The following is a 141,256-nucleotide window of genomic DNA, read 5'->3' on the forward strand; positions in this document are numbered from 1 at the left end:
CATCTGGTGTTCATGTGTGGGTTCAGGGGATCCTTGAACCCCAGGAATTGCAGGCAGCTTTTTTTACAGGTAGAGGGCACCTAGCTTTCACCAGCTGAGGGGGAGCCTGCTTTGGAGGGAGGGGCCGTTGTGCCTGTATAGGGGGCCAGAGTGATGAGAAAGTGTCTGACTCGGGGAACTGGCTGGTTCTCCCAGAAGGTCCTGTCAGAACCAGAGTGCAAGATAGTGAGGTAGAAGTAGCATAGGTGGTGGGGGACTGTCATGGATTGAATTATGGTCCCCCCAAAAATGTGTGTATCAATTTGACTGGGCCATGATACCCGGTATTGTGTGATTTTCCTGTATGTTGTAAATCCTGCCTCTATGATGTTAATGAGGGAGGATGGGCAGCAGTTGTTAGACAGGACTCAACCTACAAGTCTGGATTGTATCTTGAGGCAATCTCTTGAGATATAAAAGATAGAAGCAAGCAGAGAGATGGGGGACCTCATACCACCAAAAAAGCAGTGCCGGGAGCAGAACACGTCCTTTGGACTCGGGGTCCCTGCACAGAGAAGCTCCTAGTCTGGGGGAACATTGATGAGAAGGCTGACACCCTAATTTTGGACTTTAAGCCTACTGGGCTGTGAGAGAATAAATTTCTCTTTGTTAAAGCCATCCACTTGTGGTATTTCTGTCATAGCAGCACTAGATCACTAAGACAGGGACCGAGAGAGCTGAGCCGGAAACTTGGTCACTGAGGGGAGGTGGAGGCAGGTAGAGGAGAGTGCTGAGCAGGCTCTCAGGTCCAGTTCCAAGGCTTGGCCGTGGCTGGTCAGGGGGCAAAAGGGCAGGCAAGTCCCAACAGGTTCAATTGCCATGAAGCCAGGGTGGGGCAGCCCCACCAAGCTGGCTGGGAGTGGCCAGCGCCAGAGTACAGGACTGCAGGGCTGCTTCCCAGCACCCCGACTGGCCTCCTCAGGACCCTGCTGTGCCTGGAAGGCCCAGGGCCTCTAACAAATGGTGCTTGCTCCTAGCAGCCCTGTCCGCAAAATAGTCTTCCCATCACTCTGGGCTAGCTTGGCACCAACTGATGATTGTGAAGCCTGTCCAGTGGGAGTCCCTCCATAGCTGCGGCCCAGAGGTACAGGATGTCTGAGGTGCCAAAAGCAGCCTCTAGCCTCCAGAGGTCACTACAAGGATGGCGCTGGCTTCCAGGGTGCTGAGAAAGGTGTGGGGCATCTGCAGAAAGGCCTTGCCCCAGACCTGCATCCCAGCCTGGGACCGAGGACTCTGGCCAGCCTGACCTGTATGGACCTTGGGTCCCAGGAGAGGGAAACTCAGCTTTGCATGTACCCCTTTGTGCCATTTTAGCCATAGGTGGCACTGAGACCAGGCCTGTAAGAGAAGCAGGGGCCCAAGCCAAGGCCCGAAGAGTGCTCGCCCCCTTGCCACCAAGGAACCAAGGGCTCCTGATGTCTCTGTCCCTAGGCACGATGGCTAATTGCTCCTTCTCCAAAGCCAGTTCCTGTTGCTGAGGGCCTCAGGCGGGGCCTCTCCCTGGAATGCCTTTGGCCCTCTTTGCCTGTCTGACTCCTACGTGTCTTTCCTGGGCTGGCAGCCAGGCCAGGTGAAGTTCTCAGTGTCTCTTCCTCCAGGCTTCCACTGTGCCTGCCCTGAGCTTCCTCCACTGCTCACAGGAGCTTGAAATGTCTGCCTCAGGTACCTACCTCCCAGTAGGCAAAGGGTTCCTCAGAGGCAGGGCCTGGGTCCAAACCTGTCTGTGACTTCTGCAGTGCCCGCCTCAGCTTGGGCCTCTGGGCCTGCCTCTTCTCACTCCCACCCCCACCCCTCCATCCCGGAGGGCTTCATTGAACTGAGTTGAAAGAAGGGAACAGAAGACAAGGAAGAAGCTGCCTTGGGAGTTAGTCACAGGAGGCCTCTGCTGTGGCAGGTCTTTGGCATATCAACCCAGCAAGGAGGTGAAAACACTCATGACTCCAGAAACCAAGCTGCAAAGGATCCAAGTTGACCTGGGACTACCTGAAAATGGGGCAGGCCCTGCCCAACAGCATTCTGGGGCCTGATCTTTCTCCTCCAATATTTGAAACTGAGTGAAGGCAGGTTAGGGGGCCACCTGGTTCAGCACCCTTATTGCTCAGAGAGGGGCTGAGATGTGTGCAAGGCCTTTCTAGAAGAAAACTAATCCATGGAAGAAGAGATATTACAACAATCCCTTCTACAGTCTTCTGCCCATCTCCCTCCACCAGCCTTCCAGAAGCCTTTGACCCTTCTAGTCACTCCTAGTTTCCTGTGCTGAGGAAAGAAGGAGCAAGGGCAGAAACTCACAGGCCCCTGGACACCAGACAGGTACTTGCACAAATGTATCATAATAGCCTCAACACAGGTAGGAGGTGAGAGCCATTGTCCCTGTCTTCTCCTGCAAGGCCAGGGCTCCAGCTCCTTCCACGGTCTCTGTTGGCTTACCACTTCACCCCAGCAGGCGTGAGGTCCTGTGAATAAGCGGCACTCCTCATCTTCAAAGCACTTGGAAATACTAATTAACTCTGGGTTAATTGGATGAAATAACGTGAAGCTGTAGTGACATCACCTCCAACCCCCGCCCAGATCTAGCCACAAGTGAAGTCTGGTGACTACTGGGCTGTAAGCCTCATCGTGTGGTAACTTGCTGTGCCTTTCACAACCGTCCTCCAGTGCAGGGACGGGTAGGGAGGCCCATCGACTAGCCTCAGCTCCACAGTGGTGTGCATGTGCCTGTGTGTGTGAGCTATCCACACATCACCAAATGGCTCTGCTGGCAGTTCTGAACACAAGCCTGCAAAAACTTACATATTCCACCGAATGACCGTCCAGGGCTCTGCCCTTCTGAGGACCTCAGAATCCACTCCAAGGAAAAGGAACCCTCTGTCTTCATGTTTAGGACTCCAGTGGGGGAGCCTTCCTCACGCTCGGCCAGTAGCTACTTGCAAGGCCTGGAGGCAGGAGCCTGCCTGGAGTCAGAGAAAACCAAGGCCAAAGAGGGAGCAGAGACTCATATATAGTCTCGCAGGGGCTGGGGGAGGAGCAGGACTGGGACCCTCATCCTCAGTGGACAGGCAGATGATGAGCGTGGTGTGGTGGAGAGCATGGTAGACAGGTTTGGGAGACCAGGAGTGGAGTCCTGCCCTCAACTCTGCCACTGCTCATCTGAGATGGTTGCTCAGCCCCGCCACAGGTCTGCCAGGCTCCACTTCGGTCGCCCTTCATCTTCACCCAGCACATCTGCCCTTAGCTCTCTCCACCTATCATCCTCTCTAGCATTTCCCAGCAGGTGGTCTGGGATCTACTTGGTGGAGCAAAGACAGGGTATTCAATAGGAATTCTTCTTCAGAGCTGGGTGCCTTTGGGGTTTTTAACTTTGTATTGAAGTACCTCGTTGTTGTTGGTAGTTGCCGTTGAGGCCATCAAGTCAGCTCCGACTCATGGCCATCCCATGTGCAACAGAACGAAACCATCTCCACAATTGTTGGTATGCTCAAGTCCATTGTTGCAGCCACAGTATATTTTGAGTGCCTTCTAACTTATGTGGCTCATCTTCTAGCACTATATCAGACAGTATTTTGTTGTATCCATAGTGTTTTCTTTGGCCAGTTTTCTTCCTAGTCTGTCTTAGTCTGGAAGCTCCACTGAAATCTGTCGACCATGGCTGACCCTGCCAGAATTTGAAATACCAGTGGCATAGCTTGTAATATCATAGCGACAACACGCAAGCCACCACAGTACAACAAACTGACAGACAGGTGGTAGTACTGCAATATAATATACACTAAAAAACCTGCAACGTATATACTGCGCATGTACACTAAACTGAGCAGCATCATGATAAGTGGAGGAAAGATTGACGTTGTCAAGGATTTCATTTTACTGGGATCCGCAATCAACACCCACGGAAGCAGCAATCAAGAAATCAAACGACGCATTTCATTGGGTGAATCTGCAGCAAAAAAAAAAAAAAAAATTCTTTAAAGTGTTGAAAAGCAAAGACGGCACCTTGAGGACTAGGTAAGGTGTGCCTGACCCAAGCCATGGTGTTTTCAATCACCTCATATGCATATGAATGCTGAACAACGAATAAGGGAGACCTAAGAAGAACTGACACCTTGGAACTGTGGTGTTGGTGAAGAATATTGAATATCCCACGGACTGCCAAAAACGAACAGCTCTGTCTTGGAATAGTACAGCCAGAATGCTCCCTAGAAGCAAGGATGGTGAGACTATGTCTCACATACTTTGAACATGTTATCAGGAGGGATCAATTCCTGGAGAAGGACATCATGCTTGGTAAAGTACAGGGTCAGTGAAAAAGGAGACAACCCTCAAGAAGATGGATTGGCACAGTGGCTGCAACAATGGGCTCAAGCATAACAATTGTAATGATGGCACAGGACCAGGCAGTGTTTCATTCTGTTGTACATAGGGTCGCTATGAGTCGGAACCGACTTGACGGCACCTAATGACAATAACTAAACACCTGCATATCGTAAGTGTACAACTTGATGGTGGCTTGCAAAGAGAAAGTATTCATGTAAAATCACCCAGATCAGGAAACAGAATATGAAAAGCACCCCAGAAAAATCCCCTCTTGCCCCCTTCTGTCACCCCCTCCCCAAGGATGGCCACTATCCTGACTTCTAACAGCACAGTTTACTTTGGCCTGTTTTTATACTTTATGTAAATGGAATCACTGTATATGCTCTTACAAGTCTGGCTTCTTGTATGAGATTCATCCATGTTTGTAGTTGGAGTTCATTCATTCTCACTGCTGTAGAGTATTATATTGTGTGAATATACTACAACTTACTTATTCTTTCTGCTTTGATGGGCTTTAAGGTTGCTTGTGGCTATTACAAATGGTGCTGCTGTGGATAGTCCTTAGGTATGTCTTTTGTCACACATACGTATTCAATTCTGTTGAGTGTATACCTCGAGTGAAGTTGCTGGGTCAAGGAAACAGTCAAACAGTTTTCTAAAGCGATTGTACCATTTTACCCTCCCTTCAGCAATGCGTGAGTGTTCCCGTTGCCCCACATCCTTGCCAACACTTGGTATTGTCTGTCTGATTAATTTTAGAGCTATGTCACGGTTTTAATTTGCATTTTCCTGAGAACTAAGAGATTGAGCACCTTTTCATATGTTGAACCATTTGGCTATCCTCTGAGTTCCTGTTCAGCTCTTTTACCCACTTTTCTAGGGGGTTGTCCATCTGTCTTGTTGATTTGTAGGAGTTATTCGTTGCTTGATGTGTTCCGGATGAGTGTTTTGTCAGATATCCGTACTGTGAAGATCTCCCACATTGTGGGTGGTCCTTCACCTTCTGAATGGTGTCGTTTGATGAATAGAAGTTCTTCCTTTTACTGTAGTTCAATTTACCAAATTTTATACTTAGGACTTTTTGTGTCATGTTTAAGAAATCTTTTATGACTCCAAGTTCAGAAAGGAAGTCTCCTGTGTTTTTCTCCTAAAAGCTTTTTTGTTTTACCTTCACGTGTAGATCTGCAATCTATCTGGAACCAATTTTTTCTATGATCTGTTATGGATTGAATTGTGTCCCCACCCCCACCCCCAAGATATATTGAAGTCCTAACCCCACTACCTGTGAACATGACCTTGTTTAGAAATCGGGTCTTTGCAGATGTTATCAGCTAACGTGACGTCATACTGGAGTAGGGTGGGTCCAGATCCCATCTGAGTGGTGTCCTTCTAAAAGAGAAGAAGAGACACCAACAGAGGTAGGATGACATGAGATGCTGGAAGCCAAAGAACGTCTGGAGCTACCAGATGCTGGGAGAGAGGCCTGGAACAGATTTTCCCTCAAAGCCTTCAAAGGAAACAACACGGCCGACATCCTGATCTCAGACGACGACATCCTGATCTCAGACTTCCAGCCTCCAGAACAGCAAGACAATAAATACCCAGTTTGTGGTATTTTGTTACAGCAGCCCTAGGAAACTGAAATAGGACCCATATACGTTTTTTCCATATGGATACAGTATGATTTCTTGAAACTTCTGTTCTTTTTCACTGTTCCACAGTGTGGTGCTAAGTTTATCTTTAGCCTCTTGAACGCTCAGGAAATCTTGCATTTTACAGTAAGAGTGCAGGCCTCAGCCTCAAAGCATTCATCAGGCAAAACTACTGGGATGTTATGATTTTCTGTTCTTCGTAGTATTTTTTTTTCTTATAATTACCTTCTATTTCTGGCAAATGATACTAAGCTTTCTATTTACAGTAGTGACAAAGTTTACCTTTAATGTAAATACATGTAAATGTCTTAAAAAGTGAGTCCATTTAAATAACACATTTTAAGTAGATAATTGTACATGTGGTACATGGGTATGGCAAAAATTTCTGAAGGTGCTGTGCAAGTGACTGAAGGTTGGGAAATACTGACCTACAATAAAATGTCCTAGCTCAGTGAGGCATTCAATATCCTTCATGGTTCGATCCTAGCCCACGTTTTTAGGCCCACCTATGGCTGTTTTCCCCCAACATCCTTCCTTCTCAGCACATATTCCAAAAGCGCTGCATTTATTGGCGATTCAATGGTAGCATTCTCATCTTCCATGTGGGAGATCTGGGCCTGATCCCTGGCCAGTGCAGCCACCAGCCATCTGTCAGTGGAGGCTTGTGTGTTGCTAGGATGCTGAACAGGTTTCAGCAGAGCTTCCAGACCAGGAACAAAGGCCTGGAGTTCTACTTCCAAAAATTAGCCAATAAAAACTTTATGAACCACAACAGTCCCATCTGCAACCAATCACGGGGATGACTTAGGAACAGGCAGTGTTTCATTTCCTCTGCATGGAGTCGCCATGAGTCGAGGACCAAGTCATCAGCAGCTAACAATGACGACAACAACAGGTCGAGCCCATATGCCACCTTGTTCCCTTCTGCCATGCTCACTCCCCTCTCCACTGAGGCTGCCTTGAGAGAGCTTCCACTCCTCATCTCTAATGCCCCATCTCTAGCCCCTTCTTCCCTGCCTTCCTCCTCATGAGGGATCCCTTTCAGTGGAATTGGTCAGGCTCCTCCCCCGCCTTCTTTTGTCATTCTCCACACAGTCAGCCCTTCCCATCCTGCCTCAGTGATTCCTTGCCCTCCCAGGCCACCTCTACCCACCCCTCCCCCCCGCCCCCGCGAGCTCGGCCTCCTCCCTGGATCCACGAGCTCACTTACCCCACTTGCTGTCTCACAGGCCCCTGGACTCACTGTCTCCCTGTGGATAAAGAATTTAACTTCACCCAAAGAATTTGGTCTTTGTCCTAGGTTCCTGGGAGAAACCTCCTCCCCAGTGAATAAAAAAAAAAAAATACAGTGTCTTTAATGCACTCTGGTTCTTTCCAGTTCCAGCCCCGGCTGAGAATTTGCATTTCCACTCCCAGATACACTGAATCAGAATCTACATTTTAACAAGATCCCCAGGTGACTCTTACATATAATAAATTCTGAGAACCATAGCTCTACTAGTGGAGCCCTGGTAGTGCAGTGGTTAAAGCAATCAGCTGCTAACCCAAAGATTGGCAGTTCAAAACCACCAGCTGCTCCATGGGAGAAAGATGTGGCAGTCTGCTTCCATAGAGATTTACAGCTTTGAAAACCCTATGGGGTCGCTATGGGTCAGAATCGACTTGACAGCAGTGGGTTTAGTTTGGTTGGGCTCTACTGGTGGAGTCCTGATGGCACCGTGGTTAAGAGCTCAGCTACTAACCAAAAGCTTGGCAGTTCGAATCTATCAGCTGCTCCTGGGAAACCCCATGGGGCAGTTCTACTTTGTCCTGCATGGTCGCTATGAGTTGGAACCAACTCAACTCAAGGACAACGGGTTTTGGCACTAATAGTGATTCTCAGAAGTGGTCCCGAATCAGCAGCATTAACATAGCCTGGGAACTTGTTAGAAATGCAAATTGTCAGCAGGGGTCAAACCTGAAAGAATCCATTGGAAGCCCTGCTTTGATGAGGCCTCCAGACCACACCTGAGGGTTTATGCTAATGAGGTGCCTCTTGGGTGGGTTCTGGGCAGCCCTGACCCACCCACCACGTGATATCAGCCAACCTCAGGAGGGGATGGGGGCTGATTCAGTCAATCATGCGTAGATAAAGAGGCCCCAATAAGGATCTGGGACGTGGAAGCTGTACGTTAGGAACCCTCCCAGACCTTGCCCTATGTGTCTCTTCATTTGCATCCTTTTTTGCTATAATAAAACTTTAATCCCAAATAAAATGCTTTTCTGAGTTCTGTGAGTCATTCTAGCAAATTAGAGGACCCGAGGGAGCCATGGGAGCCAGCAAGTCAGAAATGGGGGGCGGCATGGAGGGCCCTGGAAATCCCTGTGTTGAAGCACTCAGCTGTTAACCAAAAGATTGGTGTTTTGAACTCACCAGCCACTCTGAGGGAGAAAGATGTGGCAGTTTGCTTCCGTGAAGATTTACAGCCTTGGAACCCCTATGGGGCAGTTCTACTCCATCCTACAAGGAATCAACTCCAACGTTGGGTTATAATCAACTCAACGGCAGTGGGTTTGGGGTTTGGGGGAAAACCCTGAGCTTACAGCTAGTGTCTTGAGGGAGTAGGGTAACCGCCAAATTCATAGCCAGCAAGTCAGAAAGTGAGGATGTTGTGGGGACCCCCAAGCTTGTGGCTGGCATCTGAGGTCTTGGGACAGCTCAGAGTCTGGAGGACTGTGCCCTTTAACTTCAGCTCTGAGCTAGCTCTGGGTGGTCAGGATCAGAAGAAAAAGTGCTGAACGGATTGACAGGATTAGGTTGCAATTCACCCTTACAGTTCAGTATCAGAAAAGTGGGATTGGAATGGATTCCTTCCCTGTGATCTTTACACTCCCAAACCAGCTTCATTATTTGCCCCTCAGACCTGCCCAGCCTTCATGACCTGACTCTTACCTTAGCCTCTTCTCTACGTCAAAAATAAAAAGAGTTATTTCACACGGCGTCTCTAATTTCTGAATAAAAGATTTGTGCAAGTAACGAACAACAGTAGGCAGCCCCCCCCACTCTCATCCCCTGTCCAAGCTCCCCCTGAAGCAAGCCTGGTCCTTGTTGTAATGCACACCCAACACCTGTCCGTCTGTGTTTGGAGAGGCCAAACTATAGGGAGGAGAGGGACCTCCCTTGTAGAAACTAGGAGTGGGAGTAGGGGGCCAGGGAAGGGGAGATGAATGTATATTCAAGCCACATAGGAACATTTCTGCTGGTGCAAGACACCTACATCAAAGTGGCTACAAGGTGAGCTAGCAGCAGTTGCAAACCGGAAAGCCAACATGTTGAATCCACCAGCCACTCCTTGGAAGAAAGACATAGCAGTCTGCTTCCGTAAAGATTACAGCCTTGGAAACCCTATGGGGCAGTTCTATTCTGAGTTGGAATCCACTCGATAACAGCTTTGGTTTTGGGGAGTTGGGGGATGATCTGGGGAGGCTGGAGAGTTGGTGCTTACTGGGCACGGAGTTTCTGTTTGGGGTAGTGAGTTTTGAAAAAAAATAGTAGCGATGGGTGCACAGCATTGCGAATATAATTAATACCACTGAATTGTACATTTATTCTTTTTCTAAATTTTATTTTGTTGTTGGGAGTACACACAGAAAAATATACACCAATTCAACAGTTTCCACATGTACAATTTAATGACATTGATCACATTCTTTGAGTTGTGCAACTATTCTCAGCCTCCTCTTCTGAGTTGTTCTCCTCCGTTGACAAAAACTCACTGCCTCCTGAGGTTCCTATCTAATCTTTCAGTTGGTGCTGTCAATTTGATTCCATATAGATAGTTCTTAAAAGAGTAAAATTTTCAAGGCAGGCCTTTTTGACTAGTTAAGCTAAACTATTGTTTGGTTTTAAGGTGACTTCAGGGAATATTTTTGGTTTAAGGTTTAAAGACTATCTCAGGGCAATAGTTTCAGGGGTTCATCCACCCTCCATGGCTCCAGAAAGTCTGGATTTCCATGAGAATTTGAAACTCTGTTCTGCATTTCCCCCCTTTTGATCAGGATTCTGCTATAGACTCTTTGATAAAAATGTTCAGTAATGGTAGCTGAGCACCATCCAGTTCTTTTGGTCTCATGGCAAAGGAGGCAGTTGTTCATGGAAGCAATTAGCCGCACATCCCATATCTTCCTCTATTTCTGACTTTCCTTCTTCCTCTGTTGCTCTGGTGAATAGAAGAGTTTTTTTTTTTTCTTTTAACAACAACAAAAAAAAAAGACATGCAATACGCATTACTTGCTTTTTCACAAAACAATATTTCATAATCATTCCTCCTGGTTGGTATATATAGATTTAACTCATTTTTTAAATAACTTCAGTCACATCATACACATGTGAAAGCTGGACAATGAATAAGGAAGAGCGAAGAAGAGTTGACGCCTTTGAACTGTGCTGTTGGCGAAGAGTATTGAATATACCATGGACTGCCAAAAGAACGAACACATCTGTCTTGGAAGAAGTGCAGCCAGAATGCTCCTTAGAGGCAAGGATGGCGAGACTGCGTCTTACATACTTTGGACATGTTGTCAGGAAGGATGAGTCCCTGGAGAAGGACATTATGCTTGGCAGAGGACAGGGTCAGTGGAAAATAAGAAGACCCTCAACGAGGTGGATTGACCCAGCGGCTGCAAGAATGAGCTCAAGCATAACAACGATTGTAAGGATGGCGCAGGACCGGGCAGTGTTTCATTGTGTTGTGCGGAGGGTCGCTATGAGTCGGAGCCGACTCGACCGCACCTAACAACAGCAACATCATATTTTATAATATAATATAAAACACAAAATATGTATTCAATCATTTCTCTACTGTTGGACACTCAGGTTATTTCCAATTTTTTGCCACAAGCATTCTTGTACATATATCTTTAAGCACTGATTTGTTATTTCAATAGAATCTGAAAAGAGAAATTACTAGGTTAAAAGGTACATACATTTTGAATTTTAATAAATTTTTCCAGAACACTTTTCAAATAGATCATGGTATAATATTACACCTTTATCACAATGTGTGTTATTGGTAGGTGCTGTTGAGTAGGTTCTGACTGACTCAGTGGATCTCGGGAATCCCCTCTAAATGGATATGGTCTCTAGGTTTAGGCTTCCCTTCCAGTCTATTCTTCCAGAGGAGCATCTCTTTCTACTTTCTGCTCCCACCCTTGGCCCCCACCCCACCCCACTGTTTCCTCCTCCCGCTGGTGGTGGTCGCACAGCACGGTGAATGCACTAAATGCCACTGAATTATGTGCTTAAAAAGGGTTAAAATGACAATGCTTTCGTTTATATGTATTTTACCAAAATAATTATTTTTTAAATATATACCAAGTATTCGCTAAGCGCCTACTTGTGAAAAAATATTATCATTAAAAGTGACCAGATGCAGACCTGCACCAGGCCCCGTGCCCTGGGAGAGGCCGAGGAACCCCAAGCCCTTCCACACAGCACACCCGGGGGACCCCATGTGTTGGCACGGTGATCGCAGACATCGAGTGCGGAAGGGCTGCCGTGGTGAGGAACTACAGCTGGAGAGGTCACGCTGAATGCTCGGAACCTATTGTGTGAAGTCTTTGTCTGTTTGTGTTTTACACAGAATTCATTCTTTCTCAATGGAGGCGACCTCTGGTTTTGACACACCAGTGGGGTGCACCTGAGTCCGCGTTCACTGTCTCTACGCCTTTCTGGTTTGGGAGACTTTTATTGTTACCTCACGGTTGTCACCTTTGCAGGCCTAAAGTGCTTCACCCCACACACAAGTTTTTCCTAACTGGAGCCTGCCGACCTCTGATGGCCGCCCAGCGCCTTGATCGTGTGATAGCCCTCTCGGCTTTCTGGGGGACTGGCCTGGCTTCCCAGAACAGAGGGCAGGGGAACCCACAGCCACCCACATTATGGGCGTAACACACAGCTCTTGCCTCAAGCCAGTCCCCAGAAGCCAAAGAACTCTGTCCTGGGCAGCCCAGGTTTGGCAGCAGTTCTGCAGCTTGAAGAGTTCCCGACCAGAGGAGTATTTTGGGGCCTCAGTGTAGCTGGGTGGGCTGGGCAGTCAGATGCAGGGGCTGGCAGCCTTGGCTTAGAGTGTTGAGAATGGCTCTCTTTTCCTTTTTTGCTTTTATTATTATTGTATGTGTGTGTTTTTATTACAAAAGTTATGCAGTGTCATAAAAATTCGAAGAGTACAGAAAGGAATAAAGGGAAACTAAAAGTACCTTCGCACTCAGCCCGCACAGACCCACTCCCTAGAAGCAGCCACTATGACCAGTTTCTTGCGAAAACTTCCAGACACTTTCTACGCATACACCAACACAAGAAATATAAGTGTATTTTTTGAAAATAGCTGTTTTTTTTTAAAATAAAATGAGATAGGCAGTTTTTGAAAAATCAAATATTAAAGAAAATTTAAAAAAGAAAGTGAAAGTAACTCAAAATTTGTCTCCTAGCGATGTCTGGTGCTCGCTTTGTCCCAGGCATCTCCCAATGTTTTTGGATAACTTTATAGAAATGAAATCACACTATGCATGCTGTTGTGTATCACGATTCTATGTCAACTGTCTTCGTCCCTTTTTGTTGGTACTTTCTGGCCATAACTAGAGATCTGAAGGCGTCATCTTGATCGACCGCATTGTATCCCACTGAAAATTTCTAAAGTACCCGTTGATGGAAACTTGGCTTGTTGCTGGTTCTTTCCTATCATAAACAACACTGCAGAGTGCGTGCTCACCCTGATGCAGTTATGTCCTGAGGATAAATGCCTAGATGTGGGAGAGGTGGAACTACAACCCCGAACCACAATGAGCTAACACTTTATATCCGCTACATTGACAACACTCAACAAGTCTGACAACACCAAGTGTTGGCAACAATGTGGAGCAACAGGAATGCTTAGGAACTGCTGGTAGGAAGGAAAATCAGTGTTCCCTTGCAAAGTCGAACATGTCCTTGCCTGTGACCCAGCAGTTCCACTACTGGGTGTAATATACCCTAGGGCTGTGGTTCTCCAAGTGGGATTTCCCTACCAACAGCATCACCTGCGATCTTGTTAGAAATGTAAATTCTTGGTCCTGTCCCAGAACCACAAAACTAGAATCTCTGAGGGTGGGGCCCAGACCTCTGTGCTTTCGCAAACCCCCAAAGGGATTCTGATGCCTGACGAAATTTGAGAATCTCTTGGCCATGTGGTCGGATGTGTACTATATTCTATAGAATACACACATTCTATATATTATGTACACATTTGTTTATGCGTATGTATATATACACACATATATATACACATTTTCTATATGTTATACAACAAAAAGAAATTTAAATTTTTGTTACTGCTGGGTCCAAGGGAGTCTTTATTGATCATTTCACTCCATATTTGTAGATTGCTGTCCCCAAAGATGGGGCATTGATTTATACTCCCACCCTTGGGGCCTGGAAGCCAGTTGTCGTAGATTCGACTCTGACTTGTGGCTACCTTACGTGTGTCAGAGTAGAACTGTTCTCCATAGGGTTTTCAATGGCTGATTTATTGGAAGTAGATTGCCAGGCCTTTCTTCCGAGGCAGTGGACTCAAGCCTCCAACCTTTGGGTTAGCAGCCAAGTGCATTCACTGTTCGCACTACCCAAGGACTCCTTGGGGCCTGGGAACACCCCTTTTCTCCCACCCCAGGTAACCCAGGGTTTTGCACATCTGTGGAGGGGTGAAAAGAACCGGTTGTATTTGCATTTCCTTCATGTGCTAATAGGTGACCTGTGAGTCTTCTCTTCTGTGACTTGTCTGTTCCCTTCCCTGGCCTGTCTAATTTCCTACTGGGTTGCTTTAAAAAAGCCCTTTTTTATTTTAGGAAGACTGAGCCTTTCACTGTCACAGGCAGTGTGAATCACTCTGCCCCATTCGTCATGTGTCTAATGACAGTTATGATGGGTTTTGCCATACAGAAGTTTTTTATTTCTCCATCTTTTCTTTTATGGTTTCTGGTTTTCTTGACATACTTAGAAAGGCCGTCCCCACCCCAGGATTCCTTCTAGTACTTTTATGGCTTCTTCTTTTTTTTTTTTCCATTAAATTTCCAAGCCATCTGGAGTTGATTTTGGTGTGGAGTGTGAGGCAGGAAAACCAGTTTGTTTTTCCAAATGGCCGGTCGTTCCAACCAGGCCTTTGAACTGGTTCGGTTATGGCCAACGAAGTGAAACCAGGAGAATTTTAAAAATTCGGGTGATCCAGAACGATAACCGGAATGGGGAAAATTACAGGTCGAAACCCTTGAATGGGAGACTTGGAAGAGGCGTCGTGAGCCCTTTCAGGAGCCTGATGTGTGAGACTGCATTATTGGCAGAACTGTGGAGAAAAAAAAAAAAAAAAAGAACTGTGGAGAGGAACAGAAATTCAAAGCAGCACAATCGGCTGCTGTCTTGGAGCCCCCGGGGCACTGCTGTTTCCTACTGTGTTCAAATTCTTATGGGCAAGAGATTTGGTTGCTATGCGACGCACTTGCTGCCATTGTTTTCTAACAGGGAGATTAAGTTTCTAGCAGGAATTCAACTCGTGATTTTTTTCCCGTTTAGGTTATCGTTGCGATTTGTCGAATTTTTAAAATTCAGATCTGTTCTGGTGTCACTTCCTCCACCATCACTGTACTGGGAAGAGCCAGTTGGAAGCCCCGTTCCAACATCATCTACTGAATAATACACTTTTTGATCCACTAATCTGAAATGTCACCTTGATCACACACTACATTTGAAATTAAGCTTGATTCCTTCCCGCATACCTTTGACAAATATTTCCTGGGTGCCTGCTCAGGCGCTGTCCCGGGTGTTCCAATGAGGAGGAAGGGAGGAGACAGGGACCGTACAGGGTGTGAGGGCAGGGGCAGAAGGGATGCCCAGGCTGCAGAGGTGGAAGAAACGATCACCTGGGGCTTGGAGGTTAGGGACGACTGCCCACTAGAGGCATTGACCTCTAAACTGAGACATGAGCATAGCAGGAGTTAACCTAAGGTCCAGAGATGAGAGGAGGCTCACGTGGGAACCAGCTAGGAGGCCAGTGTGGCTGCTGTATGACTGGAGCTTGAACTTGGGAAGAAAGGCCTGGCAACCTGCTTCTGTAAAAATCACAGCCAAGAAGCTCTACTCTGCAACACATGAGGTTGCCGGGAGTCAGAATCAACTCGACAGCAACAGGTATGGTTTGGTTTGGGTTTGAGAGTTTGAGGGTTGAGGGACCAGGACAGAAGGTGATCGGGAAGGAAGAGTCTCAGATGACATCCAGGTCCCGGCTTGGACAGCTGAGTGAGTGGAGTCATCTTCTGACCCTGGCAGAGCACACAGAATGATCCCTCTGGCTGCTGTGTAGAGAAGAGAGGCAGTGGGGTGAGAGTGGGGGCCAGGAGGCCAGGGAGGAGGGACCGAGTACACCGTTGAGGACTAGGATGGAGGCAGCAGTAGGGAGAGGGGCAGAAGGGGCCAGGCTCTGGGTATATTCTGGGGGTAGAGCTGTAGTGCAAAGCTGCAGATTTGCACGAAGCTTTAGGGCCGCACCACAGTTCCCCTTCCCAGGTGGGCATTTTCCAAGTGGAAGGGCAGTGCTTCACCCTTGCTGACTGGTTGGACAAGGAGATGAAGACAGGGAAGAAAACCAAGGAAACTGCCTCGGCCTTTGGCCTGTGCATCTAGGAGGCACCATTTATGGAGATGAGGGAGACCAAGAGAAGAGAGAGCTGGAAACCCGTGAGTTGGGGAAAAAGAGCTTTGTTTTGAACATGCTTAATAGGGTTTTGGTTCGGTAGCTTGAATTGACCCTTAGATATCCGAGTACTGATTGCAAGTAACAATAGGAGCAACAACCAACATTTTGTGAGCGCCCCCATGCAATAGCTCTAGTCTAGGCTTGTTATAAGGAGCCCTGGAGGCACAGTGGTTAAACCACTCTGCTGCTAACCGAAGGTCAGCAGTTTGAACCCACCAGCCACTCAGTGGGAGAAAGATGTGGCAGTCTGCATCCATAAAGATTAAAACTAAAAAACTAAACCAAAACTAGTTGCTGTCGAGTTGATTCCGACTCATAGCAACCCTATGGGACAGAGTAGAACTGCCCCATATGGTTTCCAAGGAGTGCCTGGTAGATTTGAACTAGCCAACATTTTGGTTAGGAGCCGTAGCACTTAACCACTACGCCACCAGGGTTTCCCCATAAAGATTACAGCCTTGGAAACCCTACCAGGCAGTTCTGCTGTGTCCTGTAGGTTCGCTATGAGTTGGGATTGACTCGACAGCAATGGGGTTTGGTAAGCATGTTATATGTGCTAGTCCTTGTAACCCTCAGCACAACCGGAGGAGGCGGATACTAGTACTTTCACCTCTATTTTACAGGTGAGGAAGTGAAACCCTGATTGGATTTGGTAACGTGGAGCTAGCTCATGGGTGGCATCCATGAGAGTGGTGGTAAGGGAGTTGTGGGGCTGAAGTCCCAACTGAAAGGGAGGAGAAAAAGTGGAGACAATGAGTCTAGGTGGCTTTTGGGAGGCATTTTCTCAGTAGAGGGGCGAGGACATGGGACAGTAACTGGAGGTGGAAGCAGTCATTCAGAGTCCTTTTTCTTTAATGTCGAGGGACATTTTTAAAATTGTGGTAGAATATAGATAAGAAAACGGTTGCCATGTTAGCCATCTTAAGTGTCCAATTCAGTGACATTATTTGGTGGGTTGGGCCATGTTGTGCAACCATTGCCACTAACCATTTCCAAAAGTTTCCTTTCATCATCTAAACAGAAGCTCAGTGCTTCCTAAGCAATAACTCCTCATTCTCCCTCTCTCCAAGCCCTGGTAACCACTGATAGACTTTGGTCTCTCTGCGTCTGCCTGTTCTAGATATTTCATATAAGCGGGATCATACAATATTTGTCCTTTTGTGTCTGGCTTCTTTCACTGAGCATCATGTTCTCAAGGTTCTCCCATGTCACAGCATGTATCAGGTCTTCATTTCTCTGTATCGCTGAGTCATATTCATTGCGGAATGAATGGTGTGGTATATGAATGTGTGTATTCACGTGGTGTGTGGATACACCACATTTTGTTTATCCATTCATCTGTTGATGGACACTTGGGGAAATGGACATGTGTATGAGGCAGAAGAGAAAGGGGTAATTTGAGAGAGGGAAGTCCTTGAGCTGGTGATACCAGACAAGCTCCATGGCTCCCTATTGGCACTGTTCTGCACAGCTGTGTGACCTTTCCCAGCGCTGTTCATCACCTTGGGCAGGCATGAAGAAAGCAGATGTTTAGATTTGTCCACATTTCATGCTGTGTTGGGTGGTTGTGACAGAGGGACAATGAGGCAAGGGAGATTAGGATGTTAGCAATAGAATGGTTTAATTGGTGGGCCATTGACTCTAAACTGGACTGGGAGGGAAGTGAAGAGGGTAGGGCTACTGAGTAGGAAGAAAGTAGAGGGGCCAATGGATGGGCAATTCCCCTGAGCTTGAAAGGTAGTTGTCACTGCAGTAGTTGAGCAAGCCAGGTGGAAAGAGAGGAGATGGCTTCAGAAAGTGGATGAAGGGCTGTATTAGAGATTCCAGAAGTGGCAACAGGCTGCCGGCTGTACCGGTGGGCAGAGGTGGCTGTGGTAGAGCGGACAGGGTCTTCTGAAAATCAGCCACTGAAAACCCTATGGATCACAACCAGGCATTGCCCAACAGAAGGCTGGAAGATGAGCTCCCTAGATTGGAAGGCATGCAAAATACACAGTGGCCACCAACCATGGACTCAAGCACACCAACAATTGTGAAGATGGCATAGGACTGGGCAATGTTTCCTTCTGTTGTACATGGGGGAGCTGTGAGTCAGAGCCAACTGAATGGCAACTCACAACAACACGCACTCCTCTACAAGGCTTCCTAAAAAGCCTAAGGAAGAGGCCCACGTCCTCCTGCCTGCATGTGTCCCGGTAACCTGCACTCTCCTGTGGCGGATATGCACAAGGCTTTAGGGTCCCTCCATGTTACCCTTCCCAGGCGGGCATTTCCCAAGTGGAAGAGCATGGTTCACCCTGAGGAACAGGTTAGCAACTCTTGGGGGCAGACAGACCCTCTGGTGACGGTGGCCTCAGCTTGTGCAAGCTTAGCAGGCCCGGGCCGAGCTCCCTCCTATGTGAGCCGGAGCTAGCTGTTAGGAAGTCTGCTTTTACCTGCACTGCAGCATCTCTCTGCCAGGTCTCCCAGCCCATGGCCCCAGGCAGGTGAGGGGGCCACACAGAGCCTGGCACGGCTCAGCCTTCCCGGTTCTTGAGCAGGAGGCAGGGCCCATGCTCACAATGCCCATGGAGTACCAGGCCTGCCATAGGGTCCCAGGAGCTAGGGCTGCTCTGGGAGCAGGCCTGGGGCAGCAGGGCTCGGGATGAGGGGTGCTGGGCAGGGAGCCCACCGTCTCCTCCTCACGACTTCCCTTCCTCCTCATCCCAGGAGCCTCTTTGCTGCCAACTGTACTAAACTCCGGAAAACCATGGCGGGGAGGTTTTCCAATTAGAACATTCTTTTTCCGATCTGGGATGATTCTGAAAGCAGCAAAGAGCCATTCTTCAGAACAGGCAGGGTGAGCTGCCAGCAAGACCTGGCTCTGCAGCTGCCCTTGTGCTCGGAAGCCTGGCCCGAGGTGTCAAGGAGCCAGGACAGGAGGCTGCTCTGGGTATGGGGTAGCAGGCCACACAGGCCAGGACTAACAGTGCTGAGAGGCCTCGGGGGATCAGAACGGCAGCAGGGGTCCAGGTTTTGGGTGGGAGATGGGAGGAGGTAGCCAAGGAGGTCTCTGAGGAGCTGAATCCCCTGGCTCCCTCCTCTCTTAAAGATCACTGTTCCCAGACATGGACCCACCCCTTAGAGCTGAACTGGTTGGCCTCCCCCATCAGACTGAGAGTTGCACCACGCCAGGGCTGGGTCTGACTTGTCTCTGGGCAGATGGGGACGGCAGCATGGTGAGGACAGAAGGCCCAAGGGGTACATTTGGTGAGCAAGGGGGCCGCAGCCCCTTAGGGGAGAGCATAGGCAGAGGGCTGGGTGGGGGCAGGGACAGGGCCTCTCCCATCCTCTGAGGGGCTGGCCCAGCTCCCAGCACCCTGGGGAGCTGGTTCCACATGCAGGGGCCTGGCCCCCGCACCTCAGGCTCCCTAGGGCCCACTGTGGGTGCAGCCACACCTAGGGACCCCTGGCTCAGGGATCCGCCCTTCTTGGAGCCGGCAGAGTCACTCAGCAAGTGGGAACTGGTTGAAGAACTGAGGAGGCTGAGGCAGCAGGGCGGGCCAGGAGCAGGGAGGGAGGAGGGGATTAGGTGCAAAGAAGAGCCAGCCCTCCCCACCCGGGAACTGAGCACCCTGCTTCACCCCCTCTGAGCCTCTGCCTCCTCCCCTCAGCTGGGCCCTGCATGTGAGTGCCAGCTCTGCCACAGACTAGCTGGGTGAGCCCAGCAGATCCTGGCCCCCTCTGAGCCTCTGTTTCCCCATTTGTACCTACACCTCAAGGACTCGAGTAGGTTGGGCATTTCCAGGCCCTTCCAGAGCAGACACGCAGCCTGGTACTGCCCAGCCTGGGTCGGCCCTCTGGGGCCTGACAGCTTTCATGCCCCACCCAGTTTCCCCTCCCTAGCCTGGGAACTCTTCAGCTCAATCGGCTGGCCCAACTTCTGTTCTCAGCCCTGGATATGAGAATGGGGCTTCCGGGAGCTTCAGAGTGTTGCCGGCCACTTCCTAACTGCCACCTGTCCTCCTTCCCCAGCAGCCTACCTCAGCACAGGGGTCCCCACCGGTATCTCCACCCCTACAGCAGCACCCTGTTGAGGGCTGGCTGGGGGATAGGGTAGAGGAGAGTGCCCTGGCCCCAGAGGTGGCACTGCCAGAGGTAGGGGCTAAGACATGAGCCAAGTATGCTCAGGCCAGGCAGGGGTAGATCCCAGGCAGGGGTAGCCAGCAGCCAGCAGAGCCTTGAACATGAGGGACATTCAAGAGAAGGTTCATGAAGGAGATAATGTTGTGATGTGGAGTGGGGGGGGGGTCACCCGGTATCCCTGGGGAGAAAATAATGCCATTCCAAGCAAAGGGGGCATCTTGTACAGGGGCTGAGGGCACTTGGCATACCCAGGTCTATGTCATTTGGGCTGGGTGGTACCTGAGGGGATGGAGCTCAAGGGGAGGCTGAAGAAGCCGGCAGAGCCATGAAGCCTGGCTGAGGGGACAGGAGGTGGCCCTGGCCGGGGGTGGGGGCATCATGGAGGATTTTGTTGGGGCAGTGAACAGGTGGGCAGGGCAGGGCAGGGCAGGGCAGGGCAGGGCAGGGCAGTCACTGTTCGAGTCAAACCCGTTTGCAGGCGTGATCAGCTGCAGGGCCTGGCAGGAGGGAGGAGCAGAGGAAAGGCTGGTCCCCTGGGCTGAGCTGTCCTGGCCGATCTGGCCTGGGCAGGGGGTGAGTCACCTGGGCCATGGCAAGAGCTTGATGGTTGGCTGTGCCCTTGGACACCCCTCTGGCTCAGGTTCTCCAGCTGCCCCCTGAGTTAAGACTCTGCGGGGAGCTTGTCCTTGTCTACTGGTGGGTGGCCTTGGGAGGGAAGGGCTACCCTCTTTCTCACCGCTACATTGAATCCCTCACTATGTCCTATGCATTCTGCCTCTCTAAGCTGGGGGCACCTGAAGGGACCAAGGCCCAGGGGTAGGTGACATGCCCAAGGTCATATAGTGAGTACTTTCAGAAACAGGAATGTTAAGCCAAATCCAAGGCCACCAGCAGCCAAAGGCAGGGGGGAGGGTGGCAGAAGGCCACCAGATATGGTGCTGGTAGCAGAAAAGCCCTAGTTGGCAAGAGACAGAGATGAGCTGGGTGACTTGATATACCGTGTCTTCTCACACACCCTTTCAGGCATGCAGAGCCACCTCTTTCCCCATTGAACCCAGCCACCCCACTAACTCCTCCTCTCCGAAGGTTCTGGGACCCCCTGGGCTGGCCCCTGTGACCCCGTGATGAAGCAGCAGTGCGGTCCCTGCCCTCCCAGAGCTCATGCTCCAGAACAATAAAGGGCAAGCGCCCCTGTGATACAGCAGTGTCATCAGAGGGTGAAGAAGGAAGTGATCACCGTGCATGGGTGCGTGCGGTCCTGGAGGATTTGACAACAGCCTCAGAAGTTCGGAAGGATGACTGAGGTCACTAGCTGACAAGGGGATCAAGGCCAGTCTGAGCCCAGAGCAGAGCCCCAGGTAAGAGAACAAGGGATGTACTCAGAGCAATATGGAGGCCAGCACAAGGGAATGTATGGAGCTAAGGGGGCAAGGAGCAGACAGGCAGTGGCCTACTCCTGGGGCCATCTCAGAGTTTGTTCTGTCAGCCGCGGGAGCCCCTGGAGAGTGCAAGGATGGGATCAAGGCACATGTTTCCACTATTGAGCTTGACTTCCATTTGGAGACTGGATGTGAAGGAAGGGACCAGGGAGGAGGCTGGTCCAGTGGTCCAGAGAAGAAAGGATGGGGACTGCACTAGGGTGGTGGCAATGGCCACGGAGAGAAGGGGACACAGCACCGCAGGGCCAGATGCAGGAGCACCTGTTGGCTGGTCCCCTTGATAGGTCGACTGCTGGCCAACTCTTGAACTGGCTTCACTGGCTTGGCAGGGGGCGCCAGGGGCTTCTTCGTGCTCCCTACATCCTAGCCTCCAGCCCAGTGCCTGGCACAAAGTCCGCCCTCAAGAGGCTTGAACGCGCGGGCCTGTGGGGGTGGAGATGTCGCCTCTGGCCGCGCTGGCGGGGAGCTCGCTGAGGTGCCTGGGGAGCCCCGCGCCCCACGCTGGCCTTCCGGGCAGCTCTTCCTGGCACCGGCCTGCAGGACTTCCTGCCTGCGCCCGGCCGCCGCGCCTCCCCCACCGTCTGGGCTCTCCATCTGGAAGCAGCAGGAACCTACCGCATCTGGGGAAGTCGTTGCCCCGCGCGGGGCTCGGGCAGGGGCGCCGGGACTGAGGATGCGTGGGAGGCGTCACTGCCGCAGAGGCGTGGAGGGCGGGCCGGGCCTCGGTTTCCCCGCGGGCAGGGGGCGGGGCAGCCTCGGTTTCCCTGCAGGCAGGCGGCCAGGAGGCGGCCCTGCCTCGGTTTCCTCGGCAGGCGGGAGGGGGTCGGGGCGGCCTGGGTTTCCATGCCCGGGCGTCCCCGCGGGGGAATGTGCGGAATGCGCCCGGCGCATCTACCTAGCGGGCGCGGGCAGTGGAAGGGGCCGGCCGAGGGGAGGGGCGAGGGGCGAGGCCCGGCCGCCGCCGCAGAGAAAACCTGTTTGTGCGAGGCGGGCGCACCCAGTCCGCACCGCCGCCGCGCCCGCGCCAGTCCAGCCTGCACCTGTGCCAGGTAGGGCTGTCGAGTCGCCGTCGGAAGCCAGTGGCCCCCGAGCCGCGTGCCCAGGGCTAGGGGACGGGGACTCCTCAGGGCCTCGGTTTCCCCGTCTGTGCACCTCACCCGCTTGCAGCATCCCTGTCCGGGGCTGTTGGAGAAGCGGTGCGCTGGGTTTGCAGGCTTTCACTGTGAACGACGAGAGACAGGGAGACTCAGAGGGGCCAGCGTGTCCACTGAAGCAAGTGGCCTGACCCTCTGTCCTCGCCCTTTCTGGAAGAGACGTTTGAGTGTTAGCAGATAGCCTGGGGCCAGGGTGCTCTGAGAGTTGGTTCCAGGCCCATAAGAATCAGAGGATCGCAGATCACCCTTGAGTCCATTTTATGGATGAGAAAACTGAGGCTGGCTCTCCCGGGGGCCCCCCTCACTCGCCCTGGAACCCAGGGCGGCGGACTCGCAGGCTCCTCCTGAATGGCTTATGCCGGGCATTGGGCAATCCGGGAAGGGAGCTGCGCAGACAGAAGGCGCCGAATCAGGTGTCGCTGCGCGTTATCTAGGGGATCTGCGGCGCTGTCTCTGTGGCTGGATTGTTTGGATGGGGACAAGGGGAGCCAAGAGCCTTGTCCTCTTTGAAAAGGCAGAGTGATACCTGTCTCAGAAAGAGGCCGGCGCAGTGCCTCCGGTGCGTTCTGCTATTTCCCAGCTACTTCCCAGCGGGGCACCTGGGCAGCCCCTCCCAGCCCAGCTGCGGGGGGCAGGGGAGGAGGGGGACTAAGGTAAGGAGGCGGGGGCCTGGGGTTTGGGACCTCTGAGGGTGTGTTCTCACTGTGGAAAGTGGTGCAGCAGCTTCTCCAGTACAGGGGGCTGGCTGCCCCTCACACCACGACTCTGGGCCCCATGCTGCCTTGGCCTGGCAGCCCTTTGAGCTTCTGGTCTGAGGCCTGGCTGGAGGCAGAGAGCAAGGTGAGCAGTGGGGAGGGAGCTCTGAGTGAGAGCTCCAGCTCCATTCAGAGCCCCTCCCCATCAGCTTGCTGGCAGCTCCAGAGGAGGCTGGGTGAGGCCCTGCCTTCCCAAGGTCCCTCAGCCTCAGCTGAAGACACCAGAGGCAGCATGAAGGCCAGATCAGAGGCCCTGCTGGCCGCTTAGCAGCCAGTGGCCAAGACGCAGACCACAGACTGGAGCAAGCTCTCTGGCTGGCCTTGGGGCTTATGCTGTCCCTCTCTCCCTCCCTGCCCACCCCAGGACTGGGAGAAGCAGGCACGGCTCACCTGCCCTGCCCCCTCCTTTCATCAGGCTCTAGCCCCAGCCCTGAGCCTGGCACCCAGCAGGTGCTCAAGATGTCCTCATTTCCATCCTCCAGACACCCACTCATCAGTGATGGGGCCAAGGACCACGCGGGGGTCTGCGGCTCTGACTGGTGCACAAGGGGCCATAGGAACCCAGAGTAGAGGGGACACTCTGGCTGGGAGAGTCAGGGAAGGCTTCCTGGAGGAGGGGGGCTTAGAACCAGGAGCTGGAGCCTCTCCTGGGGCTGCTTGAGTCTGGCCTCCCCAACAAAGCCTCCATTTGTCCTGAGAAACCAAAGCCATTTCCTCCTGAGTCCACTGTATGCTCCACCCAGAGCCAATCTTGCCCCAAGGAGTGACAATGAGGTAGGGGACACAGACAGGCCACTCCATAAGGAGCTCCACCTGAATCAAAATGCCAGCAGGTTGTGCACCTCACTTCCTGCTCAGCAGAATCAGAGCCCAGATTTACACAGAGCCCTCCTCATCTGAGGACCGGGATCCCTCCCTCCAGCCTGCCTTGTGCCGCCTGTTTCTGCCTAGCTCCTCGATGCCCTCCTGGGCCCCCAGTGTGGGCACAGGACCTGGTCACAGGAGCTCCAGACCAAAGGGACCGGCCAACTGTGGAGGCTTGAGTCAGGAAGGTCCCTTTGGTCTGGAGCTTGCTTTGAGCCATAGCCCAGAAGGTTCTAGCTCACGTGCAACAGAGGCTTTTCTTCTGCTTGCTGGCCCTTGATGGCAGGGGGCAGGGCCAGGTGGAGGGGAGCAGCAGTCCACAAAGGTGCCCCCAGCCACTGGGCCCACAGCTGGAGTGGACCAGGGGCTCCACATTCACTCCCACTGTGCCTGCAGACAGCTGCTTAATGCCTGGACAAGGGCAGTGCCCTGGGGGACCGCCACCTGAGGGTGACATTCAGGAGAGGTTGGCAGTTGGTGGGGATTGGAGCAGGGGGGTGATCTGTCCACTGCCTCACAGCTCACAGGGCGTGTGGTACAGGAGGGAGGGGCTTTGGCAGCCTAGTGGCTAAGAGAGCTGCTCAGCAACCTTCTAGTGGTGCCAATGTGAGGGTGCCGCCGCTGCCTCTTGAGGCCTTTGTTCTCTCACCTGTAAGGATGCCCATGAGGCCTGAGCACCTGCTTCCTGGAGTGGCTGAGCTAGACCGAAGTGCCCTTCTTCAAGGCTGCAGTGGTAGGGGTGAGATGGGCCGGGCTGTGAGGGAGCCCGCTGACCAGGATGCAGCCCCCACCTAAAGGAAACCTGTTTAAAGCTCTCCACTAGCCTGGGTCGAGGACGCCTCTGGTGTCTGTCCAGAGTTCCAATGATTTGTTGCAGAATGCTTCATTCTGAGGTTGCTTTCCAGATACCTGCTGAAGTATGAGTAGATTTCTCTTTGATTGACGTGGTTCTCACTTTTCGCTTTTTACCTTGAATTCATTTAAAACTTACAGAAAAGTTGTAAGAGCCACACAAAGAGCTCCCATGAAGCCTTGTCTGAATCTTCCACTATGAACCTTTGGCCACATTTCTGACTAACTTTCTTCAGGGGAGTTGACGTTTTGTTGCTAGCACTTGTCAAGTGACTATGGCCAAGTCCCTGTACTACAGGCCTCAGGCAGCCCAAGTGGCCACCTGGACTGGCATTTGCTGGGCTAGAGGAGCTGGGTGGGTTGATGACTTCTTGGATGTTTCTAGAATTTGACAGTTTCAAAGATGCTTTCACAGCCAAAGTCACGTTGAAGTCTCCCAACTGCCCTTGAGGTGGGCAGGGGTGGTGTCAGCTCATTTACCCAAAGAGAAACTGAGGCCCAGAGAGGGACTTGTCAAGCCCATTGGAGGATTAGAAGCTGAGCCAGGTGAATGAGCCTCACAGAAGCACATGTATAAAAACCCAAAAACCCACTGCCATCGAGTCGATTCCGACTCATAGTGACCCTATAGGACAGAGTAGAACTGCCCCATAGAGTTTCCAAGGAGCGCCTGGCGGATTCCAACTTCTGTCCTCTTGGTTAGCAGCCATAGCACTTAACTACTATGCCACCAGGGTTTCCACATATATAAAGCATGGAGAACTTCCTCAGCTTCCTTGCCCACCTTGGCTGCTGGGGCATAGAGATGGCAGAGAACTGGGAGGGCAGGGTTGGGGCCAGGGGGTGGGGCAGGTCCCGGCAGAGAAGAGTCTGGGAAATGGAAGGACAAGTGGCCCTCGGCCATCGAGGTGTTGTCAAACTTTCCTGTGTAGACAGAGGCACTGAGGTACAGCGGGGGTGGCAGCACCTGTTACTTCAGCACATGCCCGGGGAGCTTTCAATGCTAGAAAGACTTCAGAGGCCGCTTCCAGAAACAGAAACACTGCCTGGGCCTCTCCACCCACTGGCTGGTTCTGGACGGGAGGAGGGCGCTGCCTTCAGAGCATGGGGGGCCCAGGCCAGCCGGGAGAGCCGTCCTCATCTCCTCATTAGCACCCGCAGAGCTGCCCCTGGGGCTGCTGGTAGCTGTAGCTGCAGTGGCTGGGGGTTCTGGAACCGCGCCCTGGCTTGGGAAGAGACCTCGCCTCTGCGGCCAGCAGTGGGCAGGCCCCAAGCAAGTTGCGGGCTGGTGGTCTGTGGCTGGGCCCCATCTGTGGGCACGCCTGGGCTGGGCCCCCTGTGATTGTTGGCTCAGCAGGTCACTTTCTGATGACGAGATCAGTTTCCCAGAGAGCTTAAGGTGACTGAGTTGCTATGGAGAGAGCAGGCACAATTCCACTCCCAAGACCAGGGCTACCTGGTGAAAATGCGCACATCAGCCAGTGCCTGGGTTAGACGTAAAGAAAAAATTAACAACACAGAAAGCAGGACTTGCTTCCCGGCTTCTCAGCTTAGGTGAGTTCCTACTCATTTGTTAGGGCCTGAGCCAAGAGCGCCTCCTTGGGAAGTGAGTGCCCGGGCCTGGCCCTGCAGGGCCTCTCACCCTCCTCTCGGCTCCTGCCTGTCTCCCCAGCACCCAGCCAGATCCTACTTTCCCTGAAGGCTTTTTGAATGTATGAAAACAGGATCTTGGGTACTTTCTCCTCTCTGGTCCTCCATATTCTCATCTAAACATGAGGGGAGCGCTAGGAAGTAAGGGTAGCCCTAAGGAGACTGAGTCCAGTTGGGATGGGAGGGGTGTGGCAAGGAGGGGAGAAGGAGGGGAGAGAAAAGAGAGGAGTGGCCAGGCTGGCTGAGAGTCCAGCTTTGCACCTCAGACAGAAATGAGGCAGGGAGGGTCTGTTTGGGTGGGGGAAGGGTGGAGTAGTTCTTTTTCCTTTGCACCTCACTCAGGATCACTTGTGACTAGACAAAAGGAATTCACTTGCTTTGGCCAGTGTTAGGGGCAAGTGGGCAGGTGGGGATGAGTTCCCGGGCATCAGCCCTGCTCTCTCCAAGGCATAATGGGCGGGCAATGAGGGTACAGTAGGTGTACCTGGGAGAAAGAAAGAGCTAGCGATGACAGAGGCAGAAATAGAAATAGAGAAAGAGCGTCTGTGTGTGTGTGTGAGTATGTGTGTTTGTGTGTTGTTTGGTTGGTTGGGGTTTGGGGGGTGGGCTCCATGGCACCTGAGTCCCTTTCAATCCCCTTGGCTACCGTATCTGCCAAAGGGGATAGACTGGGATTGGCTCAAGACCACCTTGGCACCCAGGCCACAGGGACAACTCCAGCCCTGCAGGATGGCCCCTTATTGCACAGACCCTGACAATGAGACCAGGCCCAGTTGTCCTGAGGTGGCACAGCTACAGCTCCCGTAGCTGCCTCTGGTGAGGGGTCCTGTTTGGAGTGAGAGAACTCCCAGGCCCAGCTGTCCCTGCCCAGCTGCCTGGCCTCCACAGAGGCATGTCCAGGGGCCCTACCCACCAGCCCTTGTCAACCCTGGAGGTTACCCAGTAGTTCCGAATAGTCGGTTTTATCCAGTCCCCTGTGAGCTGGAAGATAAATGGGTGTGGAAGACCCAGCAAGAGCCCAGGCCCCCAGGAGTGGTGGGTGGCCAGGGACACCCTTCCGCCGCCTCAGGAGGGAGCTGGCCTGCCTCAGACAGCTGCCTCCCAGGGTCCCACCAGTGCTGACGCCAAGAAGTCTAGATTCTGGGGTGTTGGGGGGCGGGGAAGGTGGAATTCTAGACTTTCATGCAAAAGTCATTTACCTGTAAAGCACATTTATAAACACCCACTCTGTGCTCGCTTTTTCCATATTACATTTTTTTTCCTCAGCAACCCACATCTCCTCCAGCTCTTTTTCCACTCGTGCACCGCCTCCTTCCTGCCGCCCTGTTGGCCTCTAGGTGAGAACCCCCGCGACCAGGTGGCATGGAGCATCACCATGTGTCCGTCATTACCATTGCCACTGCAGGCCCAATGACCAAGGCCCAGCTCAGGGCTCCCGGAAGCTGCATGCTGAGCAGCTGACCAGGTGGACTGGGGTCTCCAACATGGCCCAGCTGCTCGTTGGTCACTCTGGTGGGCCTGCCCCAGGTCTCCAGGTGGCTCCCTTCTCCTGGAGTGCTACTGAGACCTTCTGAATCTTGGGGGGCCTCTCAGTCTCCTTCACAGAGGAAAACCACCTGTCTGCCGACTGCTGACTTACCAGCTGGGAGCCTCAAAGGGAGGAGAACAGCACCCAGGAGCTCCCACGAGAACTGGCTGGAGGAGGGTAGTTCGAGCTCTTTTGGCCATGGGAGTCAGGCTGGCTACCAGAGTACTAGCTGAGGCCGGGCTGGGTCCAAACCTAGACATGCCGTGGAAGGCTTCTCTGGGGACAGGGCTGGATGGGCCCTCGAGCATGGTGGGGGTTATGCTGCCTGCCTCTGCATATCCCCCAGGCCCTCACATTATTTCCTGCATCCAGTGACTTCCCCAGCCTGGCCCGTGACGTGGTATGGGCTCATCCCTGCACAGCCTCCTCTGAGACGTAGGCCCTACTGCCAGGACTCTTCCTACCGCCTGGGGCCTTTGAGTCCTGGGTGGGGGGAGTAGTCCAGAGGGAGAACAGGGCACCAAGGAAGCTTCTGGAAACCGACACTGTATGCATTCCCTTCAGCTCAGCCAAGTCCTTGAACCCTGGTGATGACCAAGTGCGGGGTCAAGGGTGCTTTATGAGCTGGCTTCCTTAAGGCCACCCCCCTCCCCTGGCTCATCAGCCTCAAGGGCTGCAAGTGAGAGCTGTGCTGGCCCCCCATTGGCTACACGACCTTGGCTAAGCTGCCACATCTCAGACTGTACCCTGTGCTCCTCCTGTGAAATGACAACCAATGGATGGGCTCCAATGACCCGGCCCTGAAGCCTCTGCGTCAACAGCCTCTCCTGTGACCTTCTCAGTGGCATTTGTGCCGCCCCCTTCAGGCTCAGGGCTCCCAGGCCAGCGGCACAGAGAAGCTCTGGAAAGAAGAATAGGCTGGGGAGAAACCATCTGCTGTCCCTTGTTCTCCAGCCAATGGGCTTTCGACCCCCCCAGTGCCACCCTTCCTCCAGTGCCCCATACTGCCCCATCTTGGGGCAGCTCAAAGCACTTACTTTACAAGGGGAAGACCCTCCCCCTGATGCTCAGAGGCATTTGCTTGAATACACACCTAAAGAGGACCCAGGTTGCTATTCTAGAAGGTGGTTCTAAGACAGGGGACTGTGCTTGGAGGCCTTTCTCCAATGCTGGGGCCACTGGAGGCTCCTGGTCCAAGGGGAACATTTTTGGAGAGAAATGGGGAGGAGCCTTGTTGCCATGCCCAAAACCTCTCCAGCCACTCTAGCTGTGACAGGCGAAGAAGGGCATGGCCGGGAAGAGTTCTGCAGAGCTATCTTCCCTGCCTTCCCCTGAACTCTTGTTGCCAGGGGTGGTGGCCCCCACCTTGAGTTGGGCCGGGAGGGAGGTGTGGAGGGACTTCAGCTGGGGGCTGGCTGGGCCCTGGGGTTCTGGTGGCCTGGAGCCTCAGGCTTATAGATCCCAACTCAGGCTATTGCAGGAAGGCTGGAGGGAACAGGTGGCCCCATCGCCAGGTGTTCTGGGTTTACTAGTGTCCCTAAAAGTTCATGTCCACCGGGAACCTCAGAATGTGACCTTATTTAGAAATAGTCTTTACAGTTGTAATTAAGACGAGGTCATACTGGATTAGGGTGGGCCCTAAATCCAATATGACTGGCATCCTTATATGAAGACACAGACACACACAGAGCAAAGACAACCATGTGAAGACGGAGGCAGAGACTGGAGTGATGCAGCTACAAGACAAGGAATGCTGGCAACCCCAGAAGGTGGAAGAGGCAAGGAAGGATCTTCCCTTAGGGCCTTTGGAGGGAGTGTGGCCCTGCTCACACCTTGACTTTGGGCTGCTGGCCTCCTGACTGTGGGAGAATCCATTCCTGTTGTTGTTAGGTGCCATCAAGTTGCTTCCAACCCGTAGTGACCCAAGGTGCAACAGAATGAAATGCTATTCGGTTCTGCACCATCCTCACAATCATTGCTATATTTGAGCCCATTATTGCAGCCATTGTGTCAGTCCATCTCCCTGAGCGTCTTCCTCTTTTTCGCTGGCCAGGGATTGATCTTTCCTGATAACACATCCAAAGTAAGCGAGACAAAGTCTCACCATCCTTGCTTCTAAGGAGCATTCTGACTGTGCTTCCTCTAAGACCGATTTGTTCGTTTTTCTGGCAGTCAGTATTCTTTGCCAACATCATAAATTCAAATGCGTCAATTCTTCTGTCTTCCTTTTACATTGTTGAGGTTTCGCATGCATGTGAGGTGATTGAAAAGACCATGGTTTGGGTCTGGCACACCTCAGTCATCAAAGTGACATCTTTGCTTTTTAGGCGAAGGTTGGAACGTGTGGGAAAAGGGAGCTGGGCTTCCTCCCACCTCTCGGATTCTGGGAGAGGAGCCCTGGCCTTCCTCTTCCGCCCGTGGCGCACCCACTCCTGCCACAGAGGTGGCAGGCACCCAGCACACACGCATTCAAACAAGCCCCAACTCCCGTGTCCTCCGGCCGAATTGCATTCTATGTGCAACGTGCTGTGCTCCCGGACAGCAAGGCTAAAGGTGTATGTGTCCCTCTTCCCTCCTGGCTTACCTAGGAGGCCCACACCTGCATTTAGCACTCCGTCCACACTTTGGTAGCCATCCTATTCCTCTGCCACCCATGCTAGGCCTGGGGCTGAGGTGGGCCTGGCGGGCCCAACCCCCTCACCACCTCCCTTGGTGTTGCTCAAGTTCTCCAGAAGAAGCCCACCCCTGCCAGCTATGCCAGGGGAGCCAGGGCAAGACTTGTCATCCGCGGGGTGTGCTGGTGTGGAGGCAGCAGCAGATCCAGAGTGAGGGTCCCAGGACAGGGTGACACTCAGGGGCAGACGCCCCTGCATGCCAGCCAGAGGTTCTGCCCTCTCTGCCCCGCCTGAGCAGGAGACCTGAGCTTGGTCTCTCTCCCTGGAGATACCTTCCTTCTCCACTTTGAGTGCAGTGCGACCCGGAGTGGAACTGGGGTGTGTTCTGAGGGCTTATCTGGGGAGTGGACTTGGCCAATGGTGGGTCTGAGGCCCTTCAGTGAGGAGGGCTGGTGGCCTTGCCAGCTTGGAGAAAGGGTGTGTACCAAAAGGGGAGCCTGACAGGGTGGAAGTTCTGCCAAACTTAATCTGAGCTTGTCACTGTGTCCCTGAGCTGCGCCCCCCCGCCCCTGCTTCTCTGTCCCTCTCTGTCACATCAACAGAATGCCTGCATTAGTATCTATGAACCCCCCAGCTCCCCACATTGACATGCGTTCTGTTCCCATGGCTTCTGCTCCAACTCTCATGATCTCTGACACCAGTGGGAGCAGGTCTGGAAGCAGGCTCCAGCATCACCTCATTGGCTCCTTGATCCTTTTCTGTCCAGTCAGGGCCTCTTGCTCAGTGTTGCTGGGCAGCCTGGAGAGGCTGCAGCCAGCAGGGAGAAGGTGGAGAGGGAGCAAGCATTCGGGGTCGGGGTGGGGATTCCTGTCACCATGCCCTGTGCCCCTCACCAGCTTCACTTTCCTGTTCTCTTGGCCGCCGCTCAGCCTGCCTGCCCCAGGAGACACCTGCCGGCTGGTGGAAGAGCGGAAAGAATGGGAGGAAAGGCAGGAGGGTGGGCAGGGGAGCCCCGCCTCGTTCCTGGTCAAGAGACTGGTCTTGGCTGGTGTCACCTGAGGGTAGGGGCTTGCTTGGAGTTGGCATGGTGGGCACCACACATAGTGGAGTTCCAGGGGTGTGCCGTGAGGGACAGAGCCCAACCATTCTTTTAGGGTCCCTAGCCAGGCCCCTCAGCAAAGCAATGTGGGATTCCCCAAGGACCAGAAGATTTCATGCTACCAAGGAGGAAACAGGGGCCGTTCTGCTGTGAAGGTGTCCACAGAGTGGCTGTCCCAACTCAAAATACACTCACACTGCCCATTTGGAGGATGAGGCCACACCCCAGTAGCAAGATACCTAAGCCGTGGGATGGGGAAGAGTAGGGGCCAGCTACCAGAGAACCTGGCCACGGGCTGCACCACCTTACAGAGAGCGGGCTGCTTAAGGAAGGAACAGGAGAAGTGAGTGGATGACAGTTGTTTGCTGGACACCTCCTCTGCATGTCAGGGCTGCTGGGCTCCTGGGGCTGCTGGAACTAAGGACCACACACTGGGTGGCTTGAAACTACAGAAATTTATTGTCTCACAGCTCTGGAGGCCAGAAGTCCCAAACAATGTGTTGACCAGGCCATGCTTTCTCCAAAGGCTCTAGAGGAAAAGCTTTCCTTGTCTTTTCCAGCTTCTGGGATGCCCAAGTGCTCCTCAGCTTGTAGATGCGTCTTCACGTGGCCTCCTTTCTTTGCCTGTGTCTCTTCTCTTTTATAAGGATACCATTCAAATGGGATTAGGATGAACCCTACTCCAGGCTGACCTCATGTTAACTGATAACATCTGCAAAGACCCTATTCCAAACAAGGTCACATTGACAGGTACTGGGTGTTAGGACTTCAACATATCTTTGGGGGGCACAATTCAACTCATAACACAGGTCATGTCTGGGAAGACTTGGGTCAACAGTGCCGAGGAGCCCAGATCCATGCTGGGGGGGGAGGGTAGCAGAGAGGAAAGCCCTGTAGGCACAGAGGTGGCCTGGGGGTGAAGGCTCAGGCTGGGCCCCTTGGGCAAGGCAGGGCAGGGCAGGGCTTGGTTCAGCAGGAGGAGTTGAGAGGGCAGCCTGTCTGGGGACAGTGACAGAGCAAAGGCCTGGAGCTTATACTGGCAGGGGCACCTTCCAGGGACGCTGAGGAGCATGGATAGCTTGGAGCCCAGTGTCTATACTGTTACCAGTATATACTGTGGGGATGGGGGACTGTTGACTTTGCCCCAAATCTTAGAGACTATGGAGGAAGCTATGGAAGCTGAGGAAGAAGTGAGGGCCAAGGTGGGCCAGGTGGGACCGGGGGTCGTGAGCGCTGCGTGAAGGAGTACAGAGGAAGGCGGACAGTCCATGGAGGTTAGGGGTGATAGTGGCCTGAACCAGAGCCGTGGGGTATCAGGGTTGGGGGGTGGGGGCGGGGGAGAAGCCAGCCTCCAAACTCTCCATTTGTCTGTCTGTCTTGCCATTTTAAAGGCTCCTTATCCCCAAGAGTGACCTCCCTCTTCTGTCCTGTGGCAAGACTCCTGGCAGAGACCTTTCTGGCTCTTTCAGATTTATTCATACATCAAAAAAGAAATTGGACCTCAGAAACTCAGCCAGGCCTGAGGAGAAGGAGCCAGGGGCTCTTCTCTCTGTGGCCTTACAGGGCAGTGTGGGGCCCTGGGCAGGGGACCAGCTGTGGGCTCCAGCACATGGCCCTGCCCCTTTGGCCCGGGAGTTGCCAGGGGCCCTGTCTTAGTCTCCTAGGGCTGTATAACAAAATCCCACAAAGTGGGTGGCTTTAAAGAACAGAAATTTATTCTCTCACAGTTCTGAGACTGGAAGTCCAAATCAGAGTATTGGTTATATCGATTCCTTCCGGAGACTTTGAGAGAGGAACTGCTCGAGGCCTCTCCAAGTTTCTGCTGACTGCCGGCAATCCTTTGCTATTCATAGGTCCGTCTGCGTCTGTCGTCACTTGGCGTCCATCTGCCCCTGTGTGTGTGACTCCTTTTCTGTGTCTGTCCTTCTCTTTTATAAGATGCCACTCAAAAGGTATTAGGACCTGCCCTATTCTGGTACGACCTTGTTAACTGAACTGATAACAAAAGAAAAACCTTACTTCGAAATAAGAGCACACTTGCAGGTACAGGGGTCAGGAGTTGAACATATGTTTTGGGGGGGACACAATTCAACCCCTAACAGTCCCCTCTGCCTCTCTCATTCTGCATATCCATGAGTCTGTCCTGATTTTTCAAAGTGGCTTCTTTGGTTCTGATTTGACTGAAAACTTCTAGGCCATGATGAGGTCATGGCTCCCTGGGCTTAGTACTGGATAACCTCCACCTGCTTGCCGAGTTTACGGGTGGGAGAAGGTGGCCACGTTCCTGAGGTCTCTGAAAGGAGTATGTCTTTGGGGTGCCCTGCAATTATAGTGGTGTGGAGTTGAGGGGAGCCTAGAGACTGAGTAGACGAGGGAGCTGAGGCTCAGAGGACACAGGGGCCTACAAGCTCACACAGTCAGTTAGTGGCCAAGCAGGACCCACTGCCAGGCACCAGGAGGGAGATCGTGGGCTCACACGCTCAGTCCAGGCAGACTCAGTCTGTTTGCCTGCCCTGGTGCCTTCCCCTGCCTGCTGGGATAAGGAGACTGGGCCTGTGTGGCCCTACCTGTGGCAGGAGTCAGGCTTCACAGAGCTCTGACGTGGCCGCCCTGGTGCTGGGACTGGCACATGGTCTCCCATTTGAGGTGATGAGGTGCCGTTACTGGAACACAGCCGCCTCAGGGAAATTTATGGGAGCGCCAGCTCTTGCTGATGTGGCTGATTGGGCCTGCTGGCAGCCCCCACCCTGTGTCAGCGGGTCCCGCACCAGCAAGCCCATGGCCTGACCTCCACAGAGACATTCTCAGGCCCTGCCATACAGTGCGGGGCTGTCAGGGCAGCCTATAGGGCAGCAGGCCAGAGGGACAGCCAAGCAGGTTGGGTGCCCCGAGGAGGGACCAGTGCTGTCAAGGCCTCAGAGACCCCCACGGCCCACCCCTCACTGACCTGATAACCCCATGGAGCCGCCAGAGGGCTGTACACCAGAGCCAAGGTGGGTGGAGAGGGCAAGAGGACAGGAGCGGACAAGCAAGCCCTCCACAAATGCCCGCCTTTAACTGGGCCTCGAGGACGGCAAGGAGCTGGCAGTGGGGCCTCTGGCTTTCCCTCTGGAGTTGAAGCAAATGGCCACATACCCCCGGCTGTTCTTATACTGACTAGGGCCACTGATGGCTGAAGGAGCCCCCTCCCAGCCAGAGACTGGCGGCCTGGCACCTGTCCAACTGCCCAGCCAACTGCGGTGCCAGGTGGTACCAGCACTTGCATAGCATCAACTCAAACGGAGAAACTGAGGCAGTTCTGAGGTTATCTGACTTGCCCAAAGTCTGTCAGACAGCTATGAAGGGGAGACGGCGATCTTCCAAGGCCCAAGTGTCTGGTTCCACAGCCCCTCACCCCCTCCACTGCCTCCTTTGCCTACCCTGAGGGAAAGGGTCCTTCCTGCTCATGCTGGCCCCTAAGGAGCCTCCCGTCAATGTGGCACTGTGAAGGCTTCCCACTGTAAACTGTGTCCCCTGGGCCCCCGGGGGCCAGGGTCGGACCTTTGGAACTCTCTAGAAGGTTTCATGTTCTACCATTATCAGCTATCACCTTGGACAGACAGTCCTTGGCCACCTGTGTCCTCTGGGTGTGCAGCCCAGGTTGATCACTCCCTGGTCTCTGCCCACCACCCATTGCCACCCCCGAGGCACAAAGAACAGTCTGGATGATCTTGGTGTGCCAAGGACCTTAATAGAGCTTTGGAGCCCACTTGGTGGCCCAAAAGCCACCACACGTGCATGAAATGACAAGCTGTGTATTTGTCCCCAGGAGCCCTGTTGAAGCCACCAAGAAAGGACCTGCAGAGGAGACACAATGAGCAGCCCCAAAGGTGAGCCCCGCCCCCTGGTCCAGGTAAGAGCCCCATGCTGCATCAGACAGCACATCTGGGGCTGGGCTCCCCCCTGAGGCTGCAGCCTTGCCCCTGCCAGGGAAGCCCCTGCCTCCTGGTGAGGAGGAGCGCAACAACGTCCTCAGGCAGATGAAGGTGCGGACCACGCTGAAGGGGGACAAGAGCTGGATTGCCAAGCACGATGAGTCAGAGGGGCGTACCATGTGAGTCCTGGCCAGCACTGGTGGAGGTGCTACAGCCCCCAGGGCCTGCATCCAGGGCTGAGGGGCTCCTGCACCCATAGGCCAGCTTGGGAGGGAGAGAGGAGCAGGGGGCAGGCAAGCCCGCTGAGGGCAAGGCTTGAACAGCCCCAATGGTAGGGGAGCTGCTGTGAGCTGGAGCCTGGGGAGAAGGTGAGGTGGGCATGACCTTGGGGCCAGTGGGCACTGGCCAAGCTCCTATGGGGGACATCCGCTGAGTTCTCCATGCGTGCCTCGAGGCCTGGCCTACAGCTTCAAGAATGGAGGCTGCAGGTGGCTGCTGGCAGGAGCCTGGGGGGCCACACTTTTCAGACCCTTCTCTCTCCAGAGAACCACCTTCCAGCCGGAGCCGTGCCACCTCCTTTTCGTCCCCTGGGGAGGCCCAGAAGTCCAGGTAAAGGGCAGGTCCAGGCAGTTGGGAGGAGTAGGGACAGGGAGGGGCACGCTTCTGTGCACAGGGTCTGTCTGAGTGTCCTGGTGCTGCTGTACACAAATACCACAAGTGAGAGGCTTTAAAGAACAGACATTTATTTTCTCACAGCTCTAGAGGTTAGTGGCGTCGAGCTGATTCCAACTCATAGTGGCTAGGGAAACCCTGGTGGCGTAGTGGTTAAGTGCTACGGCTGCTAACCAAAGGGTCGGCAGTTTGAATCCGCCAGGCGCTCCTTGGAAACTCTACAGGGTAGTTCTACTCTGTCCTCTAGGGTCGCTATGAGTCGGAATCGACTCAACGGCACTGGGTTTGGTTTTTGGTTTTCTAGAGGTTAGAAGTCCAAATCAGGGACTCAGCTGTGTCAGATTCTTCTTTGTTGTTAGCCCCTGTCATTCCTGGGTTCCTTGGCTTGTAGACCATCCTCCCATGGGGTCTGCCTTCCCCCATGTGTGTCTGTGTCCGTTCTGCTCTGTTTTTATGACTCAGAAGTGGTTAGGTTTAAGACCCATCCCACACTTGCAGGACCTCAGCTGGCTGAGTGATCACGTTAGATTAGATTGTGCTGTGGACAGTGATTGCATCACATACACGACGGAAGATGATCTGCTCTGCCCAAGGCTGCCCAATTAATCACGTGTCACACTTCATGACAGCAACTAGACTAGTGTTTGTCCAAACCACAGCTCAGCCGAGTGGACACGTGGAATCCTCCATCACAGGGGACCTTGGCAGGGAGTCCACTGAAACTCCCCTCCTGGTGAACACTCTGAGGATGGTTTTATCCGCAGGGGGCAGCTCCCCTCCTGGGAGCATAGGGGTCACTGGGTCCAGGTCCCTGGCCTTACTGTGTGGCCTTGGGGTCGGTGGCCTCCCCTGCTGGGCTTCCATGCCTCCAGCCATCAACTGGGATGCCTACTGCCACTAAGCAGAAAACCATTGTTCTGAGAAGGGCTCCGGCAGGCAAAGGTTTAAGGTGCTCTGGGCTGCTCTGAGAGTCGTGCACAGGCCTGAGTCCTCCAGGTAGCTGCTTAGATCTAATATAGATATTTAGATAGATATACATAGAGAGAGACAGAGACTTATATTCTGAGGAATTGGCTTGCGTGATTGTAAGAACTGGCAAGTCCAAAATCTCTAGGTCAGCAGGCTAGCGATTCCAGGAGTCTGTGTCCCCGATCGGCAGGTCAGGTGGTGGAGGAGAGAGGCGAGTTCTGGCAGGGTGTCTGTGTTACATTCTGGAGGTAGAGTCCTTCTCCGCAAGGAAACCTCGTTCTTGCTCTTAAGGCCTTTAACTGATTGAACAAGGCCCACCATGTTATGGAGGGCGATCTGCTTTACTTATGGCCAACGGATTTAAATGTTAGTCACATGTAAATGGCACACATGTAAATACCTTCACAGCAAACAAAGGACCACTCGCGCCTAGCCAGGTTGACCCCTTGTGATGTGGGGTCAAATGGGGTGGCAGGCCCCTCTGGCGGGCCTCATTTTCCCTCAACCCCTCTCTGTCCTCAGGCCTCCAAACACACGGGCTCCCGTGGGCTACATCATCAGGTGGGTAAAGCAGGCCCTGCCCGCCTCCCCGTGCCAACTGCCCTGCCCCCAGCTTTTCACCGCCTGCTTCTCCTGGGCTCTCTTCTAGGGGAGTGTTCACCAAGCCCATCGACAGCTCGTCCCAGTCCCAGCAGTTCTTCCCCAAAGCCAATGGAGTGCCTAAAAGGTATGTCTGGGGCGGCCAGCCCACCTGCCAGTGGGGAGATGGCTACCACTCGTGAGGGCCAGGTCCCAGGTTGTGACAGGGAGAGGACTCTGCCTGTCACCAAGGAGAATGGGATGGGGTGGCAGCTCACTTTCTGGGTAGGGCGGAGCCCTGGAAGCCCCCAGGTGCCACATGGCCCAGCTCAGAGGCTTCTTCTCCCAGCAGCCAGGCCAGGAGCCTGCAGTGCCTGGGCCTCCAACAGTGTCCTACTCTCCACGTGGGGTGCAGCATTTCCTCGTGGGCTTGAAGCCACCATCAGCAGGGCTAGGTGAAGGGGCCTAGGAGAGCCTGGCAGGCAGGTGGGGGCTGCCCTGCTCAGATGGTGCAGTAGCCCTGGGGATCTGGCTGGCTGAGAGCAAAGAGGACAGGCCCCAGGCCCCCTTGTCCACCTGCCATAGGCCAGCTGGGCTGTCTGGCCAAATGGGAGGCGAGTGTGGTCGGGCAAGTGGCCACACAACAGGCTTTGCCTTTTCAGTGCCGCCAGTCCGGTGAGAACGGCTAGCACTGGGCCTCCCTGGCCCTCGTCCTCTGGCTACAAGATGACCACCGAGGATTACAAGAAGCTGTGAGTAGGCAGCCTGGGCCCAACTCTGGTCTGTCTTCCATGAGGTGGGCCACACACTGGGCCCTGAGAGAGCTGGCCCCACTGGCTGTGACCCTTGCCAGCTCCAGCCATGGCCTGGGGCCCCCTGAGGCCAGGCCATCCAGAGAGCCCAGGGAGGGGGCTCAGGACAGAAGCATGCATTGTGCCTGCAGTCCCCAGGGACCCCCCCCATCTTTATATCATATGTCCCTCGTCACTGTTCCCCTGGGATGCAGAGCTGCTGGGAAATCATTCAGGGAAAGGGGTGAGGTGTGAGCTGGGTCAGGAAGGACAGTTAGGATTGGAGCAGGGAGAGGGAAGTGGGAGGCTGGCTCTCTTGAAGGAAGAAATGGCATGAGCCAGGGCCCAGAGCAGGGACGCCATGTGGAATGGAGCAGGGGAGGGCAGGGCGAGGAGGAGCCACCTGCCAGCATCCTCAACCCTTCTTCCCCGAGCCCAGGGCCCCCTACAATGTCAGGCGCAGCTCAGCAGGCATGGCTGAGGAGGAGGAAATGCCCTTCTCGTCTGATGAGCAGAAAAGGAGGTAACAAGTGCCCGCCGGGCATCCTAGTGGTCAGGGCAGGGGCCCATGCCACTGCAGACCAGCCCAGTGGGGGAGAAGCCATCGGTCCAGCACCCTCTGAGCACCCCGCTGTGGCCCCGGGCCTGCAGATATGCCGTGTGTGCAATCTGGTGGCCCTGTGTGCCCCTCGCCCCAAAGCCAAGCCCTCCCCTTCTCTCTCCAGCCCCGGCTCCTGAGGGCCACCTTCAGCCCCTCCCTCCACCTACTGTCCAAGTACTGGCATCATGCCCCCAGTGGCCGATGGGCCATGATGGGGACAGGTTCTGAGCCAGGGCCTTCTGTGTGCCTTTGGCTCTGGGCCCTGAGGAAGTAAAAGGCCTGGGCTCAGCCAGCCCCAGTCCTCACCTCTGCTGTGGCTCAGGAAGCACTGCCCAGCCCACTTTTGGAAGGCCCCACAAGATCTGCAGTCCTACAGGAAGGGTTCCCAGTAACAGGCTCCCCGGGCCAGGTGGTGCAGGGGAGAGGGCAACTCTGCGGCCAGCTGCCTGGCAGCGAACACCGGCTCTGCCACCTGCTAGGCGTAGGCTCCTGGGCAAATCACAGAAACGCTCCGAGCCTCCACCTCCTCCTCTGTAAACTGGGGATGATCCTAGCACCTGCGTCCCTGGGGTGTGAAGGTTCGATGAATAATCCTGTAGCAGGCACGAATCAAACTTTGTCCCCTGGCCTCACTGGGGCACCCAAGAGCAGCCCCAGCCCGACGCCCAGCCACCGTCTCCCCCATCAGGTCTGAGGCTGCAAGCAGTGTGGTCAGGAGGACAGCTTCCCGGGAGCACTCCTATGTCCTGTCGGCAGCCAAGAAGAGCGCTGGGTGAGACGCCCCAGGGGCAGGAGGTTCAGCCACTCCGTGTTCCGGAACAATCCCCTTCCCACTGGGCTGTGGTTCCTCCAGCTAGTGAGGGGGTGGGTTGAGATCAACCCCCAGGGCCCTCTTAGCAGGACCTTCTAGGATTCTCAGACTTACTTTCTAGAAGTCTGACGGGTGCTGGAAATGGGAGAGAGGGGTCCGGATCTCACCTTACTGTCTCCTCTCCAGCAGCCCTACCCAGGAGCCGCAGGCCCCATTCATTGCTAAGCGGTGAGTGTCAGCCATGGAGAAGGTTCCTGTCTGCAGGGGTGCAATGTAGGCTCTGGGGAGGGGTGGGATGGGGATGAGGCACTGTCTCTCAGCAGGGAGAATTGTGAGGGGCTGTGGCTTCCCTCTGGAGGGAAGCACCAGGCCAGGTGAGCACCTGGGTGGCTGGGGTGGCTCATGTGGCCTCAGCAGCCAGTTCTGCGGAGGCAGTAGTCTGGCTGCAAGCAAGCTAAGGCCCATAGCTTGTAGCAGAAACTTTCCATTAGCCAGAGGCTAACGGAGCTGGGTCCCTGGCTAAGATGGAGCTGTAGTGTTGCCCAAGGCCCTCTGGGGTTTTGAAGCCAAAGTGGTTACCGGAGTACAAAGGGTCTGTTCCCTTGTTCCTCTCCCACCCCACCAGCAACAGGCTGGCTGATGGCCTGGCTGGAGGGGCCACTGGATTTGGGCACAGAGGCTTGTCCTGGGGAGCCCCTGGCTGGCTGGGCCCTTGGGCAGCAGGCTGCAGCAGGAAAGTGTCAGGAGCCATTCTCCTGGCCCCACCCTGTGCTCTCATCCATCTCTCTGGCCCTCGTCACCACACAGACCTCACAGACAGAAATACAAGCGGCCCCAACAAAAGGCCTAACATGATGTGTGCCATTGGAGAAGGGCACACAAAATGCCCAGCACCGAGGCAGAGAGGCTTGGGTCTGCCCAGGGCCATCAGCAGAAGTTCCCCTGGGAGGTGATGGTGACATTGGAGATGGGCTCTAGAGGGTGACCGTGGTCCTACAGGCAACCATCAGGATAGCAGGACAACAACTGAGGGAAGGAGGGGTGACACCATCAGGGAAGGAAGAGAAGATTTGAGGGACAAAGAAGAGAACTGAACTTTAGGATCCTGCAGTGGGCTGGTTGGGTCACCTCCATGGGAGGTGGCTTCTCGAGCTGAGGAATGGCAGCAGAGGGCCCAGCTGGGGCAAAGGCCTGGAGTGGGAATGGTCTGCTGTGCGAGAGGGAAGGAAAAGCTGCCAGAACACAAGAGCAAGGGATGGTAGTGGCACAAAGGAGGGGACAGATTGCGGTGTGTTCTTACTGCCTGGATGAGTGTCCCGGGGCTGCCAGAACCAAGGGCTACACCCTAGGTGGCTTAAAACAACAGGAGTGTATTGTCTCACCCTTCTGGAGGCCAGAAGTTCAAATCAAGGTGCTGACAGGGCTATGCTCCCTCCAGAGAGGCTCTAGGGAACATCTCCTCCAGGCCTCTCTCAGCCTCTGGTGGGTGGCAACCCTTGGCACCCCTTGCCTCGGTCTTCTCGTCGATTAGGGCCGATCCCACTCCAGTACAACCTCATCTTAACTAATTACATCGCAAAGACCCTATTTCCAAATAAGGTCACATTCACAGGTACGGGGCGGGGGCATGAATTTGGGGCAACACTGGTGTCAACCCAGTGCACTACCCTTATCCCACGCTGGAGCCTCCAAGCCCCCGGCCAGACTGCCATGCGGTGTGTCCCTCAAAGGCCAACAGGCTCCTGGGTGACCTGGGCGTGGGCACCATCTGCTTTTCCTCTCGCCCAAAGGGTGGAGGTTGTGGATGAGGATGGGACTTCTGAGAAGAGCCGGGACCCACCTGCTCTGGCCACAGCCACTTCCAGCCTGAATAGGTAACACTCCCTCCTCTCAGCCATGCAGTCCAGTCACCTCCCTGCTGGGCTGCGGGGTCAGCGTCCCCGTGTGCCCTATGACAGGATGAGGCCCACATTCTGTAAAGGCCTGTCGGGTTGGCTGTCCTAGGCCTGAAAGGAGCAAACCAGCCTGGCCTCGAGGGAGCCAGTGCTCTGCTCTCTTGTCTAGTACATATCTGTGTCACCTTAACCCTTGTGCCACTGAACCCAGTGGCAGACCAGCACCCAGGGTTTGGAGCGCTGGCTGCTGCAGCGCTGGCCTGCCCTTCCAAGATCTGCTCCCGGCTCTCCTCTAAGTTGGCCAAGTTTGACTGGCCGCTACTGTCCTCCCCTCCTGTCTGGTGGCACCTCTCTGGGGCCTGGATGCTCACAGCTGTGCCTTCTCTGCCAGCACGGATGGAGGCAGGACCAAAGGATCACAGGCTTTTTGGATGGAATGCGTGCCAGGCCCGCCTAGCCCAGCTGGGAGCCCAGAGCACAGGTAGGTGGTTTGAGCACTGCTCAGATGGCTTACTGCTGGACTGACAGAAGTGGGGACAGACAGGCAGGGCAGGAGGCGGAGTCAGTCTGCAGGCAGAGCAATCAGTACCTGCTTGTACTTTGCACTGAATGGTGCTAAGTCCCACTGACAGTACCACAACCTGGCAGCCTGCTATTTAAAGTTCCAGAGGGGTGAATACCTCCCCTACAGGCACTTCTGGGGTGGCTGTGTAGACCCCAGGGCAGTGCCAGCTCTCTTGATGGCTCTGCAGCCCTCGCCCCTTTCCCATCTCAAGCAGACTTCTGACCACATCTTTGGGGCCGCCTTCTCTCCTCTGGACCTTGGCCCTGTCCTCATGCTCCCTCAGCCCAGGAGGGAGGTAGAGCTGCGCTCCAGGGAGCCAGGGGTGCAGCCAGCAGGGGAGGGGAGGAGGCACTGAGCCACTGCGGATGCCGCTTCTTTTCACTTCCCCTCCCATGATCCTCACTGCTCATCTGACTGTCCCTATCGTACCTTTTTTCCATCATAACTTTGAAGAAGTGGAAAAATTTGAGAGCTCTTTACAAGGTAGCATCAGTGGACCTCGGTGACTGATGGGAGATGGGCTTGAGGGATACAAAATCAGAAAAATACCAAACTCATTGCCACAGAGTTGACCCCAACTCATGGTGGCCCCATGTGTGTCAGAGCAGAACTGGGTTCCATAGGGTTTGCAGTGGCTGATTGTTCAGAAGCAGGTCATTAGGCCTTTCTTGTAAAGCACCTCTGGGTGCACTCGAACTCCAACCTTTTGGTTAGCAGCTGAGCGCCTTAACCATTCCCACCACCCAGGGACTCCTTAAGGAAGATGGAGGCTTTAAGATGTCTGCCTTCAGCAACTGGGCAGCTGGTGGGGACGAGGCTGCGTTGAGCTCCGGCCACACTGCGTGAGGTGCCTACAGGGAGAGGACATAGCCAGCAGATGGGTGCTGTAGGCATCCCAGGCACTTTCCTGTTTGTTTCAAGGGAGGAGAAGGGAACTGGCCGTGAGAGAGATGGGTGCAAAGCTAATCATACCTGGATTAGCAGTGTACCCCGAATTTGGGGGTGTCAGAGGGACAGATGAAGGACTCGGGACTCAGGGGCTATGGCCACCTTCTCCGGGTCTTTGAGGAGCTGTCATGTGGAAAGGGAGCAAACTTGACTTGTCCTTGTGGCCCCAGGAACCAGAATCTGGGCCCGGCTTCAAACGCAGAAAGAGGCCAATATCGCCACCTTCTGGCTTCTGAGGGAAATGCGGCTATGGGCTGCTGAGACAGCGTCGGTCCTCGTAATTGGCGGATTCTTGGTGCAAACCTACTTGTTCCCTAAAATGCTTGCAGCATTTTCAGCGCTTCGCAGGTGCGCACATGCGCAGAGTCGCACGTGTGGCCCCCGCTGAGATCTGTCGAGGCTGGCTCCTAGTCGCTGATTTGGTGTTCGCCGGGAGCTCATATGCCCGCAAATTGTTGCTGTTAGGTGCCTTTGAGTCAGTTCCGACTCATAGGGACCCCATGCACAACAGAACGAAACATTGCCTGGTCCTGCGCCATCCTTACAATCGTTGTTATGCTTGAGCTCATCGTTGCAGCCACTGTGTCAATCCACCTCATTGAGGGTCTTCCTCTTTTCCGCTGACCCTGTACTCTGCCAAGCATGATGTCCTTCTCCAGGGACTGATCCCTCTTGACAACATGTCCAAAGTATGTAAGACGCAGTCTCGCCATCCTTGCCTCTAAGGAGCACTTCTTCCAGGACAGATTTGGTCGTTCTTTCAATATTCTTCGCCAACACCACAATTCGAAGACGTCAACTCTTCTTCGGTCTTCCTTATTCATTGTCCAGGTTTCACACGCATATGATGAGATTGAAAATACCATGGCTTGGGTCAGGCGCACCTTAGTCTTCAGGGTGACATCTTTGCTCTTCAACACTTTAAAGAGGTCCTTTGCAGCAGATTTGCCCAATGCAATGCGTCTTTTGATTTCTTGACTGCTGCTTCCATGGCTGTTGATTGTGGATCCAAGTAAAAGGAAATCCTTGACAACTTCAATCTTTTCTCCGTTTATCATGATGTTGCTCATTGGTCCAGTTGGGAAGATTTTTGTTTTCTTTATGTTGAGGTGTGTATTGCACCGTGAATAGGGAGAATCAAACAGCCCCTTCCACCCGGGCCGCTGTCACTCTTCTGACAGGATAAGTCACATACTCCTTGGCACAGGCCACTGTCAACGTTACTGTCACCGTGCCCCACAAGTGGCTGGGACTGTGCTGGATGTTTGCGGATCAATATTGGGCCCTGGTTTCAGCAGACATCAGGCTGTGTTTCCTGGGCACCTTCCAGAGCATTCAGGCCCCCAGCAGCTCTCAGCCCCACTGTGGTCGAGGGTGTAGGGAGGTGGCAGGGCTGGTGGCACTGCCAGGGGAGGGGAAGCTGGAAGGTGCCTCGGAAAAAGTCTTGAAGAGGGATGTGCTCAGGCGTGTCCTCATGAAGTCACTGAGTCAACACTCCAATTTAATATTTAAACAAATAAAATTTATTGGAGGAATGAGCTGCAGGAGAAGCCTAATGGTTACCAGGCGTGTAGAAGCAAAACCTTCAGTTTAGTTTCTGAATGGAGTGCTTAATTTTAGTTCTGAAGTCTCCCCAATTAGACCTACCAGCACCTCAATATTTAAAAGTTCCTCACACATGTCCCCTTTTTGATCAGGCCACCACTAGGGGGTGGAAGATCGCCCACAAAGAATTTACCCATCTTCTGAAAGAACTTGGAATCTCTGGGAATGATTGTTCTGTGTGAGTCTTTAAGCTGCCGTTTCCAGGTGCCCACTCTGTGCAGGGAACTGGATCTCACCATGTTTCTCTCCAAAATCCAGACGTAGAAGTCTTTTTCCTTGTCGTAGCTAGGCTACTCTTCTGGCAGTTTTTTGGGGTTTTGGTTGCTGTTCTTTAGCAACTAGACACTGCTTGGTCTTTCATTAGCTGGGTACCATCCTTGCTATAGTTTTGGGTTTTATCTTCACATTGGATAGATTCTGATTAGGGAGGAGGTAGGGAACAGGGCCACATTAAAAGGAATAACTGGCATTCTAAAGAGCATTTGACTTCAGAACTAAGCCTCATCTTCCTTAGAAAAATCAGCTTCTTCTAAATACATAATTCGTCCCCTGGTCATATGCCTTGAGGGTTGGCCATGGCAATGAGAAGCACAATGTAATATGCATTTAACAAGTCCTATGATAATAATTGGAAACCCTGGTGGCATAGTGGTTAAGAGCTACAGCTGCTAACCAGAAGGGCGGCAGTTCAAATCCACCAGGCACTCCCTGGAAACCCTATGGGGCAGGCAGTTCTACTCTGTCCTATAGGGTCTCTATGAGTTGGAATCAACTTGATGGCAACAGGTTTTGTTTTTTTGGTTTTCTAATAATAATTGGAACCCTGGTGGCACAATGGTTAAGAGCTCAGCTGCTAACCAAAAGATTGGCAGTTTGAATCCACCAGCCACTGCTTGAAAACTCTATGGAGCAGTTCTACTCTATCCTATAGGGTTGCTGTGAGTTGGAATCCACTCAATGGCAATGGGTTTATAATAATAATTACAATGATTAGAAGAAAAAGACAAGTTAATAGAAAGGAGCGTATCCCATATCCGATGATCTGGAGCAACCAGTTAAAAATGTCAAGGAAGGACAGAGTTGTCATGAGGGGAATACTATGCAACCAAGAAGCCTTTTGGCATATTTTAGAGATGTCTTGTTCTACTTCTCCAGAGGTATTTATCCATGAACAGCAAGAGGTATTTGAGACAGCACAAATCCCTCCTTGCTGAGCTAAAATAAAGCCCGGTGCACTTCAGTTGTCCAATATTACCTTTGCCAAGGACTCTAGAGATTCTTGTTGAATCTGGGCCATAGTGGCAGACAGATTACAAACGGACATTTCTAATTGTACAGTTCCAAACCATGGTAAAAAAAAAAAAAAAAAAAACCATGGTAGCATGTAAGAAAGACCGTCCCTATCCTGAGTAATCAGCTGTGGAATTTTTTTGAAAGGATGAGGTCTCTCTTCTGTCTGGATATTAATTCTGAATCACAGTTCCATAGTAAGCTGTCACTGTATGAAGGGGTACTTATGGGAACTCCTAATATTCCTGAAGTACACTGGCCTATCAGGCAGAATGACAAGGGAGAGGTGCCAGCTGGAGCAGAAGTGCAGGGACACAATTTCTTCTGCGACATAACCAGAAATACTGGTGGCATCCCAAAGTCAGGTAGGCCTCCTTCATCCCACACATGTGTTTCAGGTGAGGCAGCGTGGTGCCGGCCCGTGGTGGCCGTGGTCATGTAAGGACATGGGCAGGAATCAGAGCTGCTGCGGGGACTGGTATAGAGAACAGCAAGGAGTTCCAAAGAGGAGAGGCCCTGGTAGCCCTTCGGTTTCCCTCCTGTCACCCGGCCTGGTGGAGGCGGAGGTGGAGGGGCAGAGATGGGCAGCCTGTCGACCTGGCCCTCAATGAGCTCCCAGTCTAGGTCAGAGCCAGGCTCCAGGGTCAGCTCCACATTTGTCTCCTAGCTGGTCCTTCCAGGGCTGCTGCTTTTCCTCTCGCTAGACCTCAGGGCAGAACTGGCTGGGGCAGGGGCAGAGGGAGGGGGCTTTGGGGTTTCTGGAGTTGACCATGCTGCCCAGGCTCACCCAAAGGGTGAGCTACCTGGTTCCCTGCCTTCACCCTGGCTGTCCAACTCCTCTTCCATGGGACCTCCTTCTGACCATGTTGGTCTCCTCTAGCCCATCCTGTGATCCAGAAGGGGCTCTGGTACCCTCAGGGCTGGATGTGTGCAATCTGCACAGCACAGTAGAGTCAGCCTGCAGCTCTGCCTGCATCCCCTGGGCTCACTACAGGGCCAGAGCCATGGGGCCGCTGCAGGAAGGTGTGAGGCTCCAGAGGAGCCAGGCCGGGTCTGGAAGGATGGCGTAGGTCTGATGCCATGCACCTGGGGAGGGATAGCTGAGGGGAGGTCCCCTCCAAGGCGGGGAGGTCCCCTCCAAGGCAGGGAGCTCTGGATGCCCTATCCTGGGTCCAGAGAGTGCAGGGACTACCAGGGGACTCTGAACAGGTGGGCACTGGAGCGACAGAGCCCTCTCAGGGGCCCTCTGAGCACTGGGTGTGTCAGACCCTCAGGACTCCAGCTTCTGGGCACCAGCTCACTTGCTCATCCCTTGAGCCTCTACCACCCCCACCCACCGCCCCTCCCTCAAAGGTGGGTTTGCCCATTTCCTGGGCATCACGGTCATCATGGGTCACCACCAGCCCATGAATGCAGCACTCTTGCTGAGCACTGCAAGGCTCTCCTTGGCATTGTCTATAGACGAGGTGCCAGGGCCGTGCCCAAAGGAGGGCTGGGCACAGGCGAGGGAGCAGTGAAGGACCTCTTTCCCTGCTCCTCTGGGGCCAGGGGCCAAGCTCAGCTGTCCCACCAAGAAGGCTCCAGGCAAAGGAGGAGAGACAAGAGCCATAAAGAAGGGCAATGGGTCTGAGTGTCCCCCTGCACAACCAGAAGGCTCCTGAGGGAGACCATCCTTAGCCACCAACACAGACAGACTGCAGCGGATGCTGTGAGTGGCAGCTCATGGGCTGTCTCCTTTGGCCTGCAGCAGGAAAGGAGAGGACATTGTCAACCTGCAGATCATGACGTCCACGGTGGGACCCCGCCTGGTCGCCCCAGACCTGGAAGGACCGAGGTATGGAGGCCCTGCTGCTGGTCTGGCCCCTTCCACTCATTCTAGGGATGTGGGGGTCAGCAGGGTGGGATGCAAATGAGGGTGGCCTCGGGGCTGGTCCTGCTGTTGCGCCCACCCGGTCCGTGTGAGTCCACAGACCCAGCCCGGGGACCCAGTATCGAAGGGCAGCCCTGGGCCAGCAGGAGGTGCTCGCTGCTGGGTGGGGGAGTCAGACCGAGGTCAAGGCCAGCAGCCTCCACCCACCCACTGAGGAAGGGACAGCCTGGCTGAGCCCTGACACCAGACAGACGGCTGTGCTGGGTGGGGACGCGAGTCTGAGGAGGGGCCCACTGGGTCAGCAGTGCTGCAGGGCCACCTGGAGAATGATGGGTGTCTGTCCATTGGCTTTGACACCGTGGGGCTCCCTGGTGACCTTGGAGAGAACAGAGGGGTTGGGTTAGGAGGTCAAGACTCACGCTCACAGCTGAAGGAATGTAGTCCCTACCTCTGAAGTTGGAGTGCCTGGTGCAGATCCCAGCTCCTCTTCTTACCTGTGGAGCATGAGGTGAGCCCCTTGGGCTCTCTAGGCCTCAGTTTGCTCATCTGGAAAGTGGGCGTGGATAATCACAGTGCCATGGCCTCGGGTGGTTGTGGGGAGGTAACGCAGGCACAGTAATGAGAACTCTGCATTGGTCTGGCGTGTGGTGGCCCTCACTAAACGGTTGCTATGCGTGAGAAGGTTGTGAGGCTCCGATGATCTGTGACTGTCAGGTGTGAGGCTCCTGGAGGCAGCGGCTGTTTGGGAACGAGTGTGAGTGGCTGATTAAGTTCCTTTTCTGTCCTCCATAGGTCTCCCCCAGCTCACAAAGACAAGGAAGCCCCCAGCCCCAGAGAGCCCAAAAGGGACTTGGCTAGTGAGGGGGCTTTCAAGGCCCCTGACCCGGACTCTGAAAGGTAACTCATGCCAGAGAGTGGGTGCTCATCCCCAGGACTTGGAGCCCATTTGCACCCGAGCTGCGAGGCCTCCACAGCCCCGGTCCAAGCTCTGCATTGTTGTTGTAGAGCCAGAGCCTCCGGTCAGTGGTGGAGATGGGTCCAAGGCTATGTTCCCAGCACCTGGGGCAGTGCAAGCCCTCAAAGGAGGGCTTGAGAGAATGAATGAATGAATGAGGCCTGGAGAGGTGCAGGCCCCTACCCAGCCCCCTCAGACGGCCAGTTGCAGAGCAGGACAAAACTCTAGGCCCAGGTGTCCCCACCCTCGCCCTAACCCCACGCTGGGTCCTATACTCACTCAGAAGCCTGCGGCTCCTGCTTCCTGCTTTTACAGCACAGGAAGCAGCTCCGCTGGTGGCCAGGGTAGAGCAAGGCCACCAAGTTTGGGAAAGTCAGTGAACAAAGTATATATGGATCCCCACAGAGCACCTAGCAGGGGCTTCCAGGACACCCTGTAGACAAAGGGAGACTGCGGGGGGCGGGGGCGGTGGGGTTCAAGGATGGTGTCTTAGTTTTTTAGGGCTGCATTAAAAAAAATGTAAGTGGGTGGCTTTGAAGAGATTTATGTTTCATAGTTCTGGAGGCTAGAAGTCCAAATCAGGGTATCAGCCCTAGGGGAAGGTCCTTCCTTGTCAGTAGTCTGGGGTATTTTTTGAAATTCTTTGGCTTATAGATGGTCTCCCCTCCTCACCACGTGTGTCTATTCTGCTCTTTGTATAAGACACCTCTCAGGAGGGATTAGGGTTAGGACCCACCCTACTCTGGTATGACCTCATTAACTGCCCAATAGGGTTTCCAAGTATCGCCTGGTAGATTTGAACTGCCTACCTTTTGGTTAGCAGCAGAGCTCTTAACCACTGTGCCACCAGTGTTCCAACATAACAAAAAGAAACCCCTATTTCCAGACAGGGTCACATTCACAAGTGCAGGGGTTGGGACTTCAGCATATGTTTTGGGGGACACAATTCCATCCAGAACAGTCCAGCTCTCCCACACTTATCCCCCTGACCTGGTTCATGCTCTGTGCTTGAAGCCAGACCAGGGGACAGGGCAGGTCTGGCAGACAGTGGCCCTGAGGTGGGCATTCTCCTTGGTGGGAGGTAAGCTGACAGCCAGTTAGGATCACACACCATCTTCTCAGTGGAGGCTCCAGAGCCCCAGTCAGGACATGGAGCTCTGGAATGAGGGAAGGGGGCCCCAGATGGCCTGGAGAGCCTCATCCCCTGCCTTGGGCTCTGTGGTACGTGGTGGCCCCTGACACCTTGCCCCTTGCCCTGTTGGCCTCCTCCTGTGCTGTTTCTTGGCTCCACTCTGGCTCCCAGCCTATCCAGTTTGGAGAAATGCAGGAACACTTGCTGGCGGAGTAGACTAGGGCTCGGCCTGCACTCAGGAGGCTGGAGGTAGACACGCGCAAAGCCCTGAGCAGAGTCAGCAGAGGCTTCTCTTCTGCCCACAGGTATAGCACACAGCTGAGTGACAGCCACTTGGGATCAGCAGCCCCGGGCTCTATACCTGGAGGCTGGGCTGGAGCAGACAGCGGCTCTGGGAGAGGAGGGTGAGCAGCGGGTGACAGGCCAGGGCCCGGCTGTAGACAGCCCTGGCCTGCCAAGACCACCTGGGCTGCTTGGGGCGGGCCCTGCTCATTCCCCATGTCCGCCCACTGCTTCTCTGATCTCCAGCTCCTGTCACTGTCCTGTCCACTTCTTCTTGGAATGATCTCTGCTTGAACCTTCCTCCTTCTCCCACCCCCTGCTCTCAAGCTCCTCCGGAGCAGCTACAAGGTCCCACTCACAGGTGGAGGCCCAGCGCCCACCTGGGGCTGGCATGGAGCAGGTACGATGAATGTGTGGGCACTGAGTGAAGGGACAACTAATGACGGAGCTAGAGAGTGATGCGTGAGTCTGTGCCTTCCTCCTTCTTGCCTGCTTTCTCCTTTCCCTTCCAGAAACCCCACATCCCCCCTGCCTCTGCCCCTGCCCCAGCCAGCTCTGCCCTGAGGTCCAGCAAGAGAAAAAGCAGCAGCCCTGGTGGGACCAGCTAGGAGACAAATGTGTCCGCTGGGCTGTGGGCCCTTGGACCTGGGTGGAGGCAGGGGCCGCTTCCCCGGGTGACTAGGGGGTGAGGGGTGGCACAATCCCACCTGCCCCTAAGTGGTTCCAAACCAAGCAAGAGTCATCCCAGAGGACAGATGCCAGGTAATGCAAATGTTGGCACCAATAATTCAGCTCCAGACTGTGGGAGGGCCCTTATGATGCAGAGCAGATGGCCAGAGTGAGGGAGAGGTAGCCAAGCTGGTGTTTGCAACTCGAAGATGCCAGCCAGGCAGCCCTTGCCTACTGCAGTCTAGCCACGGAGGGCATCCCCAGGAGGATCCCCTGCTTCCTGCCTTCCTTTCAGGCCGCCTCTATCCAAGCCAACTGGGGGGCTTTTTCTCTCATTAGCTTTAACTGTTTGCAAACAAAACAGGAGCCCTAGGGCCCGACCTCTAAGTCCAGGAGCCCAAGCCAACAAGGCAGGGGACAGCAGTCCCAGCTCTGAGACCACTGTCTCTGAGCAGGTCCCCGGAACGGCCGCTGTGGGGAGAGCTGTGGTGGGCCCTCCCCGCCCATCTGGCACCACTGAGGGCCAGAGGCGTGCGACGGCGTGCTGCCGCTATGAATCGCTTCGCTGCTGGCTTCCCTAGAGGGCTTGTGTCTGCGTTTCCTGGAGCTGCCGTAACTAAGTAGCACAAAGTGGGGCTTTAAAGATCAGAAGTGCATCGTCTCATGGTTCTGGAGACTGGGAGTCCGAGTCCGGGGTCTCGGCTGTGTCCATTCTTTCTGAGGTTCTGAGAGAGAAAGTGTGGCGGGCCTCCCTCCTGGCTTCCGGGTGTTCCCCACAATCCTTGGTGTTTCTGTGCTGCTTGTAGATGTACAGGTAGTCCCCGCCTTGCAGCGGGCCTCCGTCTGGCGACCCCATCGGAGGTCGGTTCTAACGTAAGTCGAATACGTCTGTTTTAGTTTTCGTCATTACTGCCTTTTATTATCAGTATCTTTATAAATCCAATCTTTGAACACCTGCGAGTGAACATCTGAGAATGATAACATCAGCAAATTACACACTGCAACATTATATGTAGTCCATATTACTAATGATAAGATATTAAAAAAAAAAGACGATCATAAGTACAGTTCCTGGTAACTGGAAAGTCGGGGCCTACCTGTATCTTCACATGGTGTCTTCTCCCTGTGCGTCTCTCTGTCTCTTCTCCTTGTTTGTAAGCACACAACTCAGAAGGGATCGGGACCCACCCTACTTAACTGATAACATCTACAAAGACCCTATTTCCGGACAAGGTCACATTCACAGCTACAGGGGGTTAGAACATCACCATATCTTTTAGGGGGATACAATTCAACCCATAACAAACAGTCTAATGCCTAGAATTCTCCAGCAACACTCCAGCCTCTGCCTCTGTGGTCACATGGCTGTCTTCCCTCTGTGTCTCTCCTCCTCTTTTATAAAGGCACCACTCAGATGGGGTCGGGGCCCACCCTACTCCAGTATGCCCTATGCGAACTGATAGCATCTGCAAAGGCCCTATTTCCAAACAAGGTCACGTTCACAGGTGTAGAGGTTAGGACTTCAGCATGTCTTTTGGGGGGGGGCACAGTTCACCCCATAACAACTTCTGACCAATATGAGTGGGTCTGGTTGCTTCACCTTTGAACATACATCCCTATCAGCCTTCCTGCATATACACCCCATGAGATGAAGTCTTACTTCCTGATTTCTGTTTGCTTAAAGTGAAGCCAACTCTCAAAGTGAGTAGCAAAATAATTTGAATGAAGAATCTTCTAGAGTTTTATAGTTTTTTGCTCCAATATTTTATACGCAGTTTGACAATGATTTCTAAGAGACTTGCTGCTATCATTCCAAAGGAGTCAGTGTAGTTCTCATAAATAACCTCGCTCCTTTTCCATTCATTGTCATGAGTTTACTGAAGAATTAGTTGAATTTAGTCATTATAGTTACAAGTACAGGTGGCTTAAATGGATCTGGGAACAAACAAGGGATTTTTGGTGACTGTGCTACTCAAGTGGAGGGCGCGGGCTCGTGCGGGCACGGCTGAGGTGCCCGTGTGCCGTGCTCGCTCTGCATGTGTGAGCCTCAGTCCACCTGTTTGAGAACGAACAGAGCATGCGGCTCAACCTGGGGAAGGCAGGTCGGAGAGCACCACTCACGTCTGTATCAAGTTTGCAGAATGGACCGGGAAGGTCCACTGTTTCTAAAGCAGCCACAGGCCCAGGAGGAAGAATAACAGGAACACGTAGGCACATGCTATGGTGCAGGCATTATTCTGTGTACTTGGCAGGTACAACCATCATACCCGTTTCACAGATGATAAAACTGAGGCCCAACTTTCTAGCTTTCTAATGCCACAGCTTGATTTCAAATGTTGGTTATCGTTCTGGATCTGCTTATGCCTCAGTCAACTACACTTGCCCCAAATCTTGACCTTTCATTCTCTTTCACTTTTGGGTGTAACCATAGATTGACACAGTCTCCCCTGCATGGTAATTCGGTAGTAAATATCAAAAGCCTTTGAAATCTGTATACCCTCTGACCCAGAAGGATATTCACAGCAGTCTTATTTATAATACTGAAAATGTTAAAAAAAAAAAAAAATCCCTAATGTCTACCACTAGGGAATTGGTTAAATAAAATGAATACAATCCAGAGAGTAGGAACCTGTACCATCTTTAAAGAAGTTAATTTCAATAGATAGTGCCTAGCGCACCAAAAAAAAAAAAAAAAACCCATTGCTGTCAAGTCAATTCTGACTCATGGTGACCCACCAAAACCAAAAACCAAACCCGTTGCCGTTGAGCCAATTCCAACTCATAGCAACCCTATAGGACAGAGCAGAACTACCCCATAGGGTTTCCAAGGAGCAGCTGGTGGATTCGAACTGCCGGCTCTTTTGGTTAGCAGCAAAGCTCTTTAACCACTGCACCACCAGCACTCCTTGGTGACCCACAGTCAGTGCCAACGGAAAGAGAGAGCCTTCCCCATGAGCCAGCACTCTGAATTTGGACTTCTAGACTCCTAAACTGTGAGAAAATAAATACTGGTTTTTTTTTTTTTCCTTTAGCACAGAATGGTGATCCACAGTCAGTAGTAAATAAAAATTGCTCAATCCATAGATGAATAGTCATCGAAATTTGTAGTAATTTTTTTTACCTGCTAGAGTGCCTTTATCCAATCTTTGTTAAAAAACAAAAACGGAGGCCCAAAGAGGTCAATTAACTTGCCCAAAGCTATACGGCTAGGAGGTGGGGGAGCCATGATTTGAACTGGGCAACCTGACTCCAGGGGGCCTGTGCTTAAGCACTGCTTTTTAGTTATCTAGTGCTGCTATAACAGAAATATCCCAAGTGGATGGCTTTAACAAACAGAAATTTATTCTCTCACAGTCTAGGAGGCTAGAAGTCCAAATTCAGAGCACCAGCTCCAGAGGAAGGCTTTCTCTGTCTGTCGGCTTTGGAGGAAAGTCTGTGTCATCGGGACACCCTCTTCTCAGCTGCCTGAAGGCAGGCCTCTTTCTGGCCCTCAGCCTGGCCTCTGCCCTGTTCGGGCAAGTGTTACAAAGCTGTTTAGCTCTGCCAACAAGTGCCTAGAGGCACCCCACTCCACCAGGAAGCTTCCTGCCTGAAGGCTCCCATGCCGTCTTGCGCCAGTCTCCTGGTTCTGCTGCTGCCGTCTCTCTGCCTCCACTTCTTGCTGTCTGGCACCATCTCCAGTGTTACAGCTCTCTGTGTCTCCTGGTTCTAGAGGAGGTCCTCAGCGCAGGGACCCTGGGTCCAAAGGACGCACTTTGCTCCCATCTCTTCTTGGTGGTATTGAGGTCCCTATCTCTGCTTGGTTCTCTCTCCTGTTATCTCTTGTGAGATAAAAGGTGATGCAGGCCACACCCCAGAGAAACTCCCCTTACATGGATCAGGGGTGTGACCTGAGTAGGGGTATTTCATCCCACCCAAATGCTCATTAACATGACCTAATCCTACCTCATTAACATAACGGATAGCTCGCTCCCAAATGGGTGTGTAACCACAGGCACAGAGGCTAGGATTTAACAACAAGTCATAAAGTGGAGGATCATCAGATGACAAAATGGAGGACAACCACATAATAGTGGGAATCCTGGCCTAGCCAAGTTGACCCATATTTTGGGGGAACACAATTCAATGCATGACAGTCATTATTCCATACTGCCCACGTACCCACTGCCACAAAGTCTCAATGACTATTGTGGCCCAAGCCGCCCTCTTGGGAAGGGAGTAGACAGGCCAAAACAGCGTCCTGAACCAGACCTGACCTCCTTCCACAGGCTGTGCTCGGCTGCTCCCTTTGTCCCTCTCCTGGATGACTGGGCTATGCATGGTGCCAGCTCTCAGTGCCACAAGCCTGGACTCATGGCCGCCAGGTAAGGGCAGGGTGACTGCACGGCAACCAAGCCCATTGCAGACAAAGCCTTCTGGCTCAGCAATGGCTCCAGGGCCCCAGGACCCCCTTGCTCTTCTCAGCTTTCTGCGCCCTTCCCATCAGGTGACAACAGCAGGGTGTGAAGGAACCCCAGGTGGCACTGGACCACCCACCAGGGGCAGTGGGGGGAGGAGGGACAGGTTGGGCCCTGAGGCATCAGTGGGACCAGTGGCTTCAGGAGATGGATCATGGGAAGGGTCCCTGCTGGAGGGGGTCTCAGGGAACCTCTCCTGTAGGGACTGCAGCCCAGCAACCAAGAGCCAGGGAGAGGAATCCCAGGGGATAGCCAGTCAGCACTAGAGGGCTTGGTCCTAGGGGGCAGGTGGCTGGGGAGGGGGGCTATCAGAGCCCGTACCGTTTTTCATCCACTAAGCCACCCAGCCTCATTGGAACAGCCATTCTGCTGTGGGTGTGTGGGGCGGTTAGTAAGCCCTAGGAAGCATGATCTTTCAGGTCTCCCACAGGAGCCCCGGGAAGTAGGTGAGGCAAGGATATTGTAACTGAAAATCAGGAGGAGACATCCCCAGGGACCCCTAGTTGGTCAGGGGCAGTGCTTGTTTCTGAACGCAGGTGCTAAGGCCAAGTTCAGGGCTCATGTGACATCATCACACACAGTGGCGTCCATGCCACACTGACGCCAGGACTGAGCAGCCAGCCTTTGCTGGCAGACACAAGTCAGTCCCCCGTTTCCTGTGAGAAGATAGTGGGGAAGGGAAGACCTGGGCCAGCAGCCCCTTTGGCGCGAGGCATCAGCAGGCCGGTGTACTTCCTATCTCAGTTCCAGCACACCTTCGGCTTCTGCTGGCCTGCCTGAAGGGAAGAGCACATGGCCCACAGATCTGGAGGATGCGAAGACAGACGTGAAGAGGTAAGGTAGCAGCAGCCCTCTGAGCTTCTGAGGTGGAAAGGCTGCTTGGGGTGGGGACGGTGAGGCCGAGAGGCCTGGGAGCTGCCCAAGCACATGGCTTTCTGCTGTACTGACTAACCAGACGCAGCCCCTGCCTTCCGGGAGCGCCCAGCTGGTGGGGGAGCAGAGGCCAGTGCAGGCTAGAGCACTCCCAGTGGGTGCTGTGGCAGGGCCCACGCTGAGAGGATGAGTGGCACTGCCTGGGAAGAGAGGGCAGGGCGGCTTCATGCAGGAAGGGGCCTCTGAGGTTAATCTGGAAAGGCGAATAGGAGTCCTCCAGGCAGAGGGCCCAGCACACACCAAGGTGCTGGGTGGGCACTGTAAGTACTGAGTGTGGCTGGTACTGAGGGTCCTCGCAGGAGAGGTGGGCAGGGGCTGATGGCCTTTCACACCACAATGACAAACTCTAGAGCACCTACTGTGTGTGCAGCCATGTGCACACAGTGTCACATTCAGCCCTCCCCACATTCCCACAAGGTTCATGCTGGGTTAGAATGAAGAACAAAGGCCTGGAACCCAGGTCTCCGCACCGGCAAAGGAACAACAGCACTCTTTGGGAGACAGCCAGGGGACTGAGACAGAGGGGTGGAGTGAGGAGGGCTACTGCTCAGGTGGGGAAGAGAAGGCACCAGACTCAAGGACGAGCAGAGAGGAGAGCTGCAGATGAAAGAGACGCAAACCTCAGAACCCTGCGGTGGAAGAACTTAGCCTGATCCAAAGCACAGAGTGCCAGAGCCCAGCCAGTGAGGGCCGTAGATGGAGCTGGGCCTTGGAAGTTGGGATCAGAGTTGGGATTCTATCCCAAGTTTTAAACCAAAGAGGAACACGGTCTGATTTAGGTTTTTAAAAGGTAAAGCACCTTTGCGTTTTCACATGGCATTGGGGTTACTTTTTTATATTGTTACCCCATCCAACCAGGACGCCGTCCCACCCCACGGATCTCTAAGGTATGAGGCCCTATTATGGGGCTTATTTCTTTCTAATTGCACTGACAGTTAATGGAATGAAAACAACAGTTAACACCCGGTCCACTAGTAGAATTCTCTCCTTCCACGAGGGAGGCCTGGATTCCATTCCGGGGCAATGCGCCTCGTGTGCAGCCACCGACCGTCTGTCAGTGGAGGCTTGTGTGTTGCTATGATGCTGAACAGGTTTCAGTGGAGCTTCCAGACTGAGATGGACTAGGCAGAAAGGCCTGGCAATTTACCTCCAAAAGTCAGCCAGTGAAAATCCTGTGCCTCACAACAGCCTGAGCCTATTGTGCATGGGGTCACCATGAGTCAGGGGCTGACTCTGTGGCAGCTAACAGCAACATAGGGTGCTGTGCTAGGTGCTTTGCATACGATACGACAGTCTTCCTAGCAACCCTGTGAAATGGATAAGATGAGGAAACAGAAGCATAGAAAGGTTAAGTGACTGGTCCGCAGCCTTAGAAGTGGCAGAGCTGAGTCCCAAGGCAAGAGGCTCAAAGAGCCTCAGGAGGAATTTAAAAAGCTAGTTCATGAAATCTGAACTAGTAACCACCAGCTGGTTAATGTGCAATGCATGCTGTCTGCAGGATCTCATTTACCCTCCCCAAACTTTGGGAAGGACTGGGATCTTATACAATTTGACAGAGGAGGAAACTGAGGGATGCAGCCCTAGTGAGAGCCCAGAATGGGCCAACTCTAGAACCCAGGCTGAGAAGTAGTTTGTGTTAATGTTTAAAAGTTTGCCAAATCAGTACAAACTTTCTTGGCACAGCATTTCACAACCCTGGCTGCACTTGAGAACCACCCAGGTAAATATTTAAAAGAGGAAAAAGAAGCCTCCCGAGCCCCACACCAGATTTCTATTTCATTGTCCTGGGCTGAGGCTCCACTGCTGATGTCTTTTGTACAGCCCCAGTTTATTCTCAGGTCCAGTCCAGGACCATTGTTGGAGGGCAGTGGTTCTGAACTAGGGTCTACCCTCTGGGGACATTTGGCAATGCTTGAGGACATTTTTGTCAGGACTTGGGTAGTGTACAGGCACCATGGACTGCCAGGAGAATGAACAACTCTGTCCTGGAAGAAGTACAGCCAGAATGCTCCTTAGAAGCAAAGATGGCAAGACTTTGTCTCACATACTTTGAACATGTTATCAGGAAGGACCAGTCCTTGGAGAAGGACATCATTCTTGGTAAAGTTTTTAAAGTAGAAGGTCATTGAAAAAGAGGAAGGCCCTCAACGAGATGGATTGACACAGTGGCTGCGACAATGGGATCAAGCATAACAACGGTTATGACGGCTCAGGACCCGGCAGTGTTTCGTCCATATGAGTTGAGCTGAGTGGGCCGCACCTAACAACAACATGGGCATCTAGTGGGTCAAGACCAGGGATGCTGTTAAACATCTTACAATACACTGCGCAGCCCCCACAACACTGAATTATCCAGTTAGAGTCAGTAGTAGTGAGGCGGAGGAACTCTGCGCTAGAGCTTTCACGATCTCTGGGGGAATGTAGGGTGGACGCAGAACCGTCCCACAAGCACCGCTAGGCCGCGGGGAAGGAGGTGCAGAACGTGTGTGCCTGCGCGCGCATAGTCCTGGAGCGTGCTCACCCTTCAAATTTGCAGTGGGTGCTCAGCCCCTGTGCGCCTGCGCCTACGCAGTCGTGGCGCCTCCTCGCGCGCGAGATTCGCACCAAGTACCCATCTTGTGGAAACCCTGGTGGCTAGTGGTTAAGTGCTACGGCTGCTAACCAAAAAGATTAGCAGTTCATATCCACCAGGTGGAAACCCTGGGGGCGTAGTGGTTAAGTGTTACAGCTGCTAAACAAACGGTCGGCAGTTTGAATCTGCCAGGTGCTCCTTGGAAACTCTATCCTATAGGATCGCTATGAGTCGGAATCCACTCGAAGGCACTGGGTTATATAAAGAGTCTGTTCAGACATGCAGGGGATTTATCTGCATATATCTATAAACCCTGGTGGTGTGGTGGGTAAGTGCTACGGCTGCTAACCAAAGGGTCTGCAGTTCGAATCCACCAGGCACTCCTTGGAAACTCTTATGGGGCAGTTCTACTCTGTCTTACAGGGTCGCTATGAGTCGAACGAAATCCACTGGAGGGCACTGGGTTTGGTTTGGCTTTGGATCCACCAGGTGCTCCGCGAAAAATCTATGCAGCAGTTCTACTCTGTCTTCGATGGCAATTTTTTTTTTAATGAGTCCGAATGGACTCCATGGCAGTGGGTTTGGGTTTTTTTTTTTGACCTATCCGGTGTGGCCTGCCCACGTGTGCGGTGCCACGAGCCTGCGGCCGTCGTGTATGCGCTTGCGCGCACCGCCATTTCCTGTGCCGCGGGCTCGGCGCAGTGCCTGCCGGGATATGCGACGGTCAATACAACGAAATGGCCGTCCCTGGCCTCTCGAGCGCTTTTCCTGCGGCCGTGCCGGAGCTGGCCGCCAGATGGCGCGCCAGGATTACAAATGGGCCCTGCCTGCTCCCCAGGCCCCGGCCCCGCCCTGGGCGCCCGCTGCTCTCCCCTTCTTCCCCCCCGCCAGCCTTCTGGGGCCAGGGGCTGTGGCGGCTCCCTCGCTACGTGTGTAGAGTTGCCCCCAGCCCGCGCCCCGACAGGGCTTCTGTGGCCGGGGCTGGCCCTGCAGCCTGCCTTTTGGATCAATGCTGGTCCAAGACCGGTTCGCGAGCTGTCCAGAGTGGAGGTGTGGACGTGCGGGGAGCGCAGCCGGCAGGGACTCCAGGCGGGCGGTGGGACCTAGTCATGGCGACAATCATGGGGGGGGGAGGGTGAGGACCGCAGAGACGGACGGCCAGACCCTGCAGAGCCGGCAGCCTTGCCTTACTAGGTTACAAAGCTCTGTCAACTGTCCCAAACTCTCTGAACTCTGCCCAACTCTACCTTGGTCCTGTGTCGTCACACACTTAGGGACAGGCAGTATGTACAGTGGTTACACCGTGCGCTCAGGGTCTTGGGTTCAAATCCAAGCTCTGTCACTTACTAGCTCCGTCGTAGCCTCTGTCATGTTACTCAACTCCTTTGTGCCTGAGTTTTCTCACCTGTAAATGAGTGGCAAAAACAGCTCTTACACACAGGGTTGTTATGAGGATTCAATGGGTTTGCATGTGCAAAGCACGTAGGACGTTTCCTGGCACCAAGTAAGTACTATAATAACGTCAATGGCTTTTAAAAGCCCTCCTCTATCAGTACAGCAGCACCATCGAGATGCCTGCTTACCCCAGACTGTTCAAGGATACTCGATATTTAATAGTCTGGTTTCACGTGACAAGCCACAGATAGCCTGTCCTCTCTCTTATTAGATTTTACATCTAAAACATATGCCGTTTTTCTTAATATGTTGCAAAGTCATAGCTTTTCTGGTTAATGTTCTGTGTGAGGGGCAGGTGAGCTTTGGGCACATTTACTCACTGCCGACAGGGTTGTCACCCAGTGGAGTGGAGTGTGGTCGTGTCGGCCCCTCAGAGAGCCAGGGTACAGCCTGAAGGAAGTCTTCAGACAAACGAGGTGTCTGAGCTTCCTGGGCTGCTCGAATAGATGACCGTGCACTGTGCAGCTTAAAACAACAGAAATCGATTCTCTCACATTTCTAGAGGACAGAAGTCTGGAATCAAGGTGTCAGCAGGGCTATGCTCCCTCTGAAAGCTCCAGGGGAGAATCCAGATTCTGGTGGCTCTTGATGTCCCTTGGCTTCTGGCAGCGTCACTCTAATCTCTGCCTCCGTCTTCATGAGGTGTCTTCTGTGTTTCTCTGTGTGTATCTTTTCTCTGTGTAGCTGTATCTTCACGTGGCATCTTCCACATGTGTAACTCTCTGTCCTCTCCTTCCACATGACTACTCAGGAGGGCTCAGGATTACAGCTCACCTTATGATTCTGTTAACTAATAATTTCTGCAAAAAACTTCAACAGATCTTTTAGGAGGACCCAATTCAAGACACAACAATTCAGGATCTTGGTTAGGACAACCTATACTACCGTACTTCTACGGGGGTGGAGAGGGATCCAGATTAAGTCCATGGTTCAGGTAGGTCAGGCCCACCAGCATCAAAGGCCACGCTTCATAGGCCTTCTAGGTTTGTCTTTGGCATCATGCTCCTGAGGGCTGGTGTTTTCTGAGCAGCCCCCTGTTGATGTCTGGGTGGAAGCAGTACAGAGAGGCAGGATGCTGGAGCAGTGTTCCCCATAGTTATTGGGGTGTCACACCCACTTGCCTGCAGTTCTGCCCAGGCAGCTGGAGGTGACAATCAGTTTGTTGTCCCAGCTGGGGTATTTCAGTTTCCCCCACGTGAAGCTGAGGAGTTGAATTGCTTTCAGGGCAGACTCTTCAGAAAGCGTGGTCACTGCACCCTTTGTTATTGCAGCTTGAAGGCAGTCCCAGCTGGTGGGAGCTGCTAGTGTGCTCTTGCTGCGGGGGCCCCCTCCCCAGCAATTGGAGGCAGCCCTTTCACTGATGACTTTGGGAGAATTGAATTCAGGGTGAGCCAGGGTCAAGGTGATGGGGAACTTTTCATTTTTCTGCAGTGTTGGGTCCTGATAGCAATAACCAGACCCCATCTTTGCCCCTGATCCAGTGGACATAGGACACTGGTGCCCGAGGCCACCAGGCAGGCACCCTATCTCACAGGAAGCAGTGCCTCACCCCTCGGGGTGGGGGTAGGGGTGAGGGGGCTGCAAGTGTAGGCTCGGCCAGTGGCCTCTCCCCTTTCCTTGGATAGCAGCTGTGAGAGTGGGGTACATAGATGAGGCAAGGCTTACAGGAGCCTCAGCAGGGTGATCCTGAGAGCTTGCTGCCCAGGACAGTGGGGGCCAATCCCTGCTTGCCAATTGTGAGGGGAGCATCAGAGGCCCCATCTACATCTAGGACATGTCAGGGGGAAGCAGTGCCTGGGTCCTTTGAGGAGGAGACAGGCTGCCTGCTCATGCGGTGGGGCTCTGCCTGGGTGCTCTCGGTCCCTCCGCACGCCCAGGAGGTGACAGTGTGGGGTGGGGAAGTAAGGCCTGGTCCCCATGGCACTTGCTCCCTAAGGGTGTTTGTCCTTCCTCAGCACCTTCTCTGGGTATGAAGAAGAGAAAGTCACCACCAAGGATGGAGAGGCCTGGCAGGAATGGCCCGCAGCCCTGAGGAGTCAAGAAGAGCCAGCTGCCCCCAGTCCACAGCCCACAGACGCCAGCAGCCTGGAGGAGATAAGCAGCCCCCGAGGACCCAAGCAGCTCATAGAACTGGAGGGCCACTCTGGCAGGTGAGGACTCGGGGGCACGGGGCCTGTTGCTGCCAGAGCCAGGATTGTTGCCGGGGGCCGTGGCCGAGTGTGAATTGCTTTTCCCCACTCTCACCCCAATGTTGGACGATCTGCACCCCGTTTAGGCGCCTGTCTGGCGGGGGGGTTCATGGGGTCACTCCCTGAGCTTGGAGCAATGATGGAGCTGGGACGAAGGCCTGTGAGGAGAGCAGGGGTCTGTCTCCAGGTGATGCTGAGGGAGAGGGAAGCACTGCCTCCTGGAGTATATGCGTATTACAGGGTGTTGTCCAGGTAAACCCGTTGCCATCCAGTCAATTCTGACTCATAGGGACATTATGGGACAGAGTAGAACTGTCCCATAGGGTTTCCAATGAGCGGCTGCTGGATTTGAACTGCTGACCTTTGGGTTAGCAGACAAGCTCTTAACTACTGAGCCACCAGGGCTCCTGGTGTCCACGCAGGTGAGGGCTATAAAGGCCGCTGGATGAGGATGATAGAGAGGGGGTGAGAGTGCAATGAAGGAGAGGGAAAGAGGGAGAGAGTGACAGGGTAAAGCCGAGAAAGAAGGTGAGGGTGACGGTAGCTGTGATGTTGTGGCTGGCAGTATGTGTCAGTGTGTGTGAGACAAAGGACAAATGCCTGCGCGACCGTAATGGGGTGTGGGTGAGGTTTTAAAGTCGGTGCTGTCCTGAAGGCATCGGGCCCACCGGCTCCGACCCTGCATGGCCTGTAGGGACAACAGAGACTTAAAGTACAGGGGCCTGTACTGCTCAGTGATTCCCGCGAGAGCTAATGGAAGCACCGAGCACTTCTGCAGATGAAAGCAAAGAGGTTATTGCTCAAGACAGCACTGCTAGGACAGCCCAGACCCTCACCTCCCAAGAGCCAGGAGGTGATGGGGTCAGGCCAGTCCCCTGTGACCAGCAGGTAGCAGGTACCTATGGCTCCTTCTCAGGGATAAAATAAAATGAAAATGCTCGTGGTCGCGGGGCTTCTTCTGTCACAGAGTCTCCGTAATTAGGTAGGTCAGAGGCTCTTTTTAGGGCCAGGCTCACCTGTTATATAGCAGGTTTTCTTATTTAAGAATACCCAGCCCATCTCTCTTGTCTCTCAGTGCTGCTGTAACAGAAATACAGTTGGAATTCAGGGCCTGGCTCTAGGGGGCGGTCCTTCCTTGTCTATTTCAGCTTCTAGTAGCTGCCGGCAATCCTTGGCCTTCCTGGGCTTGTGGGTGAGTCCTCTCATGGCCTCTGTCTCCCCCTGTGTGTGTCTCTGTGCCTGTTCTGCTCTTTTTATAACTCAGATGAGATTAGGTTTAGAATCCAGCCTACACTGTGTCACCTCATTAACATAATAAAAAAATCCCTATTTCCAAACAGGGTCACTTGCTCAGGTACAGGGGCCAGGAGTTCAACACAGATTTGGGGAATACACAATTCAGTCCATTGCAGAGAGGAATGATGTATCGTTTGGCAGGTTGGGAGCAGGAAGTGCACGCATGGGCCCAGCTCAGCCTCACTTCTCCCTGTCTTTGGGAGCTGGCGTGTGTGTGAAGCACGCACTCTTTGCTTCTCTCCGCAAGCTCCCAGGGACGGCTTCACACCTGCTGTCACCGCTGGTTGCTGGGGGAATTGAGCACATGCCGTGTGGTTCCACGGGCTCAGGTGATTCTCAGGATAAGCTGTTAATGGCCCATTGCTCTAGCCTGGGGTCAGGCTAAAGTTCAAGGGTTTGTGGGGAGGAGCGAAGTCTGACTAAAGCTTGGTCAAGTTGAGGCAGAGTTTCTGGCTGGAGACTCTGAGGAACAAGGGGCAGGGTCAGCAGGCTTGCCTACATGTAATGCCACCAGGTAGCCTCTGCCCCTCCCTGAACTTGGCATGCCCCAGACCAAACTCAGCATCTTAGTTTCTTAGTGTTGCTATAGCAGAAACACCACAAGTGGTTTTAATGAACAGAAGCTTATTTTCTCATGGTTTAGAGGGCTACAAGTTCAAATTCAGAGCACCGGCTCTAAGGGAAGGCTTTCTCTCTCTGTCAGCTCTGGGGAAAGGTCTTTGTCTCTTTTCAGCTTCTGCTCCTCGGTTCCTCCACGATTTTCACGTGGCACGTATCCTCCTCCCCTCCTTTTGTGCTTGCTTCTCTGTACCTTATTTGCTCTTTTTATACCTCAGAGGTGGTTGGCTTCAGACACACCCTACGGTGATGTGGTCTCTTTAATATAAAGAAAACCCTGTTCCCTAATGGGATTACATCCACAAGTACAGTGTTTTGGACTTACAACACATAATTTGGGGGTGGAGGGAACACAATTCAATCTATAACAGCATCTTTTCTCACACATTGTCTCCCACCAAAAACAACAAAATAAAGAAAACCAATTTCATGAATTAATTTTGTATCTCCCCCAGTGTTCGTCATAGCAACAAAGGGCATCACCATATTCACCCAGACTCTCAATCAGGGAGGTAGAAGAAGATAATGAGTTATGTTTGGGACATGTTGAGTGTGAGACGTGTAAGGGGCAAGGTCCAGGGGGTAGATGAATGGACCAATGGGACTGGAACTTAGGGTGTGTGTCAGTGGTAACAAGCCTTGAGAAGGAGTGAAATTGCTCAGGGAGCACACCAAAAGAGGTAGGGCAGAACAAGAGATGTGTGAGTGGCCAGGGAGGTAGGAGGCCAATCAGAAGTGTACTTCGTGGAAGGAAAAAGGAAAGGTTCAATGAGGGGGAGTGCCAACTGTAGCAGCTAACTGGATTTTGTTCACTACAAGAATGTCTAGAGGAATGTGATCCACAGAGGGACTGGAGCCCCCATGAAGGGTTTGTTAGCACTCAAGAGAAGTACAGAAACAGAGAGTCAGCATTTGTAGCATTTCAACATTGCCAGGACATCCAAGCCTGTGGTCAGTAGACTCATCGGGTGTTTGGGTGTTGTCGTGCGGGAGCTGCGTATAGGATCACACTGATATAGTCCCAGAGAGATGGAGGAGAGGTCCTACAGCCCAGATAGCTGCAGGAGCACTAGCTACTTCAGTGGAGTGCTGATGGAGAAAAGGGGACGAGGAAGTGACAAGAATGAATATAGGCAGCTCTTTCAAGCAGTTTGGCTGTTGCAGGGGCAAAAGAGACGGATGAGAGCAGTGGCTGGAGGAGGGCTGGGGCTGAGAAAAGCTCATTTGTTTTAAATGAGAAGTTTAAATAACGAGCCCTCGCCCCTGCTCCCACCCCTATCTATACCCAAGTTCAGGACTGAAGGGTGTAGGTGTTGGGGTTGTCACGTGGTAAGTGGGGGGCCGAGTTTGATCCTGACTGCCTCTTATCAGCTGCAAGGTGACCACCCTCATCTCAGCTTTTTCAGCTGTAAAAAGGGATGAAAGTGCAATTGCCTCGTAATAATAGTTGTGGCTACTTCACAATAAAGAAAAATCGGAGGTCCCAGCTGCCAAAACAAAGAAAAAAGGTCATTGCCGTCGAGTCGATTTCGACTCGGCCAAAACGAAGGCGCCATAAAAGGTGTGCGCCTGCGCGTGTAGTTCTGGCGCGTCTTCGCCCGCCAGCAATCGCACGTGGTTGACGCAAATGCCCACCCTGTTTACGCCCCAATCGAATGTTTGCGCCTGCGCGCTTGTGCCGTTCTACGAGCCGACGGCCGTCGTGTGTGCGCCTGCGCGCGCCGCCATTTCCTGCAGCTGCGGGCTGGGTCGCAGCGCCCGCTGGGAAATACGACGGTCAAAACTGCGAAATGGCCTTCCTTGGCGAGTTTGCTCCCCAGGGCGCTTTCCTGCAGCCGTGCCCACACCGGCCGCCAGATGGCGCGCCAGGATCACAAATGGGCCCCAACCGCTCCCCAGCCCCCGCCTGCCGGGGAATTTTGGGTTTTCATGGTTATTTCTTCCTTTTTCGTGACTAATGGTTAGGAGCTACCTCTGCTAACCAAAAGGTCGGCAGTTCGAATCCCAGCAGGCGCTCATTGGAAACCCTATGGGGCAGTTCTACTCTGTTTTATAGGGTCGGTGAGTTGGAATTGACTCCACGGCAATTGGGTACGTCCAGCCCCCCCCCCCCCTTTTCGGGTCGCTGCCCTTTAGGAATCTAGTGAATACGACGGCCCTCCCAGACAGGCAGTGTCCGACCTGCACGCACTCCCTCCCCGCCTCCCCCAGGCCACCAGTGCAGCCTAGGGGAGAAGTGCCTTTCCAGAGAGCGGGGCCCCAGCGCGCTCATAGGGTTTCTGACGCCTCAGCCAGGAGAAGGCAAGGGGCTTGGGTCTTTCTAGGCAAGGTGATGGGCTGCGGGCGGGGAAGATCTGGGGACGGGAGGAATGGAGGTGGGAGGAGGGCGACTGTGTTTCTAGTGGAGAGAAGACCTTGTTTTTAAGAACCTCGTCGAAATCATCAGGTGCACTTGGGTACTACCTTTGTTGGGGGGGGAGGAGCCCAGGTCCTCCCAGGAGGAGATGGCTGCCTGTTTGTTAGGTGGGACCGCCTGGGTGCTCTCTGCCTCACCCTCAGGGAGACGGTCCCTTCATGCGCCCGGGAGGTGACAGTGTGGGGTGGGGAAGTAAAGCTTGGTCCCACGGCACTTGCTCCGTAAGGGTGTTTGTCCTTCCTCAGTGCCTTCTCTGGGTGTGAGGAACATAAAGTCACCACCAAGGCTGGAGGGGCCTGGCAGGAACAGCCCGCAGCCCAGAGAGGGAGTCAAGGAGAGCCAGCTGCCCCCAGACTGCAGCCCGCAGCAGACGCCAGTGGCTCAGAGGAGCCAAGCAGCCCCCAAGGATCCGAGCAGCTAATTGAACTGGAGGGCCACTCCGGCAGGTGAGGACTGGGAGGCCGCAGGTGGGTGGGATCGTTGCCAGGGGGCAGGCATGCCCAGTACCTGCCACAGGTGTGAGCACAGAGCAGAAACAAGCATCCCAGCACCAGGTTTCCCGGGTGTGGGCTCGGAGCCATGCGCCCAGGCAGTGCAGGCAGATAAGAGGAGCCTGCGGAGTTGCGGCGGCTGGCAGCCAGCTTGAGCAAGGAGGCCTAGGTGGGGAGAGGACCACGGGGTGGCATTACCATTTGTGGAGGTCAAAGGGCCCTCTTTGAGAGGCCAGTGTGCTCTGGTGTGAGTGGGATTTGCCGCCTGGGATAGAGGCTACCCTTGGATGAGCCTGGCCACCCTCATCCCCACAGACCACGGCCCAAGTGCCCCTTGGGCAGTCAGGGCCATGTGCTGTGCCAGAGGGTTGTAGAGGGTGACTCGCTGGAGGTCCTATGAGTCTCTGACAATGATGGTGGTGGTTTCGGTAAGATGGTTCACAGTCCTTGGTACTTCCTGGAGCAGAACTTGGAATATGTGGGGGTTCTGGCAACTTCTAGCGTCCCCCTTGGCCTGGCTGTGCAGGGGCAGTGGGTCCTAGGGCTGTGTGTGGTTGCAAGAGGCTGGTAGCAGCAGCCTGAGGAAACAGGGCTGTGGGTTTTCTGGGAAGGGCCAAGGATTATGTTGGGTCGCCACCTTGTCAGAGAATCCAGTACCCAAGACCCTGACTGGTGTGGCAGTGGGATGAGAGAACAATAAAGGTCTAGTATCTGCCTCAACTTCTAAAACCACGTCATGTATAGCTAGAGGCTTGAGCCACGCCAACTGGCCTGCAGTGCCCCGGAACATGCTTTTACAGATAGCATCACCTCTTCCCCGGGAAGGATCCTCCTGTTTCCTCCAATCTCCAGGGTGTACTCCCGTGGCACAGGGTAGCTGGGTGCGTTGAGGGGGGAGGGCTTCCTGGAGGGGGAGTGGTGCTACCTGCATATTGGAGAAGCCAAGATCAGCCCAGAGCTGACTCCAACCTCGTGTGTGCCACAGTGCTGGCCTAAGAGGTACAGAGGGAGTGGTCAGGTAGTGGGCCCAGCGGAGGCCCTGCTGTGCAGTGGGCAGTTGTGGCAGCTTTTGGTGTGGGGCTCGAGGCTGGGAGTGGGATGAGTAAGTTCAAGGAAGGGCCTGGCTGATGAAAGGCCTTGTGGGCGAGCTGGGAGGTTGAGTCCATCCTGAGGGCCATGTGGGGTAGCCGAGGAGTGGCTATTCAGAAGTCACAATCCTCGTCAAGTCCCTGCCTCTGCCTGTGGCAGGTCCTTCAAGGAGTCTCTGTCCACCTTCCTCCATTATGCCTAAATTCACTCAGTTGTCTGCCCCTTAGGCTTGTGTTCTCCAGTGAGGACTCTGGCAGCTGGGGTGGGGTGCTCTTAGGAGGGGACTGTCCCATCCAGTCGGGTGGGGACCTGGGCTGTGTCCTCCCCTGCCGTGCCCAAAGTGTGGGGCTCCAGTGCTTCTCCTGCCTGGCACGTCCCAGGGTGGCCCCATGGTTCCGCTCTAATGCAGTGAATCAGGGCCCAGGGCCTTGGCTATGGTGGAGAGAGCTCTGGGTGGAGACCGGAAGACTCACTGTGTGTCCTGGACCATGCCTTCACTCTGCCTTGCCTGGGCTTTCTCACCTGGGAAATGAGAGGGTCCATTCTCTGGCCCCTGAGGAGTCTTCAAGAGTAAGAGCTCAGTGGTTGGTGGGCTTGCCTCAGGCTGTTGGCCCCGAAAGAGGTCAGCCTTCACCGATGACCCACTTGCCGCACCCCCCCCCCATTTGCTGAGCAGGTGCACGTTTATGTTCTGGCTCCCTGAGCCATGTAAGGAGGGACACACATCAGTTGGAGCTGAAGGACTCGGCTTGTGCTGCTTCCCTGCCGTTAGCCCCTGGGCCTCCCCAGCTTGCAGCAGCCCGTTGGCTCAGGGGCCACATGGTACAGTCCTAGGCCCCCCAACACAGACTCCTGCTAGTGGCCCTGGACGCAGCCCCTCAGATCCCTCCCCCTTCCCAAGGAAAAATCTGAGGTGGCACCGCCATCAGAGGCCCTCACTGATATCCCTCGGGAGTGGGCCTGGGAGGCCGATGAGAGCCCTTCTCTCCATTCACCTCTGGCAGGAGAGGTGGTTGATCTCCACAGGAAGCCATGGCCTTGCAGGAAGGCTGCTGGGAGGGGGAGTCAGCATAGAGGTGGGGCTGCTGTGGTCCCTGGGCTGCCCAGACCTGTCCAGGCCTCTGGAGGTCAGGAGTGAGAAGGGAGAGGGCACACCGGAGGTGGAGATCTCACAGGGGCTGAGTGGCTGCAGTGAAGACTCAGGGCAAGGACCCTCGGCTTCAGATTGAGGCCTGGAGGGCATCCCTGGGTTGGCGGAGGCAGCCTCATGTGGAAAGCAAAGGCACGGAGGAGGGAGGGCTGGAGCCCGGAAGCCTAGGAGGAGGTGGGGGCTGTCTCTCATAGGTGGAGTTGGGTGCAGATGGCCTCTTTCGGGGCTTTCAAGTTCTAACCCACGGCTTCATTTGAGCCCAAGTCCCAGCAGGGCCAGTAGCCCAGCAGCTCTTGTCTGCCTGGCCTAGAAGCCTGGGCTCAGGCAGCTGCCGTGGGCCAGACCTTCTCCTCTTGAGTCTGCTGGCTCTGCGTGTGCCGTCCCTACAGCAAAGGCATCCTCTCCGTGAAGGAGTGCACAGATACCAGCGAGGTCACATCTGGGAAGCCGTCGTCCTCACACTGCAGTGGGTAAGGCCACTCCCAGCCCCTTCGGTCCCGGGACTTTTCTCTGTCAGCTGTCACTCTCCTCCTTGCAGTCCCTGGGGCGCTGTTGAGAGGATGGATGATATCCTTGCCCAGTGATGTGACCAGGCGTTTCCACCTGCTTGCCTCCCTCAGTGCCTCCGAGTGCCATTGCCGGCTGCTCTTCGCCGCCGCCGCCCCTGCTTTCCGCATGACAGCCTCCCTCCTCTCTGGGGAACCCTAGAGCAGCCTTCTTTACAGGGATCCTCTGGTTAATCCCATCCTGTTCCCGAACATGGGGCTGCACACTTCAGCCCCCCACCCTTCCCGTCTGGGTAGATTGCCGCATTTCAACACACACCGGACGACAGTTCCTGACGTTTGTGTAGCTTGTCACTGGTGGCATTTGTGATTGCCTGCTCCACGATACTCCCTTCCCCACATTGAGGTGGGGCCCTGGGGGATGGTCTTCATGACATCATCCCACTGCTAGGGAGAGGATTTTAGTGACAGAGAGGAGTGTCCAGCCTCATCACAGGCCTGTTTTCCACTGGAGCTGTGACTCAGGTTCCAAGCCCAGCTCAGCCCCCCACTGGCTGGGTCATCTTGGGCAAGATGCTTAACCTCTCTGAACCTTAGTTTCCTCACCTATAACTGTCAGCCAAACCCCAAACCAACCCCTTTGCTGTCGAGTTGATTCCAACTCATAGTGATCCTAGAGGACAGAGTAGAACTGCCCCATAGGGCTTCCAAGGAGTGCCTGGTGGATTCAAACTCCGACCTTTTGATTAGCAGCCATAGCTCTCAACCACTATGCCACCAGGATTTCCGTAACTCTCAACAGTGGTTTTTACGATAGTATTGCTGAGATAGAATTTACTCTGTTGAAGTGTGTAAGTCAGTTGTGAATTCATCACCTCTGTTTCATTCCAGAACATTTTCATCACCCCACGCACACATCACCACTCCGAGCCCCTGGCAAGCACCAATCTACTTTCTTCCTCATTGGCTTTGTTCAGGGAGGTTTCGAGATTAGAAGTAATGGAAGTGAAACCTCTTGACACACCTGTGGTGCCCATTGTTATAGCTGTCTAGGATCTGTCTCTGGTTGGTGGTTCGAGTCCACCCAGAGGCATTTCAGAAGAAAGGCCTGGCAACCTACTTCTGAAAAATCAGCCATTGAAAACTCTACGGAGCACAGTTCTACTCTGACACACATGGGGGCGCCATGAGTCAGAGCTGATTCGATGGCAGCTGGTTTTTAGGAGTCCCTGGGTGGTGCAAACGGTTTATGAGCTCAGCAGCTAATGGAAAGATTGAAGGTTTCAGTCTACCTAGAGGTGCCTGGGAAGAAAAGCCTGGTAATCTACTTCTGAAAAATTAGCCATTGAAAACTCTATGGAGCTCAGTTCTGCTCTGACACACACGGGGACGCCATGAGTCAGAGTTGACATCACGCCAGCTGGTTTTGGATCTGCCTCTGTGAGAGTCACGTGACCAAAGTGTGTCCATCCCCTGGTTCCACTCTTCCCAGCCCCTTAGCTCTGTTACATCTAACGCTTCCACTCTGACAAGTCGGTTTATTGCAGATTTGAATGTAGCATGCAGGCAGAACTTCACGTCTTGTGAAAAACTAGTCGGCCTTCTCTATCTGGCAGTGGGAATCGCATAGTCCACTGGATTCCCCTTTTGCTTAGAGATAAGCTGAAGCTCATTTGGAGCCAGAACCTGGGCTAATAAAATGCTAGCTCACCCCTTACTCTGAGCGGGCCCTCGGGTAGGTCGCTTCATCTCCGAGCAGCAGTGTCCTGTGAGGATGGCCCCTGCAGATGGGCAACCCAGGGCTTGTGGCTAGTTTAGTCAGCCCTCTCCAGCGATGGTTTCTTTTTTTAACTGTTATTTTTTATTATAAGAAGCAATCAAAAGGAAGAGATCTGCTATAGCTTGGATGGACCCTGGAAACATGATGCCAAGACCCAAAAATTATACAAGACCGTTCATAGGAAATGTCTAAAATAGGCACATCTGTCAGAATCGACTCGACAGCACTGGGTTTTTTTGGGGGGGGGGTACTGACAGAAAACAGATTAGTGTTGCCTAGGGATGGGGAGGGAGAGGATGGAATGCCTGCTTAATGGGTCCAGGGCTTCCTTTGGGGGATGGAAAAGCTCTGGAACTAGATAGAGGTGGTAGCTGCATGGGTGTATGATGGCGGAACACGTTGCCTTCTCGTCTTTTTTTCCCTTCCCTGGTGTCTGATTGCTGATGGGCTCCTGACAAACGTGGGGAGAAAAGCCCGGCCCCTTCCCCACAGGGCGGGGCAACTGGGGCCCTCCTGATCCTGGCCACCCCCCAGCCCACCATCTCCCTCACCCTGGCAGGGCTCTTCTCTGAGGGCAGCGTGCCTCCTGGGCACCCGTTCCTGCGACACCAAGGCCTGCTTCTGTTACAAAATTAGCTTCAAAGTGTCCCGTGGCCATGTGGGATAACGTCTGGTGGCTGAGAGCGCCAAGCCACGTCTCAGCCTTTCATCACAGGCTAGTCAGAAAGTGCGTGCACTCATTACTGTGGTAGTGACCTGGGTCCCAGCCTCTGACCACCTCTTCCCGTTACTTCCTGCAGCGTCAGCGGCCGAGAGGACGTGTTTGACACAGTGGAGAAGCCCCCACACGACAGCACTGCCTACTCTGAGAGGTGTGTCTGCTTCCTCACAGAGAGAGGGGCTCAGGGAGATATGGCTGCAGGAAAGCCCTGAGGCCAGCAATTAGAGTCTAATGGAACCTGTAATCACTTTGCATATCTGACCAGACGCAAAACAAACAAACAAAACACAGAAGAAAGGAGAGCAGTGGGTGGAGGATGAAGAAAAGTGGCCCAGCGCCAGGAAGCCAGGAAAGAGGCACCAGGCACCGAGCCATGAAGGCGGTGCCTGGGGCCACCGAGGGCGGGGCCGGCAGCGCAGCAGGCACAGCCCAGGGATGGTCCTTGTGACAAAGCTGTCCCACTTTAAAATCCGTGGAAAAGGGGAGAAAGGGGCCTTGGAGATGGAGTCACTGATTTCTCAGTGAAGGGCACAGTGAGCAGGTTCCCTGGCTTCTCCTCGCTGCTGGCCAAGGGTTAGCTGGGGAGAAGAAAGGAAGGAAGTGAGAGAGCTTGAGATGCGGGGAATACCCTCAGGCCTGCAAGGGCAGCTGGGCAGAGGGGCCAGGTGGGCAGATGGGGCCTTCATGACGGCTGAGTATGCAGCTGGCCACCTGGGCCCTGGGCAGCCACCGGGTCACTGGGGGAGTCACATCACACAGAGAAGGGTGTGTGGGCAGGGCCAGAGAATTAGCCATTCTAGAAGAGCAGATGGAATGACACACCCACTCCCTGGAGGACAGCACGCCAGACTCCCTGGGTGCCATCCCATCCCCACCCAACTGCACAACCACTCCATCCTGAATGAAACATTCTTTTTTTTTCTTTCCCCATCTTACTTTTATTTTACTTTTTAAATTAATTTTTCTTGTGCTTTAAGTGAAAGTTTACAAATCAGGTCAGTCTCTCATACAAAAATTTACATACACCTTGCTAAAACCCCTAATTTCTCTCCACCTAATGAGACTTTTTTTTAATGAGACAGGACAGTCCTTCTCTCCATTTTCTTTTCGCGTCCATTCAGCCAGCTTCTGACCCCCTCTGCCCTCTCATCTCTTCTTCAGACAGGACATGCCAACATAGTCTCGTGTGTCTACCTGATCGAAGAAGCTCATTTTTCACCAGTTACCATTTTCTATCTTATAGTCCAGTCGAATCCCTGTCTGAAGAGTTGGCTTTGGGAATGGTTCCTGTCTTGGGCTAATGGAAGGCCTGGGAACCATGACCACCAGGGTCCTTCTACTCCTCAGTCAGACCATTCAGTCTTGTCTTTTTATAAGAATTTGGGGTCTGCATCCCATGGCTCTCCTGCTTCTTCAGGGGTTCTCTGTTGTGTTCCCTGTCAGGGCAGTCATCGGTTGTAGCCGGGCACCATCTAGTTCTTCTGGTCTTGGGATGATGTAGTCTCTGGTTCATGTGGCCCTTTCTGTCTCCTGGGCTCGTAATTACCTGGTGTCCTTGGTGTTCTTCATTCTCCTTTGATCCAGGTGGGTTGAGACCAATCGATGCATCTTAGATGGCTGCTTGCTAGCCTTTAAGACCCAAGACGCCACTCTTCAAAGTGGGATGCAGAATGTTGTCTTAATAGATTTTATTATGCCAATTGACTTAGATGTCCCCTGCAACCATGGTCCCCAGACCCCTGCCCCTGCTACGCTGGCCTTCAAAGCATTCAGTTTATTCAGGAAACTTCTTTGCTTTTGGTTTAGTCCAGTTGTGCTGACCTCCCCTGTATTGTGTGCTGTCCTCCCCTTCAACTAAAGTAGTTCCTATCTACTATCTAGTGAATTCCTCTCTCCCACCTTCCGTTCCTCCCCTTCTCATGACCACAAAAGAATGTTTTCTTCTCAGTATAAACTGTTTCTCAAGTTCTTATTTATTTATTTAATCAACTCTTATTGAGCTTCAAGTGAACGTTTACAAATCAAATCAGACTGTCACATATAAGTTTATGTACATCTTACTCCGTACTCCCACTTGCTCTCCCCCTAATGAGTCAGCCCTTCCAGTCTCTCCTTTAGTGACAATTTTGCCAGCTTCCAACTCTCTCTATCCTCCCATCCCCCCTCCAGACAGGAGATGCCAACACAGTCTCAAGTGTCCACCTGATATAATTAGCTCACTCTTCATCAGCATCTCTCTCCTACCCACTGTCCAGTCCCTTTCATATCTGATGAGTTGTCTTCGGGGATGGTTCCTGTCCTGGGCCAACAGAAGGTTTGGGGACCATGACCGCCGGGATTCCTCTAGTCTCAGTCAGACCATTAAGTCTGGTCTTTTTGTGAGAATTTGGGGTCTGCATCCCACTGATCTCCTGCTCCCTCAGGGGTTCTCTGTTGTGCTCCCTGTCAGGGCAGTCGTCGATTGTGGCCGGGCACCAGCTAGTTCTTCTGGTCTCAGGATGATGCAGGTCTCTGGGTCACGTGGCCCTTTCTGTCTCTTGGGCTCTTAGTTGTTGTGTGACCTTGGTGTTCTTTATTCTCCTTTGCTCCAGGTGGGTTGAGACCAATTGATGCATCTTAGATGGCCGCTTCTTAGCATTTAAGACCTCAGACGCCACATTTCCAAGTGGGATGCAGAATGTTTTCATAATAGAATTATTTGGCCAATTGACTTAGAAGTCCCCTTAAACGATGGTCCCCAAACCCCCGCCCTTGCTCCGCTGACCTTTGAAGCATTCATTTTATCCCGGAAACTTCTTTGCTTTTGGTCCAGTCCAGTTGAGCTGACCTTCCATGTATTGACTGTTGTCCTTCCCTTCACCTAAAACAGTTCTTTTTTCAGGAGGGTATTGTTCATTTTCCAAGTATTTGATTTCTTTTCCCTCGTTTTTCTGTTATTGATCTCTAGTTTTATTGCCTTGTGGTCTGAGAAGATGCTTTGTAATATTTCGATGTTTTGGACTCTGCAAAGGTTTGTTTTATGACCTAATATGTGGTCTATTCTAGAGAATGTTCCATGTGCGCTAGAAAAAAAAGTATATTTTGCAGCAGTTGGGTGGAGAGTTCTATATAAGTCAATGAGGTCAAGTTGGTTGATTGTTGTAATTAGATCTTCCGTGTCTTTGTTTAGCTTCTTACTGGATGTCCTGTCCTTCTCCGAAAGTGGTGTGTTGAAGTCTCCTACTATAATTGTGGAGGTATCTATCTCGCTTTTCAGTTCTGTTAAAATTTGATTTATGTATCTTGCAGCCCTGTCATTGGGTGCATAAATATTTAATATGGTTATGTCTTCCTGATCAATTGTCCCTTTTATCATTATATAGTGTCCTTCTTTATCCTTTGTGGTGGATTTAAGTCTAAAGTCTATTTTGTCAGAAATTAATATTGCTACTCCTCTTCTTTTTTGCTTATTGTTTGCTTGATATACTTTTTTCCATCCTTTGAGTTTTAGTTTGTTTGTGTCTCTAAGTCTAAGGTGTGTCTCTTGTAGGCAGCATATAGATGGATCGTGTTTCTTTATCCAGTCTGTGACTCTCTGTCTCTTTATTGGTGCATTTAGTCCATTTACATTCAGGGTAATTATAGATAAATAAGTTTTTAGTGCTGTCATTTTGATGCCTTTTTATGTGTGTTGTTGACAATTTCATTTTTCCACACACTTTTTTGTGCTGAGGCGTTTTTCTTAGTAAATTGTGAGATCCTCATTTTCATAGTGTTTGACTTTATGTTAGTTGAGTCGTTACGTTTTTCTTGGTTTTTGTCTTGAGTTATAGAGTTGTTATGCCTTTTTGTGGTTACCTCATTATTTACCCCTATTTTTCTAAGTAAAAACCTAACTTGTATTGTTCTATATCGCCTTGTATCACTCTCCATATGGCAGTTCAATGCCTCCTGTGTTTAGTCCCTCTTTTTGATTATTGTGATCTTTTACCTATTGACTTCCATAATTCCCTGTTATGTGTATTTTTTTTTTTAATTAATCTTAATTTGTTTGTTTTTGTGATTTCCCTATTTGAGTTGATATCAGGACGTTCTGTTTTGTGACCTTGTGTTGTGCTGATATCTGATATTATTGGTTCTGTGACCAAACAATATCCTTTAGTATTTCTTGTAGCTTTGGTTTGGTTTTTGCAAATTCTCTAAACTTGTGTTTGTCTGTAAATATCTTAATTTCGCCTTCATATTTCAGAGAGAGTTTTGCTGGATATATGATCCTTGGTTGGCAGTTTTTCTCCTTCAGTGTTCTGTATATGTCGTCCCATTCCCTTCTTGCCTGCATGGTTTCTGCTGAGTAGTCAGAACATATTCTTATTGATTCTCCCTTGAAGGAAACCTTTCTTTTCTCCCTGGCTGCTTTTAAAATTTTCTGTTTATCTTTGGTTTTGGTGAGTTTGATGATAATATGTCTTGGTGTTTTTCTTTTTGGATCAATCTTAAATGGGGTTCGATGAGCATCTTGGATAGATATCCTTTCGTCTTTCATGATGTCAGGGAAGTTTTCTGTCAGAAGTTCTTCAACTATTTTCTCTGTGTTTTCTGTCCCCCCTCCCTGTTCTGGGACTCCAATCACCCGCAGGTTATCCTTCTTGATAGAGTCCCACATAATTCTTAGGGTTTCTTCATTTTTTTTAATTCTTTTATCTGATTTTTTTTCAGCTATGTTGGTGTTGATTCCCTGGTCCTCCAGATGTCCCAGTCTGCATTCTAATTGCTCGAGTCTGCTCCTCTGACTTCCTAGTGTGTTGTCTAATTCTGTTATTTTATTGTTAATCTTTTGGATTTCTACATGTTGTCTCTCTATGGATTCTTGCAACTTATTAATTTTTCCAGTATGTTCTTGAATAATCTTTTTGAGTTCTTCAACAGTTTTATCAGTGTGTTCCTTGGCTTTTTCTGCAGATATCCTAATTTCATTTGTGATATCATTAAGCATTCTGTAAATTAGTTTTTTATATTCTGTATCTGATAATTCCAAAATTGTATCTTCATTTGGGAAAGATTTTGATTCTTTTGTTTGGGGGGTTGGAGAAGCTGTCACGGTCTTAAAACAGTTCTTATCTACTAATTAATCAGTAAAAAACCCTCTCCCTCCCTCCCTCCCTCCCCTCCTCGTAACCACAAAAGTATGTGTTCTTCTCAGTTTATACTATTTGTCAAGATCTTATAATTGTGGTCTTATACAATATTTGTCCTTTTGCCTCTGACTAATTTCGCTCAGCATAATGCCTTCCAGGTTCCTCCATGTTATGAAATGTTTCACAGATTCGTCTCTGTTCTTTATCGATGCGTAGTATTCCATTGTGTGAATATACCACAATTTATTTAACCATTCATCTGTTGATGGACACCTTGGTTGCTTCCAGCTTTTTGCTATTGTAAACAGAGCTGCAATAAACATGGGTGTGCATATATCTGTTTGTGTGAAGGCTCTTGTTTCTCTAGGGTATATTCCGAGGAGTGGGATTTCTGGGTGGTATGGTAGTTCTATTTCTAACTGTTTAAGGTAACGCCAGATAGATTTCCAAAGTGGTTGTACCATTTGACATTCCCACCAGCAGTGTATAAGAGTTCCAATCTCTCCACAGCCTCTCCAACATTTATTATTTTGTGTTTTTTGGATTAATGCCAGCCTTGTTGGAGTGAGATGGAATCTCATCATGGTTTTAATTTGCACTTCTCTAATGGCTAATGCTCGAGAGAATTTTCTCATGTATCTGTTAGCTGCCTGAATATCTTCTTTAGTGAAGTGTGTGTTCATATCCTTTGCCCACTTCTTGATTGGGTTGTTTGTCTTTTTGTGGTTGGGTTTTGACAGAATCATATAGATTTTAGAGATCAGGCGCTGGTCGGAGATGTCATAGCTGAAAATTCTTTCCCAGTCTGTCGGTGGTCTTTTTACTCTTTTGGTGAAGTCTTTAGATGAGCATAGGTGTTTGATTTTTAGGAGCTCCCAGTTATCTGGTTTCTCTTCGTCATTTTTGGTAATGTTTTGTATTCTGTTTATGCCTTGTATTAGGGCTCCTAAGGTTGTCCCTATTTTTTCTTCCATGATCTTTATCGTTTTAGTCTTTATGTTTAGGTCTTTGAACCACTTGAAGTTAGTTTCTGTGCATGGTGTGAGGTATGGGTCCTGTTTCATTTTTTTCAAATGGATATCCAGTTACGCCAGCACCATTTGTTAAAAAGACTATCTTTTCCCCGATTAACTGACACTGGGCCTTTGTCAAATATCAGCTGCTCATATGTGGATGGATTTATATCTGGGTTCTCAATTCTGTTCCACTGGTCTATGTGCCTGTTGTTGTACCAGTACCAGGCTGTTTTGACTACTGTGGCTGTATAATAGGTTCTGAAATCAGGTAGAGTGAGGCCTCCCACTTTCTTCTTCTTTTTCAGTAATGCTTTGCTTATCCGTGGCTTCTTTCCCTTCCGTATGTAGATGGTGATTTGTTTCTCTATCACCTTAAAAAATGACATTGGAATTTGGATCGGAAGTGCATTGTATGTATAGATGGCTTTTGGTAGAATAGACATTTTGCTATGTTAAGTCTTCCTATCCATGAGCAAGGTATGTTTTTCCACTTAAGTATGTCCTTTTGAATTTCTTGTAGTAGAGCTTTGTAGTTTTCTTTGTATAGGTCTTTTACATCCTTGGTAAGATTTATTCCTAAGTATTTTATCTTCTTGGGGGCTACTGTGAATGGTATCAATTTGGTTATTTCCTCTTCGGTGTTCTTTTTGTTGATGTAGAGGAATCCAAGTGATTTTTGTATGTTTATCTTATAACCTGAGACTCTGCCAAACTCTTCTATTAGTTTCAGTAGTTTTCTGGAGGATTCCTTAGAGTTTTCTGTGTATAAGATCATGTCATCTGCAAATAGGGATAATTTTACTTCCTCCTTACCAGTCCGGATGCCCTTTATTTCTTTGTCTAGCCTAATTGCTCTGGCTAGGACTTCTAGCACAATGTTGAATAAGAGCGGTGATAAAAGGTGTCCTTGTCTGGTTCCCGTTCTCAAGGGAAATGCTTTCAGGCTCTCTCCATTTAGAGTGATGTTGGCTGTTGGCTTTGCATAGATGCCCTTTATTATGTTGAGGAATTTTCCTTCAATTCCTATTTTGGTAAGAGTTTTTATCATGAATGGGTGTTGGACTTTGTCAAATGCCTTTTCTGCATCAATTGATAAGATCATGTGGTTTTTGTTTTTTGTTTTATTTATGTGGTGGATTACATGAATGGTTTTTCTAATATTAAACCAGCCTTGCATACCTGGCATAAATCCCGCTTGATCATGGTGAATTATTTTTTTGATATGTTGTTTGATTCTATTGGCTAGAATTTTGTTGAGGATTTTTGCATCAATGTTCATGAGGGATATAGGTCTGTAATTTTCTTTTTTGTAATGTCTTTACCTGGTTTTGGTATCAGGGAGATGGTGGCTTCATAGAATGAGTTGGGTAGTGTTCCGTCATTTTCTATGCTTTGAAATACCTTTAGTAGTAGTGGTGTTAACTCCTCTCTGAAAGTTTGCTAGAACTCTGCCGTGAAGCCGTCCGGGCCAGGGCTTTTTTTTTTGTTGAGAGTTTTTTGATTTCAATCTCTTTTTTTGTTATGGGTCTATTTAGTTGTTCTACTTCTGAATGTGTTAGTTTAGGTAGGTAGTGTTTTTCCAGGAATTCATCCATTTCTTCTAGGTTTGCAAATTTGTTGGAATACAATTTTTCGTAATAATCTGATATGATTCTTTTAATTTCAGTTGGGTCTGTTGTGATGTGGCCCTTCTCGTTTCTTATTCGGGTTATTTGTTTCCTTTCCTGTATTTCTTTAGTCAGTCTAGCCAATGGTTTATCAATTTTGTTAATTTTTTCAAAGAACCAGCTTTTGGCTTTGTTAATTCTTTCAATTGTTTTTCTGTTCTCTAATTCATTTAGTTCAGCTCTAATTTTTATTATTTGTTTTCTTCTGGTGCCTGATGGATTCTTTTGTTGCTCACTTTCTATTTGTTCAAGTTGTAGGGACAGTTCTCTGACTTTGGCTCTTTCTTCTTTTTGTATGTGTGCATTTATCGATATAAATTGGCCTCTGAGCACGGCTTTTGCTGTGTCCCAGAGGTTTTGATAGGAAGTATTTTCGTTCTCGTTGCATTCTATGAATTTCCTTATTCCCTCCTTAATGTCTTCTATAGCCCAGTCTTTTTTCAGGAGGGTATTGTTCAGTTTCCAAGTATTTGATTTCTTTTCCCTAGTTTTTCTGTTATTGATTTCTACTTTTATGGCCTTGTGGTCTGAGAAGATGCTTTGTAATATTGCGAAGTTTTGGATTCTGCAAAGGTTTGTTTTATGACCTAATATGTGGTCTATTCTAGAGAATGTTCCATGTGCGCTAGAGAAAAAAGTATACTTTGCGGCAGTTGGGTGGAGAGTTCTGTATAAGTCAATGAGGACAAGTTGGTTGATTGTTGTAATTAGGTCTTCCGTGTCTCTCTTGAGCTTCTTACTGGATGTCCTGTCCTGCTCCGAAAGTGGTGTGTTGAAGTCTCCTACTATAATTGTGGAGGTGTCTATCTCACTTTTCAGTTCTGTTAAAATTTGATTTATGTATCTTGCAGCCCTGTCATTGGGTGCATAAATATTTAATATGGTTATGTCTTCCTGATCAATTGTCCCTTTTATCATCATGTAGTGTCCTTCTTTATCCTTTGTGGTGGATGTAAGTCTAAAGTCTATTTTGTCAGAAATTAATATTGCTACTCCTCTTCTTTTTCGCTTATTGTTTGCTTGATATATTTTTTTCCATCCTTTGAGTTTTAGTTTGTTTGTGTCTCTAAGTCTAAGGGGTATCTCTTGTAGGCAGCATATAGACGGATCGTGTTTCATTATCCAGTCCGAGACTCTCTGTCTCTTTATTGGTGCATTTAGTCCATTTTCATTCAGCGTAATTATAGATAAATAAGTATTTAGTGTTGTCATTTTGATGCCTTTTTATGTGTGTTGTTGACCATTTCATGTTTCCACTTACTATTTTGTGCCGAGTCTTTTTTCTTAGTAAATTGTGAGATCCTCATTTTCGTAGTGTTTGACTTTATGTTTGTTGAGTCGTTACATTTTTCTTGGCTTTTATCTTGAGTTATGGAGTTGTTATACCTCTTTGTGGTTACCTTATTATTTACCCCTATTTTTCTAAGTAAAAACCTAACTTGTATTGTTCTATATCGCCTTGTATCACTCTCCATATGGCAGTTCTATGCCACCTGTATTTAGTCCCTCTTTTTGATTATTGTGATCTTTTACATATCGACTTCAATGATTCCCTGTTATAAGCATTTTTTTTAAATTAATCTTAATTTGTTTTTGTGATTTCCCTATTTGAGTTGATATCAGGATGTTCTGTTTTGTGACCTTGCGTTGTGCTGGTATCTGATATTATTGGTTTTCTGATCAAACAATATCCTTTAGTATTTCTTGTAGCTTTGGTTTGGTTTTTTCAAATTCTCTAAGCTTGTGTTTATCTGTAAATATCTTAATTTTGCCTTCATATTGCAGAGAGAGTTTTGCTGGATATATGATCCTTGGCTGGCAGTTTTTCTCCTTCAGTGCTCTGTATATGTCATCCCACTGCCTTCTTGCCTGCATGGTTTCTGCTGAGTAGTCTGAACTTATTCTTACTGATTCTCCCTTGAAGGAGACCTTTCTTTTCTCCCTGGCTGCTTTTAAAATTTTCTCTTTATCTTTGGTTTTGGCAAGTTTGATGATAATATGTCTTGGTGTTTTTCTTTTTGGATCAATCTTAAATGGGGTTCGATGAGCATCTTGGATAGATATCCTTTCGTCTTTCATGATGTCAGGGAAGTTTTCTGTCAGCAGATCTTCAACTATTTTCTCTGTGTTTTCTGTCCTCCCTCCCTGTTCTGGGACTCTAATCACACGCAAGTTATCCTTCTTGATAGAGTCCCACATGATTCTTTGGGTTTCTTCATTTTTTTTAAAGTCTTTTATCTGATTTTTTTTCAGCTATGTTGGTGTTAATTCCCTGGTCCTCCAGATTTCCCACTCTGCATTCTGATTGCTCAAGTCTGCTCCTCTGACTTCTATTGTGTTGTCTAATTCTGTAATTTTACTGTTAATCTTTTGGATTTCTGCATGCTCTCTCTCTATGTATTCTTGCAACTTATTAATTTTTCCACTATGTTCTTGAATAATCTTTTTGAGTTCTTCAACTGTTTTATCAGTGTGTTCCTTGGCTTTTTCTGCAGTTTGCCTTATTTTATTTCTGATGTCTTGAAGCATTGTGTAAATTAGTTTTTTGTATTCTGTATCTGATACTTCCAGGATTGTATCTTCATTTGGGCAAGATTTTGATTCTTTTGTTTGGGGGCTTGTAGAAGCTGTCATGGTCTGCTTCTTTATGTGGTTTGATATCGACTGCTGTCTCCGAGCCATCACTGACTGGGACGTTGGCTCCAGGCTCCGAAAACAGTCGCTGCCTTCCCGTATTTGTTCGTTCTCCGTCTCTAAATCTGTGTTTGTTGTTCAGGGTTCGTAGATTGTTATGTATGTGATCGATTCATTTGTTTTTCCGAGTCTTTGTTGCAAGAGGGATCCGAGGTAGCGTCTACCTAGTCTGCCATCTTGGCCCCGCCTCTCAAGTTCTTATAATAGTCGTCTTATACAATATTTGTCTTTTTGCAACTGACTAATTTCGCTCAGCATAATGTCTTCCAGATTCCTCCATGGTATGCAATGTGTCACGAATTCAACATTGTTCTTTTTCAATGCATACTATTGCATTGTGTGAATATACCACAGCTTATTTATCCATTCATCCATTGACGGGCACCTTGGTCGCTTCCATGTTTTTCCTATTGTAAATGGTGATGCAGTGAACATGGGTGTGCATATATCTGTTTGTGTAAAGGCTCTTATTTCTCTAGGATATATTCTGAGGAGTGGGATTGCTGGATCGTATGGTAGTTCTCTTTCTAGCTTTTTAAAGAAGTGCCAAATCGATTTCCAAAGTGGTTGTACCATTTGACATTCCCACCAGCAGTGTATAAGAGTTCCAATCTCTCCACAGCCTCTCCAACATTTATTATTTTGTGTGTTTTGGATTAATGCCAGCCTCGTTGGAGTGAGATGGAATCTCATCGTAGTTTTAATTTGCATTTCTCTAATGGCTAATGATTGAGAGCATTTTCTCATGTATCTGTTGGCTGCCTGAATATCTTCTTTAGTGAAATGTGTGTTCATATCCTTTGCTCACTTCTTGATTGGGTTGTTTGTCTTTTTGTGGTTGAGTTTTGACAGAATCATGTAGATTTTAGAGGTCAGGCGCTGGTCGGAGATGTCATAGCTGAAAATTCTTTCCCAGTCTGTCGGTGGTCTTTTTACTCTTGTTGGAGAAGTCTTTAGATGAGCGTAGGTGTTTGATTTTTAGGAGATCCCAGTTATCTAGTTTCTCTTCTGCATTGTTAATAACGTTGTGTATACTGTTTATGCCATGTATTAGGGCTCTGAACGTTGTCCCTATTTTTTCTTCCATCATCTTTATCATTTTAGATTTTATGTTTAGGTCTTTGATCCATTTTGAGTTGGTTTTTGTCCATGGTGCAAGGTATGGGTCTTACTGAATGAAACATTCTTGATGAATTGCTGGGCTTGCAGGAAGTAAGGGACTCTCCAAGGACAAGACCAGTTGCTCATGCACACGTCTGTGCAAACACACACACACAGAATAACTGTGAGCTGGGCCTGGGAATGGGGAGGAGCAGGCCTGGGCCGAAGCTGCCTGTCCTTAGCAATGTTGCTGTTGAGACTGAGTCTGGGCCAGCAGTGGGACAGAGGGGCCCTTGAAGGGGGCTAAAGTACCTCTGGGTTGACAGCAGCAGACACAGATCTTTGGAGGAAAGCCCCCTCACTTGGGCCCATAGGATGGGGGTGGGCAGATGGGGAGGCTCAGGTGCAAAGGGTTGGTGCTCAGTCCAGGATCTAGAATATCGCCATCAGAGCTGAGCCGGCCCTGCAGCCAGACCAACTGTGGGAGTCCCCGGAGATCCTGACCAGACTAATGGCAGAGTGGGCCCAGGAGTGTGGGGCTGGGGGCAGGGCATGAAGAGAGGGTTATCAGGACAGGTCCAGGTGGGCTGACAGGCCTCTTGGAGAAGAACAGCAAGGAGAGGCAAGCTGCCTGGAATAAGAACCACCTCAGGGTACTCACACGTGGCTCGATTGTTCATGGAGGAGGCTGAAGAGACAGAACCAGTTTCTGCAAATAACGCGAAGGTGTCCAGCAAGCTGAGGCCCCACCTGGCCCAGGGCTGTGCTCTGGGAATGCTGCTGCAGGTCACACACCCCAGAGAAAGACGACAGCCTGGTGGGTCACCCCAGAGGTCTATATGCCAACCTAACTCCTGGGGTCTTGTTTTTCATCTTGTAGAACAACTGGAAGGCTCTGTACGTACTGCAGCTGTGAGATTCGAGACTGTCCAAAGATCACCCTGGAACATCTTGGCATCTGCTGCCACGAATATTGCTTTAAGGTGAGGAAGAGGAGCGTCTTGGTTTTCCAGTGTTGCCGTAACAAAATACCATGAATGGGGTGGCTTGAAAGAACAGAAACTTATTGTCTCACAGTTCTAGAGGCCAGAAGACCTAATACAGGGTCGGCAGGGCTGCACTCTCTCTGAAGGCTTTCAGGGTGGATCCTTTCTTGTCTCTCCCAGCTTCTGTAGCCCTGGGTGTTCCTTGGCTTGTAGATGCATGTTCACACTGTGTGTGTTCTTTTCTTTTCTAAGGACACCATTCAGATGGGATTAGGACTCTATGTTAACTTACAGATAACATTTTCAAAGGCCTTATTTCCAAGCAGGGTCACATTCACAGATACCGGTGGTTAGGACTTAAACGTATATTTTTGGGAGATGCAGTTCTACACATAATAAGAGGTGTTGATGCTAAGAACATCTGCCAGAGCCTGGGAGGCTTTTGGGCTCAGAGAGTGTGGAGAAACTCCATCTCTGAGGCTTGGCATCTGTGGGAACTGACCGAGTCCAAGGAAGTCGGCACCGTTGATGACTCCCTGTGCTCAGCACTGTGGGGGGAACAAAATGGTCTTCTGGGGGAAGATTTCCAGGCAGAGGGCCGACAAGCGCAAAGGCCCTGGGGCAGGCGTGCACAGTGTTCCAGCTCACGTTGCTGCAGTGGTATGAGTGAGGGGCAAGTGGTGGGAGGTGAGATCGCAGAGATGGCTGGGCTGGATTGGGTTGGTCTTGCGGGCTACAGAGAGATTTTGAATTTTATCTCAGTGGAACTAGTGAGGTGAAGAAGGACTGCAGGAGCAAGAATGGAGAGAGGGAGACCAGTTAGGTGGCAGGCGATCAAGCTGGAGAAGCTAGTCACTGGGCTAGGTGACAAAGTGGTGGCTGGATTTGGGGAACTTCTTGAAAATAGATCTGGCAGGTGATGGGATGTGGAAGAAAGAGAGGGGTCAAAGGAGAGCCCAAGGTTTGGGGCCCAAGGCACAAGGTGGCTGATTGGGGGGCCAGTTAACACGATAGAAAGAATGGAAGGAGAGCAGGTTTGGGTAAGTGGTCAAGGGCAAAAGTGAAGAGGACATGTGAAACGTATGATGGCTGAGAGAGCCCAGTGGAGAGGCCCAGGGGGAAAAGGCTGGGGCTCAGTGTCCTCCGGGCGTAAGGTCTCCCCCCCTCCACAGGTGGACACTCACCACCTGCAGCAATGGGAGGCGAGCAGGAGGGAGAGGCATGGACCAGAGGGCAGTGTTAGTGGTCCTAAGGCCCGGTTGAGGTCCGTGTGGTCATGTGGTATCCCCAGCCACGTTCAGTTGAACAGAAGCAGGGAGAGCAGAGTTTACCTGGGGTGAGATTTTGCCAGAGGAGGTTGCTGAAGGGAGCAAGAGACAAAATCGTGGCTGTGTGTGAGGGCACGATGACATATGGTTATGACAAGACGGGACCAGCAGGGAGGACCAGCAGTGACGGACCTGTCGGAGTGGGCTGGAGGTGGAGGGCGTGAGAGTTGAGGGGTGGAAGTCATGAACTGTTGGTGATGACAGGCTCCTGAGTAGGGGCTCTCAAACTTTGGTGGTCATCAGAATCTCCCGGAGGGCTCGTTGAGGCACCAAGGGCCGGGCCTTGCCCCTGAGTGTCTTGAGTCAGTAGGTCTGTGGTGGGCCCAGGAACCATGCTTGGAATGTGGCCAGGGAGTGGCTGAAGGAGAGGGGGTGGATCGCTGAAGGAAGGGGAGAAGCTGGGGTGTTGGGGAGAGCCTCTGTGCCCATGGGTCCTGGATGTCCATGGCATGAGGGCAGGAGTACAGGTGGAGAGAAGTCACCCCAATGCAGCCAGCAACGACAGAGGGCGGAACTGGAGGGCGCGAGGAGGATGGTTTGAGGGCAGGCTGGCTTCAGCCAACTCCACGTCGGAGCCGGCTTTTCCAGCTAAAGACCAGGACATGCGGTTTGACAACGAACTTTCCCCTCTGCTTCGCAGATTTCCGTGAAGTGCCTGGGAGAGTTTTTAGACTTTCAGTTGTATGCCCCTGAGACTAGCACCTCTTAGCTGCATTTGGTCACTGGGCGCCAGGCACTCGTGGAGCGTGTAGTCAGAGTGGGCAGGAGTTCCCTGGAAGGCTTTGGAGAGAAGGCTCAGGGTCAGGGTGAAGGGGTGCCCATGGGGTGCTGTCAGGGTAGCCGGTGTGAGCAAAGGAGGAGCCAGCCCAAGAGGTGGGGGCTGTAGCGCCGAGGGCTAGGGGTTGTTCTAAAGTCCCAGAGCAGGTCACAGTCAGTGGCCTCACTTCTGGGTTCCTAGATCCAAGCCCATCTTGTCCCAGCTACACCGTGCTGCCCCCCAAGAAAGATCATCACATGCCCCATTTCATCAGTAGCCTTGGTTGAATTGGAGGGGGGGTTCTTGCCATCATTAGGTTGGCATAGCATTTGAGAATATAATTCTCTATTGCTACATTTAGAAGAACAGAGGGGCACCGCAGCATCATACTAACCCTCGGAGACCCCCATTCCCTATGGTATGAAGTGCTTTGTAGACCCAGATTGTGCACCCAGAGGTAATCCCTGAATGGTTCAGCACCACCAGCCAGCTACATTTCTACTGAAGTCCTGGTTTGCAATAACTAAAAAGGCAGAAGCATAATCCATGTGCCGGAGGGCCAGTCACATCTCAGGAGGCAGGAACTGGAGCGCAGGAAGGGACTTGGTGAGAATGACCAAAAAGGGGATCCCAGCAGCTGCTTCATGGTTCCCTTCACCAGCTTGCAGCCCACAGCTCTGCTGGGGGCCTCACAGGCTCCTCTGTTCCAGCCTAGCCTGTAGTAGAAGGGGCCACAGCTTTAGGTGGCCAGGTGTGGTCATTCATTAGGCATTCTCAGGAGAGGCAGGTTTGAGAGTGTGGGAAGGTTAGAAGGGCTGTCCTGCTAGGCTGCGCTTCCCTTTCTTGCCATTCCTAGTCCCCACAGTGCCCATGGGCTGTCCAGCTTGGACCTTTCATTGGAACTTAAACGTCACCATCAATCGCCCCTAGCCCCTCTTACAACAGCAATGACAGCTGGCTGTTCCTGAGCACTCCCTGCACGTCTGGCCCCTGGCTAAGTGCTCCACATGGGCCACCTCACCCGATTCTCCCAACAACCTTGAGAAGGAGGGCCTGCCGGCACGCACATTTTAGAGATGACGAAACAGAGGCTGCAAAGCCTCAGTAACTTGCCCCAGCTCACACAGCTTAGGATTTTTTGTGTGTGTGTTTTTGAGGTTTGGATTTTGTCTCTGCTTCAAAGTCCAGGGTGTGACACCTTTTCTTCTTGTCCTAAGTCATGCCATCATGGAGGAACCTTGACGTTGTGTGTTGGCCTCTAGTTTAGTCTCCAGTCTCTGCGACTCTTGCTTTCTCTTCCAGTGTGGGATTTGCGGTAAACCGATGGGTGACCTCCTGGATCAGATCTTCATTCACCGGGACACTGTCCACTGTGGGAAATGCTATGAGAAGCTTTTCTAGGTGGGTGCCGGCACCCCAAGGATCAAGCAGCCTGCTTCTCCTGAGTCTAACATGGGATGTCGCCTTTGTGTGAGGCGGTCTGGGTCCCTGTGTCCCTAGGCCCTGTGATGCTTTGAGGTCTCAGGTGTCCTGGATAGAGACCTTCCCTGGGGACACTTCAAGTTTCAGGGGCCGCTGTTTCTTCCCCTCAGAAAGCTCCTTCCACCTAGCCTCTCAGCCAAGCTGCCTCACCGCCCTGGGATGCCAGTCGGGTGTGTGTGGTTAGCTCCATTTTGAAACAAGGAAATAAAGACTCAGAAAGGGAAGGGGTCTGGGGAGCCACATAGTCATTCATGGTAGAATCAGACCTCACCCCAGGGCCTAGCTTCAGATCTGTCCTCGGCAGCCAGGGTTCAGGAAAACAGGATGCAGCTGTGAGGCAGACGCTGGCAGGGGTGGCAGAGATGGTGCTGTCTTTCTTGGGCCGGCCCGAAGCCAGATCTGCGTGCTGAAAGCATTGCGTGGGGCCCGGTGCCTGCAGGACACTACCTTTCTGGAACTTTGCAGCCCCTCCGCCTGAGCAGCTTCTCAGCCCAAAGCACAGAGCAGGATATCTCCCTTGAAGGTGACTGGAATAGGTGGCACCCAGGCTCCCTACCGGGTCTCTGCCTGTTGCGCCTTCTCTCTGGACGACACGCGGGGGAGCTGGGCCATAGCCCCTGATCACCCAGGGCCTCTGACTGCCTGTGGGGTTGGATGTGCAGTTCCTTCCTATCTCATGTCTCCTCATGGTCCCTTTTTCGTCCCTCAGACTGAGAAGACACTGAGAACACCCGGATGAGTCTGGCTGCACCCAGCTGCCCCTCACCTCCTCTCTCCCTGTTTGATTTCGTCATGCTTTTGCTCTTTCCAAGTTGAACTTGCTTACATTCAGTAGCATATCTTGATGCTGCTATGGTAGTTACTTAAGTGTGTAGCTTTTGGTAGCTTACAAAGCACTTCACATCCATGATCTTATTTCAGGCTCCATAAAGGAGGATTGAACAAGAACTCCCATCTTGGCTTCCTAAATAGTTGCGGGGGCCTGGTACGTTAGGTGTGGGCAGGAGCATGGAACTCACCATGTCCTGGCCTCGGCAACCACTGAGAGCGACTGAGTGCACATGGCATCCTGGTCTGCAGCTCTGAGTGGGCTTTGGGGACTTGAAAGCAGAAGGAGATGCCTGAGGCTTCCAGGGGGCCAACGGGAAAGCTGCTGGCAGTCCCTGGGGGCAAGGTGCAGACAGAATACCTAGCTCACCCATTCGCCATCCACTTTGAAAGTAGCAGGTCTTAACGCCTCCTTCCTCCCATCCTCTATCGACTGTGCGAGCTCTCCATGCAGGGACGTGGGCCTGGGTTGGGAGTGTGCACCATCAGGTCTCAGCTCTGCAGTATGTGGCCTCAGGAGGCTCCTGACCAAAGACAGGTGTCCACGCGACTCTTGATGGCTGAGGAATGCCTTTGTCCCTCATTCCTCATCCCCGAGCTTTACACAAAATGCCCCAAGTAGGCTTTCAGGTGTATAGACTCCAGTAGGATTAAGAAAGGAGAAAAGCAACTCACATCTCTTGAGACCTGACACCATAGCAGGCATTTTCACAGAATGATGGCAGAAATCCCCATAACAATCCTGTGAAGAGGGTAGCATGGTCCCATTTTACAGATGAGGCACAGAGAGGTGGGTACTGCATTGTCCTGTGCAGATCCGTATCTGCCTCTCTCCAGAGCCCACGCTGATCTCATGCTGAGGCTGTGCCAGGCACTGTGTGGAGGTGACCTAGGTCCCAGCAGGGGATACGCCTGCAGGGAGGGGAAGGTGTGATGTGGTGCTCCTTCTCCCGGGGCCCCCTGGAATGCCCCCTAAGCGCTGCAAGGGCCAGATTGCTCCTTCCCTCTTCTCCCCTTCCCATGCTGGGAGTGGATTTGACTCACAGCCCTCCCCAAAGAGGAGTCTGTTAAAGAGGAGTCCCCTGGGGGCTGGCCCATCCAGGCAGAGGGACTGGACTGGCTGCCAGTAGGCCCCGCATGGCTTTGTAAACTCCTGCAAGGAAGAGCAAGCTTAGAGGTTTTCTGAGGAAAAACAAGGGCCTCTTCTATTGATTTCATTACAAAGACCCCTTGTCTCTCCTGTTTCTGAGCCCCATGTACACTGGCTTGTGGACAGAGGGGGCGCTCCATGTGTCTGTGTAGCTGTGCATCACAGTGACTGGAGGGAAACAGGTAGTAAACATGCCACACAGCGGCACTGAACATGGCCTGGCCTTCGATGAGTCTAGCTCCCAGCATGGGGCTTGGCACGTGGGAAGTGCTAGGCCACCTGTGCGGAATGCATGAGGGAAGGATCGGGAAGGTGCTCCTTTGGGTAGGGAGGTGCCAGTCTGAGTCGCAGCGCAGGCCCAGCTGATGGACAAGGAGGCCCAAGAGAGGCGGGCCGCCCCGTCTTCAGGGGTGTCTTAGGACCAGCATGCAGGAGATTGAGAGAAAGCTTGCACATCAATGTTGATTTTGAGCCCAAACAGACGCACACATGTCTCTAAAGGCCCGGAATTCTGCAGACTTCAGGAAGCGGGCTGGGTGTCTTACATTTTTGCTTCCTTTTCATTGCCTAGTGTTTCTAATCAGATTTGCTTAACCCACCTTAACGTACACAAGTGTAATAAATGTTAAGATATTATGTGTCCGTGTTAAGGTTTCGTTTTTTTAAGTGTAATAGTTTGGGGTATTGGGCTGTGTTGTGTGATTTCTTCTATTACCTGAAACTGTTGTCAACAAAAGCAAATAAATACTTGAAGTATTAAATTGAGAAAGAAAATGGCAAGGTCTAGAAACTATGCATGCATAGGAAATGTGAAATTCTAGACTCTTAAAATATTTTTTGGTGTGGTAAAATATATGTAACAAAATTAGCCATTATTACATAAAATTTGCCATTTACACAGAGTATACAACTCAGCGACATTAATTACATTCCCAATGTTGTGCAACCATTACCGCTATTTCTAAAGCTTTTTCATCACCCCACAAAGAAACTTGGCACCCCCTATGTGGTAACTTCCTCTCCCCAAGCCCTGGTAACCTCTCATCTACCTTTTAAACTCCTAACATCTTAATGAGGACTGTTTTATTCTCTTGGGTCCATCCCCTTCAGGACCGTCGTAGACAGGTGGCTTCCTCTTCCCTTCTTCCAGTGACCAGGAGCTCAGGCCCTTACGAGCCCATTCTGTCCATGGGCAGCCCAGCTGAGGGAACGCCTGCTGCCCTTTAATTGTCACGCACTGTGACACAGTGGTTAAGAACCACGGCAAGCTATGGCTGCTAACCAAAAGGTCATCAGTTCGAATCCCCCAGATGCTCCTTGGAAACCCTCTAGGGTAATTCTCCTCCGTCCTGTAGGGTTGCTATGAGTCGGAATCGACTCGATGGCAACAGGTTTTTTTTTTCTTCCTTTTTATAGGGTCTTGTAAAATCCCTCTTTGATATGCCAGCCCCTAAAATAGATGAAGAGTTCTCACGTTCTCCTCTTCTCCCAGCTCACACTCTGGTCCCTTCAACTCTGCCTGGGCAGTGATTCTGAATACACATCTCTCAAAGCTCCTCCTCAGAGGTGCCCCCACCTGACCCCAACCCCCGGTGTGTACCAATCCCCAAGACTGCATCTTCAAGGCCTAGTAGCCCAGGCTGTCAGCATCCTGGTGAACCTTCATTCTGCCTATCAACTGAGCCGTGCTTCTGAGTCTTGTATCTGAAAATGCAATCTACGACATCAAACCCATGGACAAAAAGGGGTGACCACCAGGAAGGCCAAAGGTAGGAGACATGGCACTCGGCGAGCTCCCTCCATCACTGAGCAGGGACCTCGGGGCCCAGCGTGAATAGCTATGAGTCCGTCTAGCAACTTCCTCACCCAAAAGTCGGGCACCGAGCTGGCTACAGAGGGGACGGTTGGGAGCGGGAGGCAGAGGTTTTGCCACTTCCAAAATAAATCGCTGCAGCAGTGGCTCCTAGCCGGCTATTCCTGGGACTCTCAGTTGGTGACACTGTGTGACATAAAGACCTAAAGGAAGAATAAAAAAAAATAAAAAGTCACTTAGCATGGTCTAGCTCATCTAGTAAGAGAATGTCTGCCTTGAGCCTTATGCTCTCTTAAGCACTGTATGGGATCAAGGTGACAACAGCAACTCCAAAGCTTAGACAGGAAACTGAGGGAGCAGTGAGTTCATGTGAGTGGGGGAGGAACAGCTTAGCAAAGGAGGGTGGGGATGTAATGAATTCTACACGAATTGTATGTGTAGAAACGGTTCGATTGGTGTGTGTTTTGCTGTGCATATTCCCAACAACAAACTAAATTAATTTTTAAAATCAAAACCCCATGGAGGGCAGTTCTACCCTGACACTCATGAGTGCATTCCACTGCGGTCGGAGAACACACTTGGTAGGATTTCAGTCCCTTTAAACGTATTGAGGCTGGCTTTATGGCTTTGTGCTTTGCTTAGGAGGAGCCCTAGTGGCACAGCAGTTAAGCGCTCGGCTGCTAACCGACAGGTCGGCTGTTGGAACCCACCAGCTGCTCTGCAGGAGAAAGATGTGTGGCAGCCTGCTTCTGTAAAGATTACAGCCTCGGAGACCCTTTGGGGCAGGTCTGCCCTGTTCTATAGGGTCATCATGAGTCAGAAGTGATTCAACGGCCATGAATTTGGTTTTCGCTTTGCTCAGAACGTGCTCTGCATGGGGGTTCTCCCTGCACAACTGCCTCCGTGGGTCCCTGCCTGGCCTCGCCCTCCGCGTCGCCCTCCGCAAGCTGCTCCACGTTGCTCGTCACTCATGAGGCTCACTGTGCACTATGCTCTGCCTTGAGACACCCTGCTTGTGCGGGCCGTCTGGTTGTGAGCAGCCTCGTACCCGGCCCTCTGCCTCCGCATGGGAACCTGGTACTCGCAGAGCTGCTCGGTCACCTTCGTGTCATGACCCCTGCCTGTGAGTCCCTCGCACAAAGCTTTCTCTTAGGAGCTGTCTCGATCAGTGTCCTCTGCTTGCAGGTGCCCTCTGCGGGACTTGTAGCCTTGCAGATGCTTTTCTTTGCTTCAGCGTCTCTGCCCCTGAACAACAGGGAGGGCCCGTGACTGCTGTCCCTGGAGGTCTTCTGCACAGCACCTTCAGCCTGTGAATCTCCCGTAGTAAATGTCTGTCTGTCAATCACTCAGCAAGCACTGATTGGGTGTCCATCATCTACCACCCCCCGCCATGTCTGTCAGTCTGTCGTCCTGTGGGGGCTTGTGTGTTGCTGTGATGCTGGAAGCTATGCCACCGCTATTTCAAGTACCAGCAGGGTCATCCATGGTGGGCAGGTTTCAGCAGAACTTCCAGACTAAGATGCTGAAGAAAGGCCTGGTGACCTGCATACAAAAATTAGCCCATGAAACCCTGTGGGTTACGACAGAACATTGTCTGATACAGTGCTGGAAGATGAGCCCCCTAGGTTGGAAGGCACTTAACATCTTCAGCGGCTGCCACTGTGGGCTCACGAGCTAACCAATGACTGGGAAGATGGCCAAAGACCGGGCGGTGTTCCCTTCTGTTGTGCATAGGGTCATCATGAGTCGAAGCCGACTAGATGGCAGCTAATAGCAACAAGAACAATCCCCCATTTGCCAAGTGAGAGGCCGAGTGCCTCCACCCCGGGCCGTTGACACCACTGCTTCACCTGCCACCTTAGCTCTGCTGGCCCGTGTCCCCTCGGAGAACCTCCAGGCTAGAGCGCTCCCCTGGGCTCCCATCACCTCCTCATTGTGTCGTGGGGGCTGCCCGGCCTCGCTCAGCCGACTCACCTTCTCCCAGCCCCGCTTCTCCCTCGGCGCTGGCTCACTCTCTCTCTCAGCGAAGGGCAGGGCGCTGTGCCCATCTGCTCACTCAGCCAAGCCCAGGAGCCACCTTGACTCTCCCTCCCCTCCCGCCAGAGCCTGTCCCCTGCCCGCCTGCCCATCCGTCGTCGGGTCCCGTGGACTTTCTTCTACCCCGTCACACCCGCCCCCTCCCATCCCCACTGTCCCTCGTCACTGGTAGCTGTCAGCTGCTGCAGGCAGTGTCCTCGCTTACTTGCTCACTTCTGTGTTTGTGGAGGGGACAGCAGCCGCGTGACAAAACTCACCCGTTGTAGCATTTTTGTACCACCACCGTGCTGCGCAACCAACACCGCTATCCATTTCCAACCTTTACATCGCCCCAAACAGAAACTCGGGGCCCCCTGAGCACTGACTCCCTGCCCTGTAACCACAAAGGAACGTGGGTCTCCATATGTTATAGACTTGTCTTTTCCTACCAGCGAGGGCATATAGTACGTGTCCTTTTGTGTTGCCTCATTTCCCCCAACATAAACGTATTCAGGCTCCATCCAGGTGGTGGCACGTCTCAGGACTTCACTTCTCTGGAATTCTGAGTAATGTCCCACGGTGTGGGTGGACCACATTTTGTTTATCCATCACCTGTTGGTGGGCATTTAGGCTCTTTCCAGCGTTTGTCTACTGTCAATAGTGCTGCTAGGAACACTGGTGTACGAGTCTCTGTTTGAGTCCCTGCTTTCAAGAAGAGTGGAATTGCTGGGTCACACGGTAACTGTATGTTTTTGAATGCCTTCTGCCCAGTGCCTTTGCCCATGGAACACCCTGTGTGCCAGGTCTGCGGCCCAGTGCCTTCTGTACAACTTCTCTTCACCTGACTGTGCTTGGAACACTGGCTCTGCCCTGCCTCCTGCCTGGGCACAATGCTCATTTGGAACGCCCTCTGCAGAAAGGCCCCTGCCTGGGAACCCTCCTGCACACAGCACTCTCCACGATGCCATCGGCGTGGCTTCCTCCTCCCAGATGTCTTCTGCACCTACCCTTTGCTCTGCAATACATGGGTCTCTGCTCTAGAGTGGCCCCTGGCTATGAGAGGCTGCTCCCTGAGAGTCCTCAGATTCAAGGTCATTTTCTGTGAATGCTGTTCACACGGTCAGGTCCTTAACAGCTTTATTGGGGTAGAATCAACACACAACAAACTGTGTCCATTGAAAGAGGACAATGCGATCGGCTTAGAGACATGTACACATCCACGAAACCATCACCACAATTAAAATAGCAAACCTATCCATCACCCCCATCATGTTCCTCGTGCTCATTTGTAATCTGTCCTTCTTGCCCCTTCCCCTCCCTGCAACTACTAATCTGCTTTCTGTCATGAAACATTAGTTTGCATTTTTTAGAGTTACATAAATGGAATCACATACTGTTTTTTTGAGGGGGAGGGAATGGGAACCATCTGAATATTAATTGGGGCGATAGTTTTAAGGATGAAGGCATTTGTCAGAACCCATCAGACTGTACGCTTAAGATGGGCATACGTTATTGTATGTTAATAATCCCTGATAGCATTCACTTTTTGAAAGGAAGGCCTAGTAATGAATTCATCTTCCCAGGGAAACAGAATGAAGCACGTGCAGGTGTGGCAGGTACAGTGCTCAGTAGCCAAGAGGTGGGTGTGAGCCAGAACACCTCTGTCCAAGGTGTCACCCCTTATCTAGGCAGCTGGACAGCGACTTCAAGGAGCCACACTGGACTGGTGTTGTGAGTGCCCTTAGGTAAAACGTCTCACCTGGGGCCTGTGCCTTCGTGACAGCACCATGTGGCCATTTTTGCTTCTCATGAGAAGGAGATTGAACAGCCTCTTGATAGGTGGTTTTACTGTGGTCTGCATTCCCGTCCTCAGGCAGAGGAAATGTCTGCAACTAAAAGGGATCAAGGAGCCCTGGTGGTACAGTGGTTAAAGCACTTGGCTGCTAACGAAAAGGTCGGTGGTTTAAACCCACCGGCCGTTCTGCAGAAGAAAACCGTGGCAGTCTGCTTCCGTAAAAAGCTTTACAGCCTAGGAAACCCTATGGGAAAGTCTTACTCTGTTTTGGAGGGCTGCTATGAGTGGGAATCAACTCGACCGCAGTGGGTCTGGTTTTGGTTTAAGGTGACATCTGCAAAGATCTTGCTGAGTTACCTTTAATTTAAAATTGCTTTTCACATTTTAATAAATTCTAGAAAAGCCTGTTCTCTTGTATCCCAAATAAAACAAAATAAATCGATTATGTGACCAAAGACCCACCAGTTCTGACCCTGGAAAAGGAGTAATGGGCTTTAGAGCCTTGCTGCTCAAAGCGCATGGGAATCTGCCGCATAGTGGTCACCGAGCTTTCGAGCAATGCAGAATCCTAGCTCTGCCGTGACCTCCTGACTCCAAACCTGCGTTTTATCAAGACCGGGGTGGGGGGTGGGGGGTTTGTGTCGACTTATAGCCGCCCTTTTCTGGACAGCACCTTTGCCCTCTGCGCAGGGCTAACGCTCTGGGGAATGGGCGGGAAGCCGTCTGGGCACCAGGTAGGTAAAAGGTGTCCCTGCAATCAGAAGCCGGGCGGGAGGGTGGAGTGGTTTGTTCCTTGTCTGGCTCTGTGGGGAGCCCCGACAATTGTCATGTGCTTGTGACACGCAGGGTGCAGCCCTATGCTCGACTGTGCCCCCCAGGAGTCACGTCCAATCAAACCAAATCGGAAAAACTCCTGCTTGCGAAGGCACCCAGGCCCGTCCTTTGCACACGGCCCTGCGCGCGCGGCTTGGAATATGCAAATGAGAAAGGTGTCGGGTGACTATCACTCCACAGCTCCCGTCCAATTGGGCAGATGCACGTGTGACTGGCCCTGCAAGGGCTGCTGGGGTGGCGGCACGTGGCAGGCTGGCGGCGTCGGGTGCGGGGGCACACGCGGCTGGGGCCCCAGGGCGGGGCGGAGCCACCCAGGGCGGGGCACCCAGTGCGCAGCCGCGAGCGGGCCGTGCGCAGCGCTGCTGGGGGAACCCTCTTTGCCCGCCGGCAGCAGAGCAGACGCGTGGTGGCTGTGCGCTGGGTGCACTGCTCTGGGGGCTTCTCCGCCGGTAAGGCGCAGGCCTGGACGCCCTGGGCAGGACTCGGGGCGCAGGGCGTCCACCCAGCCACAGGGGACTCCTCCCGCCTCCTCACCTCGAGGGCTCCCTGCCGTGCGGGGCCACCGGGCCCTCCAGGGGGCTTTTTCCGCACCTGCGTCTGCAGGGAAGAGAGGGGGCTCTGGCCTGCCTCTCCTGGCCGCGGCCCACTTCCATCCGTGGGGTGTACTTCTGCTCAAGATGGGGATGTGGGGGCGTGGGGGGCACGGTGGAGGGCAACGGGGACGGGGGTGAGAAGGTGTGGGAGACTGGGGGCAGGGTGGGGCGGGGTGTGAGGAGGTTTGGGAGCGTGGGGTGTGGATGTGGGGTGCAACCAGGATAGGGGGTGGGTAAGGGTGTGAGCGGGATATGGGGGGCAGGGTGGGGGCAGATGTGAGGAGGTTAGGGGTTTGGAGTGTGGATGTGGGCGTCAACGTAGATTGGGGAGCGGGGAGATGTGGGGGCTGGGGTGTGAGGGGGTAGGGGCATGAAGTAGGCGGGGGCACCGGGTAGAGGGTAAGGGGAAGGGTGTAAGGAGGGGAGCTGTGGAGGGTGGAGGCACAGAGTGGGGGATGGGGTGTGAAGAAGGGGGCACAGGGTGCGGTGGGGTATGAGTGGGAGCTGGGGTAGCAACCTTACCTTAGGACTCTCTCTGCCGCAGCAGCAGCCCCCTAGTTATGCAGTTTTTATATCCCAACACTCGGGGTCCTTCTGGATACTTCCACCAAAAATAAAAGTGTTGTGGAGTCGATTCTGAATTGTGGCGCCCCCATGTGTGTCAGAATAGAACTGTGCTCCATCGGGTTTTCAAAGGCTGATTTTTCAGAAGTAGATCACCAGGTCTTTCTTTTGAGGCACCTCTGGGTGAACTAGAACGACCAACTTTTCTGTCAGCAGCAGGGTACCTTAACCATTTGCACTATTCAAGGACTCCACGAAGAGTTTGAATTTGAGCGACCTGAGTAGGGGCTCAAAGTGTGTGTGTAGGGGGGGTAGGACCATCACACAGCTGTTCTCCTGCCTTGGACAGATCTAGTGCAGCAGGACTCACACCCTTGGGCCAGAAACGGCCTGACTCAGACTCACTGTGGTGCAGCAGCACCCACCCTGGTGTCTACCCCAACTCAGAGCCAGGTGAGCAGTTGCACTGTGGGCTTGTGGCGGGAGGGGCCGTGTCACTCTGGCACAGAGCGGGAGAGGCTGCCTGCCTGCTTGCCCTACTCACCAGGGTGGGGTCTCAGCTAGGGTGCCAGCTGTCTATTCCAGCACTGTGGACCCTTTCTGGGTCCTTTTAATGCCCCGATCTCAGTTTCCACACAATTTGAAACAATAAGGTCCTGTTTTTTTCAGAACTTACTCCTCACCAGCCACCTCCCCCAGCTCCCTCTCGTCCCTCATCCCCTTGTGTTGCTAGGATGCTTCATTGGTCCAAGGCCAGTGACATCACCTATTGCTCCTCAAGGGCCTTAACCTCACCGCATGACACCCCTCTGCAGTCGAAGCCCCTAGTCCACGCCGTTCTCCGTATCCATGGCAACACCGCAGCTTGTCAGTGCTCTCCACACCCACTGGCCTCATTGCATTGTGCAGAGCTCCAGACATCTTTCTCAGTTGTCAGGCACTGGCTGAGAGGGGAGCCCCAGGTGACCTGGGCCATTCTGCTCTCCTGCCTGGAGGGCTTGGGCAGTGGCCTTAGGAGTCAGCCTTGCCTTCTGACCTCAGCTTTTCCACCACAGGTACGTGCATCTCGCAGCAGCATCTGTGGACTTTGAGGAGGAACCCATAGCGGGAGCAGGTCAGCGGGTCACGGGTGCAGCAGGGGGAGCTCTACCTGGGGAGACCCCTCACACCCAAATCTCTCCAGAACGACTGCAGGAGGCCCGGGAGGCAGGGAGTGAAACCCTGGCACAGAGGTTGATGAGGCTCTCACCCATTTGCATTCCTAGGCTGTGGAGACCGTGGGGAAGGTTCTGCCTTCACACCTGCGTCGGCCTGACTCAGCCGAGTCTCGGCCTTAGACCAGTCCCTAAACAGCGGCAGCCATGGCCGTGAACCTGTTAGAAGATTGGTGCAAGGGGATGGACCTGGACCCCAGGAAGGCCCTGCTGATTGTGGGGATCCCCATAGAGTGCAGTGAGGCTGAGATCAAGGAGACCGTGAAAGTGGGCTTTCAGCCTTTGTTTTCCTATAGAGTGCTGGGCAGAATGTTCATGAGGGAAAACAACGCCAAGGCCGTCTTTATCGAGCTGGCAGAGCCCGTCAACTACTCTCTGATGCCTAGTCACATCCTGGGCAGGGGGGGCACCTGGGAGGTGGTGGTGAATCCCCGCAACCCAGATGATGAGTTTATCAGTAGACTGAACTACTTCCTGAAAGACGAGGGCCGGCGAATGGTGGATGTGGCCAAAACCCTGGGGTATAGCAGCCCAGGTGCCACTGAGGGCAGGGAGCACGAGGTCTTAGGCCCAGAGGCAGCACCGGGTTTGCAGCCCCTGAAGGAAAGCATGTGGTACCGGAAATTGAAAGTGTTTTCGGGAAATGCTTTCCCAGTACCCGGCGAGGAGACCTTTGAGGTCTGGCTAGAGCAGGCGACCGAGATGATGCAGCTGTGGCAGGTATCTGAGGTGGAGAAGCGGCGGCGGCTGATGGAGAGCCTGCGCGGCTCTGCGCTGTCCATCATGCGGGTGCTGCGGGCCAACAACGATGCCATGACGGTGGAGGAGTGCCTTGACGCGCTGACGCAGATATTCGGCAACAAGGAGGACTATCGCACCTCTCAGTTCCACTTCCTTCAGGCCTTCCAGAAGTCTGGGGAGAAAATCTCCACTTTCCTGCTTCACTTGGAACCCCTGCTTCACAAGGCGGTGCAACACAGCCCCATCACCACTCGCAGTGCAGACATGATCCGTCTGAAGCACATCCTGGCCCGGGCCTCCATGACTCCCTCACTCCGTGGCAAGCTGGAGATCCTCGACCAACGAGGGTGTCCCCCCACTTTTCTGGAGTTGATGAAGCTCATTCGCGATGAAGAGGAGTGGGAAACAACCATGGCAGTGAGCCAGGAGAAGCAGAGGCAAGTAGGAAAGGGCCGGAGGGGCTCCAGCAGACAGGTGATGGTGGAGGTCCATGCCCCTGCACCCCAGGCTCCGATGCCGGCAGGATCCTTCATCGAGAACAGCACCCAGACGGCACAGGGAGGGGCTCCCCTGTCACTGAAGCGCAAGCGCCTGCCGTGCTCCTATGGCAGTGGGGATGATGACCAAGTCATGTGTCCCGGGGCTGAGAACCAGCCCTCAGCCAAGAAGCAGCAGCCAGTTGCAGTGGAAGAGTCGGGAAACGGGGTAGGGGCTGGGGCTTTGAGCCACCCCGAGCCCTAAGCAGCATAGGCTCAGGAGACCCTGGCACCCCTTCTCCTAGCACTCAACGGAGACACTGGAAGAAGGAGGAGGGGAGCCCCAGGCAGACAGCAGAGGGCGACAGTGTAGCCTGGGCCGAGCCCCCTCCCCCAGTGCCAGCAGGAGGGGACTCTGCTGACCACATCACCCATGGTTCTGGGAGGCCCAGGAGCAGGGCATGGAGGAGGAGGAGGGGCGGGAGACCACTCAGCAGGTGGGTAGCCAGAGCAGTGGGTGGGGAGTCCAACTCTGGGACTGAAGAAGTTACAACTGGGGGCTCAGGCCTGGGAATTGGCCCCTTGTTTGGGCCCCCCGCTGACATGCACCTTGTGGACTCTAAGCTCAGGATGACCAACGGTCTCCAGGCTGTAGGGGGCCTGGAACAGCTTTCCTCAGGGCCACGACAGTCGGGGGTGGGACCACCCCTGCCACGAGGAGCCAGGGCTGGAGAGGGAGAGCAGCATGGCCAAGAGGTAGTGCCCCGGAGGGGAGACCGCAGGGTCCACCCTGTCTTCAGGATCATCTACACAGCCCTAGGGGAGCCCCAAGAAGGCAGCACCTTAGAGCCCCTGCGCCCCTGAGGGCAGCAGACGCCCAGGTCCAGAGCCCAGTGCAGGCCAATGCTCTCCTGGCCTGCAGCCTGGAGGGTGTGGTGAGGAGCACAGACTGTCAGGAGAGGACCACGAGGCCAGAGTTCAGCTTGGTAAGGGACTCTGGGGGCCTGGTGGACCAGTGACTCCACAGCGAGGAGGAGGCGAAGCAGGAGCAGGAGAACAAAGAAACGAGGAGGAGGAGGAGAAGCAGGGGCAGGAGGAGGAGGAGGAGGACAAAGAAACAGGAGGAGGAGGAGAAGCAGGGGCAGGAGGAGGAGGGTTGTTTTGTTCTGCTTGTGTTTGTGTATGGCCACTGGAGACAGGAGCGAACAGGCAAAGGGAGCCTTGGAACTCACCTGGCCAGTCAGATCTCCACCTCCCAGACCACACAAGACCACTGCCCTGGCCTGGGAGACCTGATGTGGGAGGCGGTCATCACCGGGGGACTAGCTGTCTGGGTCTCCTAAGAGGGGAATCCCCTTCACTGTCCCTTGGGGTGGGTTGCTTCCTGTTCTGGGAAGCTCTCCTGTTTTTCTGTAGGCCCCATAGTTACCCAGGTATCATGGTCAACTGATGCTTGTTCTTGTGGAGGTGTGTGTGTTCTTACCTGAGCAGTTTCTCTCTGGAGACCCCAGCCCAATCTCTGAAGACAGCAGCAAGGACGGATGCGGGAGTGGCCACCCTCACCCCATGAGCCACTGAGGGAAGGAAGAAGGGACCGGGTGGGTTGTGGGGAGCCCCTTGGGAACTGTGCTTGAAGCTGCACCCCAGCTGTTGTTTGTGACTCAGTTTCCTTGACATGGTGACGTGTGCTCTGCTGTGTTTTCCAGTGTCCTACTGTGTCTGTCCCCTGGGGCCACAAGGCAGGACCACGCCCCAGTGGGTGGTTCAGGGAGGGATCCCCTGAAGTGAGTGGACGTCGCTAGAGTCCATTGTCCTGACAGGAGGAGAGGTGGGGAGGGCTGCAGTGGGGCGGGGAGGGGGGGCGGCTGAGGCTCCTCATTAGGGACCCTGGGAGGAGGGTGGCCCCGTGGCCTCTGGTGGTGGTTATCCATTACCTCTGTTGTGATTGCCTTCCCTTCAATCATTCCAGTTAAGTGTTTTCTCTTCAATAAATCTTATCAAGTGTTTTGCTGAGTCTGGCCTCTGCTGTGGGCAGTGGAGGGGAGGGCCTGCGGGGCGGGGGGCAGGTGGGGCAGTGGCCTGTGTTCAGCCACAGCTGCTGCTGAGGGACCACTGGGGACCTGTGTGTGTGTGATGCTGAGTGATGGCCGAGACAGGACAGGCTTCCTCAGCGCTGGTGGAAAGCACGGGGAGCTGCCCTGCGCCCCAAGTCCTGTCCGGGGTGCCCCAGAGGGCAGGAGGCCTTGCTTCCCAGTCAGCTCTGGGGAGCACCCTCCAGTCAGGAGGCGCTGGGCCATGGGCGGGGGCAGCTTCTGGGTGCCAGAGGCCAGACTCTGTCCCTGAAGCCTGCCGAGCCCTGGGTGCCACCCCGAGGAGCCCCCAGGTGGAGGGCCGTCTGGAGCACAGTGGCCCAAGGGGCAGTTCTGCGGGGCGTGGTGAGGGAGGAGGGGCTGGAAGGGCAGCCGGCTCCATAGTCAGAGACCTACGCTAGGGTTAGCTGTATGTGTGAGTGAGTGCATGAGAGTGAGTGTGTGTGTGTGAGTGACTGAGGGTGTGCACGAGAGTGAGTGCGTGTGAGTCTGAGTGCATGAGTGAATGAATGTGCAGGTGTGTGAATCTGAGTGTGTGTATGTGTATATGAGTGAGTGGAAGTGGAAATGTAAGTGTGTGCACGTGTGTGCTGGCTGGTTGGTGGTTTCCAATTCCTTCAGGGCATCAACAAGGGGTGGGTGGAAGGAAGGCTCAGGTGGCAGCAGACCGCCCCCCACCAGGCTGGGTCCCAGGCTACTCATCCCAGGGGCCGGGGCCCGGGTGGTCCCTCTGCACAGTCCCCACTGCATGCAGTCCTTACCCTGTGCTGGGCCCAGGGTGCAAAGGCCCACGGAGGGCTTCCAGGGCTCCTGTGGGCTCAGAGAGCAGCCTGCTGCTGCTGCTCACTGCGGTGCCCCTGGGCTCGTGCAGGGGAGAAGGTCAGGCCCCAGGAGCACACTCTGCCTGTGTGGTCTCCCTTTTCGCTTTGCCCATCCAAGAGGGCCCCCGCCCACAGGCTCCCTGCTTCTTGGCTGCAGGACCCTTGGGTTAGTCCAAAGCGGAGGTGCCCTTCCAGAAGCCTCTGGGCGAGGCCACACTCTGCCTGATGCTCCTACCTTCCTCCAGACCCTGTGCCCTCTTCCTGGGGCCTGGAGCGGGGCCTGTCTCCCAGTCCTGCTCTCCATACACATGGGCATCTTCCCTGAGCACTTGTGTCCCCAGTACCCCAGCAGCCCTGCTCCTGGCCCCAGGTGCCCCCTGACAATGCTGAACTTTACCTGCGATGCTGGAAAATAGGGACAGTTCAGAAATCTCCCCATCCTTTTGTATCCAGGAAATGGCTTACTGCAAAGAGCCACCCTTTCCCTATGACTTGGATAAGACTCATGGGTGCCCCCTTGCTTACCTAGGACAAGGTCAGACCAGGCCCCCCAAATTCCCTTTCTTTGCCTCAGAAATGATTAGGGGAACTGCTTTGTCCCTGCTGATGAATCAAAACAAAGTGGTTGTTAACCACACTTGGATTAAGCTTCTCCCCTTCCCCCAGGCCCCTGAAGCTGGGCCCACCCTCAATCTGAGCCAGAATATAGCTTCTTGAGGGTCCCTCCTGAGCATAGGCTGGTGTCAGCGTGAAACATTCTGATTTACTCAAGGATGATGTTAGCCTTTCATCCCACTTCCCACATCTGGGTTTTTCTTAGCTTTGTTTATTCCTCCCTATAAAAAAAAAGGGGGGCACTGGTGGTTCCGTGGTAGAATTCTTGCTTCCCGTGAGGGAGACCAGGTTTGACTCTCCACCAATGCGCCTCATGCACAGCCCCCACCCGTCTGTCAGTGGAGGCTTGAGTGTCGCTGTGATGCTGAACAGGTTTCGGTGGAGCTTCCAGACTAAGACAGACTAGGAAGAAGGGCCTGGTGATCTACTTCTGAAAGTCAGCCAGTGAAAACCCACTGTGATCTGATCCTGTTGTTCATGGGGTACCCGTGAGTCCGGGGCTGACTCGACAGCAGCTAGCAACAAAAACATAGAAAAAGTATTTTAAAAAGCTTCGCTGGCCTATCCCTGAGATGCTTGCAGATCTTATGGTTAGAGTGTTCTGCCTTCTGCAATAATCCCCTTTTCCTCCTTTGCACTAATTCTTCCCAGTAAAGTCTCTTTACCAAGCCCGGATTCGTTTCTATCTGACAGTGAATGGTGTCAGGACTCAGTGGAGTACGGCTGCCTACCCCCTGAACCCCTTGCTTTCACTCAGGTATTCAGGCCAGCTCTGCACACTGTTTGGACCCTTTCCTGGTAGGGGAAACCGGGATCCAAGGTGCTGATCACGTGCCTACCTAACCCAGTGGCTGAAGAGCTGAGTGTTGAAGCATGAAAAGGAACTTCCTGAGTCTTTCTGGCAAAGACTTTCTCTGAGGCTTCTCCTGCTCTTCCTTGGCTTTCCTACTCCATAGAATGCACAGGGGTGGGGGAATGGTTCCCTGGGCTCCCTAGAGATTGAGGGGTCTTAGATCCATTGGCTCTCCTAATCCAGAGGTTGCATGGGAGTCTTCCATTGTCAGCTTTCCTCAGCCAGGGACCGGGGTGGGGGAGGTCCCTCAGTTCTACAACCTCGAAGATTGGTTGGGGGGAGTGAAGGAGCACTCCCTCAGTTCTCCATCTTGGAGATTGGAGGGGTTCTCTCAGCTCTCTAAACCTGGAGATTGCTTGTGCTTGTGTGTGTTCCCTCCGTTCTTTGAACTTGGAAATTGGGTGGGGGGGTGGCCTCTCGGTTCTCAGACCCTGGAGATTGAGGGGAAGGTTTCCTCTGCTTTCCAAACCTGAAGATTGTCAGGGGGCGGGGGGACGTGGGTGGGATAGGTTTCCCTCAGCTCTCTGACTCCGGAGACTGAGGGTAAACAGGGATTCCCCAGCTCTCAGACCTTGGAGATTGCTGGGGGGTTCCCTTGGTTCTTGAAGATTGAAGGGGACTCTTGTGGCTCTCTGCTCCCTGGAGATTGCAGGGAGGAGGGGAGTTTTCTTGGTTCTCTGAACGCAAAGATTGAGGGGAGGGAAGGGAGTTCTCTCAGCTTTCTGACCCAGAGATCTAAAGGAGAGTTCCCTCGGCTCTCCAACCCTAGAGATTGTGTGTGGGTGTTCCCTTGGCTCTCTGACCCCTGAAGGTTGCGGGGAGGAGGGTTCCCTTGGCCGTCTAAACTGGAGATTGCTGGGAGGAACAGGTTTCCCTCGGTTCTCCAAACAAGAGATTGGGGGGGCTCCCTTGGTTCTATGACCCTGAATATTAAAAGTGGAGGGGGGCTGTCTTGCCTCCCCAACCCCAAGATTGACTGGGGCTTCCCTGGATTCTCCAAACTCACAGATTGGGGGGTTCCTTTGGTTCTCTGAACCCAAAGATTGTGGGGATGAAAGAATACCCTTGCTTCTCCAACCGAGGAGACTGACAGGGGTTCCCTGGTTCTCCAAACCCGAAGATGTGGGAGGAGGGGTCTCCTTCAACTCTCTAACTTCAGAGGTCAAGGAGCGGCCCCCTCAGTTCTTCAACACAGAGATTGTGTGAAAGAATTAATGGAGTGGGACTCTTCCCTGGCTCCTCTACAGCTTTTTCTCCCTCGTTTAACTATCTGTAATGCCATGGGTTACTCTCTATTGGGCGTCCGCTCTCCTTCCCTGCTGACTGCATGCTTCACCGTTACAGCGTTAATTCAGTTCAGACGGAACACAATTTAGAATTTCAATGGCCACTTTGGGAAACTTGGGATCTCCCCAAACTGGCTCATCTAAGATCTTTCCTTTCCCATCACCCTCACTCCCTCTTCCTCCTTTCTACCAGCGTACCCCTTCCCTTTAGCTCCCTGGAATCTTTTGATCTGTCCCCCTTTAGCACTCCTACTTCCTGCACCCCTCTATCCATGCCTGCCAGACCTTTCCCTTCCCATCCCTGCCCCTCAACTCCCACTCATCACTTGAGCTTTAGGCCCCCTGTGCTCCCTCCAGAGTTTTTGAGGGTCACCCCCAAGGCTGAAAGAACTCACCGGAAACAGGTTGGATATTTTATCCGCTCAGATGCAGTGCGGAGACACCGAGATGGCCACTTGGTGGCTCCTTGGTCTCTTGTCCAAAATTTAGTCCACAGCCTCCATAAGATTATCCTTCACAGGAAAGAGAATTTTAAAGGCCTCTTTCAGAATGCTGATGGGGATGCTTCAGCCCCCCTAACAAGCAGGTAACCTCAACTTGTTCCACGTGCCAAAATCACAGTCCTGGTAAAAATGTCACAGTGCTCTTTTATATAAGCCAGTGAGTTCTGTATTTCTGTGTTTATGCCTGACTTATGGCTGAGATTTTAGAATTAAAGCTATAAGCTTTCTATTTGCGCCTGTATGCTTATACACATGCACGTGTGTGTGTGTGTGTGTGTGTGCAATATTTCCCTACCTCCAGTGGCTATTAACCACATTAGGTTATAGAATTGCTTCAAGGAGCTCTGTTCTGATTGGTTGAAAGATAGATAAATGCTTATATATATGGCATATTCCTAAAATACCTAGAGATGAATGAAAGTGAACTTAGTCTGACAAACTTTATTTCATCAGTAATTACATTTTATACTCTGTCAACTTGAAGATAATTTCCAAGATCTCTTGGTAACTTTAAACCTTAGACTTAGGCTAAATTAAGTGTGCAAGGTATTCAATACCTGATTTTGTTAAGGAAAATGAGAATAATTTTGTCCTAAAAAGTAAAATGACTGGTTGTTCAAGAAAGAGAAAGAGGAACACGTAGGATAAAGCCTCAATGGATATGGAAAGTTGTAGAGGGTTCATAGAAAAGGAATTTTATTCATCGTAGTCAACTGGCTAAAGCTTGATTGGTTTATTTGTGAGATTAAAAAAAGAGAGAGATTTAGTATAGCATACTGCTGCAAAACTAGATTGTGGTTTTCTCTCTGTTAAAAGGACAAAATTTTCTTGGATTATTGGTCTGATCTTAACAAGAGGTTGTGAAGGCTTTTCTTTACCATCTGAATAACCTGCCTAGACAGCAAAGATTCTGTGTCTTATTAGAACAACCTTGTTTGCTTTACATTGACTTTATTACATCCTTGATTCTTTAGGAAAACAAAACCTCCTCACGTTTTAAAGGACTAAAGTTTTTTGTTTTTGCTTTTACAATCATGTTACCTCCTATGTTTATTTTAAAAATCTTTTTGTCACTTCAGTTAAATAGGTAGCCAAGTATTGTTTCTCACTGAGCCATGATCCTGTTTAACCAAGTATTCAAACCTCCTGCCAACTTCAGACATTTTGTCCTCCCAAAATAAAATCCTTAATGACATCCCTTTCCACTCAAAAATGTCTTTTGAAATTTCCCAGAGGGCCCTTGGAAAATCACAAAGGATCTTTCACCTTGTCAAAAGAGAGCTGCTAGAAAAAATAGGTTTATTTTATATGTATGTTATTCAAGCCTACAGTTGCAATATTGAAGGATTCTATGGCCAAAATGTTGAACGATGCAGGAAAAATCAAAAAAAGATGGAAGGAATACATAGAGTCACATTACCTTAGGCTAAATTAAGTGTGCAAGGTATTCGATATGTGATTGTGTTAAGGAAAATGATCATTTCAGGAGGTCAAGAACCGATGGCATTGAAGGAAGAAATCCAAGCTGCACTGAAGGCATTGGTGAAACACAAAGCTCCAGGAATTGATGAAATACCGACTGAGATGTTTCAACAAACACATGCAGCGCTGGAGGTGCTCACTCGTCTATGCCAAGAAATACGGAAGACAGCTTCCTGGCCAACTGACTGGAAGAGATCCATATTTATGCCTATTCCCAAGAAAGGTGATTCAACCGAATGTGGAAATTATAGAACAATATCATTAATATCACACGCAGGCAAAATTTTGCTGAAGATCATTCAAAAACGGCTGCAGCAGTATATCGACAGGGAACTGCCAGAAATTCAGGCCGGTTTCAGAAGAGAACGTGGAACCAGGGATATCATTGCTGATGTCAGATGGATCCTGGCTGAAAGCAGAGAACACCAGAAGGATGTTTGCCTGTGTTTTATTGTCTATGCAAAGGCATTCGACTGTGTGGATCATAACAAACCGTGGATAACACTGCGAAGAATGGGAATTCCAGAACACTTAATTGAGCTCATGAGGAACCTTTACATAGATCAAGAGGCAGTTGTTCGGACAGAACAAGGGGATACTGATTGGTTTAAAGTCAGGAAAGGTGTGTGTGAGGGTTGTATTCTTTCACCATACCTATTCAATCTGTATGCTGATCAAATAATCCGAGAAGCTGGACTGTATGAAGAAGAACGGGGCATCAGGATTGGAGGAAGACTCATTAACAACCTTCGTTATGCAGATGACACAACCTTGCTTGCTGAAAGTGAAGAGGACTTGGAGCACTTACTGATGAAGATCAAAGACCACAGCCTTCAGTATGGATTACACCTCAACATAAAAAAAGAAAAATCCTCACAACTGGACCAATAAGCAGCATCATGATAAACAGAGAAAAGATTGAAGTTGTCAAGGATTTCATTATACTTGGATCCACAATCAACAGCCATGGAAGCAGCAGTCAAGAAATCAAATGACATATTGTATTGGGCAAATATTCTGCAAAAAAGTACTTTGAACATGTTATTAGGTGGGGCCAGTCCCTGGAGAAGGACATCATGCTTGGCAAAGTAGAGGGTCAGTGAAAAAGAGGAAGACCCTTGACGAGATGGATTGACACAGTGGCTGCAACGATGGGCTCAAGCATAACAAAGATTGTGAAGATGGCGCAGGAACCCGGCAGCGTTTCATTCTGTTGCAGAGAGTCTGTTTTACTCTGATGCTTCCCTGACTGCACTTGCAATCAGTTACAGTCCAGAGTGCTATGTCTTCACAAAAAGCACCATCTCAGAGACCCATGGAAAGGACCTGTCAAAAAAAAAAAAAAACAAAAAACCCAGACTTTGATAAGGAGAGGCTTTATTTAGAAGGAAAACGGGGGAAGGGACTGTCGTCATAGTGGCAGAGGGGGACTATTGCAATAGGGAGCACGTTCCAACCATTAGATCTGCCAGCATCTCAAAGAGTTAGGGAAAAAGTGGTTCTCTTCTTCTGTGAGTCTTACCTAAGTCTTATGGGAAGGGTGGTTCTTTGCAGCAAGCTGTTTTCCTGAACACGGAGGGCGGGGGTTTCCTTAACCATTGTTGTTTTCTAGTATCTCAGAGTTCAGGTAAAATTCAACATTATCAGACTATACCACATGCTCCAGATCACAGACTTCTGATGGTATTGCTTAAATAACTTTGAGACTATACCGTTGGACTGAGTCAGGATTTCCAAAACTGTAGTCGGGAAGCAAAGAGCACTGGTGGTGCAACAGTTAAGCACTGGGCTGCAAATTCGAACCCACCCAGTGGCCCCACGGAAGAAAGACCTGGCAATCTGCTCCTGTAAAGATTAAAAAAAAACAGCCTAGAAAACACCACAGGACAGAATCGACTCAACGGCACCCAACAACAACAGTGGAGAAGCAGATGGGTTCATGAGACTGCTAACCCATGATGGCATGGAATAAGTAGTACCTGGGACTGAATGAGCTGATGTGGGTAGAGTATGGGTTTTGTTTGGAATATTACTGATGCCTTAATGTTTTATTTTCTGGATGTAAGGAACCTCTCTCTCTTTTCTCTTAAGCTATCTATAACTGATAACAATTTAGGAGATTATGCTTTTGTGAACAGAAATAAAACATTTACCTTTTTCTCCCTGCCTGATCCTTCCAGAATTTAAAAACTTTTATTGAGCATTCTTATTTTTACAGCAATGTAATTATTTGCATTGGTTCAATAAAAATCTTTCCTCCTTGTTAACAGTACTTATTTGCAAACATTGATTTTGTAATCAAGGCCTTGCCTGGAATGTCCTATTTGAGAATGATGCTCAAAGAATCAGATATGACTGCTTTTAAGGCGGTAAGGTTGACTTCATGGAGGCAATGCTTTCAAGGCCCTCCCAGGAAAACTGGCCTGCGACCTGGCCTACAGTGTTCCCTGCCTTACAAGTGAGTAAGAAAGGCGACTTCCTAGCAGGTCCAGGGACCTTATTATATTTTGGGGACCTCGAGAAGAGAGAAGAATTCATCCAAATCTATATATAGGTGCTGCAGGTGAAATCCGGTGACGAGTTTTTGGCTTGTATTTCTAGCCTGGAGAGGATAATACGCCATGACCAAGTGGGATTTATCCCAGGAATACAAAGTTGGTTCAACACATGCAAATCAATCAATGTAATACATCATATTAATAGAATAAAGAAAAAAAAACCCACATGATCATCTCAATAGATGCAGAAAAAGCATTTGACAAAATCCAACACCCTGTCATGATAGAAACACTAGGGGCAGAAGGGATTTCCTCCACCTGATATGGGGCATCTATGAAAAAACAAACAAGAAAACACAGACAGCATAATTCTTTTTTTTTTCGATTATGTCTTTTCAAAAAATTCTTTTTGCATTTTGTACAAGAGATGTAAAGGTGAAAGAAAATGAGACACAAGTGAAAGAGCTCTTTACAATTAAATCCAACAATTTTATTCATTTATCTTACTCTCATATTAGTGAAAAACCACCATTATGAAAACAAGAGAAATTATATAACAAAAGACCCCAAAATAGAAAAAAGCTCAAAAAAATATCCAAGTATGAAAAATTTTGTTCACTTGGTTTCTTTACACCCTTCTCTTCTGGACACTTATGTATAACACATTGTTTCCTTGCAGAAATGCATCCCCTGAATAAATACTTATTCTTCAGTTGTCCATTCATGTGTTATTCCATTTGCTCCAGGGCTATATTCATGTAGCCATCTATGTAAGACAGGACCCCTGGTTAACCAACTCCTGAATTTAACTCTACCACCTTTTGGTGAGTGAGTAATGACCATTGGTATACAGGTTTCTGTGTGTGTTCCTGCTTTCAATTATTTCAATTATATATAACCATTCTTAATGGTTAAAAACTGAAAGCTTTCTTCCTAAGATCAGGAAAAGACAAGGATGTCCATTCTTGCTACTTCTATTCAACATTTTACTGACGATTCTAGCCAGAGCAAGTAGCCAAGAAAATAAAGTAAAAAGCTTCCAGATTATAAAAAAAGGAGTAAAACCATTTCTCAGATGATTTGATCTTGGATACAGAAAATCCTGAGGAGTCCAGTAAAAACAATTGTAACTAATAAATGAGTTTCCAAAGTTTCAGGATACCAGACTAATATACAAAACCAGTTGTATTTATATACACAAGCAACTCTGCCTTGCTCAGCCCAGGAGGAGCTACACTTCTGCCACGGGTCTCAGCAAGTGCAATAGCAGCAGCCAGCCTGAGCCGCCATCTCACACCCCAGAGAGACAGCCACAGGACGTTTCCTTCTAGGAGGTGAGATGAAGTCTAGCTCTTAGCAGCTTATAGCTTCTATTTTCTGTGCATGATCTGTGAGTGCCCTACCACTATACTGCGCTCCTACTCACCTGTTTCTATACTGCTATCCACTGTGCCCCCTCTTTCTATCAGCTGCTTCTGTTACTTTTCCCCACTTGCCACCTTGATTCATCCCATATGAGCTGTGATAGCACCCAGAATATTCCCCCAAATGGTCCTAAAAGGTGACACACTTTTTTTTGTAAGCATACATATGTCCAATGCTGCTGGGCCATCATTGTGTACATTGTGAACAATTCGGATAATAAGCATGGGCACAAAATTCCTTCATGTTTGATTTGTTATTGAGCATTCAGTTGCACCTGGCCCAATGACCCAACTCCAGGTTCCCAAGCCTGGCTGGCTGGGCAAAATCCCATTGTTCATTATGCTACATTAAAAGCCAAGAAAGCTTGTTAATAGAGAGAAGGGTGGGGGAAGGAAGACAATTTTACACTCAAATAGGTGGCAACTCTATAGAAATCTCAGAAAAATACCCAGTAGACCAGGCCTATATACTTTTCCCAGGGACAAATCTGGTGCATAATTGTGTCTACTTGTTACTAGAACAGCCAGGGAGAAAAAGTGAGCCCCATCATCAATATCCCTAGTGCTACAGAAATGGGCCTTAGAGAAATTATAAACCCATTAGAGTCACCTCCCATCTTAGCAAAAAGTCACATGCACTGGAAACCATGGCTATCTTCTTTCTGGGTCTGAAGTAGGCCTGTTCCAGCTTCTGGTGAGAACGTGCATCACAACAGACCGTTGATCCCATTGTCACAAACTGGATCTTAAAAAGTCACAAATTTTTTTTTATATTAACTTTTATTGAGCTTCAAGTGAACGTTTACAAATCAAGTCAGACTGTCACATATAAGTTTATATACACCTTACTCCGTACTCCCTCTTGCTCTCCCCCTAATGAGTCAGCCCTTCCAGTCTCTCCTTTAGTGACAATTTTGCCAGCTTCCAACTCCCTCTATCCTCCCATCCCCCCTCCAGACAGGAGATGCCAACACAGTCTCAAGTGTCCACCTGATATAATTAGCTCACTCTTCATCAGCATCTCCTACCCACTGTCCACTCCCTTCCATGTCTGATGAGTTGTCTTCGGGGATGGTTCCTGTCCTGGGCCAACAGAGGGTTTGGGGACCATGACCGCCGGGATTCCTCTAGTCTCAGTCAGACCATTAAGTCTGGTCTTTTTATGAGAATCTGGGGTCTGCATCCCACTGATCTCCTGCTCCCTCAGGGGTCCTCTGCTGTGCTCCCTGTCAGGGCAGTCGTTGGTTGTGGCTGGGCACCAACTAGTTCTTCTGGTCTCAGGATGATGTAGCTCTTTGGTTCATGTGGCCCTTTCTGTCTCTTGGGCTCTTAGTTGTCGTGTGAAAAGTCACAAATTTTTTGAACATTCAAGAGCTGTGGATGAAATTAAGTTGCTAAATTTCAGAGAGGGACAAGCAGAAGCCTGTGACCACTGTCCACTCTGCTGAGAATGGGCTTGAAATGCAGAGGACTGGGCCAGCCATAAACGAAACCAAATGGAAGAAGGGCAATACATTTTATGCAGTGACAAAGAACTTGTCTGAATTATTTTCAAATGTTTGGTTGAAGGTAGAACTTTTAAGTGTTAAACTTGGATATCTAGCTGAGATTTCTAAGCAAGATCTTAAAGGAATTGCATGGTTTCTCCTTGCTGCTTATAGTAAAATGTGAGGGGAAAGAGATGGACTTAAAAATGAACTGCACAGCAAATCAAAACCACAATGAGATACTATTTTATTTCCACCAGGATGGCTAAGATTAAAAAAAAAAAAAAAAACCAGAAAATAACAAATTTTGGCGAGGATGTGGGGAAATTGAACCCTTATCCATTGCTGGTGGGAATGTAACATAGTGCAGCCATTGTGGAAAGCAGTGCGGCAGTTCCTCAAAAAACTAAAAATAGAACTATCATAAAAAAAAAACCCAGTGCTGTCAAGTCGATTCTGGCTCATAGTGACCCTATAGGACAGAGTAGAACTGCCTCATAGAGTTTCCAAGGAGTGCCTGGCAGATTCGAACTGCCGACCCTTTGGTTAGCAGCCGTAGCACTTAACCACTATGCCACCAGGGTTTCCAGAACTATCATATGACCCAGCAATTCCACTCCTATGTATATACCCAAAAGACTTGAAAGCAGAGACTCAAAAAGAGGCTTGCACACCAGTGTTCATTGGATCACTATTCACAACAGGCAAAAGGTGGAAAAAAATCTAAATGTCCATCAACAGATGAATGGATAAACAAAACATGGTACATACATAAATGGAATACTACTTAGGCAGTAGGAGAAATGAAGTCTTGATACATGCTCCAGTATGGATGGAGCCTGAAGACATTACACTGAGCAAAACAAGACAATCACAAAAGGACGAATATTGTATGACTTCACTTACATAAAAAGACAAGAAAAGGCAAATTGTATAGAAACCAAAATGTACTAGTGGCTACCAGGGGTGGGAGGGAAGGGGAAAGGGGGGTGTAAAAATGGCAGTCCTCATTTAAATTCACAAGGGGAAAGGAGAATCAAGATCAACAGCCCAAGATTGATTTCCATGAGGTGGAGGTCAGACATGCCTCCTCTCTCCAACCTTTTTACCAGTTCTGACACCAATCTTCCCACCCTTGGCACTCCCTACTTATCTTCTGGGTTTGATAATTCATTGCAATGGTCACACAGAACTCACAGACCATACTCACATGTGTGATCAAACCCACACATAGGGGTTTATTACAGGTTACAATTCAGGTTCAGGAATGCTCAGGATACAGTTCTTCCATCAGGGCAGCCTCTTATCAGCCATACTTGCAGGCATGGCTTTCTCTGGCCCTAGGACCCTCTGCCTGGCCTCTGCCCTGCTCAGGCAAGTGTTACAAAACTCTTTTAGCTCTGCTGATAAGTGCCCAGGGGCACCCCACTCTGCCAGTAAGCCTCTGCCTGAAGGTGTTCAGCTCTAGCTCCATAGATTGACAAACCTAGCTCCACCAAGTGCCAGCAAGCCTCCTGCTCCAAGGCGCTCAGCTTTCTCCATCCATGGGCCAGGAAGGCCACTGGGCAGTCTCCTGCTGTTCTTCTTCCTCTGCTGCTGCCATTTCTTTGCTGCTGCTTCTCTCTGTCTTTGGTGTTACAGCTCTTTCAGTCTCCTGATTCCAGGAGCTTCTCAGTGCAGGTATCTCAGGTCCAAAGGATGTGATCCATTCCTGGCTTTTCTTTCTTGGTGGTGGTGAGAGCCTCCCTTCCCACCTCTAGAATGGCTCATTTTAAGCCTAGTGGGATAGCAGAACTGGCCAGTCCCCTAGTTAGGGCTCCATACACCTTATTTGCCTGGTCTGACCCACGCAATGATGCCACATACCTTATTTACATTATTAGCAAGCTATCCAACCCCCTAGGTGGGTCACGAGCACCTGATTTGCATACACCCACCCAGTCATTTGGTGCGAATTACAAGAACTATGGCTAGATGGGTCATATTAAGTCACTGCACTGCAGAGGGGTTAGTGGTGATGGAAAAACTGTATTGATTAAGGGTAGGGTTGCACAGTTAATTATTGCAATTGCTGTCAGTAAGTTTTAGGAAACTTTGGTGGTGTAGTGGCTAAGTGCTGCTGCTAACCAAAGGGTCAGCAGTTCGAACCCACCATGCACTCCTTGGAAACTCTATGGGGCAGTTCTACTCTGTCCTATAGGGTTGCTATGAGTCAGAACTGACTTGGTGGCAATGGGTTTGGTTTTTTGGTTTGTTTTTAGTCAATAAGTTATACACCTGTGAAAAGTTGAATTGGTAAAAGTTGTGTGATAGCTATATTTACAATAACAACAACAAAAGAGTAGCTACTGACGCTGTTTATGTACAACCAAACACCTCATGGGATTTGGTTCCTTGGTTTGGAGGCTTAGGGTCATAGTTTCATGGGACATTCCAGTTAAATGGCCTTATAATGTGTTTAGTGCTTCTGTTCTACTTCCTAGTTCATTGCAAAGTGCCTGGGGTCTTAAAAACTTGCAAGTGGCCATCTAAGGTACAACAGTTGATGTCTACTCACCTGCAACAACAGAGGAAAAGGAGAGTCAGGAATAGGAGGAAAATATGGAACGTGTGGCTAATTATCTACATGAACAACTGCCTCCTTTGCCATGAGACCAGAACAACTGGACGGTGCCTGGCTACCATTACTGAACATTTTGATCAAAGGTTGCATAGACGAATCCTGATCAAAGGTTGCATAGACGAATCCTGATCAAAAGGGGAGAAAATTCAGAAATCCAAATTCTCATGGACTCTAGACTTTCCAGAGCCATGGAGGGTGGATGAACCCCTGAAATATTGCCCTGAGATAATCTTTAAACCTTAAGCCAAAAATATCCCCTGAAGTCGCCTTAAAACCAAACAATGATCTGACCTGACCTGTTGCCATTGAGTTGATTTCAACTCATAGTAACCGTATAGGACACAGTAGAACTGCCCCACGGGGTTTCCAAGGAGTGGCTGGTAGATTTGAACTGATGACATTTTGGTTAGCAGCCTAGCTCTTAACCATTGCACAATCAGGGCTCTGAACAATAGTTTAACCTAACTAATATAAAGGCCTTCCTTGAGCATTATTCTCTTTTAAGAATGATCTATAAGGGATTAAATTCACAAAAGCAACTTGAAAGATTAGATAGGAACCTTAGGGGGCAGTGAATTTATGTTAATGAGGGAGGAACAGCTCAGAAAAGGAGGGTGACAATGGTTGCACAACTCGAAGAATATAATCAATGTCACTGAATGGTACATGTAGAAACTATTGAAGTGGTGTATGTTTTGCTGTGTATATTCTCAACAACAACAACAAAGTAAATAAAATTGAACTCTGCAAAATGAAAACAGAACTTAAAGATTTGGAAAATTCTGTTGTATGAACTAAGGATACGTGTCATAGAATGTTCACCAAGAATGTGGCTACACAATCTTTTGTTAAAGAGATTAAGGCTGTGACTGATGGATCTAGCCAACTACCACAGCAGGAAACCCATCAGCCGAGACTGAAGGGGACAGAGAAATAACGAAAGGAAGGAAAGCTCTCTGCCTCTCGGAATTCTACAGGCATGAAACAGGTCAAAGGAGCTACGTCTGTTGTCCTCCAAGAAAAGAAAAGGACCATCCCTGGAGCAGCTTGGAGATCAGCAGAACTGTTGGAAGGAGCATGGGAGACAGGGCCTTCTCGGTTTCAAAGGGTGGGGCCATGGTCTCCTGTATCTCAAAGGGTGGGGCCACAGCCTCCTAGGTTTCAAAGAGCCGGAGGGTGGGGCTGCGGTTAAGATGTTCCAGGGGGATGGGGCCACCTCTCAAAGCTGAGGTGGTGGCGCTGCCATGCCCAGGGGGCAGAACAACGAGGACTGCTGGAGTCCTGGGGGTGGGACTGCCACTCAGATGGACTAGGAGAATGGGGCCACCCAAAGTCAAGGGAGTAGATTTGCTGTTCGAGTGCTCTGGAAGATGGAGCTGAAGCCCAGGGCCAAGGGGTCTTCACCCAGAATCCAGAGAGCATGGCCAATATCCAGAGTCTGGAGGGCAGGATCCTTGCCCAGGTGGTTTCAGAGAACAGAGGATTATTTCCAAACCTTGAGAGTTAATGTAAATTGTTCAGCTGGGTTTTCAACTTGCTTGGTGCCCTTTATCCCTTCTTTCCCTCCAATTTCTCCCATTTTTCGTAATAGAAACATCCACCTTGTGCCTGTTCCACCATTGTACTTTGGAACCAGGCAACTTGTATTCTAGTTTTCACAAGTTCACAGATGAAGAGGAATTTTGTCCCAGGATGGAATACGCCTAAAATCTCACCCATATTTGATTTAGGTGACTCAGATGAGATTTTGGACTTACTGATTTAAGACTTTTGGGATGATGTGATGGGGTGAATGTGCTTTGCATGTGGCAAGGACATGAATTTTTGGAGGCCCAAAGGTGGAATGTTATTTATTGAATTGTGTCCCCCCAAAATACATGTTGTAAATCCTAATCTCCATTCCTGTAGTTATAACCCCATTTGGGAATGGGTAGTCATTGCTATGTTAACAAGATCAGGATTAGTGTAAGGTATGTTTTAAGTCAATCTCTTTTGAGATATACAAGATTAAACAAGCAAACGAGTAACAGAGATGGGTGAAGAGAGATGCCAAGCCACATGAAGATTGCCCCAGAGCAGAAGCTCAAAGAGCCAAGGACCTTCCTCCAGAGCTGACAGAGAGAGAAAGCACTCCCCTAGAGCCAGCACCCTGACTTTGGACTTCAAGCCTCCTAAACTCTGAGAAAATAAATTTCTGTTTGTTAAAGCCATCCATTTGTGGTACTTCTGTTATAGAAGCACTAGATAACTAAGAAAAGTGGGATAAGTGATATATAAGCTGGGAGCTACGCTAGGGAAAGAGACAGAGAAAGAGAGAGAGTAGGATCTTTAGTCTTGTGGTGCTTAGACCCCAAAGTCCTGCTTGACTCTAGCAACTAGAGGGAGCGTTCTGGAATACACACAGGCCACATCACGCCCTCAAGGCATTTAAAATCAGATACTAACTAAATGGACACTAACTAAAGATGCACCCAAGCCACAATCCAGCTCAACTCCTGACTGGACTGAAGTTATATACCTCAGGGAAATTACAGTGCCTGACAGAGGAAAAGTTATCCCCTCTCTGGGGGAAAATGCTTACTCCAATCCCTATGGTTCTTTTAAACACAATGTCTAGCATACAATAACAAGATTACAAAACATGAGAAGTACCAGGAAAATGTGACCCATAATCAATAGCAATTGGCCCCCCCATCACTTCAGCCACATTCTATTGGCCAAAGCAAGTCACTTGAGCAGCCTAGATGCCAGCGGTGGGACACAGGCTCTACCTCTTGACTGAAGGAGCTTAGCAGTTATATCGCAGTTCGTATCAGGAGCAGTGGAAACTTGGGGGCATTTTAAAACTCAGTCTACCATAGGAGTTCATGAATGAGTCCCTCACCCACCCATAGCCTGAAACAGCAGATGTGTAATTTCTTTGCTGCTCCTGCCCCTACTTCCCACGTTTGTGCCCAAAGAAGCTAGGTGAGGGCAGCTCCTCACCACTGCCACTGTCAGAGGTGCCTGTGAACCAGTGCAGATGGGTGGGCCAAGGGTCCACTCTTGGGATGTTCCCAAATATGCTAGCCAGCAGGTTAGTGGCAGAAACAGTCACAACCTGTCACCTGGCCCAATCCCTGTGTTTCTTGGGAAAAGCAGTTCCAGTGTTGCCCCCACAACCCTTTCTCTTCAGGTCTCAAACTTGGGACTGCTGAACTGGCCCCAACAAACAGTCTCCAATAATCCACACCATATTGCCCTGCCACTCCTTTGTATACCTGAGGCCTTGTGGCTCCTTACTGAAGGCCTACTGTGTGCCCAGTGAAAGGCAGAGCTGCACTACTTTCCTGTCAGAAAAGTGTTCTCATTAGCCAGTTACAGATGAGGGACAGAGCTGTTCAGTGGCTTGTGCAAGGCCACCCAGCTGGTAGGTGACCCCAAACCCCATGCTCTTTTGAATGCAATGGTGTCCTCCTAGGTGGTAAGGGCTGGCTTTGCAGTGAAATGAGCTGTGATGAGGCTCCTGGGTTGGGAGGCCAGCCTGGGTCTGTTGTGCAGGTTCCAAGAGAGATGAGGTAGGCTTGTGAATGCCAGTGCCACTGGGGACCTGGACTTGGGTCCCAGCAGTTGGCGGCCCAGTGACTCCTAGCTTCCAGCTCTCCCTCCCCCCACGAGCTTTCTCTTTGCAGCTTCCCCCTTCTCACTCCCCAGGCCAATTTGTTGGTGGCGGGTCAATAGGCACGCCTGTTGCTTCTGGAGGATGCCAGCCTTGCCCCGGCAAGCCGTTACCACGCAGGTCCTGGGACCACGGCCACACTGCCACCCTTCGCACTGAGACGCGAAGTCGGCCTGCCTCCGCTCCCCGGGGGCTTCTGGGAAAGCCGGGAAGGCCACGTGGCCTTGGCGAAGAGGATGCCGGGAGGCACGCGGCTGAGGCGCGTTTCCGGATCTTTCTGAGGGGGTTCTGGAGGGGTCCGCGGCCGGAGGCGCCGTTTCCCCAGGGTCGTGGGAGCGCACGCAGAGTGGTAGGAGGTGAGCGCAGAGGGCCTTCTCTGTGGAGGAGCCGGGAATGACCGAGCCCTGGGTCAGGTTAGGGCGTCGCCGGGCGGGGCCTGAGGGGACTGGCGGCCGGAGTCTGGGTAGAGCACGAGGCGGCGTGGGGGACCGGCAGGCTCGAGGGCTGGCTGAGAGGGATCCCCGGTGATGAGGGCCTGAATAGGGTGCTGTCGGAGAAGGGAGAGAGGGGTCCCGGCCGCAGGGCTGCAGATGGGGGGGAGGACTCCCGGCCCGGAGGGTTGGGGGCACGGAAGGGGCAGTTCAGGTTGTCGGGCGGAGTAGGGCGTGGAGGGGACTCGCGTGGTCTGGCGCTGAGGGTGAGGGGAGGGACGGCCTCCTGGCTACAGGGAGGGGTAGGGCGGGGGCCCCGGGGGCTGAGGGGGGGAACTGGAGGCTGCGGCGGGGTGCGGCGTGGTGACCCCCGGTTGCGGGCGTCTGGGTGGGGCTTGGGAACGGGTCTCCTAGCCCACCCACGGCAGAGGGGAGGGGAGGACTATGGGCTGCGGGGGGGGGCTGCAGGGGAGGGCTCCTGACTGAGGGTGTGGGAGGTGCAGGGAGGGAGGGTGCTGGGCTGTGGGCGTAGGCTGGCGGGGTTTCCCTGGTGTGGAGGTCAGCAGAGTAGGGGAGGGCTACCAGGTGTGTTGGGTGGGGCACAGGACAGGAGGATGAAGCTGGGGTCGGGAATAAAAGGCTTCCAACTATCTGTAGGGGGCAGGGGCTCCAGCTGCTGCAGTCGGGTGGGGGGGCCTCATGGGGGTCTTGGCTCCAGGATGCTGCCTTGCAGGGCAGGGGCCCCAGGCCCTCCATGTGGGGTGGGGGGGGCATGGGTTGCAGTGGGGGCAGGGGATGGGGTCTTGGCCTCCTCAGAGAATATACGTTCTTTACAAGGGCACAGTGTACATTCACCTAGGTATACCATATGCCAGACCACAAAACAAGTCTCAATAAACCTAAAAAGATTGAAATTTTACATAATAAATTCCCTGAGCACAGTGGAGTTCTACTAGAAATTACAAACAAGAATGTATCTCCAAATATTTGGAAATTCAGCATCATATTTCTAAAAACCCATGGGTCAAAAATGGAAGCACAATGGATCTTAGAAAACATTTTAAACTGAGTAATAATAAAAATGCACTTTACCAAAATAAGCGAGAGGCAGCTAAAGAAGTGGTTAGAGGGAAATTTACAGCTTCCAGCGCTTGTACAGTGAAACGTGCGAGGGCCGGAACTTGATGGGGCTGCCTTGTTTTTCTGGATTTCACAAGTTTTCCACCTTTGACAGGGTGCAGTCTTACCACTTTTCTATTGCTTGATTTACATGGAGGGGACTCGCTGTGTGGCGCTGAGGGCTATAGGAGGGGGGAGAAGGGAAGCTCGAGGACTGCAGGCGATAGTGGGAGGGGAAGAGGCTCAGACTGCTGCAGTCGGGATGGGGAGCGCGGCTGCAGTGGTGGGGGTTGCCATCCAGTGCTCCTAGCTGCTGTGGGGGCAGGGAGTGTGGGCTGTGGTTCTGGGAGGGGATGAGGCCAGAGGCTGCAGCATTGGGGGGGGGGGAGATGGAGCCTTGAGGCATATGTGGCAGGTGGGTGACAGGACTGTTACCGCAAAACACGGATTCGAGCCACCTGCTGCAAAGCCAGTACTGAGATGGGTGAGGTAAGCAGCAAGAGAGCTTTATTGTATACCGGTATACAAGAGACAGAGGGGAATGGGCTCCTCCAAAATCTGTCTGAGTCTCAGAGACTGAGTGTAGTTGTTGTTAGGTACCGTCAAGTCGATTCCGATTCATAGTGACCCTGTGCACAACAGAATGAAACACTGTCCAGTCCTGAGCCATGTCTCACATTTGTTGTTTTGCTTGAGCTCATTGTTGCAGCCACTGTGTCAGTCCACCTCGTTGAGGGTCTTCCTCTTTTCCGCTGACCCTGTACTTTGCCAAGCATGATGTCCTTCTCCAGGGACTGATCCCTCCTGACAGTTTCTGCAAAGTGTGTAATACGCATTCTTGCCATCCTTGTTTCTAAGGAGCATTCTGGTTGTACGTCTTCCAGGCAGGTTTATTGGTTCTTCTGGCAGTCCATGGTATATTCAATATTCTTTGCCAACACCACAATTCAAAGGCATCAGTTCTTCGGTCTTCTTTATTCATTGTCCAGCTTTCACATGCATATGATGTGATTGAAAATACCATGGCTTGGGTCAGGCACACCTTAGTCTTCAAGGTGACATCTTTGCTCTTCAACACTTTAAAGAGGTCCTTTGCAGCAGATTTACCCGACGCAGTGTCTTTTGATTTCTTGACTGCCACTTCCGTGGCTGTTGATTGTAGATCCAAGTAAAAGGAAATCCTTGACAACTTCAGTCTTTTCTCCGTTTATCATGATGTTGCTCATTGGTCCAGTTGGGAGGATTTTTGTTTTCTTTATGTTGAGGTGCAATCCATACTGAAGGCTGTGGTCTCTGATCTTCATTAGTAAGTGCTCCAAGTCCTCTTCACTTTCAGCAAGCAAGGTTGTGTCATCTGCATAACGCAGGTTGTTAATGAGTCTTCCTCCAATCCTGACGCCGCGTTCTTCTTCATACAGTCCAGCTTCTCAGATTATCTGCTCAGCATACAGATTGAATAGGTATGGCGGAAGAATACAACCCTGACGCACACCTTTCCTGACTTTAAACCAATCAGTATCCCCTTGTTCTGTCCCAACAACTGCCTCTTGATCTGTGTAAAGGTTCCTCTTGAGCACAATTAAGTGTTCTGGAATTCCCATTCTCCGCAATGTTATCCATAATTTGTTATTATCCACAGAGTCGAATGCCTTTGCATAGCCAATAAAACACAGGTACACGTCTTTCTGGTATTCTCTGCGTTCAGCCAGGATCCATCTGACATCAGCAGTGATATCCCTGGTTCGACGTCCTCTTCTGACACCGGCCTGAATTTCTGGCAGTTCCCTGTTAATATACTGCTGCAGCCATTTTTGAATGATCTTCAGCAAAATTTTGCTTGCGTATGATATTAATGATATTGTTCTATAATTTTCACACTCAGTTGGATCATCTTTCTTGGGAATAGGCATAAATATGGATCTCTTCCAGTCAGTTGGCCAGGAAGCTGTCTTCCATATTTCTTGGCATAGACGAGTGAGCACCTCCAGGGCTGCACCTGTTTGTTGAAACATCTCAATTGATATTCCATCAATTCCGGGAGCCTTGCTTTTCACCAATGCCTTCGGAGCAGCTTGGACTTCTTCCTTGAGTACCATTGGTTCCTGATCACATGCCACTTCTTGAAATGGTCGAACATCGACTAATTCTTTTTGGTATAATGACTTGGTGTATTCCTTCCATCTCCTTTTGATACTTCCTGTGTCGTTTAATATTTTCCCTATGGAATCATTCACTATTGCAACTCGAGGCTTGAATTTTTTCTTCAGTTCTTTCTGTTTGAGAAATGCCAAGCGTGTTCTTCCTTTTTGGTTTTTCATCTCCAGCTCTTTGCACATGTCATTATAACACTTTACTTTGTCTTCTCGAGAGACCCTTTGAAATCTTCTGTTCAGTTCTTTTACTTCATCAATTCTTCCTTTTGGTTTAGCTGCTCAACGCTCAAGAGCAAGCTTCAGAGTCTCCTCTGACATCCATCTTGGTCCTTTCTTTCCTGTCTTTTCAGTGACCTCTTGCTTTCTTCATGTATGATGTCCTTCCACAACTCGTCTGGTCTTTAGTCACTGGTGTTCAGTGTGTCAAATCTGTTCCACAGTCAGCCCCTGGCCTTGTTCTGACTGATGATATTGAGCTTTTCCATCATCTCTTTCCACAGGTGTAGTCAGTTTGACTTCTGTGTGTTCCATCTGGCGAGGTCCATGTGTATAGTCGCTGTTTATGTTGGTGAAAGAAGGTATTTGCAATGAAGAAGTAGTTGGTCTTGCCAAATTCTATGATTCAGTCTCCAGCGTTGTTTCTGTCACCAAGGCCATATTTTCCAACTACTGATCCTTCTTCTTTGTTTCCAACTTCTGCATTCCAACCACCAGTAATTATCAATGCATCTTGATTGCATGTTCGATCAATTTCAGACTGCAGCAGCTGATAAAAATCTTCTAATTCTTCATGTTTGGACCTAGTGGTTGGTACATAAATTTGAACAATAGTCGTATTAACTGGTCTTCCTTGTAGGCATGTGGATATTATCCTATCACTGACAGCATTGTACTTCAGTATAGATCTTGAAACGTTCTTTTTGACGATGAATGCAACACCATTCCTCTTCAAGTTGTCATCCCCAGCATAGTAGGCTATATGACTCTCCGATTCAGAATGGCCAATACCAGTCCATTTCAGCTCACTAATGCCTAGGATATTGATGTTTATGTGTTCCATTTCATTTTTGACGATTTACCATTTTCCTAGATTCCTACTTAGTACATTCCAGGTTCCGATTATTAATGGATGTTGGCAGCTGTGTCGTGCCGCATCAGCAAATAAGGTCCCGAAAGCTTTACTCCATCCATGTCATTAAGGTCGACTCTACTTTGAGGAGGCAGCTCTTCCCCGTTCATCTTTTGAGTGCCTTCCGACCTGGGGGGCTTGTCTTCCAGCACTGTATCAGACAATGTTCTGTTTGTATTCATAAGGTTTTCACTGGGTAATGATTTTCAGAAGTAGACTGCCGGGTCCTTCTTCCTAGTCTGTCTTAGCCTGGAAGCTCAGCTGAAACCTGTCCTCCATGGGTGACCCTGCTGGTATCTGAATACCGGTGGCATAGCTTCCAGCATCACAACACGCAAGCCCCCACAGTACAACAAACTGACAGACACGTGGGAGAGAGACTGACTGGAGGGTTTTATAGGGTTAGGGCTTAGGCTTGAAGAATCTGGAGGTTGGCAGTTGTCCTTTGAGGCGGCACGTTGACTACATTTCAGACATGTTGACCTTCTGTGGGTATTCTTAGAGGTCCTCTGATCATCCTGGTTTCAGTCACAAGTTGGGCCCCCATTGTCTAGTTGTCTCGTCCCAGATCTTATTGATTGCTGTTCTGCTTCTCCAAGAGGAACATAGGTTAATTTCAAACTGCATAGAATCATGGAGAAAAGGAGAGGGAAGGGAGGAAACAAACCACAAATTACAAAACCACTGGGGCATGTAACTAACTATGCAAGCCATACAGAAGCAATGCTACAGTACCCGGGATGCTAGGCCCCTACAATCTCTTTCTCACGCTGATCCATTCAGTCCCCCCTTTTATTGGAAGTTTCTCAATCTTGGGAAAGAGGGCGCCGTTCTTTTCTAACTGCTTCCTGCTGATTAGGGGTATAGACCGGGGTCGGACGCTTCTAATACCCATCAAGGGTGATACTCAGGAGGTAGGTTAGAGTGGAAGGCAGCTGTGTCTTGGCGGACTAAATGACAGGCATCTCTCTGATCTGACAAAGGGGTGCCTTGACTTACGAGAGCAGAGATTTCTCCAGATTTTAGAGTGTTGTCCCTTTTGCCAAGATTTTTCAAAACAAGGAGCACAAATACATATTAAAATAATAACTACCCCTATAGTGACTAGGGGAACCAACCAGGACCCCAATGAGGGAAACAGGCTAGAAAAACAGCTCCAGGTGTCCTCTGGCCTTGACATAGGTTCGGTCCATTTGGTAACTTTATGGATCACTTCTAAACCTACCTTGACCTCCCCTGAAGTATTGATCCATGCGCAGCAGGTGTTGTTTATGACAGCAGAGACCCACCCTGATTTTGCTAGTAAACAGTCCAGAGCAATTTGATAATCTAAGACCGCCTCCACCGGTGAGTTTAAAGAGGTCTGCTGGGCTTTTCCGTGCCCAAAGCCAATAAATGAATAGTGTCAGATGAATTTTTTTTTATTGTGCCTTAAGTGAAAGGTTACAAATCAAGTCAGTCTCGTGCAAAAATTTACATACACCTTGCTATATACTCCTAGTTGCTCTCCCCTTAATGAGACAGCACACTCCTTCTCTCCACTCTGTATTTCTGTGTCCATCCAGCCAGCTCCTGTCCCCCTCTGCCTTCTCATCTCCCCTCCAGACAGGAGCTGCCCACATAGTCTCATGTGTCTACTTGATCCAAGAAGCTCACTCCTCACCAGTAGCATTTTCTATCTTATGGTCTGGTCCAATCCCTGTCTGAAGAGTTGGCTTTGGGAATGTTTCCTGTCTTGGGCTAACAGAACATTTGGGGAACATGAACTCTGGGGTCTTTCTAGTCTCAGTCAGACCATTCAGTCTGGTCTTTTTACGAGAATTTGAGGTCTGCATCCCACTGCTCCCCTGCTCCCTCAGGGGTTCTCTGTTGTATTCCCTGTCAGGGCTGTCATCGGTTGTAGCTGGGCACCATCTAGTTCTTCTGGTCTCAGGATGACCTAGTCTCTGGTTCATGTGGCCCTTTCTGTCTTTTGGGCTCGTAATCGCCTTGTGTCCTTGGTGTTCTTCATTCTCCTTTGATCCAGGTGGGTTGAGACCCATTGATGCATCTTAGATGGCTGCTTGCTAGTGTTTAAGACCCCAGACGCCACTCTTCAAAGTGGGTTGCAGAATGTTTTCTTAATAGATTTTATTATGCCACTTGACTTAGTTGTTCCCTGAAACCATGGTCCCCAGACCCGTGCCCCTGCTCCGCTGGCCTTCGAAGCATTCAGTTTATTCAGGAAACTTCTTTGCTTTTGGCTTAGTCCGGTTGTGCTGACCTCTCCTGTATTGTGTGATGTCTTTCCCTTCACCTAAAATAGTTCTTGTCTACTATCTAAATAGTGAATACTCCTCTCCCTCTCTCCCTCCCCACCCGAAATCAAAGGATATTTTCTTCTGTGTTTAAACTGTTTTTTTGAGTTCTTATAAAATGGTCTCATACAATATTTGCCCTTTTGCAACTGACTGATTTCACTGACCATAATGCCTTCCGGATTCCTCTATGTTATGAAACGTTGCAAAGATTCATCACTGTTCTTTATTGATGCAGAGTATTCCATTGTGTGAATATACCATAATTTATCCATTCATCCACTGATGGGCACCTTGATTCCTTCCATCTTTTCTCTGTTGTAAACAGTGCTGCCATGAGCATGAGTGTGCGTGTAACTGTTCATGTAAAGGTTCTTATTTTTCTAGATATACTCCAAGGAGTGGGATTGCTGGATTGTATGGTAGTTCTATTTCTAGCTTTTTAAGGAAGTGCCAGATCGATTTCCAAAGTGGTTGTACCATTTGACATTCCCATCAGCAATGTATAAGTGTTCAAGTCTCTCCATAACCTCTCCAACATTTAGTATTTCATGTTTTGGGGATTAATGCCAGCCTTGTTGGAGATGGAATCTCATTGTAGTTTTGACTTGCATTTCTCTAATGGCTAATGATGGTGAGCATTTCCTCATGTATCTGTTAGCTGCCTGAATGTCTCCTTTAGTGAAGTGCCTGTTCATATCCTTTGCTCGTTTTTTTCATTGCATTATTTGTCTTTCTGTAGTTGAGTTTTTGCAGTATCATGTAGATTTTAGAGATCAGGTGCTGATCGCAAATGTCATGGCTAAAAACTTTTTCCCAGTCTGTAGGTAATCTTTTTACTGTTTTGGCAGAGCCTTCCGATGAGCATAGGTGTTTGATTTTTAGGCGCTCCCGGTTATCTGTTTTCTGCATTGTTAGTAATGTTTTGTATACTGGTTATGCCGTGTGTTAGGGCTCCTAACGTTGTCCCTATTTTTTCTTCCATGATCTTTATCGTTTTTGGTTTTATATTTAGGTCTTTGATCCATTTTGAGTTGGTTTTTGTGCATGGTGTGAGGCATGGGTCTTGTTTCATTTTTTTGCAGATGGATAACCAGTTATGCCAGCACCATTTGTTAAACAGACTGTCTTTTCCCGATTTAACGGACTTTGGGCCCTTGTCAAATACCAGCTGCTTATATGTGCATGGTTTTTATGTCTGGATTCTCAATTCTGTTCCATTGGTCTATGTATCGTGTCGTACCAGTACCAGGCTGTTTTGACTACTGTGACGGTATAATAGGTTCTAAAATCAGATAGAGTGAGGCTTCCCACTTTGTTCTTTTTCAGTAATGCTTTTTTTTTTTTTTTTTTTTACTTATCTGGGGCCTCTTTCCCTTCCATATGAAGTTGGTGATTTTTTTCTCCATCTCATTAAAAAATGTTGTTGGAATTTGGATGGGAGTTGCATTGTGTCTATAGATGGCTTTTGGTAGAGTAGACATTTTTACAATGTTGAGTCTTCCTATCCATGAGCGAGGTGTGTTTTCCCACTTATGTAGGTCTCCTTTGGTTTCTTGCTGTAGTGTCTTGTAGTTTTCTTTGTATAGGTCTTTTACGTCTTTGGTAAGTTTTATTCCTAAGTATTTTATCTTCCTGGGAGCTACGGTGAATGGTATTGATTTGGTGATTTCCACTTTGATGTTCTTTTTGTTGGTGTAGAGGAATCCAACTGATTTTTGTATGTTTCTCTTGTGTCCTGATACTCTGCTGAACTATTAGTTTCAGTAGTTTTCTTGAGGATTCTTTAGGGTTTTCTGTGTATAAGATCATGTCACCTGCAAATATAGATACTTTTTCTTCTTCCTTACCAATGTGGATGCCCTTTATTTCTTTATCTAGCCTAATTGCTCTGGTAGGACCTCTGCACAGTGGTGAATAAGAGCAGTGATAAAGGGCATCCTTGTCTGGTTCCCGATCTCAAGGGGAATGCTTTCAGGCTCTCTCCATTTAGGATGATGTTGGCTGTTGGCTTTGTATAAACGCCCTTTTGTATGTTGAGGACTTTTCCTTCTGTTCCTTTTTTGCTGAGAGTTTTCATCATGAATCGGTGTTGGATTTTTTTCAAATGACTTTTCTGTATCAATTTTTAAGATTATGTTGTTCTTGTCTTTTATTTATATGATGGATGACATTTTTTTTCTAAGGTTGAACCATTCCTGCATATGTGGTATTCCCACTTGGTCATGGTGAATTATTTTTTTGATATGTTGTTGCATACTATTGGCTAGAATTTTGTTGGAGTTTTTTTTTGCATCTAAGTTCATGAGGGATATAGGCCTTTAATTTTTTTTATTTTATTTTGGTGTCTTTTCCTCATTTTGGTATTAGGGATATGCTGGCTTCATCACATGAGTTTGGGAGTATTCCATCCTTCTCTATGCTTTGCAGTACCTTTAGAAGCAGTCTTGTTAACTCTTCTCTGAAAATTAGGTAGAACTCTGTATAGAAGCCGTCTGGACCAGGGCTTTTTTTAGTTGGGAATTTTTTGATTACCTTTTCAGTCTCTGCTTATGATTGATTTAGTTGTTCTACCTCTGTTGGTGTTACTTTAGTTAGGAAGTGTGTTTCTAGAAATTCATCCATTTCTTCTAGGTTTTCAAATTCGTTAGAGTACAATTTTCTTAGTAATCTGATGATTCTTTTAATTTCATTTGGGTCTGTTGTAATATCACCCGTCTCATTTCTTATTTGGGTTATTTGCTTCCTCTCCTGTTTTTCTTTTGTCAGTTTGGCCAACCATTTATGAATTTTGTTAAGTTTTTCAAAGAACTAGCTTTTGGTCCTGTTAACTCTTTCAGTTGTGTTGCTGTTCTCTATTTCATTGAATTCTGCTCTAATTTTTATTATTGGCTTTTTTCTGGTGCCTGAGGGTTACTTTTGTTGCTCTCTTTCCATTTGTTCAAGTTGTAGGGATAATTTGATTTTGGGCCTTTCTTCTTTTTGAATGTGTGCATTTATTGATATAAATCGACCTTTGAGCACTGCTTTCGCTGTGTCCCAAAGGTTCTGATAGGAAGTGTTTTTATTCTCATTGGATTCTATGAATTTCTTTATTCCATCCTTAAAATCTTTATAACCTGGTCGTTTTTGAGCAGGGTGTTGTTCAGTTTCCAATGTTTGATTTCTTTTCTCTTTTTTTTTTCCCATTATTTCTTTCTCCTTTTATGGTCTTGTGGTCAGAGAAGATGCTTTTTAATATTTTGATGTTTTGGATTCTGCTAAGGGTTGCCTTGTGACATAATATGTCATCTCTTCTAGGGAATGTTCCACCAGCTCTGGAAAAGAAAAGAAGGTACGCTTGGCTGCTTTTGGGTGAAGTGTTCTGTTCCTTTCTATGAGATCAAATTGGTTGATTGTTGCATTTAGATTTTCTGTGTTTTTATTGAGCTTCTTTGTTTTTTGTCCTTCAATGAAAGTGGTGTGTTGAAGTCTCCTAATATACTTGTGGAGCTGTTTATCTCACATTTCAATGTGGTTCGAGTGTATTTCGTGTAACTTACATCCCTGTCATTGGGTGCATAAATATTTAATACAGTTATATCCTCCTGGTATATTGTCCCTTTAATCATTATATAGTGTCCTTTCTTATCCTTTGTGGTGGATTGAACTTTAAAGTCTATTTTGTCAGAAATTAATATTGCCACATCTGCTCTTTTCTGATTGTTGTTTGCTTGATGTATTTTTTTCCATCCTTTTAGTTTTACTTTGTCTGTGTCTAAGTCTAAGGTGTGTCTCTTGTAGGCAGCATATAGATGGATCATTTTTTTTTAATCCATTCTGCCACTCTCTGTCTCTTTATTGGTGCATTTAGTCCATTTACATTCAGTGTAATTATGGATAGGTATGAGTTTTTTTAATGAGTTTATGAGTTTAGTTTTATCATTTTGATGTCTTTTTGGGTGTTGTTGACAGTTTCTTTTTCCCACTTAATTTTTTGTGCAGAGTGGTTAATGTTTTTATATTGTCTTTGCTTCTTATTCGTCGTTGATTTGTTTCTGAGTCTCTATTTTTTTCTTGTATTTTATTTTGATGAATAGGGTTGTTAGTCTCATTTGTGTTTATCTTAATATTTACCCCTATTTTTCTAAATTTAAACTTAACTTTCATTTCTTTATATCACCTTGTCTTCCTCTCCATATGAAAGGTCTATGACTACATTTCTTAGCTTCTCTTTATTGTTTTAATGTCGTTTTCTTTTATGTAATGACATCATTGTTTCTGTGCTTTGAGCTTGTTTTTGTCTTGATTTATTTTTGTGATTTCCCTATCTCGGTTGAGATCTGATTGCTCTGTCCAGTGTTCTTGTCTTGGCTTGATGTATGATATTATTGATTTTCTAACCAGAGAACTCCCTTTAGTATTTATTGTAGTTTTGTTTTGGTTTTTACAAATTCCCTAAACTTCTGTTTATCTGGAAATTTCCTACTTTTGCCTTCATATTATAGAGACGGTTTTGCTGGATATATGATTTTTGGCTGGCAATTTTTTTCCTTCAATGCTTTATGTAAGTCCTCTCATTGCCTTCTTGTCTACATTTTTTCTGCAGAGTAGCCCGAGCTTGTCCTTATTGACTCTTCTTTGTAGGTGACTTTTCATTTACCACTAGCTGCTTTTAAAATTGTCTGTCTTTCGTTTTGGCGTTTGATTACAATATGTTTTGGTGACTTTCTATTAAGATCTACGTTATGTGGAGTTGAACGAGCATTTTAGATAGATATCTTTTCATCTTTCATAATATCAGGGAGGTTTTCTGCTAACAAATGTTCAAGAATTGTCTCTTTATTTTCTGTTATTCCGCTCTGTTTTGGTACTCCAATCGCTCATAGGTTATTTGTCTTGATAGAGTCCCACATGATTCTTAGGGTTTCTTCATTTTTAAAAATTCTTTTATCTGATTTTTCTTCAAATGTATTGGTGCCACGTGCTTTATCTTCAGTCTCACCAGTTCTGCCTTCCACTTGCTCATATCTGCTCCTATGAGTTTCTATTGAGTTCTCTAATTGTGTAATTTTATTGTTAGTATTCTAAATTACTGATTGCTGTCTCTCTATGGATACTGGCAGCTTATTCGATTTTTATTATGTTCTTGAATAACCTTTTTAATTTCTTCAACTGCTTTATGTTTGTGTTCTTTGGCTTGTTCTGTGTATTGTCTGATCTTCCTGATCTCATTCCTGACGTCTTGAGGAGTTCTGTATATTAATCTTTTGTATTCTGCATCTGGTAATTCCAGGAAGGCACCTTCATCTAGAAGATCCTTTGCTTCTTTGTTCTGAGAGCTTGTTGAAGAGTTCGTGGTCTGCTTCTTTATGTGATTTGAAATTGACTGTTGTCTCTGAGCCATCTGTATGTTATTAGTTTATTTTATGTTTGGTTACTGTATCGTAGCTTTTTGCTTTGATAAGCCCAAATAGGTTGCTTGAGTGAGCTAACCCAGTGAAAATGAGCTAGCTTGATTATTTTCGCCTTTGAAGCTCTGACGTCTTTTCACTAGATGGCTAGAGCTCTTATCAGGCATATCAGCCTAGGAGTCCATTCACTTTACTTGTATGGATTCAGCTCAGGTGTTCAGGTAGTTGGTCATCAAGTGTGTGGTACAGGATCTGTCCTGTAGTCATAGAGGGACGGGGTGATTGGTGTAGGTATAGGTATCTGGTTGTAGCAGGTGATCATTCTATGAACAAGGCAGGGGGTGACTACCGACTCTTGAGTATCAGTGAGTGAAGCATATCCCTGTTCCCTAGAGTGCACAGGTGGGTGGGTTCTTCCAGTGGACCATGGGGCACCGAATGCTTTTGGTTGTAAGGACTGGGATGTACCAGTTATCCTTGGTCCCCTATCGCAGGTGGCTGGGTGACCTGAGTGGAGCCACAAGTCCTTAGGCCCCTGATGTGGGTAGGTGAGGACACTGTTTATTAAGCAAAGCAGTGCCAAACATCAAACACCCACCTCTTCACCACACAGCTGAAACAGTTGTAGTTTGCCAACAAGGGCCTATTCATGTCCTGAAATAGGCCCACACAGGTCCATGCAGGGGGAAAGGTATTCAACATCCACGGACCATTTATGCCTGGACAGGAGCCACTTCTGTCCTGAGCTCCCCAGCTTAGTGGAGCTGGCAGATTATGTTTTCCCCTAATTCTGAATTTATTCCTTCTCCACGATCAGGAGAATGGCTCAGAGTGCTCAGCTGGGCCTGTCTCAGGCCCAGGGAAATCAACAGCCATTGAAGCCAACTTGGGGGCTGGGAGCAAGGTAAAATATACACAAGTACTTAATATTTGCCAAGATGGCCGTTCTTCTTTGGTTCTGGAGGTGTGAGTAGGCTGTGCGGCTGGCTGTTTTTCCCTGAGGAATCTTTGGCCGAAAGGTATGACCGGCCACTGCAGTCGCTCCTGGGAATGGTACCTGAGGGTTCCTGGCCATTCAGGTCTGGGAACTCCTCTCTACTCCTGAACCGTCTCTCCCTCCTCCTCCTGCTCAGTCAATTTTCTAACTTTGCCTTTGGTATTCAAGGATCCTAGATTGTCATAAATATAATCGTTTCACTTGTTTTTTCGGGTCTTTGATGTAAGAGGGTTCACTGGGAGCCTCTGACTACGCTGTCATCTTGGCCCCGCCTCTCTCTATGGATTCTTGCAGCTTATTAAAGTTTTCATTATGTCCTTGAATAACCTTTTTAATTTCTTCAACTGCTTTATCTGTATGTTCCTTGGCTTATTCTGTGTTTTGCCTGTTATCGTTTCTGATGTCTTGAAGAGTTCTGTATATTAATGTTGTGTATTCTGCATCTGGTAATTCCAGGAATACACCTTCATCTGGAAGATTCCTCAATTCTTTGTTTTGGGAGCTTGTTGAAGCGATCATAGTCTGCTTCATTATGTGGTTTGATATTGACTGTTGTCTCCGAGCCGTCTATGTTATTGTATTCATTTATGTTTGCTTACTGTATCCTAGGTTTTTGCTTTGTTTTGTTTTGGTATGCCCAAATAGCTGCTTGAGTGAGCTTCCTTGATTATTTTTGCCTTTGAAGCTCTTAACGTCCTGCACCAGGTGACTAGAGCTGTTATCAGGTACATGAGCCTAGGAGTCCATTTACTTTTCTTGTGTGGTTTCAGCTCAGGAGTGCAGGTAGTTGGTCATCAAGTGTGTGGTACAGGCTCTGTCCTACAGTCTTAGAGGGGCAGGGGTGATTGATGTAGGTACAGGCTTCTGGTTGCAGCAGGGGGTCACACTTCAAACAAGGCAGGGGGCTGACAACCATCCTCTGAGTGTGAAGAAAGCACGTCCCTATTTCCTAGAGTGTACACGTGGGTGGGTTCTGCAGACGGACCACGGGCACCCAATGCTTTTGGTTGCAAGGACTGGGAGGTACCATTTATTCTTGGACCCCTGTTGCAGGTGGCTAGGTGATGTGGGTGGAGCCACCAGTCCTTAGGCTCCTGATGTGGGTAGGTGAGGACCCTGTTTAATAGGCAAAGTGGTGTCAAACATCAATTACCCACCTCTCCATTGCACAGCTGAAACAGTTGCAGTCTGCCAACAAGAGCCTATTCTCATGAAAGGAGCCCCCACAGGTCCATGCAGGGGTGAAAATTATTCAAAGTCCATGCACTGTTTGTGCCTGGACAGGAGCCACTTTTGTCTTGAGCTCCCCAGCTTAGTGAAGCTGGCAGATTATCTTTTCCCCCAGCTGTGAATTTATTCCTTCTCCGTGGCCAGGAGAATGGCTCAAGGTGCTCAGCAGGAGGTATCTCAGGCCCAGGGAAATCGACAGCCACTGAAGCTGGCTTGGGGCCTGGGGGGCAAGATAAAATATACTCAAGCTTTTGCTGATAGCGTCATTCTTCTCTGGTTCCAGAGGTGTTAGTAGGCTGTGGGGTTCACTGCCTCTTCCTGGTGAAACTGCATCCAGAGTGCTACCACCAGCCCCACCAGTTGCTCCACGGAATGGTGCCTGAGAGTTCCCAGTGGTTCAGGTCTGGCATCTCCTCACCGCTTCTGAACCTTCTCTCCCTCCCCCTGCCACTCAGTCCATTTTCTAACTTTGCCTTTGGTGTTCAGGGCTCCTAGCTTGTCATATATATAACCATTTCACTTGATTTTGGGGGTCTTGTTTGTAAGAGGGATTACTGGAAGTCTGACTACTCCACCATCTTGGCTCTGCCTCTCAGATAAGTTTTTGATAGCCATTTCCATATGGTACATCCCCAGACCTGGTATTATTGCCCATAGAAATCACCACCCAAAGCCACTTTCTCCTAGCACAGGGTTATACCCTTCACCCCCCGTTTCTAGGGTCACAGGGTCTACCATGAATCTTTCTGTCTTACTTCGGGCATGTTTGGAAACCAGTGGAGTGGTGATTGGATGAACTTGTGTTGGGAAAATAAAAAACCCTAAGGTGGAATGTCCCACAAAATGGATTGCAGTGAGTCATTGAATGGCTCAGGTCTAACGCGAGTTCTCAGGGGCAGGGATTTCACTGGTAGGGTACCGTTTTCCATCACATAGAAAAGTGTACCTTGATGGGGCACACGAGGATAGATCTTCATTAGGGGTATCAGGAGTACTAGAATTAGGACAGATTAAGTGTGTTGTAGTCCAAGATCATAACAAGAAGAGAGAAGCTGGAAATCTCAAAAAACCTGTTGGTCTATCCCTATTTTAGGGAGATATGATTTTATGTCCCATTTAGTCCCTGAAGTATGCTTATAAAGTCCTGATAGTAGAAAGCAGGGTACAGTAAAATGATACTGTACAAGGCAAGCTCTAATTGGGGCCTTTGGGGCATGATGTGTTAAAGTACTGTCAGGGATATCTCTATTATAATCAAAGATGGGGCTGCCGTAGGGCTTAAAGGGCCGCTGATCAAGGTAGGTGGTGACATACCCAACAGTTACTAAGATTTTCTCCCATGGCTACAGCTTGAGACATGGTAACCAAGCCACTGGGCCACTAATCCCACCCATCTGGAAGATGGTCTTGTTTTTTGCCTCCTGTGACAACTACTTGAGTACCTCCTTCCCTACTAATTTCAACAGCTTTTGGGAATCCCTTCTTAAACTTAACAGTCATAAGTCCCTATATCAGACAGAGTCGTGTTTAAGACAATTGTAGAGAAATCATTGTTTGTTTCTTTGTGTCAGCAATTGGGAGAACTCTGGGATACTCACTTTTGGCCTCCCAAACCACTGACTGCCCTCCTTCTGGAAATTCTTGGGTTCGTTTAATGGGGCCTACTGGGGTCAAAGAGGAGACTACACATGGGAGGGTCAGGGTATCGCCTACTTGTAAAGTTAAGGTTCCTCTGGATTGGAGAATCGTTGGAGCTTGACCCGGTTTCTTGGAGGCAGCATGATACCTCTCCTGAAATAAAAGAATGAAAGCTAAAATTATTTTGGTGTTTTTGTGAACTTGTATTTTAAGCCTTGAATAGGCTTCATTCTTTTTTCCAGAGGGGCTGCCTTCACTCTCGTGTGATGTACCCAAGCTGCTAGTCCCGCCAGTTTCAAGGACGAGTGAGTGGTCCAGAGAACTTTGAATGGTCCTTGCCACTTGGGGACCAGCTGGTCTTCTGGATGTTCGTTTTTCCAAACCTTTAACAGGACCTGATCTCCTGGCTGAAACCTGTGGATGGGCACATCAGAGGGGAAGCATAGACGAGAAGCATATTTATTAGTGGTGTTTATGACAGCTCTCAGGGAGCGGACCCTTTCTTCTCTACCTCAAACATCACAGAAGTGGGGAAAGTCGACCATTTTAGGAATGGCCTCTCGTATATTAATTCATAAGGGCTTAAGTCTGCTTCAGGGGGCCACCCGTATTCTAAGTAGGGCAGTGGGTAAAACTTGTATCCAAGTGGAGCTTGTTTCTTGGCAAAGCTTTGTCAAGGTCTTTTTTAGGGTGTGGTTCATCTTCTCAGTCTTTCCTGTTGACTGGCCTCCAGGCAGAACGTAACTTCCAACTTATATCTAGGGCTTTACTAATCTCTTCAGTTATTTGTGCCACAAGGGCTCCCCCATTGTCACTTTGAATTGAAAGTGGCAGGCTGAACCGAGGAGTGATTTCTTTAAGCAATATCTGGGTCATCTCTTGAGCTTGCTTAGTCTGGCAAGGGAAGCCTCTACCCATCCCGAATACATGTCCACAAAAACTAATAAGTACGTGAAGTTTCCAGGTGCTCAGGGAATCACTGTGAAATCTACTTGCCAATCTTCTCCCATCTTTGTTCCCCGATGTTGTACTCCTGGTTCTGTAAGGTGTGGCACAGTCTTTTGGGTTATTCTTTGCACATAAGTGACATCTTCTGGTGACTTCTCATACAGCTTTGAGGAGATTTGGCCCTGCAACCACCTGTTGAATCCATTCGAGACTAGTCTCTCTCCCATAATGGGTTACATCATGTAAGGCTGATACCACACCATGTACTTGGGCTTCTGGCAATAACACCTTCTTTTCGGGGCTTTTTAACCAGTCAGAATGGAAAACTGGGTGAAAACCCCCCTCTTCAGCTCTCTCCAAGTCTTGGGTGGTATAGGTTGGTGCAGGAAGCTCATTGGGGTCTAGATGAGGGGTTAGGGTCATTTCTTTTCCGACCGCACCTCTTTGCATTGTGACTCTTTTTGCTTCTGCATCAGCTTTCCGATTTCCCACAGCTTCAGGCAACTGCCCTTTCTGGTGTCTGGGACAGTACACCACTGCCACTTGAAGGGGATCAGTGACTGCTTCCAGGAGCTCAAGAATCTCTGGCACGTTTTTTCTCTTTGTTGGCAGCTGTCAGGAGCCCCCTTTGTTTCCAATAAGGCCCCGTGAGAGTGGAGGCCCAGATGAGCGTATTTACTGTCAGTATACACAGTTATCCTCCTCCCTGCTCGCAGTTACAGAGCTCGCCTGAGAGCTATAAGCTCAGCCTTCTGAGCAGAAGTTCCAGCAGGAAGTGGAGCTGCCTATAAAACCTCAGTTTGGGTCACCACTGCATATCCTGGCCTGTGATGCCCCTCCTGTAGGAAGCTATTGCCACCCATATATATTTCAATCTCTGAGTTACTCAGGGGGACATCTGAGAGACCTGGTCTACTAGAATAAACTTCTTATTTCTAGGCAACCACGTATGGGGGCATCTTCTGAAACAGGCAACAAAGTGGCAGGGTTCAGGGAGGAAACAGTCTTCAGAACCCCATTTGGGTTATCTAACAAGATTGCCTGATATCAGCCCATTTGGCCTGCCGTGAGCCAATCCCCCTTTCTGTTCCAAAAGGGGCGAAACTGTGTGTAGTGTGTTCACTGTTACCTTTTGTCCAAGAGGGAACTTCTTGGCTTCTTGTAGCAGGTCACAGGTCGAGGCCATGGCTTGAAGACAAGGAGGCCACCCTCAGGCCACGCTGTCCAGCTGTTTGGAAAAATAAGCTACTGGGCACCTGGCCGGTCCCAGAGTCTGAGTTAATACTCCCACAGCGATTCCCTGCCTTCCATGTACGAATAGTTTGAAAGGCTTTTGGAGGTCAGGTAACCCCAGCGTAGGAGCCATCATCAGCTTATACTTAAGCTTTTCAAAGGCTTGTTGACACTCTTTTGTCCATAGCAAGGGCTCTTTTTCTTCTCCTTTGAGAGCCTCATATAGGGGTTTTGCCATAAGTCCAAATCCCAGTATCCACATTCGGCAAAACCCAGCCATCCCAAGGAAACTTCTCAGCTGTCGCTTAGAGGTTGGACATGCCGCTTGCATGATGGCCTCCGTCTGATCCTGAAGAAGGTCCTGTTGTCCCTGGGAGATTTGAAATCCCAGATATTTTACCTCTTGCTGTGATATCTGGACCTTTTTCTTAGACACCTGGTAACCACACTTAGCCAGCTGATTTAGAACCGAAACAGTATTTTGGCCAGAGTCCTCCTCAGTCTCACTTGCCACCAGGATATCATCCACATACTGCAAGGCAAGACCCCTTTCTAGTTTTAATGCTCTTAGGTCTTCGGCTAGTATTTCTCCAAAACTGGTGGGGGAATTTTTGAATCCCTGAACCAAAACCTGCCATGTAAGGTGTCTCTTAGTCCCTGTTTTAATGTCAGTCCATTCAGAAGCAAACAGGGGCTTGAGACTCAGGGTGCAGAAGAATGCAAAAGAAAGCATCTTTTAAATCCAGCACCGAAAACCAGCCACATTGACTAGGTATGGTAACCAGGAACGGTATACAGGTTTGGCACTACTGGGTGGTTGTCTTCTACTATTTGGTTGATTTTTCACAAGTCTTGAAGAAACTGATAATCTTCTGTTACTGGTTTCAACACCAGCAAGATAGGGGTATTATGTGGGGACTGGCAAGACTTTAAAAGTACAGTTTTTATATAGTGGTGCACCAAGGTTCCCTTATGGAGGGGATACTGTCTCTGGTTTACCATGGGTGCCCCGGGCTTGAGGGTGATTTTAATTGGGGCAGCTGATTTAGCTCACCCAGGTCTTCCTGATGCCCAGACCTCTGGATCTACTTTCTGTTGAATGTGGGGGAGAATGACACTAGGTGTCACTGTTTCCTCACACAGTAGTGCTGCTTGTAGTGCACATGCAGCCTCCAGTGGAATCTGGATCAGTATGCAAGATAGTCCGAAAATGACCTGGGCCCTGAGCTTTGATAGGAGGCCCCTCCCTAAGAGGGAAACCAGGCACTCTGGCATATAAAGAAATTCATGATATGATAATACTTTTCCAGTGTCACAATTTACTCGTTGGAGGAGGGGACGGGTGGACAGCTTCCCAGAGATTCCTACAACCGGTGCAGTGCGCGTTCAAAACTGAGAAGGTTGTTCCCATGTCTAAAATGAAGTCAGTAGGATGCCCTCCCACCTTTAGGGTTACCTGAGGCTCACGGTGGGAGATATAGTCAGTGAGGGTTTTAGCCCTGGGCCGCATCACTCCAAATCGTCCCTGGGTGAGGGACCCTCCTGGTATGCTTGTTGAATGGCAGACCGGCCAGTCCTTCCTAGCCTCAGGGCATTCTTGTTTCCAGTGTTCACGCTTTTTGCAGTAAGCACATTGATCTGACCCCAGGGGTGGCCTTGCCCTGCATCCTGGGCCTGTCTCCCTCTTCACTCCCTGCCTCTTTTCTGGGCCTGAAGGGGATAAGACGGTGGCTAGCAGGATGGCCTTCTGCTTCATTATTTGTTCTCGTTTTTTTTTCTGCTGCTTGGTCTCTATTATTATAGACCTTGAAGGCAATTTCAAGCAGCTGCCATATAGGCATCCCCAGCCCACCCTCCAGCTTTTGCAGCTTCTTCTGAATGTCAAGAACACGCTGGGAGATGAAGGTCATATTCAAAAGCCTGTAGTTATTGGGGGCCTAGGGGTCCATGTCAGTGTACTGGTGAAATGCATCTGTCACCCCCTCAGGGAAGGTGGAGGGATCTTCTTTCTCTCCCTGAATGACTTTTCTGATCTTTTGTAAGCTTTTAGACTTAGGGGCCCCATTCCTCAATCCAACAATTAGGCAATCTTTAAACAGCTGAAGCCTGTTTTT

General features: G+C 50.5%; 2 protein-coding genes across 2 annotated transcripts; both read left to right on the top strand.

The window, feature by feature from the left end:
• The first annotated feature begins 35,697 nt into the window (after window positions 1–35,697).
• ZNF185 (zinc finger protein 185 with LIM domain) lies at window positions 35,698–92,110 on the top strand. Its single transcript, XM_064278495.1, has 28 exons — window positions 35,698–35,713; window positions 35,814–35,937; window positions 36,302–36,367; window positions 37,922–37,960; window positions 38,049–38,126; window positions 38,641–38,730; window positions 39,209–39,292; window positions 40,059–40,142; window positions 40,371–40,409; window positions 41,972–42,055; window positions 42,468–42,557; window positions 48,232–48,318; window positions 49,147–49,251; window positions 50,747–50,845; window positions 51,051–51,123; window positions 51,236–51,317; window positions 52,199–52,265; window positions 55,661–55,756; window positions 56,594–56,683; window positions 59,994–60,192; window positions 60,292–60,404; window positions 62,765–62,959; window positions 67,574–67,774; window positions 70,448–70,528; window positions 73,145–73,216; window positions 85,538–85,640; window positions 89,031–89,129; window positions 89,920–92,110. The coding sequence occupies exons 1-27, from the start codon at window positions 35,698–35,700 to the stop codon at window positions 89,127–89,129; spliced, it is 2,556 nt and encodes an 851-aa protein (XP_064134565.1). The 3' UTR covers window positions 89,920–92,110.
• An 8,014-nt stretch (window positions 92,111–100,124) lies between these two features.
• PNMA5 (PNMA family member 5) lies at window positions 100,125–101,499 on the top strand. The gene has a single exon (XM_010600776.3). The coding sequence runs from the start codon at window positions 100,165–100,167 to the stop codon at window positions 101,497–101,499; it is 1,335 nt and encodes a 444-aa protein (XP_010599078.1). The 5' UTR covers window positions 100,125–100,164.
• Window positions 101,500–141,256: the final 39,757 nt, after the last annotated feature.

The sequence above is a fragment of the Loxodonta africana genome, chromosome X (assembly GCF_030014295.1).
Source record: "Loxodonta africana isolate mLoxAfr1 chromosome X, mLoxAfr1.hap2, whole genome shotgun sequence".
NCBI lineage: Eukaryota > Metazoa > Chordata > Mammalia > Proboscidea > Elephantidae > Loxodonta > Loxodonta africana.

Coding starts and splice junctions, on each gene's coding strand:
- PNMA5 (XM_010600776.3), top strand. CDS start 100,165: ATGGCCGTGAACCTGTTAGAAGATTGGTGCAAGGGGATGGACCTGGAC.
- ZNF185 (XM_064278495.1), top strand. Junction 38,127..38,640: donor GCCAATGGAGTGCCTAAAAG/GTATGTCTGGGG, acceptor TTGCCTTTTCAG/TGCCGCCAGTCCGGTGAGAA. Junction 51,318..52,198: donor GAGAAAAAGCAGCAGCCCTG/GTGGGACCAGCT, acceptor TGCTGCTTGTAG/ATGTACAGGTAGTCCCCGCC.